Source organism: Monomorium pharaonis, chromosome 6 (genome assembly GCF_013373865.1).
Source record: "Monomorium pharaonis isolate MP-MQ-018 chromosome 6, ASM1337386v2, whole genome shotgun sequence".
Lineage (NCBI taxonomy): Eukaryota > Metazoa > Arthropoda > Insecta > Hymenoptera > Formicidae > Monomorium > Monomorium pharaonis.
In genome coordinates, this window is record NC_050472.1 from 19,173,760 (window position 1) to 19,276,435 (window position 102,676).

Below are 102,676 nucleotides of genomic sequence, written 5' to 3' on the forward strand. Positions count from 1 at the left end.
CTCTCTCTCTCCTCTCTCTCTCTCTGTCTCTCTCTCTCTCTCTCTCTCTCTCTCTCTTCTCTCTCTCTCTCTCTCTCTCTCCTCTCTCTCTCTCTCTCTCTCTCTCTTCTCTCTCTCTCTCTCTCTCTCTTCTCTCTCTCTCTCTCTCTCTCTCTCTCTCTCTCTCTCGCTCCTCTCTCTCTCTCTCTCTCTCTCTCTCTCTCTCTCTCTCTCTCTCTCTCGCTCTCTCTCTCTCTCTCTTCTCATCTCTCTCTCTCCTCTCCTCTCTCTCACGCAAGACAATTTTATAAGTTTTTATAAGGGTGATGTCCCATGGCAGCCGGTATCCGGAAAACAGAATCTCGGAAAAGTAATAGATAGGGGATCAGCCAATCAGAAATTTCGCGCGTTTCTCCTAGTAAACATTTAGGCACGTTCAAAAAACACAACAAATGTTTATTTATGAGATTAACGAGGGTAACTTTTTATTTTATTTGACAATATTTTCAAATATCTTTTTCACCATGAGTAAAAACATATTAGTGATAAATTATTGTAATTATTTTATTTACTATTTATTTGTAAGATACGTATTTTATTAAAAGAAATTATAATAAGATATTTTTGTAAATATAAAATGGATTATTAAATAACCGATATATTAATAATAATAAAAATAATGTTAACTTTTTAATTTTTAGAAGCATTTCATATGCAGCTACTGTAATTATTGATAATTGTGGGATTTGTTTCTATTTAATATTTTTTTTAGTTAAAATTATCCTTGTTTTTTTTTATTTTATAATGTCAAAAAATAAAATATAAATATACTATTTTTTATATAAATAATTTTATATAAATATTATCAATAATATATCATATTGTCATAGTTCAAAAATTGCGATCTTGTTAGTCCGGAATTTTTATGACTCGGTTTCTCATGTACTAATATTTTTCGAATTTTTAAAAGTTGGAAAATTTATTTTTATTATTTTAGAGCAAAAAAATATTTACCGTACCAAAAGAATTAGTAAAAAAGAGAATTTTATATGTACATACATATATGTATAATATTATTTATATATAATTATGCACGAACAGCATCAGGCAATATTATACAAAATTAATAAATGATTAAAGTCATGAAAAATTATATATAATTTACAATAAAATATTATATATAATTATGCGTAAACAATTTAGACAATATTATACAAAATTATGATCAAAATTATGTAAAATAATGCGTAATTTATATATAATTTTATATATTTCTATCTGATTTTATATAATTACATATTATTGTGACATATGTGTGAATTACATATGTGTGAAAAATTTTTGATTGTGTTTACATACTTTTTAAAAATATATACTTTTGTTCTCATTAACATTGTTAGTTTTACCTAATAAATTTCTGTATTGCTCTATTAATCCATAATAAAAACTAATATAAAATGTTAAAGCTTGAACCACTTATATTTAAGTAAAATTAAAAGTTAAAGAATATAGAAAGTCAAGTTTATCGAGTAAAATTAAAAATATTTATAAACAAAAAGTATGATATCTCATTCAAAACATATGAGTTATATGGTTATGGACTTATTAAAACTTATTATTCGTTACAATTACAAACGTTATAAAATTTTAATTTTCTGCTGGCTATTGCTATAAACATTCCCCGATAGAAAAGATTCATAAAATTGTATGACAAAATATTATAAAAGATTTATAATCCGTCATTATGAGGACATAGTTAAGAAAATAGTTGTAAAAACATTAACCTTTTATGAAACATTAAATATTTGCGCAATTAAATTTTGAAATGATATGTTGGCATAACAATAGCGATATGGCGAATTATCTTAACAAGACATTTGCAAAATTAAATTCAAAAATAAATTGTTCTATAATTGAGAAAAATATTTCAGTCGTAACACGTTTAAAACATTTAGAAATATAATTGTGCATAAAATACTCAAATTATTCCCCAATTATTCTTAAATTATGATGCACAAATATTGAAACATAGGATGTGTAATATTTCATGTTTCAATATTTGTGCATTATAATGTAAGAATAATTTAAGAGTTTCTGGCCGCTGTTACTATGATTGAGATTGTAGATCAATTCACTCTCATCGGAGAATTAATTAATCTCATTGATAGTAAAATTGATAGGACGCGACTAATCTGTCAGACAAAGTGCCCCTTTTTTAATGTTTATTAAATATCTGCTTAATAAGTAATATTTGTTAAATTTATTGTAATACATTTTGATATTAATTTTGAATTAAATATTGAAGATAAAATGCTGTAAATATTGCACATTATTATTACTGCATTATTGCTACATTACATTGTGAAAATATTGAAGCTGATGTGATAATTTTAAATGCTGAAATAAAATTTGCAAAATATTTATGTTTCAAATTATATTCGTCTAATTTTTGACAAATATTATTTAAGAATTATATTCTGACAAAACTGTTGCGTTATGGTGAATTATCTTAGTACAATTTTTGATGCCATTATTGTGCAAGGTTTGCGAAATCTTTCTATCAGAGTTAGTACATAAACTTATATATACAATACAATTACTCTCTAAATTTTTTAGAGTGAAAATCTTATTCGAAATATGGAGTGACACGCCGAATTACTCGAATTGGAATTACTTCTCACTCTTGTAGACTGAATTTACTCTTTATCAAAAAGTGCACATTTTTATTTTTTTTTTTGGAGAGAATGCTTTTTTGGAGTGAATATTTTACTCTTAATTAAAGAATTATTTTACTGCGTCGCCGCGCGTTTGCCCACCAGTTAGTGCGCGAATTTTATAAAAAAAAACAAAAAAATTTAATATAATTTACAAATTAAAAATTTTTTTCGTTTTTTATATAAATTTCTTACGTGCGTATTATGTTACTGTTTGTACTTTAATTGTGGAAAAGGATTTTTAATTCTGTAAATACAATTAAAAGATTAGTGAATTGAAAATAATCAAAATAATTGGTAAAACAGGACAGCTTTTGCATCCCCTTAACTTACTTATCGATAGTGCCGCGCAACTGGCAGCCGAGACCGAAGGTGCCTCATGTACCGACGGATCATCATATAATTATAATGCTTTTACAAGATTAGGATACGGCTAGATTATATATACAGGGTGAGTTTTAATGGCTATCCCAACTTTTTACCATGAGAGATAGAATTACCGACTGCAATCTTAGTACACACATGTACGACATATATATGTCGTACAATGTGTTTACTAAGATTGCAGTCGGTAATTCTATCTCTCATGGTAAAAAGTTCCGACAGCTGTTAAAACTCACCCTGTATATAATTACAGGTTCGCTCGTTTCAATTGAGTAAGAAATTTTACTCCAAAAAGTTTAGAGTACATATAATTGTATTATTATGATATTTATTATAAATCTTTATAATCTGTATTCTATCTGAGATCACAAAAATATTTATGAAGTATTTTGATAAATGTACATATGCATAAAATATTTATTAAACAATTTATTATAAACATTTTTTAAATAATTTTAAATACGTATTATGCGCTGTTTATAAAAGTAAAAGTTTGAAAGTCATTAATCAACTTTTTCATTTTTTTAAAGGCAATGAAAATTAAAATGTGTCGCGACCTAATATCGAAAGATAATAAAGCGTAACGCATGTATACAGAGGATTAACGCAACCAGCTGTACTCGTAGGCTGTGCTGCGGTGCGCATGAGCCGGAGTACGGCGAGAAGCAGCGCAGCAGCAGCGAGCGACTACAGTACAGGTACGGATCAGTGAAAGCATTCGCAGCCTACTTCGCGACTAGTCGACAGTAAGACATCATGGCGATTGGTTAGGTTGCGCGTCACTCGAAAAATTTACCGTGATCTCGCATAATACAATCTCGCGTATTCGCGAATTGCCGGCATTGAATTTTTCGTCGGATGGCCGCATATCGATCTCCCGTTGCGTAATAACGTCCAGACGCGAATGACACAATGGTGAAGCTGACCGAGGAGATGGTCGTGGCTCGCACGCGAGTCTCTGACTTTTCCGCCGTAAAGAAACTCAATTGCTGGTAAGTATTTATTACGATCGATGACAGGTCTGTCGTTCTTCGACCGTCCGTCGCGAATTAATTCAGTGGCGACTCGCCGATTGTCCGGGCGCGATATTCGAGCTCGGACAATTTGGCCACGCGGGCAAAACCGCGCGCGCGAGCTAGGTTGTCAAATTCTTCTACGGTACCATGGGAAAAAAAGGGAATTACAATCACCCGAGCGTAACTAACTGCTACTCGTGAGACACTGTGTGAAAGAATACGTGGAAAAAGTACTTGACGCGAATTCTGCGTGCAATACAATGTCCTATCCGTTTGAATGTGTGTCGGAGTAACGCACTGCTGATATGCGGCTAGGTTTTTTTTAAGTGTTTTTATAAATGCTTGTTGCAACGAAAAGCATTTAAAATTTGGGAAAAGAATATTTTCGACGTTTATTATTTTATCCTTGTAAGTGAGAAGCTCTCACAAAATTGCTTGTTTTTTATATAATAATAATACTGTAATAATTATTAGGATGTTTACCGAGAAAACTTGGAATTTTCAGAAAATTTATTTATTATCTTAAAATCACATAGTTCTTATTAGACTTTATCAAATTTTTGGAATTTTACTTTCAAAATTTTAATTTTATTTGGCGCATATTTTCAATTTACTTTAAATCAAATCTGTATATTTATTTCTAAGGTTCTATAGCATATGTGACATAACTGTATTTTTAAAGACACATTTATCGTTAAAAATGAGTCGAAAATAGGTTTTGCATCTTTTTCTAGCAAAATTATTTGTTTGATTATTTTTTCTTTATATTTTTTAATAATAATTTTTTAAATAAAATTCTAAATATAATAAAATTATAAATAATAAATAAGAAATAATTACAAATAATGATACAAAATGGATTAGCAATAAACACATTTGTGTACATTATCATGTATTTTGAGAATTTTTAGAAAAAAGTTAATGACATTGTTCTAATTTGACATCGTATTTAAACACTACAAATTCTCTAGTGAATTTGTGTATTGCAAACAATTTATATGTCATATTTCGTTTACATTATTTCTCAAATTTAATATTTATAACTTAAATAACCTTTTTTGTGATAGTTTGATTAAGAAAAATATTAAAAAGTATAGTAAATATATTTCAATATTTAAATAAAAAATAAGTCCCTAACTCTTACCTAAAATTTTCAATAATATTTGTGAAAAATCTGAGGATTCTCAAAGAATTTTTTTACAAAATTTGAATAAACATCTTAAATAAGTAAATTATTACAATACTTTTTTTTCTTTACATTGAATTAAAAAAATATATTTTTTATAGGGGAACAGAATTAACAGATGTTAGTATCTTAAGAAAGATGAAGAATGTGGAAGTATTGTCATTGAGGTGAGTTATCAAAATAGTTGAATTAAATGTTGAAACAAGAAAAATGTTGCAATTAAAAAAATTCCACTTTATACAGTGTTGTATATAATTTTGAATTAAGTTTGAGAGCAGGTAGTTCGATGCTCATTAGCGAACGACTTATTACGCAGGAATGTAAACTCGTTCTATTGATGATCGTGATCTAAGATATTTTTCATCTTACGAAAACATAGACTGCAATGTATTCCTATTTGGACGTGATTACATTAAACTCATGGTCACAACCCACAACTTCAGAAGTTGTTCTGCCCACACATGCTTTGAATTCATTGTGATTTGTCTTAGTATGTAATATTGAAAAATATAGAGAAACAGATATGAACAGATATGAAGATCGGTATCTGGAATATGTGAAATCTAGTAAAAAGATTAAATATTTTTTATTTTTTATTTTTTAAATATAAAGTATGAGAAAGCAATATTGGTCCAATCAAGATATCTTGTTTCCGACTTTTTCACGCAAATAGAACACAATTTATGAACAGTTTACAAAAAATAATTATTATTTAAATATTTTATAAATAATTATTAAAATTTTCATAACTATTTTTGTAATCTTAGATTGAACTGATCACAAAGATTTATCATAATGATAAAATATATATAAAATAGTACTGTATGTATTTACTTACTATAAATATTGTATTAATATAAAATATTACGTTTTATATATTATATATCTATTAATAAAAAATAAATAGTAATAAATATTTATGAATCTTAGATTAAACAAATTACAAAAATTTATCATAATGATAAAATAATACTATATGTGTTTACTTACTATAAATATTGTATTAATGTAAAATATTACGTTTTATATATTATATATGTATTAATAAAAAATTAATAATAAATATTCATGAATATTTATCATAATATTGTGTGCTGTGTATTTTGTTTAAAGTAATTAAAAAGAATCTAAAAATTTATGAACCTACTTTTAAATTTCTAGAACAAATATTTATACCTTTTTGAAAAAAAGATGTAATATAATTTAATTACTTTTGAAATTTTTAGAAACTTTCGAAAACAATTTGAAATCCTTAATAAAACCATTTATTGAGTATCAAAGATTAATTATAGATCACCAAAAATTAGACCTAGTTATAAAATAAAGAATAGAAATAAAAATGTATATAATCTTTTTTCTTGTACGGAGAATGTCATGTTTAAAAATATATAGTAAATATGTAAAAATGTCTTTATTCCTGAAACTTTCTATTTAAATCATCTTAACAGTGTTATAATCTCATTAATTTTATAAAAAATCTCTTACTTATATGCTTGCTATTCTAAATAAACAATAACAGATGTGCAATTTTTATAAGATTAATTATTTTTCTACAATATTAACAGAAAGCATGTAAATCTAGATTTTTTTATATCAGCCAAATTTAATTAACTTATTTTAATTACCTTATTCTATATTATGTATATAGATATAAAATAAATTAATGGGTTATTAAATGTTTTTCACTTTTTTATATTATATTATATAATGTATAAGCTATTATATGTGAATTATTACTAAGTAATTAATGATACCATTTTCCGTTATTTCAAATAAAGCATATTAATTTGAGATGGTTTACTTTAAATAACAATTTTTTCTCTTTCCTTTCTTTATTTGAAACAAAAATAATAATAGCATTTATATTTATTTTTAGCATAAATAATATTAATACACTTGCTGATTTTCAATACTGCCACAAGCTTCAAGATTTATTCATAAGACGAAATAATATCAAAGATTTAAATGAAGTTTGTTATCTCCAAGGATTGCCTAATTTACGAAATTTATGGCTCGGTGAAAATCCATGTGCAGAAAAGGACGGGTAAAGATTTAATAGCAGATGCTGTAAAATAAGAAACTATAGGAACTTCATGACCTATTATCTTGACAGATATCGATTAGCGGTACTTAGAGCTTTGCCAAATCTTGAGAAATTAGATGATAAAGTAGTAACACCTGAAGAAGTGCAAACTGCAATGACATTTGGGCGGTCTTTAATACATCCGCTTGAAGTAGATGCTTCTCCGCAATCAGATGTAGTAACCCCAGAGGTAATAATAATTATTATTTATATTTTAAATAATATCTACTAATAACAAAAAATATTGATGGAATACTAAAATACTTGTATACAATTAATATCCATATTATTTCATCAATAATTTTTTACATATATATTTTATGCTTTATGCTTTACATCTTAAAATATTAATACCTCTTCATTCTCCGCTTAAATTTTTGTATATATATATATATATATCGATAGCGGATTACATATTAATTTAATGTATTAATTTAAATTTAAATTTAATTTAAATAGTTATGTGTGTTTTTAAATGCATTTTTAACCATTATTGAAATGCTAACGACATTTATACTAAATTAGGATATTGCAATTGAATACATTGAAGAAACTGAATTGGTACGTTCTAGGAGGTACAGTTCTTCTAGTGATCAGGTAATTATATAAATTAACGCTTTTTTAATTAATTTTTTGTAAATTACTAAAATATACTTATTAACTCACAAGATATTTATGTAATTGAAGGGTTTCCTACAACAATCAAATTAGATTACAAAATTAAATTTTTAAGAAACAAAACCTTTAATCCATTTATTGTACATTTTTCTCTGGACATAATATAATAAATATAAAAACAAAATTGTAATCTTTGATTAATATTTTAAGGTTTCATTTAGAAAAACAAGGACAAATCTTTGAACTTATTAGGTTTTTGCGAAAAAAAAAATTTTTATTATTTATCCTGTAAAATCTAATATTTTTACATTTATAATATTAATAATAATAATAATAAAGATGAAATAAAAAATAAATGTTATTTAAAGTATAAAACAATTTTTTCACTTATTTTATACAAAAATGATACCAATCACTCTTAACAAAAACAAACTTTTATATTTCTTTTGTAATTTTACTCCGGATACACACACACACACACACACACACACACACACACACACAATATATAACAACAAAGCTTTTGATTTTTAGATATTGATTATGTTAAACATCTGAATTAAAAAATAAACAAGTAAAAAATGAATCAAAATTTCTAAACTTGTTTACTTCTTGCCAAAATTTTATATTTATTATCTGTTTATATATATATTTCTCTCATTTTCTATTTAATTCTTGAAACAAAATTGTTTACAATTGTGATTGTGACGCTACTGATGACTTGGTGGCACAATATACATTTTGTTAAAGACTTGTTTAATTTTTGTAAGAAATCCTTAAATTATAATAATGAAGCAATATGTAATTCAAATATAAGCAAAGTAGAACTGTTTTTTCAGAGAAGCTTTGATGAAACGCAACATATACATGAAGAATATGACCCTGATAGAAGAAACGCAAATTATAATGCGTCATCGTCACATCATTACTCACAAAATAATCAATATGCGTATGAGGTCAGTCATGCATGATATCATATAAATAAAAACATATAAATGCTTTTTAGTAATTATTTCTAAAAATAAATAACTATTTATTAATAACAAAATGTAATTTTTGTCCTGGAAAGTTTCCTTAATGTATAATATTAGTACAATACTTTTATAAAAAATGTGCAATTAATTTATTAATTCGATATTACTCATTGCATTAACTAATTAAATCGAAGGAATTAGATTTAAAGCATAATTATAAGTTAAAATTTGTTTTATTGCCTAATTATACTAACAGCTGCAAAATGGACAATCAAAGAATCAGAGCAAAGATGACACTGTGTGTGCAGAGTCACGCAGCAACAGTGAGACTGTGACCACTAACACTCTTGAAATATCCAAGGTACATTCAAGTGCAGTGCATTTTTAAGCATATTTATGATTCTTGTCATTTATATTATGAGTAAGATATTACTCATAATATAAATGACTACATTTATGCAATACATTTTATAGTATATTAATAATACTATCGTACTAATATTTGTTAGCAATGATAATTAGATAAATATTCGAATTTAATATATTTTCTGGCTACATATCACTTAGCTTAGACGTCTCTAGAATGTTTAATAATAGGTAATTTATTTTTCTTTGTCTTAATTGCTCTTATATTAATTTAATTTATCTAACATATTTTCATATTGGCTCTAAAATTAAAAATCAATAAGATCTAATACTAATTTATTTAATAAAATTTACAAAATAAACATTTGTTTTAATTATAATATTTACTTTTAAAGAATATAGCCGATAGATTGGAAATTATAAGACAACGTTGTAGTTTGTAAAATAGTTCTAATTATGTTAAAATATGAATAATTATAAATAGATATATACTAAGCAACAAAATTAACGCAACAAAAATTTTTACCAAAATTTCACTCAACTTCAAGTAATCATAACTTCGCGAAAACTTATCGTATTGGAAAGTATTTTTTTATTTTAAAGCTTGAAGTCTACTTTAAAGAGCATTTGTCAGATTTTAATTATCTCCTTTTCCCTTTTCGGCATTTCTTTAAAAATAAGAATGTTTTGTCTTCAAAAATTTTTATACTTTGACGCGCTCCACAAGGTGTAGTGAATTTTTCTCGTAAATTTTATAAAAATTATCGTAAAATATGAACTTTTCCCTACAAATTGAAAAAAAATTGAAGTCTGTACGATTTTTTGGCGGAGTTATTAAGATTTTAAGAAAAAAATGGTCATTTTGACTTTTATTGCTTGTTACTCGTTACAGATCAACATACAGCGCTCAGCAAAAAAGCATTAGAAAGTTGAAAGTTTGCACTTTCAAATGCACTTTCAAATTCAATTATTAATTTTTTCATAGATTTATTTTTTTCTAACAACAAATTACATTTAAAGATTACGTAAAAAATTGCATATTTTATGGTTTTCATTTAGTTCAATGTACTGTCGTGAAGAAAGATCTAATTACATCGCTAAAGCAAAGTTTTATAGTACGATTACTCCCCAGTAATAAACACTAACGTTCTTTAATCAATTACTGCTTGTAAACGTTCTCATATGTTTATGCACCTCTCAATAATTTCCTCTCAATAATTTTGTGCCAAATTTGCCTAAGCGCTTTTCCCAACTTATCAATAATATTTGAAAGTGCAAATTTTCAGTTTTTTATTGTTTTTTTGCAGAGCGCTGTACGTTGATCTATTCACGAGTAATAAGCGATGAAAATCAAAATAACCATTTTTTCTTAAAATGTTAATAACTCCGCCAAAAAAAAGACTTCAATTTTTTTTCAATTTGTAGGGAAAAGTTTATATTTTACGATAATTTTTATAAATTATTATTTGAGAAAAATTTACTGCACCCAAGTGGAGCGCATCAAGAGAGAATCAAAATCTAACAAATGCTCTTTAAAATAGAAACTTCAAGCTTTAAAATGAAAAAAAGAACTTTCCAATACGATAAATTTCGAAAGTTACGATTATTTGAAGTTGAATGAAATTTTGGCAAACATTTTTGTTGCGTTAATTTTACTGCTCAGTATATATATATATATATATATATATATATATATATATATATATATATACAATATACAATATGCACATTATAATATATCAAATAAGAATAAAGAATTAATAAAAATAATCAGAATGTTTACGGACTATCGGAAAAAACCAGATAAATTTTGGAATTTTTAGGGAATTTCTTTTTTATTTTTAAAAGTTCTGAATTTTTATGGGATTGACATTCAAGAAAATTTTTGAAATTTTACTTTTTTTAATTTAAATCTTTTTTTACAAAATTGATGTAATTATTTTTTTAATGAAAAATGTCGACAATTTATTAACAATACGATGTACAAGTATATACATTTATGATTTGTAAGTTTTATATAAAAATATTAGTAACAATAAATAGTAACAGAATAGATAGTAACATAAGATAATACGTTACTCTAAATTAGCGTTATGTATTAATTTTTCGAATTTTGTACTTTTAATAAGTCAGGTCCATATTGTGGACAGATCTTTATATGCCATTTAGTTTATGTTGTTTTCCTTTAATATTTTTTTAAATTTAATATTCAAAACTCAAATGATTTTATTTCATAGTTGTATTAGTAAGGAACATTAAAAAGCGCGTATATAATAAATTGATTTCAAAGCTTTATTTAAAAATTTTATAAACTTATCTAAAATTGTAAATAAAATTCCTGGAAAATTCGAAAATTCTTAGGAAATTTTTTTAATAAAATTGAACATTTTATAATATAAACATAAAGTAAACATCTGTCAATTTAATTTTTATTACCATTTTTATTATATTCAAGATGAAGATAGAAGATATATTAAGATATAATTAATATAACTTGTACACTGCTTACAATTATTTTATAGAATATGATGTTTTAGGATTACGATGAACGTCCAGTAGTACAACGACATAATGGAGATTACGATGAAAGACGAGCTTACTCTGAGTACGGTGGAAACGAAGTACCTCAGCGTGTATACGCATCAACACCGCAACGTACGCAGTATGCTGTCAGTGAATTTGATGACAAGCGTAACGACAGAAATAATTATGGTTATGATGAGAGAACAAGATTAGAATATGAGGATTCGTCACAACCTCCGCAGACGCCTCAAACAAGAAGAATGGCAACTCACAACGAAAGGGTTAGATTCAACTATACTACTTGAATAATAAACTCAATGCAACCCATAATATTTGATTTTTTGTCAGCATTATTGTAATACAAAATGCTACGTACAAAGATTTTACAAAAATTATTGTACTGTAATATTTACAGGAAGATATAAATCAAGGACCTGGGTGGGTAAGACATGCGGAAAAAGACAAATGTAGAAACCAATTTCACTATCACAGACGGCCAGTGACGAGAGTATGTTTTACGATAGTATTTTACAACGCATGATTAAATTCGAAATACTTACCATTTGTAACACATGTATTTTCCTTTTCAGAATTCAAACATATTATCTGCTGTATTGTGCTTAGTTAAGGAGTTGGATTATCCGAGTCTGGAAGTTGTAGAAATGGCTGTTAGAAATCGAATGGACGAATTAGAAGAATGATGTTTCTGACACCGTCCCCAAAATCCACAGGGGACGGTCGCCTTCTCCCATCTCAGCAATATGTCTTCTGTTCCCAGTCCAGAATTCTCCGACTCGCTTGATTCCTCTACGATAACTTTGAGTCAATACGCTGATGATGGGATTTGCAACAACGACGATCATACGCTTGGCCACCAATTACTCGAAGAAAATAACGATAAGTCGAAAATTCGACGAAATGATGTCGAAAAATATGTCGAAAAAGTTTGCTCAACATACAGCCCGAAAACAGTATCGATTGATCCAAACCCGAGATTGCTCGAAAATAATCAGTCCATGTATAAAATTAAAGATTCCGTATTAGATAATTCACCGTCGAGAAATTTTCAAGAGAGAAAAGGTGATGTAAGACGCGTAGCAAGCAGTGACAGTATTCCTCGTGGTAGTTATAACAATGTCGTTTTAAGTCAGGGATGTAGAGTTTTAAGTCAAGATTGCGTAAGAAGATCAAAAAGCCTTGACGTTAGGAATACAGTTACTCCACTTCGTTACATTCAAAAGGCAAAAGGAACATGGACATATAATTTGTAAGTTACAATACATGATAAAATTTGATAAGATCAATCTAAAATAATATTCTACATCTCCTGCAAATGCGATCAAAAATAATCTTTACAATAAAACGAAGAAAAAAAATTGAAAAATTTTAGTAACGGATACAAGACTTTAAGCTCGAAGATTGGTCTCATCATGTTATTTCTCGGAAGAAATATCTCCGAGTACAAAAAATTTACGATTGTGATATTTCTGCAAGGACTGAAGAAACAAATGTAGTTATCTTCATATGTATTATGTGTACATGTAATAATATATTATAATTGTCATTTCATATTAACAAACAAATCTGACGAATGTGATTTTATTTAATAACCGTTGAGTTTTTCTAAAATTTTATTTAAATAAATTTTGTTATAATATAAATATTCTCTATGTATAAAACACAAGATTAAAGATAAATTATATGCTCTATTAAATATTTTCTCAACAAAGAAAACATTTGAAGTTTTTATCTGGAAAGAAAAAAATATCTAGAACAATAACAAAGTTCGTTTAAAGATCAATATTAAAAAACAACAATGTCTACAATAAAATATGACACGAATAAAAAAATGTATATATTTAGAAGGTGAATTTGTACACAAATAGTATTCTATAAAAAATAGTTTAATATGTATATTATATACATATAATTTATAATCCAAATACAATCTCAGTATATCAATGAATGGTAAAAGTGTACATACACGAAAAACTAAATTCCTAAGTATTACTATTTTCTTGATGTATTTTCTTCAACTATTTTCTTTAATGTTATTATTTGATTGCAGAGGTGTATATTAATTGTTTTTAACCAATGTAACAAAAAAGAAAAGGTTAATTTATTATGTATACACATTATAAAATTGTACTTAAAAATAATAACATAAGCAAAAGAACTATGTAAGAATGTATATTATATATAGATTAACTTTAGGCTGACAACAAGCGTATAAGGACGTATTTTTTTAGACAAACCTTCCTTATACATATTATGCTGCTAATAGATAAGAAAAGCAGAAAGAAAACAAAGAATTACATTTTTTCTGCAAACAATACCGTTCTATCAACCAAGCCAACAACTGATGATAATTAGATTTAAGGCATTTTATAACAGTGTAAAACGCAATGACTTTCATTATTTCATTATCCACAACCGTCCACTTATATTATTTTATAACTTATAAACAATTACTTTAATGTATATATACAATTATACATAGATTTGATATATTTAAAAATTTACGTAAAAAGATTTGATCCTTAAATTATGATGAATAGTTGGAACGTTGTGAATTTGTATTATCGCACTTACAAATCAACTTCGAATCGATATCCATGTCAACATTCTCCGTACATTAATCGAACATTTTGTTAACTTATAAAAAATGAAAAATTATATTGATGCTATTGATACCTACCTAATCTTTTTGTATTATTAATTTTATTTCCCACCTTTTTTTAAGCAAATTTTTCTCTTAAATGTATTAACTGCGAAATTTAATTAACTTTAATTCATAATATAGAGTAAGAAATATAATTCTTATCATATTATATGTAATGTCACTTGTAAATAACGCCAATTTTTTATAAGATTATCTATATATGAATATGTGTGTACGATCTAAAAACGTATTCTTCATTTCTGATGGTGATTCATCTCGTGTAAATTTATCTTCTTACCCAGGTAGAACACAAGATCACAATAACATCATAATGATGTCATTGTGATTTTATTTGTCACTTATAAGTACATAAAAGGTATTCTAATGACATCATCATGATGTCATTAAGTGGCAAATAACATTATTGTGACTTCTGTGTTCTACCTGGGTAAATACATATTACCCAAAATAGAAAAATTTTGACATTTTGTTGAATTTTATGTTTATTTTGAAATATTGACTAATGGTTTTATCAAAAATTTGATCAAGAATTCTTACTTTCAATAAAATTATATTAATTTGTAATTTTTGAGTATAATTTTTTGTTGCAATTTTATCAAAAATGTATACAATTTCGATAATATTTATTTGATATTAATTCATCAATGTAAAGAATCTAATTTTTTTAATTGCAAATATATGTATAAAAATATATATGTTATAAATTCAATAAAATGTCATCATTACAATGTATAATCTGTGATTTTTCATAACAATTTTATCAATAATTCAGTACAATTAGAAAAAAAATTTTCAACACTTTTACATTTCATTGTTTCAATTTATGCTTCACAGAAGTTTCTCTCCCTTTACATTCGGCTTACGCTCCGATTTATATTTTCACGAGGATATGTATATATTTTAATTCTGGAAAAGGATTCCGAAATCCATAAAAGAAATATATATACGAAATTGTAGTCAAATTTATATAAGTTAAATTATCTTTATTTCAAGGTCAAAGTTTTCTCGATGCACTTTCATCAAAATGTTGGAATGTCTGCCTGTCGAGATAAAACCTACAAATATATATATTTACCTCCGAACAAGAATGAACAAACGTGATCACGCACAACAACAAATAAACACAACAATAGATATTTCGAATAGTCAACAAATTTTTTTTCTGTTGTACACGAATAACTCGGATCTACATTATCGACCCCGATCAAGTTTACGGATCGAGCACCCCGGAGTTCATTTTTACTCAATTAACGTAATAACAGAACAATTTATAAAGTATTCATATTTTTTATAATGTTTTGAGATGATCCTTAAATCACAAACACATATGAACCTTAGATCTTTTTTATTATGATGAGAGAGAGAGAGAGAGAGAGAGAGAGAGAGAGAGAGAGAGAGAGAGAGAGAGAGAGAGAGAGAGAGAAATAGCTGACGCTTGTTACGCGGGTTATGCTGGGTTAAGCCTCATGACAAGTGGTGCGAGTGGTGCGGTGGTGCAATTCATGCAATTATGTTCATTTTCACTTGGCATTATTTGTGAACGTAAAGATGTGAATAATGAAAATAACTGATGTATTGTCATTTTACAAAAAAAAACCGCTTCGCCTGAACTAATGTCCTGACTTATGCCTAATTTAATAATATGTAATTGTTTGTACTTTATCGATTTGTTCTAACCTCAACAAGTGTAATGCTCGTTTTACGCGGACTCCAGAATTCAAATTCTCTCGTCGTGTTGGGTGGCATCGCTTTGTGTCTCTTATTTATGATTCAAATTAAACAAATCTACAATAACAATCAGAAATATAACAGATATCTGAACTATAAGCAATATGTGAGATTTCCTCTTGTATTTACATCATCTTGTATTAACAATCTTTATTATTTAACTATCTTATAACATCTAATTAATGTATTTATTTAGTCCGTAGTGTAATTTTGAAGACCAAATACATTTAATTTTGTGTGTTTTCAGATGAGTGAAATAGCAACAGAATTAAGAACGGTAGTAAAATCCATTAACAAATCGTCAGCTTATGTCCATCAATTAAATGAGATGCTTACCAAATATCGTGAAAGAGAGTCAAAGAATATTTCAACGACAAAAGTTACTGTACCGTCGTAAATACCTTAGAAGTTCATAAACTAAGGTTAGTAAATTACATTTGAATTACAAAGATTTGCTCTTATATTATGCTTTTTTATTTTTCAATGTTTTTTTCTTAATACTTAAATGAGTTAATACTAAAAAATTGTTATTTGCTTATATTATTGAGTATTTTTAATTACGATATTTATTCTTAAATGTTACAAATTCTACATTATTGAGTATTATGTACTTATTATTATGGAAACACATTAGAGTATGAAAATATAAAATTATAAAAGAAAAACATATATATGAGAGCTTCGAACAATTAATGTTGACAAATAATTTCAATTGTCTAATTGCCTAAATTGTAAATATGGCTAAATTGCCTAAATTGTAAATAATATTAAGTATTATTATTAAATATTATAAAATCTGTTGTTTTTTAATTTTTCAATTTTTCTCTTAATATGTAAATAAGTATTGAACATTGTCATTTACTTATATTAAGTATTGTATTTTACAATATTTGTTCTTAAAAGTTAAAAATTTTTTCAATTATTAAGTACTTATTATTACTATAAAAACACATTAAAATATAAAATTGTAAAAAAGAAAACATAACGGCTACAAATATACAGCTGCAATAATTATTACAAATAAAAAATCTGAAAAATCTCAATCATCTAAATTGTTTAGTGGCATACATTGAGGATTACTGTTTTGTCCAATATTCTCTAGGACACCATCTGGCGCACACAACCAGGGATCCTTCGTTGTTTCTAACCAATTCAACAATCGTTTTTTAAGCTCAACAAATATACTCTGAAATGTAGAATACAAAAAATTAAAATGCATTTATTACATCTAATCAAATGTGATTATATACATATACATATAATTATAAGTTTATATTACTTTTACGGACGGTTTCGAAGCTATATTATTTAATTCCTCTGGATCAAATTTTAGATCATATAATTCCCATTCTGGCCTTTGATAATATTTCTTTAACGATTTATACCACGGTAGAAATTGGTGGTTCTTTGTTCTATTTAAAATGTCCTGCACATATAATACATGATAAATTATTTATGAATCCTGCCTCAACTAATCTATATCAACAAGTAATTTCTTCTAAAATAATTTCAAATTAAAGAAAAATATTTTTGGATATTTTTTTCAGATTACCTGGAAGGTCGGAGATACGTAAAAATCTTGATCGATAGGAAATGGCATTCTGTAGTTGATATTGTGTATAAGCTTGTGGCGTTTAGTTCTAATTGCACGCATAGGATAATACATGGTAACTTCATGATGTGTTTGGCTAGCAAAAATTGCCGTATTATTTTCTATGGGTTCTATAAATAAAATATTGATTATTTTATAGTGTATGAAGAAGACGCAGCGTATTACATTCACAATTGATATGTATATTTATATACACATATACCTTCGAGTAGTAATGGCAAAAGTGATTTGCCAGTAAGTTGCGAAGAGGATATTTCATTGGAATCTTCATCCACGTAAGTTACATTAAACCAATCTAATATCGTCGGCACTATGTCTAATAAAGATGTCATACTATATGTTACGCTATTTTTCCTATGGCCATATATCGGTGATGATATCATCATGGGTTCAGCCATGCCTTAAGAATTTGTTTTTAAAGATTGAGTTGTTTTTGCATTATTAATACTTATAATATCTGCAAGTTTTCTCAATATCTTAAATCTAAGGACATTCCTTGTATTTAATTGTAATCGATCAATTTTTATGGTTTAAAGCTATACTTATTATAAATTGACCCTAAATTTACAAACCTGGATCGTATAGATTTGTACGACCATTTGGGAAAGGTATACCATTATCGGACGTATAAATTACCAATGTGTTATCCTTAAATCCTGCATTTTCTAATTCTTCAAGAACAAGGCCAACGCCTACAAAATTATATTCTTTTGCAATATACGGTCACATGACATATAAAAACATGTCTCATTCATTATTAAAACTATTTACAATTCAGCAACGAGTCGGAGAAATTTTAAATTTTTTAGATAATAACATAAAAAAAAGAAAACCAAATATTGCAACTAAGACTTTGTTTTTAATTATAAACGTTTTAATATTTATATGCATTAGATACTTTTCATGGGAACGAGATATTGTTATTCTTGATTCTGAATATTTAAAATTTAAATATTCAAAATCAAAAATAACAAAATTTCAATAAGAGCTTCACACATTTTTTAAATATACATAAAATATTTAAAATCCAAAGTATTTATCAGGAAAAACCTAAAATTTTCCAAAAAATTTTTTTTTTCTTGAAAATCTTGGATTTTGTCAACACTCGAGAAAATTTTTGAAACTTTACTTTCAAATTAATTTATAATTTCCTTAACTTAATTTACATTTCCCTTTTTCTAATAAAATTATTTCCTTAATCATTCTTTCATAATAATACAAAATATTAACAATCGATTAGCACGAAATATAGCACATTCGTATGCATTCATGTATATTCTCATGAATTTTGAGTAAAAAATTAGTGACAATACATCGTGTATATTTAATCATCTTTTGAATTCTGTGAACTAGATTCTTTCTGTGAATTAGATTATTATATTACGAACAGATTGTTATATTCTATTTAATTCATATCATTATTTTATAATTATTTCTTTCCTCAAATTTAATATTCAAAACTCAAGTGACTTTTCTTTGTGATTAAGAAACATTAAAAATACGTATAATAAAATGAATTTATTTTAAAGTTATATTTAAAAAATTCTTTACTCTTATCTAGAATTTTAAAAGTTTCTAGAAAATTTGGGAATCCACTTTACATTATTTTTTTTGCAAAATTTTTTGGCAAATTTGGGAATTTTTTAAATAAAATTTGAATCAACACCCCATCAAACATTTATAATTAAAAAGAAGCCTTTTGTTCACAATTTTGTTATTCTTTGTATCTTATTTTATCAATTAGAATTATTCTTTAAATTTTCTGCTGAACATTCTGCTATATACCTGAATATTTCTTAAGTAATTTTTTAAAAATACCTTTATCTAAACGAGATATTGTTGTATATTGGGCAGCAATATCTCTTCGAGCAGCCTCGGTATCCTGAACATAGTATGGCACTTTAACTTGCTCCCATTGATAATATATTGGATTCCAATCAGGAATTGTACCCATTCCAACATCACCATTACCGAATTTCTCACAAAAATTGCCATATTCTGGATGAGTATGCCCACATCGATGTGGATCATGAAAAGCAACATATAGAAAGAAAGGTCTGCAAAATTTTAATATTTTCATTCAACAACCAAGAAAATGTTTCTAAAGTAATATACAGCCACTTGTAATATGATTTTTAATTCTACAGAACAACAAAATAATATATATTTTATTACATGACAAAAACACATTATTAACACGTTCGGTGCAGAGTCGATTTTGATATGCTTTCCATTCGGCCGGCAGATACTGGGACATAAAATGTATAAACAGAAGATAACGCGCTCAGCGCGCTACATTTTTGTTCCACTCTCCATTTAAAGGGAGGAGTACAGTGAATACATAAGCATCAAATAAAAGATAACAAGATTGGGAACAATAAAAAGACAATAGCCAAAGGACGATCAATTGTAGATAAAATGAGTAAAGAAAGAGTAAAGACATAATTTGAAAACATCTATGTTTAGAATGTTTCAATAAACTACATCAAAGAAGCGTAAACATATTTGTTTATTTATAAGTTTAGTTCCCAAAGATCCATGCCGACTAAACGAAAAGTACAATTTCAGTCTTTAGGGACTGACGTCGGCCAAACAGAAAGTTCAATTTCCAGGTACCGATGCCGCGCCAAATGTGTTAATATTATTGGGCTAACGCTATGTGTAAAATATAACTTACTGTGTCTTATTTTGTGAGAAAAACTCACGGACAAGTAGTTTTATATGAGTAATATTGCGACCTACTTGAAGAATAGAATTATTTTCTTCTGTATACGCGAAATCAAATGGATAAACATTACTTGGGCCTACATGTTTCTTGCCAATAATTCCTGCATAAAGAAAATATTTGAATATTGTATGATAACATAATTTATAATACAATATTATAAACCCATTACCTGTTCGTATATTACTTTTTTTCAATATTTTTGGTAAACTTTGAATATTATCAAAAGAATTAAAGTGATGAACTCCGTGATGAAGACCGTACATCCCATTTTGATGACTTGGTAATCCAGTTAATATTGCAGAGCGGCTACAAAATTAAGATTCAAAATTTATATTTATTAATTAGATTCAAGGCTTATATTATCTTTATTAATTAGATAATTAATTAGAATGTGAACAAGAATACCTTGGTGAACAGCTACTGACTGATGTGTATGCATTATTGAATAATAGACTTTTCTTTGCCAATTTATCCAAATTAGGAGTTTGGCATATTTTATTCAAATATGATCGCATTTCAAATCCTGCATCATCAGCTGTGGATTAACAAATAAATAATTATTTCATATATCATATGTTATAATAAAAATAATTTTGTAATATTCATTATAAGCTCTTATATTTAAATATTACAATTCAGAAGTATATATTTCTTAAAGTATAAAGTATCTTATTTTTGAAAACAAAATTTTGATTTATATAAAGCTACTATTATCTATTTCAATTATTTCAGGTAATAAATTTAATTTATAAATAAATTATTAAACTTGATCTCTATTAATACATTGTAATTCATTATTTTATTATTTACAGTAACTTAATTTTTTTAATAGAACATTTTTATTCAATGTAAATAATGCCTTTTAAATTTATTTTTTTAATTTATTTTAAATTCAATTTTAATGAAACTCAAAATATTTACGTACCTTATATTTGAGAAAACTAATAGAAAAAAATTAACAAGATTACATAAAATTTTAAACTTTTGATGTTTCATTAAATTTGATGAAAAATTTCAATAAATATCCATAACAAAATTTTATTTATATTTTGCTAAAGAAATTATTTTCTGCTTTTAATAAAAAATGACATTTTAATAAGAATTTAATAAAAATATAAAATTTCTCAACAAAAAGTTATTAATACTATTCAATGAAAAAAGTAAGGAAGTTTTATTTAAAATATGATAAATTTTTTATAAAATGTACAATTCTTATAAAAAACAAAAAATTGTAAGTATTTTGTAATGACAAATTAATGACATTTTATTCAAATTAATAATTTTTTCAATAAAATTTTAATGAAATTACAGGCCAAAATGATCCAAAATTAATATAACATTTCTAAAAAAACATCAAATTTCAAAATTAGATAAATTAATAATTTTCTTTAACTAAATTAAGTTAAATTAAATAGCTTATAAAATTGCATTAATAATTTAATATACATTATAGATATTACAGGAACAAAAAGTTAACTCCTTTAAAAGTAACTCCCTTAAAATTAAGGTTAAATTAAATTAAAAATTAATTTTGAAAAGTATTATTTAAGTGTATTCAAAAATTTCTTAAAATTATTCTAAATAACAATTACAAAATTACATTTAAAAAAATTTAATATCTTATTTGTAAATTAAATCTAATCTACAATATATTCTTCGCTTGTTATTTCTTGTTTTTTACCTATATTACCACACACTATTTTATCAACGATCTTCTTATTACAAATGTTTCTTGTTTCTTTCAAAGCTCGTTAATTTTTATTTCTTCAATTTCAATAAAACAGCTAATGCAAAAAGACAAAACAACAATAGATAAAAAGAAAATAGAAAACAAAGAACACATTATAGATTAACCTTTAAGTTTATGAAGTAACAAAGAAATATATTTTACATTGGAATATATTTTTTCTTTTACATAGATAAATTTTCACTTAGAAAAAAGTTAATAAATGAAATTGAAGTTTACGTTAATTAAAATTAACTTAAAGTTAAAAATTAATTTCTCTTATAAATTAAACGGAAAATTAACTCTTTAACATTATTTAACTTTTAACTTTTTAACTATAATAGTTGCTACCTAACCCTACCAACATTTCTTTAAAATTTTATTTAAAAATTTTCCATCTGTATACCCATTAAAAATAATACATATTATATAAATTACCCAATAATAGGAGGACATTTTTTTGAGCTGTGTCGGTTTTTCCATTTATGCACGAGACAATACACAAAAGCCATAATAATTTATTCAAACAGCTGTTCCACTGCATGTCACACGGCATCGTGTATTCGTGTCACCCGTGTGTGCGGGGAGCGGTACACACGTGTGTGGATACGAATACGAATGGCGCACGTGATCACACATGGGATACAGACGTGAGTGTTGCCAATACGACTGGTCGAAAATTTTTCTACTCTCGGCCACATGATAGGGAAAACCGATTATCTGTCACGCTCACCGGGCAGCGGCACATTTCTCCGCAACGTTTATAGACACGTGCGGAAACCGTGTCTGTCGAAGGATCATGAACCCGAGGATACGATCGTTTCCGTTTCAAGTGTCGCAAAGCGAGCCGAGGATATGCGCGCACGAACGTTCTCCGGTACCAAATCTGGTAAATTTCTACCACTCGATTGGTACCACGTTTCCAATACATCTCGTGGCACACCGGTGACACACGAGACACGTCACAAAACCGGCTACGTATATATACATGCATATGTGTCTCTTTTATACATACGTATTTTTTCAATTGTTGTTTTGTGCCAAAGGTAACCTCTTCCCGCCGTTAATCTCACGCGAAAATGCCGTTGATCGCATTGCGTATGTCAAAATTGCCGGTGCCTCCAAAATGTCCGAGACGCTCCGAATTGATTTCCTCGCCGTTGAGTGTCGGGATAGGTTACATGTACGCAATATTTTCTTCGAGATTACTCCTCCATGTCTTCTTAATCGAATTAATTGTGACTGCAAGCCAGTCATAATTACGCTTCGTATTATCTAAACGTAATTACAATAGATTTATGGCTGAGAATAATGTACGGTCTGCTACTAGTGTCAATTTTACTAGCAAGTGGAGGGGGGCGATGAGGCAATTGTTAACCTGTCTCTTTAACTCGTGGCACGTGATTTAAAATCTCACTCTCCGATTGCCTCCTTCGTCTCGAAACCGATTACTCGTAATAAAAAAAAAAACTGACTCAGAACTGTCTAATACAATTTTCAAGGCATCCCTGACTCAACTTTTTATTTTGTGTACAATGTGTTTGTGTGTTTTAATCACTTTTGTTAATATTTGTGTTGCAGACAACTTGGGTGGTTAAACGAGATAAGATTACATCATGTCGAAAAAGATTATTTGCCTGTTTGATGTCGATGGTACACTTACCGAACCACGCCAGGTATTACATTTTGCGTACGAAAAAATCTACCTTTGAAATGAATAATTAAAATTATATTTCTTTTTACAAAAAAGGACTAGAAGTGGAAACGCCTTTTTGAAATGTGATTTATTGTAGAAGATAATTTCTTTCGGTCATATTAAGAATTCTAAATTCTTCAAACACTTCTTAGCTTTTTTTCAAAAATTAACAATAAATATAACAATTTTTAAGTTATTGGATCTATAAATCTTGGTAAAGATCAGAAGTATACTAAGCATTTATGAAATTGAATCGAAACGAGTTTCTTTCATTCAAATATGTATTAAATTTATCTGGATTTACACATTACATACTAATTTAAACATAAATTTAACAAAAATTTTTTAACGATGTTACAAATTTCTTTTAATAGATAAGAAAATTAATTGCAGGAATTTTAGAAAATGTAAAAAGTGGACTAAGAAAAAATTTATAATAAATACTAAACAGAGTAAATATAAGGATAAATACTGATAAGTGAATATTGAATATTGTACAAATTACAATGTTATCGAAGTGATAGTACTATACTTTAGTGCACTTTATTAGACAAATATAATGGAGGAATATTAAATTTTGTTTTAAAGTAAAATATGATATAAACTTATGAAATTTCTAAACTAGTTTATGAAGACATTTATCTGCATACACAGATTTTTTAGTAGTTTTAGATTAATAATAAATAGTTAAGATTAATAAAAACAAAATAGTTTTGGAAATTGATAATTAATCAAACACGAGAATTGATACAGAATTGGTCATGTTTATTTAAAAAAAAAACAAAATCAAGGCAATCGATTCGAAATCGAATTGAATCGAATCCCTTGTGATTCAATTCCAATCCAAATTTGCACACCTCTAATAAATAAAGATCTCAATAAGATCTTAGAAAATGGAGGAAAATTAATTATAATATTCTAGAATGACTTTTCCAATTGATTTTTTATTACATATAAATATTCCGCTAGGGATTGTGCATATATTTCACAATAATGTCATCATAAATTGAACATTTCGCAATAATTATGCTAAAATAATACGCCATAACACAGCAGTTTTGTTAAAATAAAATTTTCAAATATTTGTCAATAATTAAATGTAAGTTTGGGGTACAAATATTTTACAATTATTAAAAAAATATCTTTATTGCCATGCTGAATATGTAATATTTTATCTTGCGATAATTCTACATTATAATTTGGAATAATTGTGCATTTTTTGTAAGCATGTTGGCTTGTCAAGATATAATTTGTATTAATGAATCCGGGCTGCATGAGTAGTAATTAACGCGGTCCACTATCGTTGTGAAAATGCATTAATCCAAACTATATTTATACCTATGGATCAGAAAAAGTTGATTCTGGTTTTAATAACGTAATACTTTTTATACTTTTAATACTTTTTAATAACGTAGTACTTTTTTCCTTCTTTGATCCTATCTATAGGTTAATCAAAATCCGATAGTTTTTAAATTTTCATATTTATTTGTCATTGTTGAAAAAATTAAGAGTGAAGCTATGAGTGAAGCTATTTGAGGTTCTTAATATGGACATAAAAAATTATTTGTGTAACAAATTGCATTTTAAAATCGCGTTTTCACATTCGGCCATCCTCTTGTTAGTTATAATTGCGTTATAACTATATTATCTTAGATCCTCACATATCTATCGATCAAAAAAATGTATTCTTTTCATAGCCAATCAGTCCTAACATTGAAAAGTTTCTCCTAGAGACTGTAAAAAAAGAATTTGACATCGCGGTAGTTGGAGGTTCTGATTTAAATAAGCTTCAAGAACAGCTAGGCGGTAAAAACTTCTTTGAAAAGTATCACTATGTCTTCGCGGAAAATGGCCTTATCGCTTTCAAAAATAGCAAAGCTTTGCCCTCACAAGTAAGTAACAAAATTACAAGTATGTCCTCTACTTACGATTACTTCGACAAACTACTTACGAATTTTTTGACATACAATCGGTATACTACTAAAAATACTAAAAATAAACTAATAAATAATATTCAATATATTAAGTAATATTATATCAAACTATAAGTTGATTAAACCTTCGTTAATCAATAATCCAAATTAAATATTAATTTTGTGATATTAAATATAAATTCTATAAATAGTTAAAAGGCGCTCATAAAATTACAAGTCAAAGAAAATATTTAAGCTAATGATCCCAGCTAAAGTTGTATGTGTTCATTACAATTTGATAAAAGCAAACATTATTAAAATAATGTCAATCATTTTATTTATCTTCAATCATCTATAATATTAGACTAAATATAGATGAAAGTATATTAACAAATGTTATATTAAAAGTTGTTTTAAAAATAAAATTATATTTTAATCACTTGTTGAAGTTATACTATGTGTAAGCATGTTTTGGCTTTACAATAGCTAAAATTTATCTTAAATAATTGCTGACTTCTTAGATTAATTTTTTCTTCTTCCTAATCAACAATACCAAATTGATTCTGAAACTAGCTGCAAAGAAAAAAACAAAATCTGGACTTATGCAACATAAATGACAATATATGTTGTAGTATTGTTGTAGTGTTGTTGTAGTATTAGATAAGTAACTTTGAAACGAAGTGTAGATCCAAATAAACTTTTGCACAAATATTTATAAATAAGTACTACATAACGCGATTTGATATAAGAATCAAGAGCAAACAAATATTAAATTTTTTCCAAAAACCTATAAGAGAATTATATTTAAATTTTACATAATTATTTAAGTGTAATAATAAAACAATTTGTATAGAATTTTTTAATTTTTGATAGTATTATGAGTATGATACATATATTCTTATGCTAAATATTTATTTTTTAATATAAATTTATTAATAAATATTATATTAAGAAAGTTTGAATTGTTTTCTAAATAATTGTCTATTATTGTTTTTCATAATAAAATAATTATTTTACATAAATAATGTTTTATTTATATGAAATATAAAACGTTAATCGACTTAGAATCAATTTATGACCAAAATCTTGAAACGTAATCTTGTCGTAAGTAGAGAGTACTTTGTAGTTATATTGAGAGGTAACAACAAATACAGTTTTTTTTTAAATCGTATCGAATTGCAGTCGATCCAGAATATGCTTGGAGAGGATAGTCTGCAAGATTTTATAAATTTCGCATTACGATACATATCTGAGCTGAAGCTACCATTTAAGCGTGGAACATTTGTAGAATTCCGCACGGGCATGTTGAATATTGCGCCAGTGGGACGAAATTGCACCAAGAAAGAACGGGAACAATTTAATGAATACGACAATGAACATCATATTCGTGAGAAATTCATACAAGCTCTTAAAAAAGAATTTCCTGATCTGGCTCTGACTTATAGTATCGGTAAGTGTGGTATGTTATATAGAAATAATTCTATATATAGTTAAGATTCGATTCTCTCGCGATGCGATATTGTTTATATATCAAAAGTGAAAAAGGACATTTAATAAATTAATTAATATATATAACTTTATTTTTTAGTTTTCTCTAATAAAATGTAATAATTTATTAATTCTGAAATTTGTAAAATACGCGGGAAACTGAGACATCTGTCGAATGTGTTAGAAGTATAAAATAATTCTTGAAGTAAGAATACATTTCTCAACTGTCAAAAGCTGAGAAAAACGAATAGCTGAATATTTTTTATGTAAACAATATCTAATGTTATGTAAACAATATCTATACTGCGAGAGAACCAAGCTTGATTTAATTGAATACAGTGTTGTATACTTATATTTAATATAATAAATTATAATAATTGTTGAATTATTTCGATATATTTTATTACTGCAAATATTTTATATTTCTGGGATGTATAATAAATTAATGTCAAAATCAATATATGTTGCATGTAAATTTTAGCGAACAATTTATTTTTTTCTAAGGAGGACAAATCTCTTTCGATGTTTTCCCTATCGGTTGGGATAAAACGTATTGCTTGCGCCATATTCAGGGATATGACGAGATACACTTCTTCGGCGACAAAACGATCGAGGGTGGTAATGATTACGAGATTTATGAGAGCGATCTGACTGTAGGACACCGCGTTACTTGTCCCAAGGACACTATCAACCAATTAAACATCCTAATGACACGCGTAAAAGAGAACAGGGAGAAGGAACAGCTCAATGTTTCAATGCAATGCATCTAAGAGCTAAGGGTCTTAAGAACAGAATATTTTTCTAGGTCGAAATAAATTGGCCTTTTTAGCTTTATATATACGTATAATTATTGTACAATATGAAATTTTCTTTTACTTTTTTTATCGATTGTTAGATTCCTGATAAAAAAAATATAGTACTTAACTCTCACAGTTTCAAATAGAATTTCTCAATATTAAAGTTCTAGGCACAATTGTTTTCACGCACATTTAGAAATATATTTTTATATATCTTTAATTCTTTTTTTATCACCTTTACTTGATACACAGAAGTCAGGCATTAAATAAAATAAGTTATTGACATAATCAATAGTAATTTATTTTTTGTTTAGAAACAAATTCTATTTTCGTAAGTCTTGTGCACAGACGATCACGCATATATCATTGCATTTATGTATCTATATGTACATATACATAAAATTACGTTAAACAATAACAATGTTAACATAAGAAAAAAATGTTGTGGTTTTTATTAGAAAAGTATTAGTAGTATTAGATATAGTATTACGTAGTATTTTTTTCTGTCGCTGACAAAGTATAAAAGGCACCTCATTAGCATATGCAAATGGCAAATGTACAAGGTTAATTCCACAACAACTATTATTACGGTTTGCATAAAACTTTTGATATTAATTTCTTATCATTCCAGGTAACTTCCGTATTACAACATAATTTTTCATAAAATATTAGGATGGATACACACACACACACACACACACACACACACACACACACACACACACACACACACACACACACACAGAGAGAGAGAGAGAGAGAGAGAGAGAGAGAGAGAGAGAGAGAGAGAGGGGGGGGGGAGAGACATATAATCATTTAATAAAATAAACATTAATATGTATATTTTTTATATAAAATGTATATAAAATGTAATTTGTTTGCGATATGTGAATGAAGTGTTTGTTATGGCTAGTGTTGGCATTTTTTTTTAAGTCCATGCCAGTGGTAAAAATTCAGTGATAAAAATATTTTTCGAAGAGAAAAAAACGACAAAAGCAACTAGTCTTTTCTATTAACAGTGATAAAATAAATAGAAAACAAGACTTCAAAGAGGCTTGTCTAGTTTAAGCTTTATCTAATAAAATCTATAACAGATTGTGTACTCGTATATATAGGAATCGATATAGTCGTTTAGCAAATAAATCAATTTTTTGTTATCAGATGTTGAATAGTAAAGGCAAAACAGATCTATACAATAAACATTTTTTTATTCTGCTACTGTTATGTTTTTTCATTAAAACAATTAACTAATGTTAAACTTAATAACATCTCTAAAGTTTGTTTTAACAAAATATTTCATAAATTAATAAAAATTATTTAAAAAATTTTGTTGCTATATGGTTTCATTATTATTAAATCGTTACTATTAGTTGGCTTTCTAGCTAATTTTCTTTAAACCATAGTGATTAGTATAATTTATTAATTAAAGCATAAATATTTTTTTGCATAAAGTTGTGCAAGTATATTTTAATGTAACATTATTTAATGTTACACACGTATTTGTCAGTTTATTTTTATTAGATAAAGTCTAAAACAGCAAAAATTAGAATTTAGGACTGATTTTTTCCACCCACTGGACTTTTTCCGGCCAACTCTGGTACTTATGGCACCGAGAATTTTTACGCTCCTTGATAGACAGGTACGCGCTTCGCCGCGAAAGCGGCAAGTCCTTCAATTCTGTCCTTCGTATCTACAAGTTTGCTGTAGCACTGCCCCTCGATCTCCATACCATCCTCGAGTGATACCTCCGTGCCTTTAGATATAGCCACTTTCGCCAATCTAAACGATACAATATAAGATTAAAAAAGTGTTTCTATAAATAAATATTGTATTTCGTCGATAAATGAAAGTTATAAGTGTCAAAGAAACACGTATTATACACGTATTATACACGCGCTTGATAAGCACAAGAAGATAAATGTGTGTGGTGTGATGTGTATTATATAATATGTGAGTGATCATATCAACGATTCTGAGTAAGCATCATCGTCACGTTTAAATACCTGTTTCTCGCAGCAATAATACGCGGTTTAGCATCTTATAAAAAGCCTGTACTCTTCATTTTCTGATTATACTTTTTTGTTTCTCATTAGCTCTAATTGCTTTTCTTTTTTATAGGACTAATACTTATTTCCTATTTTTATCTTTATTTCGCATTGTTTATTTCTCTTATATCTATTTATAATTCATACATCACACATTTTTTTTAACAAGTTTTGCAATAATGAGCAATTATGTTTATAACACTTTTTCACCTCGACAACTCACCTAACGCCAATGGGACCGTTTGGTAAGATTTCTCTCGCGATCGTGAGAGCCGTCTGGTAAGCTGCGTCGCCGACTTTGTTTTGTGGGACCGCTTCGTTGACCAGGCCGATCTGCTTTGCTTGCTCGCCGTCCAGAATCCGAGCAGTGTAAATCAACTCTTTAGCCTTGGCTATTCCGATTATCCTGGGAAGTCTCTGCGTGCCGCCAGCGCCTGGTAATATTGCCAGCTTCGTCTCCACGAGGCCCATCTTCGCCTCGGAAGAGGCGACCCTGATGTCGCTGGCCAGCGCAAGTTCTAGCCCTCCGCCCAGCGCTGCACCATCGATGGCCGAGATTACTGGAGTCGGCAAAGTCTCCACGTCGGTCATGAGACTCCGCAAGGAGGACACGAATCGCACCACCTCGGCATTGTCCATTTTGAATCTTTCCCGCAGGTCTGCCCCGGCACAAAACACTTTTGGGACCAAGCTGCGTACTATCAGCACCCTTAGCTTACTGTTCTGCTTGATTGAGGCCAGTGCTTCGTTCAACTGCGAAATTAAGGTTTTTCCGAGGGAGTTACGTGTGGCGGGCCTGTTCAGTCCCAGTACAGCGATACCGTTGTCCTTGCCGTCCAAGTAATTGACGATCACCTCTTTTGCCTCGTCCTTAGGACTCGGCATTGCGCTTGTGGTCAGTGTTTTCGTGGCGCAAACGCACCAATGATGAAGAGAGCTGGTAACTCTAATGTTCGCCACTAACGAGACCATTTTGCTGTTTATTTGAATTTTGTATTCTTTTTAAAAATATAGGGAATCTGAAAAAAAAATTCCTCGATAAGGTATTTGTATATTACCGAATTTGAATTACTTCGTTTTTATTATCTTCGTCATTCTGTATCGTCTATTGTAAAATGTCAACCAGTGTGCAGTTTCTCTAAGTGTGCGATAATTTTTAAAAAGAAAAAAAATTCAGAAATTAAAAAATCCACGAATGAGGCACAAAATAAAAAATTTTTTTTAATTGTACAAATTCCCTAAATTTTATTTACTCTCATTTTAATAAAAAATATTATTGAAATAAAATGATTCAACAATGAAATAAAAAATAAAATGTTAGGCGTGATTACAAAATTAATATTCAAACTTGTTTTTATGACTGAGGATAACTAGCATAATTTTAAACATTTAATATCAATCCTTTTAAATGTTTAATATCAATAGGTGAATGTCCCAGTGACCAAGCATGTAAATAGCTTAGTAAATGTCCTAAATTTGGACATAAAAACTTATTAATCTCAAATATTTTTTTATCATAATATTTAAATTTAAAAATTACAATTAGATTTTCAGATTTTTTCTGTTACAACTTTTGAGCTAATTTTTTTTACCCTTTCTTTATAATTGTTACTCTTTATAGTTTATAAACTCAAGCCTATTTAATGATATAAAAAATAAAGTTTTAGAACTTTTTATTTTTTATTTCCAAATATGTTGGCGGTTTGATAAAAGATAACTTAGATATATTACAATAAAAATTTTTGAGAAAAAAAGACTAATGACGTAGTACATATGCTTTGGCTCATTAATTTTTTTTCGTTATAACAAATGGCATTCTTTTTCAATGTACATAATCATTGTAACAATAAATTTTAGTAATAATTAATAACTCAAATTATATTAACTCCTTTTATAAAACCTAAATCGTTATAACAATTTCAATGAATTTTTTCATCAGCAGTGAACACACTTATTGCATTTGTTTTGGTTGAATGTATTAATGTAAATGCGCGAATTTTGAGAAAGATTGAAAAACTGTAGTCTCCGCTAAATCGCATGTAATGTCTTGCAATACTTAGCATAGTGTTTAAGTGGAATATGATAATCTTCCAAGAGGACTTACTCGAGTGCACCCGACCGGTTTCTCAACTCTCACGCACGGCGCCACGGTAGAAGTAGACGCGAAAAAATTTACGACGTCGTTATCCTTGATCCTATTTCGGGATTACGATGCGACGGCAACAACAACAACAGGAGAGCATTCGTGTCTAGAGCGCGCGGGCGAATGCAGGCGAACGAACGAGCAAGCGAGAGCGGGGGATGCGTAATCGCATGCACACGCGTGATGTGAACGTGCAAAAATCGTTTCCCCCCTTTTTTTTGCAAGTCGCAGTGTTTTGATTTCCGCGGACGGATCGGGAATGTCTCCTCGCTTGCCTGTGCCGCGGCTCCTTGGACTTTACGGACCCCGGTCACCACAGCGGCATTGCAACAGCGGCGGCGACGGCGACGGCGACAGCGACGACGTGGTAGGGATGGGGACCGAGGAGGAAAGTTGGAGTGGGACGAGCGCTCGCTCCGCGCTAATCTCCCCACGTCTAGGTACAACCGCGTCCAAGTCGCGGCCACGACTGTTGTCAGTGTGTCGTTATGTTCGCTGACCGCTGTGTGCGGCAAACGAAAGCAACATTCGCACGTGTCTCCGCAGAGTGAGGATCGAGCGCGCATGCGCATCCTCGACGAAATGCCTAATTCGAAGAAAGAGGGTGCCACTGGAGCTTCTCCGCGCGCGGCGGGTCTTTCTTTTCACTTTTATTCTTTCATCACAGAGATGACTGATCCTCTTTCATATATTTACACATCGTATCCCGTTTTTATGAGTATTGTGGGGATTAATGTTTGGCAACTAAAGTGATAGCAATTAAGATGCAACATAATTTAAAAATAAAACCAATATGACATTTCTCATCTTTTGGAATGAGGAAATTCCGGGTTCGAACTCTGATTGAGATAATATTTTTCGTAATAAGTTTTTTTACACAATTTCTTTGAGTTGCTCACAGCATTGTTGTTAAATTTTTAACGATCAAATTAATTCGAATATTTTTTTGTTTTAATTTACTGTTATTTATACTGAGTGCCCGGGAAAAAATATTTCATACAAAAAAAATATATATATATAATATATATGTCCATATATGTTTATACTATTATTTTTTTTGTAAAATTTTTGTTTAATTCAAAATAATAATAGTCTCAAAATAATAATAATAAAAAAATCACATTGAAAAGACAAAAATTATTTAAAAACACAATTTTTACTTTTTTTATAAAAAACTAGATATAAAATATTTAAAAAATTATCCATATATAATTATATATATTCTATGAATCAAAATTATACATGATTATATGTGAGCAATTTTTTCTTATTTCTTCAAACTTAATTTTTTGTAAAAGAAAACAATGCAAAAATGGTCTTTTTAATTAGTTTCTATCCTTTCAGCATGACTATTATTTATTTTATATCAAACAGAAATTTTACAAAAAAAATTGGTATAAACATACATGGATATATTTTATATATGTATATATATCTATATTTTTTTATATAAAAATTTTTTTCCCGGGTGGTCGTTAAATATTTTTAAGCATGTATGTGCTTCAGAAAATTTTAAAGAGTGTTAAACAACTAAAAAGATATTTTTCTTTACTAATTTAAGAACTTAAATTTATTATTTAATTTTTAACCTTTTAACTGCAGGTTACTATCCAACTCTTTGATAAACAGTTATAGTGAATATTATTGATAATATTAAATTATTTTATACCTTTGTAGCTGTTTTATTTATATTTTTCTCTTTTATATTTTCCTTGCAGTTTAAAATAAAATTACTATGCTCGGGAATTCTTCTCCGGGAGAATAAGTAGTAAAGATCAGGACACACAAAAAAAACTTAAGTAATTAGACTGTAGTAAGAAAATGAACAATATGGATTTGCTACTGGTTACATTACTGTCTTAAGTTCTTGATTATGATTGACTAATTCGTTTTTACTGCTTAAGTTTTACTCCTCAAGTTTTTTATGTGCCCCGGCCTTAACAACCTATGATAACCTTAACTTTAACTTGTAATGGGTGAGGGAATTCTTATTAGCATTATTATCATAATAGTAGCTTATTAGCATTATTATTAATTGTTCTTGTTTAACTTAGAACTGTGTTTTCAAGACCGAAAATTTATTTAGCGCGCAATTTAATGAAATATGTACAATACTTGCATATGAAAATATTTCAGCTGAATAAAGTTCATCTTAGTTTTTAAATATTGATTTATATAGTTATTTTCCCATTATTATTTAAAAATATAATATTTTGTAGAAATTTAAGATTATTAAATTATTTATAAAAAATTAAATTATACAAGCAAGATTATCATGTTTTATTTTTGCATATAAGCAAGAATATTAATTATAATTTAAAACAATTTTTAGATAGAATATATTAATTTTAATTCAACTATTTTTTGTTGAGCAAACGCTCTAAATCCTATACTTTAATTATATTTATCCTTTAATTAAAAAAATTTGTTTTCTTAAATTATATGAAAGTTCTTGGGAAATCAGCAAAGAATGTTGTAACGTATGCCCGATAGTTTTATAGTATTCTTGTATGCCTCTCTCAATATTTACTTAAGAGTTGTTTTAAGTAGTCCCCATACCGTCGATATTGCTGCACGAGAATTTTTCATTGCTATAATGCATTCGAAGTATGTATTATATAAATAGTTTGTTACCGAGAATATATCCGTCAATTCTATTCCCTTGTAAAAATGTAATAATAGACAGTAAATTGACCAAATTAAAACTTATTTTTAGTATTAAAAATACCGCTGTTAATACTTTTGATACTCAAAATAAGTAATAATTACTGGCCAATTTAAGTATCGTATTTTTACAAAGGAATAGAATTGACGAATATATTCTCAGTGACAAACTATAATTCTATAATAATACCGAACGAGCTTATATATATTAATTACAGCGAAAGGTATAACCACAGGTAAATTACAATCGGCTAAGAATCAAGCCGTGGGGCGTATCACCGTAATACATTCCAAGGAAAACATTTGTATGCAAATCTGTGTTTATTTCTGGCAGCGACGATGGTGCCGCGCTAACTTAACAGAATGGAATCTTATTGGTGCAGAGATTCCTTTTATACTTTTACATGGTATTTGCATATGTTATTAAGTAAAACAATTAAGAATTTTAATTGCTTAGTAGAAGATACAATGAAAGCTGTAAGAAATATTATGTACAGTCTCTATAACCAATAAAAACAAGCGTACTTTTTATATTGTAATATTTGCATTAATATAACGGTGCAACCTCATAATAACGAGGACTGACATGGTGAAATTTCCCTTATAATGAAAGTTGTGAAATTCTCTGTAATGCACATTGTTATGCTGCTGATTTAATGTATTGACACATCGATAAACGCGCTTAATTTAAAGATTATTTAACTTTTACGCGACTTGTATGCAAAGCGCATATCTTATCTGAAATACATATATACAAAGTCTTTTTCATTTTACGTAGGTGGCTACAGCTGTAATTTTTTTGATTAAAGTTATCTTTATATTTTTAAATTTATGCAGGTCATTTTAAATTTTTTATGTAAATTTACGCAATTAATATTAATGTAATACGTATATTAAGTCATGTAAAATTTAAATAATAATTAAATTAAGCACGTTATAAATATTAAATAAATGTAAATAAATCAGAATATTAAATCAGCAATGTAATTGTATATGTGTATGTGTGTGTGCGCGCGCGCGTGCGTGCATTAAATTAATAAAAAGTGCAATAAATTATAAGACACTTTTTTATTTGCAAAATAGAAAATGTAAAGCTCAAGGTATATAAAAATTAAAAAATACACATCATTTGTCGATGATAATATCTTCTGTATTTTAATATTCTGGCAACAGACTTTCGTTTACATTCATCTAAACAGGATGACCTAACTCATATAATGGCTTTTGCATCTACGTGTTTTAATATTTAACCACATTCCTAGAGTATTATATATCAGACTTTCTGAAAACGAATTTTAAACTATATGACAAATAAATAAATAAATAAATAAATAATAAAGTACGGCCAGAAATTGGTCCAACGTATGAAGCCTTACATAAGACGTGTCCCTCTGCTGCATCTCATTTCTGAATCCTCAGAGTCGAATTTTTCACAGCAAAAACATTTAAGAGAAATTATCGTTAATCGTAATTTTTTAATCTTTAGAATAGAACAAAACCATAGAATGAAATAAAATATATATTAACGTAATTGAATATAATTTTGTCATACTTTTTGCTACAACTGAGTTTGTCAGAACTCTCTTAGTTTTAATTATTAATTGAGAAGATTAATGTCTCAATGTTTCTCTCGAAAAAAAATCGATTCTGAATTGATCAAGTGATCTGTCATCTAAAAAAAAAAATAACGCAGGGCAAGTGGGACATCATGTATGTACGTGTGCGTTTTCAACTTTCTCTTACGTATACTTTGCGTATTTCGTGAGTGAAAAAAAAATCGATTTATTATCACGAATCCAATTATAATTAATCCGCCGAAGTCATCGTGCAACTTTCGCGACTCGATGACAGATCGTAAACGATTTGCATTCAATCCTCCATCTGAGGATTACTCGTGGATCGATTCGATCGGCGGTTACTGGCGGTTCAGTTGGACCAAGGAGCGGCCAGGAATATGTAGTTTTAAACTTTGTGTGTGGCAGGCGGCGGTCGAAGCATTGACCTGGTGGCCGAGGAAAGTTTCTGCGACACCAAATGCGCGATATGTGACGATCTCTTCCACACAAACTCCCGCGTTCTGTCGTGGTCGTCCTGGCTTTCCACTCGAACCTGATTAAGAAAAAAAGAAACATTCGGTTTAGTACGTGAATACAAACGAGTTAACCAAACAAAACAGTCGCTGTTTGTTATCATTCTCAAACGTTTTGTGATATATCACGTTAGCCTTCGTATCAAATCCAAAAACAAACCGGCATTTTTAAATCAAATAAAAACTAATTTTGATTTTGTTACTTTGTTCAACACACTGTATGGCATAATATCGTTATGCATTAAATTAACACATATTTAAAAAAATTTAAACTTCTAAGAAATATTATTCTACAATTTTTTTAAAAATTTAAAAAATTTTTTGTGATAAATTTCTCATTAATATATATTTAAAAATTTGACTTTCCATAAATAAGGTGTGGTAAATTTGACATTTATACATAAAATCTAAATTATATATACATGACAATGTAATCTATGTAAAATATTTTACGTGTCATCTGTATAAATAATAATTTACGTATCATAAAAGATTCAGATTTTATAAAAAATAAAAAATATATTCCATTTTTTATTTTTAATGCTATATACTTTTATTTATAAGACGCCTTTCAGTCATATTTTTAAAAGATATCTTATGTCCCAATTTTAGACATTTTGTTGTTTTATAATTATTGTTTTCTCTATTTATCTAATTTACAATCATTTATATTGTTTGTGTTATTTATATGAAAAAAATTCGTGTAAACATAACATAACCAATACAAAAAAGTCTATGTAAATGTAATTTTGAAATTTATGACACAACTTTAATAGGTAGGATTTATTATTTAATAATAACAAATAATACAAAAAAACATATATATAAGGTTAGACAAATTAATTTTTTAAAACTAAATCAAATGTTAATTGCTTATAAAATTAATTTAATTGTATAAATAATAATTTAATTGTGTTAAAAATTACGTGAACTCAGTCAAAAATTGCAATTAGATTAAATTAAGTTAAATAAAAAATTAATTTTGAAAAGGATAATATATATTAAATTACAAAGTCAAAAATTGTTTAAATTAAATTACTTTTAATAACAAATATAATATGGACAAACTATAATATGGATCAAATAATTTAAATTAAGTTCATTACGAAAGAACAAAGAAATATTGTTTTTATATGAAAATGTTTTCTTTTTTTACAATTTAATACTTTTACATAAATAAATGTTTAACCCAGAGAAAAACTCAATAAGTTAATTTTTATGTGTTTTAGAAATAACGAGTTGTGAAGTTAAAAATAAACTCAGTTTAAAGTTAAATTATAAGTTGTTAACTTTTTAATTTTATATTTAAACTTAATTTTTTAATAAGTTACTACCAATCCTGTGTATTAATAAAAATTAATAATTAATAAAATCAAGAACTATCGAAGGAGTTACTCAGGAATTTAACTCGCACTGTTGAACGTATGACCCAAAATTATCTGCTTATTGACTTGGCATTCCAGTTCCACGGTGTTCATGTGTTGCCATAACTGTTTTTTCTCTCTGTTGACACATACCTGTTTAGGTTGCAAAACCCGAATAGAATGCAGCGTCGCCGCGCCGCCGTGCAACACACGCAGGCTCAGCTTGCCAGACATCTCGGCCGTGGTGGCGGTCGCGCTCCTCAGCTCCTTCTTCGCGGCCCTGCCGAATTCCTTCTCGACCTTCAGCACCAATGGTCCCAGACTGAATTTGGTCTTGATTGTCGTGTGATCGCTCATCATGTTCACCGATACATCGCCCGTCCTCTGTAGAGACGCCAATCCGTAGAGGGTGGCTCTTGCTTTTGGTCTATTATTGGCCTTAGTCTGAAAATCAAAGGAAAATTCATTGAATATTGTGAAATGAATACATTTGGTTGTTTAAGTACACGCCAAGCAATTACGTCCCTTTCACATATTTACATGGAGTGAACGGTTTTGTTCAAATATTTAAAAATTTAGCTGGATACATATTTGAAAATAGATTTGTTAGACTTGTATTCAGAGGACTTCGCGATTTCCTTATTTCGCAAACATTCGAAAGATTATATAGTTTTCATAAAAAGTAGAATCCTGCATTATGACAACAATTATGATCGAGGAAAGCGATATTTACTCTTCCTGTTTTTTTTTTTCCATTGCGTAATAAAACCAAGAAACGTAAGAAACCGTCTCTACGACGATCTGTGAAGATAAATAAAACAAGATTCAGACAGTAGCGTCTGAGTTGGTACAATAAAATTTGGCGCCAACTAACGATAAAGTCTGTACCAGAATTGTGCCGTAAATTTCAAGATTATGTCTATATGAATTATTATTAGTTTACGTTATGCTTACATTTACTTATTACAAAATTGAAAAAGAAACATTCTCATGAATGTTAAATTTAACTTATTTTTTCTAATTACAACTATTAATTGAGTTTTATGTTTATACAATTTTTAACATATAATTAAACTAATCTTATAAGCCATTAACTTAATTTAATTTATAAAAATAATTTATCCATTCTAATCTTTTTCATGTAGGCAATACAAGCAAATTATAACTTGAATAATTCAATACAAAAAATAATTATAAAATTGCTAATATATCGGATTTTGTATTGATAAAATAAAAATATAAATTATATTAATTAATAAAATCTAAATCTTCTATGATCTATCGGTCATTGTTGACACATAAAACACATAATTTACATTATAATTCACATTGTATACACGTAATGTAATGTAAATTGTTTATATTTTATACGTAAACGCTCAACTCTAATCTCTACTCTCGCTTAGAGAAACATTGCTTTAACATTATACCGCAATCATAAAGATTAGAATAAGGCTAATACTGACATAGGCCTTTTAAATGTCATTTCCTTCTTAGAAACCAAACATTGCACTGTATTTATAATGTATTGAACATGATATACTTAATTATCTATTTGATAATCTACTTAATAGTTAAAAAGTAACCTATAATTTGTATGACTTCTTTCCTATATAAAATCTAGAAACAAATTCTTCAAAATTGAAAATAAAAGCATGACTTTTTTCTGCAAGTTACATTTAAATAATAATGATTATAATGTATTATTGATAAAATATTAGAAAGTTTATATATACAGTACTGGCCAGAATAATATCACCTTTTTTAAGTATAACCAGGTTTTTTAAGTATAACTTTTGTCAAGGTACATCAAATACGCTAAAAATTTTATAGTAGACATCTAGTAGCAGGTACACCTTGTGCATGAAGTGTAATTGAGATTTGACAAAGTACACCATGATTAAAAAATTTTTAATTAATTTTGTGAAAATCGCACATTATCTTTGTTTTTCGTGTCACGCTGCCAAGCTGTAATCGGTGCCAAAGGTTTTGCTACAAAGTACTAGAGTTGTACAATATAAATTATGGATTTATTGTTTATTTTTAAAGCGTTTATATGTATTTGTTATAATGCAACCAAATTTATTATTTCAGAAATTTCAAATAAATTAATAAAAAGTTGTTTCTTCAGTAAGGTATACTTGCAATCAAAATATATTATGATATGGTAAAGATTCGTGCACTTTAAAACAAGTTATGCTTAAAAAACCTAAAGGTGATATAATTTTGGCCGGTACTGTATACACACACACACACACACACACACACACACACACACACACACACACACACACACACACATATATATATATATATATATACATACTTGTAGCTTTTCAAAACGTTTTAATATTTTTCTTATAATGCGATATAAAATCATCGTGAAGCGCGGATTAATACATTTCTCTGTTTTTGATAAAAAATAAATGTGTAACGTGTTCTTTTCATAATTTTATTTCAAATAAATTGCATATTTCTTCAATAAATTGTTTATTTTCATCCTTTAAACTTTAATTTAATTTGTAATTTTTAAATTTAGTTCCTTATTAATAATTTAGGTCCTTATACTTCTAATGTTCAGTTTTAGTTTTCTTATTTTATAAACTTTGTTGTTTATAATATATTACATAGAAATACATTTGATTATAAAATTGTCTTAGAATGCATCAATTTATTTTACAGTCATAGTCCTCCACTACAAGGCCGTATCTGAATTCTTCATTACTGATTATTACCCCAGTTTTTGAGTTCAATTTCTCAGATATTCATTTTTTGTAAAAACATTAATTACTACAAAATATGAAACAGAATTTACACTCATTGGAAATTGTAAAAATTCACAGAGAAATTATTATTAGACACCGAAAACAGTCACTAGTGAAAAATGATACTTCTCTCATTTTTTAATATTTTATTTTTAGCTTTTATTTAAAAAATAATTATCTAAAAAATAAAATGGTATGCTAGTTTTGTTTAACTTCTTTTATCATAAAGATTAATATCTATCATAAAAATTTATTGATAATTGAATCCTACAGAAAACAAATGTTTCATCTACATATATACTCCGACACATTTTATTATCTTGTATCACCTATCTAATAAAAAAGAAACGAATCATAGATCGGATAAATCATAACTTTTAAAAATAACAGTGCGATAGATCTCGTATTTCAATTCAAGTTTCATCTTACGTAACGAATTTTAAGTAAAGTTACTACGACTTTAGTCTAAGCTCAACTATTGACGGAAGCGTCTCAAAGAAGTTCCATTAATTAGATTTCATCCAGAATTTTAATTTCATTAACACATAACACTGGCTCATTTACACATAACATCATCCGTCAAGAATGTTTAGATACTTCAGAAAGATCGTTATTTTTGTGTACAAATTCAGATCTGATTAACAGAAAAGATGTAATATTCGAATATTTATCAGCTTTTAATTACTTTGTTTTTGTTGCTGTTTTGATTCTTCGTCTTGTTCTTCGTTCGCTTGCGGTTCTTATTAGATTTCTTGTTGTTTTTGTTGGACGTACGTCTGTTGCTAGATCTCTCACTGGTTTCAGCGGGAGATTCCAGTGAAATTGGATCCTTTTCCGTCGCATTCGTTTGCATTACGACAGCTTCAGTAGTCTGCGTGACTTTCTGCAAACATGAAGTACATACATATTGAATATATTCAGTAGAAGATGTATAAATTTTTTTAACTTAAAAAGTTAAAAAAGTTAAAAGTTTATTTATTTATTATTTGCTATAGTTAGAATAAGTTTAATACTATTCCAACAAATTATAAAATAATGTATATTTAATAATAAACATTACAGCAAATTGTTATAAAAACGATCATTTACTTCATCGTTTTTGTTATACTAAGTTTTTGTTATACTAAACTGATCCGTTGCTGCCAGCTCTAAAAGCTATTGTGTACAAATTTCCATAACCGTAACCGTAAAACGTAAATTGAAGCCGCTTATTAAGATATTTCTTTAGGTAACGTAATGCTCTCTCTAACGTAACGTGATGTAAATAGAAATAGCAGTAAACTTATCCATAAGAGAAATTTTAACCTGTTGAAAGTCGTACACATTTTCCGTAACCGTAGCCATAAGAATTAACCAATCTCAGTCACGAATTGTTAAGAATGCAAAGTTATTATTTTTAAACTTTTAACTCTAAATTAATCAATTCTTATAATACGTCTTACATACTAGTTATAGAGATTTGTCTACAGCAGCTATATATTTCTTAAGCATGGGTGTAAAATGTGTTTTTAAGTGGTAAATTTAAAAGTGGATTTTATATTTAATGCTTTATCTTATTTAACTCGGATACCTTGTAAGAACCCAGGAAAAAGTCTTTATATCAGAATAGATCAAATATCAGTAGAATCAAATTGTAGATTAACTTATATCAAAGCAGATCTAATTTTATATAAAACAATTAATAAAATTAGATCTGTTCTGATATAATTTAATTTATAATTTGATAGGTTTTTTCTCAAGAAGCTATTATGAAAATTTTATCGATAATTTCTTTGTTTTTAGATATATTAATAAAATATTAATTAAAAAAAATTTTTTTAATTAAACAAAATATAAACTATTAGAGATAATACTTATCATGTTTTACATTATTATTATGTTTTACTAGTAAAAAAACGCAAGTTAATATGTTTGTAAAACTCAACAATAATAATTTACAATACTAAAATAGATAATAATCTCCCGACAAAATTTTAAAATTAAAATATTCTAAAGATCAAAGTTAGATTCAAAAACTAATAAAAGGTATACCGTTTATTTATCCTTCTTTTTTATTTAAATAAACTTGAAAAAATATATTATAATTAGTAAGTTTTCCATTTTTAAAAACTGTACAGCGTGTGTATGTGATTACTATTATTATTATTAAAATTTGATATCATAAAGTTAATATTCTACAATAGTATAAATTATTTCAAGCCTGGAAGAGAATGATTGCGAATCATACCTCGACGTCGTTTTCATTGTCACTTCTTTCAGTGACAGCTGACGTGTCGATCGGCCTTGAGGCGCTCTTCTTAGTGCCGTTCTTGGTGCCCTTCCTCCTAGTCTTATTCTTGTTTTTGTTTTTATTCTTACTCGTCTTGGAACTTGAACTTGGATTCGTCAGTTTCACGGTCACCGGCTCGTAATTAGCGCGTAAAATGTTGTTGATCTTGCCAAGAATATTGTCGACAAAACGATTATACTTCGCCACGTAAATCGCTGGTACGTGACCACTCGATTCAGAGTCCATGCCACCTAAATCGTTGATAGAAATAGTATAAGTCTTTACCTTTCCGGATATTCCTCGCGAAAGTCCATACGGAAATGTTAATATTAGAACAATATTCGCGTTCTGACAAAAAGAGATCTAGATATGTAGGCATCTCATGGATGTTTGATCAGATTGTAGAAAGTTCAATATTAAAATACAGAATTTAATATCAAAAAATTAAACATAACATTCCGGTGCCAATGGGCAAAAATATTAAAGTTATAAAGCTTTTTTCTTTTTTTCCTGCTTAAGATCGATTAATAATATCTTTTTTCAATATTTATATTTTACCGATTTGTTTAATAATCCTATAAAATACATATTTGATTTATTTATTTAAAAAATAAAAATAAAATATAGATTATTTAAAAAGATAAAAATACATTAATTAGTTTTTAAATAAAAACTGCAAGTTTAAATCGAACACTACGGCTGGATTGATTCTGCACCGCATTCTCTTTTACCATTCCAAATTTTGAACTCTTGCAATTTCAACGTTTTGATCCATTAGCACCTAAATATTACATGTTACTTTTACAATATCAAGTCCTATATCTTAATATCAAACTTTCAAAATTTGTAAGATACATATACCTACATGGATCTTCTCTTGTGAGATTATTCAGTTGTGACACTCTGTCATAAAGTACATATAATCTTTTAATCACGGCCGACTTGTGATATAAAATAATGAATTATTTTATATCCTACAAGTTGGTTAATTTCTATTGGTGGCGGTGATCAGATGGATTCATCATGAGTATTCAAACAAATTTTATACCATATAATATATAATTCCCTATATTATATGTAATTATAACAGATGCTGCTATGCATATAAATATATGTTAATTCTATAATTTTGTAAATGTTATACTACCACTACCGCTACCAACCCAAGCATTATTGCTTGGCAACCCCTCCGAAAGCCATCAGTTTATAAGTGGCGAATCTTCCAAGTCACCAAAACGCCCTAGTCCGTACAAATTTCAAGATCTACAAATTTCTAAATTCGAATTAAACGAGGAGCAGCTTTGGGAATTCGTTCCGATTACGTCCTTGAAGCCACTTTTCGTGAGGTCATTTCGTTTCGTCCGGGTCATCGACCAGAGTGGGACTGTGTCCGACGCCGCCTTCTGCAGCTTAGCGCACCATCTCTGGGTTTTAATGAAGGGAAACGCGCATATGTCCCCTCCCCGCTGGTTACCTTGGAAGGAAGTCGGTGGTTGCCGATCGAGGAGGAGCCTACTTAAAGCAACGACAATGTTAACGGTATATCGGAATCCTTCGGCGCGGCCAAACTGGTCCCCGATCTAGGCCACGACCTCCTTCCTCACTACATAACTCACCTACAGACCCATCTAGACGCCAGCAGGGTCCAGTCGACCGCTGCCTACCTAAAAACTCTCCCCCGGTCGTTGCACCTCCTGCAGCACGTAAGCACGACTTTCTTTCTTTCGGACGTCACGACGCCGTGCCACGCCGCGATGAAAATTTCATGCCACGGACAATATCAAGGCCGTCTACTTCTGGCACAGACGGAGGCGTTGAATGCCGAGGTCTCGGTCGAGGCCCGATCAAATTCTCTCGATAACGCGTGCACGATAGTAATAAAGCCTCTCTCTATATATTCTCGGAAATCGTCGGGCTCTAGAGGAATCCTTTGCGCGACGCGGCTGACCCGAAATAGTCTTCGTCGAGAGACACTTTATGATTTTAAAACGAAAATAACATGAAAACGGGTAAAACGGGTTTGGTACGTGCACACGGGTTTCGAAGTTCTTATCTTTATAAATTAAATGCTCGGTAAAACTTTAAGCAAAAATTTGACAGAACTAAGTAAGGAATACTTTGTGTGTGAAACAAGCTTTTCTTTTTTTTTATTCAAACCGATTCTTTGGAATAAACTTGTTAGTTGAATACGAGAATACTGCGAAAATGTAATTACTTAACGTATACATTGTTTATCGATTGTAAAAGTATTTCTCTTATATGTCCCATGATTATGATTTCAATCTTTTCCTGGTTCTTATTCTCAGAGCTTTAACTTTTTCGATTCTTTTTATACTGTGCATACTGTTCCTTTTTTTAAATAACTGATTTAACGTTAAACAGCGATAGATTTGAACACCAACCGTTTGCTGTAGGGTAAATGATCGAATTATCAACAACGTCTTAAATACTGGAAGTTTTATTAAAGTTTTACTTTTAATAAGATGTTATAACAGTAAATAGAAAATTCAAATAAAATTAAATACAATTATATATAAATATATATTAAGAAAAAATATTTTTTAATAAAATTTTCAATTTTTATGCGACACGCTGTCAGTAATTTAATCATTTACTCAATTTACTCTAGAGAATGTTCAAAACAAAAGCTATTAAGAGCATGTTTTACTTTTAATAAGATGTTATAACAGTAAATAGAAAATTCAAATAAAATTAAATACAATTATATATAAATATATAAATATATAGTAAGAAAAAATATGCTAAATAAAACTTTCAATATTTGTGCGACACACTGTCAGTAATTGGGTCATTTGCTCTAGAGATTGCCCAAAACAAAAGCTATCAAGAGCATGTTTTACTTTTACATATTTACCATAATTACAGCAACATAATATTTCATCCGTTGCAATCAAATGTCGCATTCAGGAAGAGACAGCTCGACACGTTATTAATTTTGTGTAGGACATAAACAAATCTTCGTCTTCGATCATCTCACCTTCGGGGGAAACGAAACAGGTTAGTCGGACCACGCACACACGCACGAACGGAAAAATGAAGAGCGATCGTACGTTAAATCACGGCTTAGGTGTGCCACGTGACAGATACCGAAGGACATCGGCTTCGTAACTTCGGCTCTGGGTCAGGGTCGCACTCGGTGGAGGCTCTTCCGGTACATCGCTTGCGCGTTCTCCGGGTCGGTGGCCTCGTTTCTTTTTCGACCGGCTGCTCCCGGTGAAAGCCGGGAAAAAATTTCAACGCGGTCACACCTTTGTTGGATTTAACCCGGCACTCATGTAGAAAGTTAATTGGATGTGGCGCGTGACGGTTAATTAAGAATCCCCGTTCATAAACTGATGGCGGAGCAATTTGTTCGATAGGCATCGAACCTTCGGCCAGTTCTGTTACGCGTTTCTGCTAGCTCTTCTTTGTCTCAAGTTTCACCCGCAAACTAAAGCTCGAATACATGAATGTGTCTGTGGTACGTAAGCGCACAGTGTCTTTTGTTAGGTATTAACATGAACCAGCAGAAAGATCAAAGTAGAACTAATAAAAGAGACTAACTTGTGTATAGAAAATAAATCACATGAAGACGAACTGTTTGAGATAGACTCTAAGAACAGATCTAACTACGAGCAACAAAAAGGAAATTTATGATAGCGCTCTAATAATAAAAAAAAAGAGAAAAGTTTGCAGAGTGCGCCGCTCGACCAAATTTTCCTTTTTCGATTGGTTATCAGCTACTTTTCTTATCAACTACGAATTAGTTACTAACTACTAATTTTACTGTCTACTTGGAGGGAGGGGGATGGTTCAAGGAAAAGTAAGGAACATGAATGAGGAACGAATGGGGAAAATGTCGTGCTACTGTCCAGGTACACGTTGTTACAGTCGATCGTCCAAAACCGTCCACCAAACACGCGATCATCTACTACTGGCAGGTAGAAAAGTACAGCTAAAGCGATAGCAGGCAGCTACGATCTCGTGAGGAACGAGTGACAAGACAAATAAAGCAAGTAGGGAATCGAATTGATACAAGATGGTTAGGGAAAAGAGAAATGTGCCGCTATCTATCGAAAGCATTTAAATAGCCAGGCGGGTTACTGCACGTCACGTCACGTGGAGACGGAGAACACGCCCTTTCCTCAGCCGGAGATCGAGATCGATAATTTCGCCGAGAAAACACAAATTCTGACGCCGCGGACGCGCGAAAGCAAGCAACTTCACGACCGTGTCCGGGTTTTCCCCGCGTCTGCGGCATCAAAAAAAAAAAAAGGAAGTCGACTCGGGCCAAATTATCCTGATCTCCAGCCGCGAGCGAAAGAGATTCGCGATTTGCCGAGGGAAGGAAAACAGAGAGAGAATTCATCCTCATCCTGGATCACGCGTATCGCGAGTGTATCTGGACAAAAAACACGTACGACTGATTCGACTGGACGAATGGTGAATGAAATAAATAAAGACGGTACACACACAACTTTGTAAAAATAATAAATTATTTGTATTTTGCAATCCAGAACGGACAATGTCTCTGTACAAGTCTTGGTCTAAAGTAGAGAAACATCGTTAAAAAAAAAAAAAAACGGAAGATACATCTCTCGATTCTTGCGGAGATATCGACACGGTCGTCACCGTTTAATTAATGTGTTTAATCTGGCAGATGATAGACAACTTTAACGGAGACGCGAAATGTGTAAACCTATATAATATAAAATAATTTTTAAGATTAAACGTGAGTATTTACACTCTCTCTCTCTAAAGAATGTTGACGAGATTTGAGTCATCTGCCAGATTAAGCATCTTATTACTAATTTTCAACAGAACAGAAACAGGACGAGATCAGTTTCTCATTCTGTTTTCCAATACAGGCAATTTCGATGTCTCTCAATCCTATAGACGAGACTAGATATCTCTCTAGATCTCGGTCTCTCATGCACGCCGCATTCTCCTTCCGTTCTCTTCCTCTCTATCTTTCTCTCTTTTTCCTTCTTTATCATACATTCGACTGGAATAGTGGAAAAGGGAGGAAAACCCTTATAAAAATGTACCACTGAACAGTATTAAATTGGCCAGTAATTATTGCTTGTTTTCAGTATCAAAAGTATTAATAGCGATAGTAGGCCATATAGCAAATACTTTCAACATTTTAAATAAGTATTAATTACGGGGCCAGTTTAATGCTGTCCAGCATTACATTGTTATAAGGGAATACGTGACGTGAGGTCACCAGGAGCCAAAGCATTTCAATGCTACTCCATGCAACACAAGGATCCAAAAGATACTAAAAAACACATCTAAAAAGTTTCTGGAAAAAAATCTAAAAAGCCTAAAACAAATTAGTGTCATAAACAAAATATCCAAATACTTCAAAGGTCAGAGAGAGAAACCAAAGGACTACAAAGAGACCGGACATGTCAGTCTGTGATGTGGTGCGATGTGCGACGCGACTTTACATAGAGATATTGCCGTTAATAAATATAATAAATAACTAACGCTCGAGATAATTTAGAGTGAAATGATTGTTTAGTGCACGAAACTGAAGTAGAAGCAGAAAGTTTCGTTCTGCTCACGCGAAAATTGTTTACGCGAAAAAAGGGCTTCTCAATTCAATCGCCCGATCGAAAAACTGTCGCGTGGATAAATAAATAATTCTCCTTCTTGTTCTTCTTCTTGTTTTCGCACAATTAAGAACATTTCGAATATTTACGTCGAAAGATAATAAATTATATAAATTATCGACATTAAAGGAAAATTATATACATAAATATCGTGGATTTTTAATTATTAAATTGCTAAACACATAAATAATTATTTTCTTCAATATTTAATTTAAATTAATTTAAATTTAAAAATTGAAAATAATATAAATAATATCTATATATATATATATATATATATATTACTCATTGCTATATGCAAAATATAAATATAATAAGAATATGTCTTATAATTTTAATAAACGATGTGAGAACAGCAAGATGGATCAGTACAGTATAATACTCTCTTGCGCTTTTGTAAATTATAAATTCCATTTCATTTACTTTTTTTCTGGTAAAATCCCACAAAGGTCGCGACCGTTACATTCAAGAGGTATAACAATGAAGAGGCGCCCTTTAAGGAGGTGTGAAAACGAAACGAAATGAATAAAATGAAGTTCCGCTCCACGAGCGAGCATCGCGATCGGGCGTATTCGCCTCTCTAATGACCGATCTCGTGAGACCGACGTGAAAAGAAACGCTCGATGGAATCGATCGTCAGAAAGATTGCCATCAAGGTGCAACGACTTCCACGAAACTTCCAAGAAACTTCCGTGCCAAGAGCCAAGCGACTCGGCGGCAAAGAGAGCGCGCGAGGTCAAAGGATCACGTTGCACTTGTCACCCGGCTTTCTCGGCGGCTCGGCCTAAACGCTCTTCGACGTGGAGGCGGAAGAAGAAGAAGTAGTAGAAGAAGAAGAAGAGGATGAAGAAGAGGAAGAGACCGACCGTGCGATCGACTTGCGCGACTTGCGAGTGTGCTTGACGTTATGTTTCTTGGCCTTCTTGCCCTTGAACTCACGTGCGTGCCTAGCGTCGGCGATGTCGGCGATGTCATCCACGTCGTCGTCGTCGTCGTCGTCGTCGTCGTCATCGTCATCGTCGTCGTCGTCGTCGTCGTCGTCGTCGTCGTCGCCCGTGATGTCCAGGTCTACATCGTCATCGTCGTCGTCATCGTCATCGTCATCGTCGTCGCTGATCGGAGCAGCCGCGACGACACCAGCAGGCGAAGCCGCCGCTCCGACGGCCTGGACTGATACCGGGTTCGAGACGGACTCGGCACCTTCGAATGTCGTCTCGTGCACATTGGATGCGGCCTGACCCTGATCGGCAGCGTCACTCGCCTCCTCGTCCTCGTAGCTACCTTCGTCCTCGCTCGTCTCAGCCGACGCGGCAGCGTCCGCGGCTTCCTCGGCGGCCGCCTGATTCAGATCAGCCGCCACGGCAAGCGGCACCTGCGGCGAGTTAACGGGGGTAGGTGGAGCTGTTACCGGTGCAACAGGTACGGCTCCCGCGCCTTCATCCTCATCGTCGTCGTCATCCTCTTCTGCAAGTTGATATACGATACATTGCATTTTATGGATAATATATTTTATTACACCAGGAAATAAAATTAAATCTTTCTGCGAAAGGTGTGTTTAGTTGAAAATTATAAAACAGCAATCAAATATTTTTCTATCGTATACAAATTTAGTTTCCTCTGCGAAATATATTTGTTCGTACACAGAACGAACAGTTTTGCTGAAGTATCTGAAAACTTAGCTGCACTGAGAACAAAAACTATTCAAGCGGGGTCTTAATGCTTGTGTAACTTATTTTTTTTTAGTTTATTTGCCACTGCGCACCATTATTTTCGGTCTTTCAACGCGGCTAATTAGAATAAAACTAGATTCGTAATATCACAAGATTATCATTTAACTAAGATATATAACATCTCATCCCGAAATATTAAAGAAAATTTCTATCTCTACTTAAATTATGTTATTCACACATACACTCTTATATATTATTGTTCAAAAATTATTAATTTGACTAAATTTTTCAACTTGATTAAATTTCCGCAATTCAAATGCATTTAATTTAAATACATAAAATACTCTTGAACTTTAGTTCAAACATTTATATATTTAATAGGAATAAATGTTTGAACTAAAGATATTTAATTAATTTAAAAAAAACTTAATCAAATTAATAACTTTTTCTCAGCGTAAATACATATCTGAAATTAATTTTGTTAGAGTGTTAAAATAATTATGTAACGTTCAAATACTATGAGTAATGTTACAAAAAGTTTTAACATTCTAACAACGAGTTTGAACATCCTACATATAATAATTGTTTTGATAGTCTAACAAAATTCTTTTTAGATCTGTATTCAATTGATTTTTTAGATTCTTTTTGCAAAACTTTTTTTAAATAAATTAATTCTTTACGTTTTTTTACTGAACAAAACTGTTCAATTAGTACAAACAAAAATTTTATTAATTTACATATATTTTGCAGAAACATTAAACTTTTTGCCATATAAAAATGTTTAGTTAAGCTTTAAAAACTTAACTAAACTAGCTTTTGTTAAGGCACTATTTATATATTAATAATTTTTTTCATAATATTAATCGACTGAAATAAGCAATAAATTACGTAACTAAAATAAAACTTCACTTAAAAATTAATTAAAAAGTTATGTTCAATGGAATTGATTAATATTTATTTATCTATTGGGGACAATTTTAGTTGTAACCTCGAATTATACTGAAAAAATGCGATGTAAGTGTAGAAAAAAAAATTTACAGTCATTAAAACATTACAAATACACATTACAAAAGAGCACAAGTAACAACTTTATCATCTCTCAACAAGTTCACGCATTCGTGATTTTAACGCACTCTGCGTAAGAGACGACCGAGGAATCGAGAGAACTCGGATTATCTTTTGGTATTCAGGTCAATGCGAAGAAGTAGCGCGTAGAAATTTTTTTTCCGAACCGAGATCGCTGTCGATTTATGTTAATTTGGACGAGTCAAAGTACCCTTATACCGTTATAACGCGCGAGCATATGTGAGTGAGAAAGAGAGAAATTCTCAGGCAATACGTAGCGTCGTTTACATAACGGTGTGTGTCAGTTGGCGAGATTTTCTATTGTCTGTAATTCGACGAAAAAAAAAAAAAGAAAACTGATATGCAACACCGCGCGATCGAAGAAACAGAAGAATCGATTCATTGTTCAGCTCTCAGGTAGAACCGAGTTACAGTTTACACGTTGAATCATCATTCAACAAAAGAGAATCGAATTAAACTGTTTATAAACACGTCACAATATTGTCAAGTGGATAACCTAAGAGAAATTTTACAAATGTTTATTTAGCATCAAAGTTTCTGTTATCCCCGTTTCTTTTTTTTTACGTATATACGATTATCTTAATAGTTTATTTAGCAAAGCTGCTTCTTTAAATATCAGGTTTGTAACGGTACGCTCGTTAATGCACATAATTAAGTAAGAAATATTGCCGAATTAAGAATATTTACGAATATAAAAATAATTTCATTTTTTGCTTTTTTTGAATTCACATCGTTCTGTGTCCTCTCCTCTTTCACCGTTAAGCCATCAATCTTACTGAATGCATTCTTTACTCTTTTCCTTTTTATAAAAATTATTCGATTGGTCATCGTGACATCAAAATGACGTCAAAACGGCTCCAAAATAATTATTAAATTTTCACTATTCAATCAATCTCAATTCATTTTAACAGCATTTTAACATCTTATCGTGACTCGTTCGGGTCAAGTACAATTCAACGTTGAAGAGCAATGGCAGTCGATTCCTCACCTCCAAGTATATCTTCAATAAAACGCTCCAGGTAATCACCATCGTCGTCGTCGTCATCATCGTCATCGTCATCATCATCATCATCATCATCGTCATCGGTGATGTCCAAATCAATGTCGTCGTCATCGTCGTCGTCGTCGTCGTCATCGTCGACGGGGGCGACTGGCGCCACGGGCTGCGCTTGCCTGCCGGTCGCAATGACATTCTGAGTCGACGACACCTTGCTGTCGGCGATCTTGGGCACCGGCGAGGCGAGTGCCCCTATCGCCAGACAGCACAGCAACGTCAGCACTGCCGCTAGTCTCATGGCTCTGCAAATGGAAGTACAATTACTCTTGTCGGTTTCGACGAACGGATATTACATATTACGTATAATCATCCCTTTCGACGTTCTAGAATTAAAAACGAGAACTTCGCCATTTATAATAATCTTCACCGCAACCCAAATTGGATGTTTGTTCACGATTCATTTGGGTTTGTAAGTCGCTTCTGATTAGCTCTTAATGCCTGATTAAACATATATATGTCCTGAGCCTTCAAAAATTCCTCGAAAATAGAAATAGCGACTTCTTTCTAGGCTTGTTTTAAAAATAAGACTCTTCACAAAAAAAATCAATATCCAAGTTTCATTCCTTAATCTTAGTACTTTGTCAAATACTCGTAAAATGAGATAAAAGTGAAAATTCCACAAAATAACGATAGCGATTTCTTTTTGAATTCATCTTAAAGATCAACGTGAAGACTGTAGGATAAAGGTGCTACTTAATTTCAAAATGGCGGATTTTTATGTTAAATATTTTATATATAAAATAAGAAAAAGTCAGGCGGAAAAAGTCACGAAAGGATTAAATATCACGTAACGATCTTCTCTTAGAAATAGAAGCCCTAGATGAAATTAATTAAGTCCTAGTAAATCCTACTTGCGATAACTCTTCCAACTATTTCTTAAGTAAATTCGAGAAGCGCAATCGATCTGGGACACTTTACTGTATTATCCAGAGCCATTGATGGAATGACAAGAGAGTGTGTTGACGATGACGATCGTGTTACCCGTTACGAACACGTGTGACTTGCTAGAACGTTATTCGAGGCACGATAAGTACGCGATACTTGTATATATCTCGCAACCCGGACTATATACAAGTTAACCGTAAGGAATTGCGCCTTTTTCCGCCCGCAGAAGACAGATTTCCGTGTAGCGACCAACAATTGACCGAGCGATCGACAGTCCCAATAGTGCAGTAGGTATTTTCTATTTAGTAACACAAGTCGACATAAGCATCGTTCTGTCTTTTTTTTTTTTATATTCATATATTTTTCCTACTTAGTGACAGATTCTGTAGAACGACACTTGTGTCAACTTGTGCGTCACTAAGTAGAAAAAATATATGAATAAAAAAAAAAGACACAACGATACGCTCCGGAATGTTGCGAGATGATGGATGTTTTCTACTTAATGATACAAGTTGACACAGGTGTCGTTTTACAAAATCAACACTTGTGTCAATTTGTGTATCACTAAGTAGAAAACATCTCGCAACATTCCGGAACGTATGCTTTCAACTTTCGGAGCACGTGCACGCGAAACGTCACGGGACGAGATTTACGAGTTGCATTGCAATAAACCGGATGTACCGAATGGTAAGGAATAGCGTTACGGATAGAATAACAACTGTATTCGCGATGATGTCTTCGTGCATCTTTCCAATCAATTCGATTAAATCTGTAGGGAGATATTGAAACGGGATAGTGTCTATAATACCATGCGAATCGACAAAGAAAATGCAAATTAATTCTTTTTCATTCTACAGTTAATCTGTTTCACAAAAAGTTAATGTAAAAAAACGATTATCTTCTCGAGATTTTCCTGTAAAAGAATTTTTACTAATTCTCTTTTCTTCCGATATTCTTTCTGTCGATGGAAATAACTGCAATCATTCCTTTTTTTTATAAAGGTTGAAAAATGTTGATATCGACGAAGATACAAGTAGAATTTTGAAGATATTACATAAGGGAATGACCAAATCAGAAATTAAATAAACTTTTCGCTCTTTTAATATAACTACTGATAATAAATTAATGAGAAATAAATGAATAAAAAATTAACAAGGAGATTGTGATCATAAACACGATTAATCTCTACTGAAAATTAAAAAAACTTTCTTCTGCTAACTTTTGTCAAAAAGAAAAATAAGCAACTTTGAGTTGTTTTCGACAACTATTAAAAAGTGTAATTGAACATTTTTTCCATTATCTATCACTAAAGATTCAAAAGAAGAGACAAAAAATTGGAAACAAAAAATTACTCAGGTTGTTTCACATTAGTTTCGTGCAAACGCGACCCGAGGGCAACGGCATCAGTAGCCGGAAGTAATCTCCGCGGAACGAGTTGGAATCAGGAAGAGATTCAATCGAATTGAGGAATCAAGTTCACCACGAATCCTCTGGATGCAACGTCACACGAAGAAATACTGGCTACCTCACTGTATCAGCGTCGCACACAGTATCACTCAGCCCTCCGGGAAATCTTCCCTTCGATTCGAGCGGCGAGAAAATGGGGGTAGGGGATGGACGTCAACGTAGAGTCGGTCAAGGTCGTTCGTAGGTCCCGGCTACCGGAAATCGGTATTTTCTCTGTTCCGATTCGGTACGACGACTCCTGTGTCGGAAGGAGTAGGCACTTTGTTCTCCACTTTGCTGCGTATCCGGGTATCCCTTGTGGACTCACCTCTCTCTCTCTCTCTCTCTCTCTCTCTCTCCCTGTTTTTCTTGCTCTCTCTTTCTCTCTACTCTCCTTTTCTACTTCTCGAGGCAGACGATCGACGATCGACGATGACACGCGTATACGTCCCCGGTTCTTCCACCGATCGATCCACCGAGCGGCCCGGTGAGAGTGTTAAAACAGACGAGGCGGTCGCGATGCGACCCTTTTATACCAACCCGCACCTCCACCTCCTTTCATACTCCTTCGTCGTCCTCCTTCTCGTCGTCGCCGTACTCTTCCTGCATTCATTCGCACTATACCTACCTACCTACCTACCTACCTTCTGTTCTCCACGTGGCCCGGTCGAGCGTTTTCTCCCTTTCTGAGATGTATGCGAACGTATTGTACACATGGACACTTTACATTCGCCAAGATAACTAAAAGTCTCACAGAATTTACGCGATCTATCTAAAGAGGAAAAAAGATCAAAAGAAAAAGAGAGAGAGAGAGAGAGAGAGAGAGAGAGAAGAAAAGGAAGGAAAGGGAAATACAGCAAGCGCTTAATTAAATTCTTTCCTGATATGATCCACCAACTCCCATTTTCATAATAACCATTCTTATATTTGATAATTTTTTTGCATGATTATATTTATTTTCGTTAAGTTAAGCGTTATTATTTGCATAGGTATAATTTGTATAGGTATATTCTATATATTTATATTTTTCTAACTTTATTTTTATATAAAAAAATCAGTTACGTCAGATATAGTAAAAATCTTCGCACTAAGTTGCGCACTCGTTATATTGCCATGGCGATGAAAAAGACAGATATATGCGTAAAAAGATTTTAATATCTTAACATATGTGTTTTAAGATGTAAGATTTTTCGCGATTTTTAGATAGTCAAATTGTTACAAGTGTTGAATCTTCTGGTCTTTAAGATTATATGATTATATGAGCATTATTCAAAGTGAAATTCTGCAATAACTAATTACATGAAAATATATTGCGAGAAAGAACATTAACAACAAATGCTCTATCGTAAAACAGAGATCTGAGATAAATCAAGCGCGCATTATAAGATCATTGTCACTCTCGCTCCTTCTGGTGAAACGTTTTAATACTTGGTTTGATGACGTTGCTCATTTGATGTGCTACTTTCGTGATAAATAATGCATTACCCGGACCGACACCGGCGGGATGTTTCGTTCGATCTTGAGGCGGCCAATTAGTAGCAGTTGCTTCACATATGGATGATTGGCGCTGCTTAATGCGAACGATCGCAGATAAAATGATTACACTGATTAATTGAACTGTTGTATTCTGTGTGTCGAATATATCTATTGAAAAGAACTTTCTTACGATGATTCGAACATCGGCGTTCAATGTTGAGTTGACAATCTCAATACAAGGCGAATATTACGGTGATTGGTCACGAAAATAAAATAAATGACTAACCTGAAGAGTGTCTGTTAAAAGCGTTAAAATGTAACTCTTTTGAAATAACAGTTATATCTATAAAAATATGACATGATTCTAATAATATTAACTTCATGCAGAGAAAGGATTAGCCAACAAAGCTAAAATATAATCATGATGACTGAGATATATCCTTAATAAAATAGAGAGTTAATGTCGTTGTTAAAGTTTAATTTATTAGTTATTAAAATGTAGCAGATGTAGCAAGAAATACTTGTTACTAAAACCAAATATATCTCATTCCATGCGCTCCATAAACAATAGATTTATTTGTATTGCTTACATTTAGACTTTACTTTCTCTCTCTCTTTCTCTCTCTCTCTCTCTCCCCCCTCTCCTCTCTCTAACAGCCGAATGTATATTTATCACATTTTTAGTTTAAACATTTTTAGAGAGTTCGATCAACACAAACAGACCTAATTGATTCGAATACACGATTTTATGTGTATAAGATATTGAAAAATACTTACTACTTTCTTAGTTATTCGTTTAATAAAGCATGTTTTTAATTTTTAACTATACTTTTAATTTATTACCTTGTGATCTAAAGAACCTTAGGGACCGAACTGACGTCACCCTTTAACGTCATACTAACTAACTACTAATTAATTACTTCTAGAATTAATAACATTTTGTGATAAAAATGACATTTTGTGATTTATAAGACAAACTTCGCTAAACTAATAAACCCGTCCAGATATAGAACAGAGAGCGAGAGTGTGGACTCGCGAACTCTTCTTTTCTCTGATCCGTTTCATCTGCAGCTTAAGTCTTAAAATATAGCACATATTCATATGACCTAAATAACTCCAATACCAATGCAAATTTGAGAAAATTAAAAAGAAATATATATGTATAAAGAGAATTATTTTCTATCTAAAATATAAATTACATTTAGGTGATCAACAAATTGTTGCTGAGGTAATGCAGAGAGCATTAATTATAATTAGATGAAGTCATAATCTAAATCTTGTGTAAATGCTAAAATCTAAGAGGGTATAAAATATTCAGTTATCTATGTCTCTTATTACACTATACTTGTAAAAAATTTTCGCTTATTATTTCATAAATATTCTTTATTATACTAGTCTGACGAGTGTAAATACGGAATACGGAAATAGCATTCAATCGATCTCCAGAATTGTCCTTTTCCTTTTTTTTGTTAACCGGACAATAATCAACGTCTTCAGCTATGTTATCACGACTTGGTCCTAACTGTAGCATTAAGGGGACTAAAACGAGAATTACAGAAATGAAACGTTCGCCTCGAGAATGAGGAGCGAAAGCAACGCGCTCGATCGTCATCGGGCCGGTCGAACGTCTAACTGTAAATACCGAGCAACTTCTTCCTGCAGACGGCATAGTAGTAGCTACTGATGGATCGATCATATACCGTCAGCATCCGCTCTGTCTAACGCCCGAAGCGACGACGCTGGATTTTTATGCGACACATTCCTGTTTGTGGAACGCTGGACGATTTCACGCTTCAAGACTACTCCCGATGGCCTTTCGTAGATACAGCCGATTTTTCTCGCCCCCGGAGTGCGATATATTTTGTCCTCCGAAAAATTTTGATAACACAGAGTTTCCATATGGAGTATCCACAGAAAAAGAAACTTAATTTCATTAGAACATACAGGAAAATGTATTCTTCTTCGTGCGATTCTTCTTTAGATAGCCCTGTTACACTTGGCGTACTATTCACATTTAATTTGGGGGATTTTTTACTCATTAATTACTAAACATTTATCCACAAAATTAAATTTTTGTTTACTCTTTCAGGAATCTTTTTTTTAGATTTTGAAATTTTTTATTTTATAGATTGCAAAGCGTTAAAATAACTAAACCAACACTATTTTAATGCAAACAAAATCTTATTAAATGTTACTTTAAGCTATAAAAATTTTAATAACTTACATTAGCAATTGGATTGGAAAATTCATTCGCAGTAGATATCCAGGGTTAATAATGAATGCTATGTAGTTTCTAATGTCGCTATGATAAATGATGAGATCTATAAAAGTCAGACAATAATAAAGTGCGATTGCATTCAGCTGACATGATCTACGAGATGAACAATAATGATGTCCGATTAACTCACAATCGGATTAATCGTGATGATATCACACGTTTGATTAGTTGCAATTGTATCACAGATCAATTTCAGGATTCTACCATTGTAACTAATGTTGCAATTGTTCTAATTTTTTATAAATTTCCAATCTACTCTAACATTTAGACGATCTCAAGAAACCATCGCAATGGATATATCGTATTATAATACATATCTATTATTACGTTTATTAGTTATTACAAAATTGCGATTAAAATTGCAATTAAGCATTTTTTATAAATATTCAAATATTTATAATTGCAATTATAAATATTTAAATATTACAAAATTAAGAATAAAAATTTCGATAAAAGGTTTATTTTTTATATTGTAATGTTTAAAAATTCACATGCTTCATGTATTTTTCACATTTAAAAACATTGATAAGTAAAAAACAAAAATCGCAATTTTATTCTTGACTTTTATCTTATTTTATTATTTAAAATCGCTTTTAAAATTTTCTATTGTCGAACACCTTGTAGGTAAAAAAAATATTGCGATAAAATATTTTTATCTTTTAAATATCTTTGACAATTATACAATCAAAATTCAAAATAAATTCAAGGCCAAACATTCTTTTGTTATTTAGAAATATTTATCTCTAAATAAACTTCTGATAATAAAAAACGACTTGAAAACAAATTTAATTAAAGATTTTTATCTTCGCAGATCGAAAAATCTTCTGTCCAATAATTGGCCTAAAAATATATCATATAAAATTTAAGATGAGAGAGAGCCGAAACTATTAAAATAGATTTAGTCCATTCTCTAGATTAAATGTATAAAAATGATATACAAAGATGACAGATGACTTTGTATTTTGATTCGATAAACCAATGTTTCGTAAATATTGCAGATTTTTATTTGATTCTTTTTTCTTCTTCTTCTTCTACATGATAGACAGCCTGTTTTCCAAAATTAAAGCGCCTCTTAGCATTCAATCGAGTTCCGAGGCTCAATTTTGTTGCTCTGTATTTGGTTTTCTTCATCTTTGATAAGTTGCTAAACTGCTGCTAAGCTACGAAAATTGATATTCATGCTTCATAGTGACTCTTAACAGAAATACTCTACTCTACTGGTTTGCCATTGCCTTTCGAGAGATGATAATCAATTAAAAATCTGATATTGTGCTGGATAGATTTAAACCCGGATCTTTGGTACAGAAAACAGATGTACTCTTATGCCATGATATTATTTTTATTTGTTATTATTTCTTATTGTTATTATAATAAAAGTTTTTAAATTATTTTAACAAAAATAATTTTCCAATAAAATAAAAATTTTTTAACATTTTAAGTATTATATTTTTAAAAAATCTCAAGTTTTATATAAATACTTTAAACGTTCAGAATAATTTACGTAAAATTTTATTGCTACGCTTAATTGTAAATAAATAAATTTTGTTTACTTATAACAATCTTTGCATTGCAATAAAATTTTTCATAAATACTTGAAGTACTTATATTTAAAAAATTCAGATTTTTATTGTTATTTCTTAATGCATTTCTATTAGAGAAAATTTCTTACTAAAATAATTTTTGATCCGGGTAGAAAATCACCGTCAAACTTTTTGCATTACTTTTAAATGCAATATAGAACAACCTGTAATTTTTTCTTAATTTTTTCATTATTTTGAAAATAGGTGTAGACCTTGTGAGATCCGGTGCGAATCGCTCGCGTGGATCATCGAGCTCTTTGGTTCACGCTGACTCTCCATTCTGGCTTGAATATGGGATTTGGTGTCACAACGAGACAGGGAAGTAGTCCGCGGCTACGTGAATTAGTAATCAGGATGTGTGTCTCGCGCGCGAATGGCGAACGCATTTTCGTATACGCATGCTCGCGAGAAAGAGGCGGAAAACGAGATGGGACGGGGGAGTGAAACAAGTGAAAGAGTGTGAGAATAGAAAGAGATAATACTAGAATAAAAAACGCGAAGTGCCAGTACGATTCGCACACACGCATTCTTCACGATGTCGTCGTGCCGCGGGAATGCCATTCATTATTCATTGATTCGCATACGAGGATCGCGTTTGGGAAGAACCGCTGCCCCCGAATTCCTCTATCAAAAAATCGAATTGACATAGCAAGCGTCTAGTTTAGTTATGTAATATAATGCCGTTTATACTCCATAAGGAAACTACTTAGACAGCGTACTACAATATTTAACGATAAATATTCATAAATATTATTTATTTTTGACATTATTATATAAATACTTTATACATACTTTATATACTTAAATGAAAAAATTCTAAAATCTTTATTCAATATGTTATTAAGGTATAGACTAAATTTTTGTACATTTATTTATGATATTTATGATAAATGTTTATAATCTGTTCAATTTAGGATCACAAAATATTTATAAAATATTCAAATAATAATTGTAATTTTTGTAAATCTTTTATAACTATTGTATGTTATCCATTCATTAACTTATTTTTCAGTTTTTAAATTTTTACAAACAAAACTGGAAGATTTATTGAAAAAGTAATCACTATATTCATTACTAAATGCATTAGGCTATCTGTAATAATATTTTTATAAGTAAAAATTAATAACTAATATATAAATGTTTTTTTCGAAATTCCTTATGTGTCTTAAGGTCGAGATAAGTTTAAGGGAGTCAGATTTTGTGAAAATATAATCTTTTTTTGATAATTAATTACAAGAAAATGTATACAAAATGTAACTAATACTTTTGTAATGTTTACTAATCTATACCTGTAAATTGTAAATTTTTTTTAGTAATATACATTTATGTATGACGCATTACAATCGTTTGATGTAATCGTTGTGGTTTTACAGAGTGATCCTGGCCATAAAAAATTGAATTATAAAATATTTCTTTAAAAATTTAATATTCTTAGAACTATAGAGCACAAAATCTATTTTTTAAATAAAAATTATAAAAATAAATTCGATCTTTTTAACTATTAAATCCTTAATTTTGCAAATTTAATCAAACTGCATTTTGCTCGAAAAGAATAATAGTACTTTCAAAAAATGTAATAAAAAAAGATAACTATTTTTTTACTGTCTAGGCCTAATTTCTTTAAGATACTTTTACTATTACATTGTTGACTTGAAAAATTATATATATATATATCTTATTATATTATTTTTAATGTATTATATATTATTTTATATTTATACTTTTCAATATTTTTATTTTAATATAGTTTACCAAATAATAAAATAAAATTTATTAATATTTAACTAATTTTTCATAGCATAATTTTTTAAGAACGTTTAATTTTATAATTCTCGATAATCAAAGTTACTTATACATTATATCTAGAAAACACTTTAAAATCAAGAAGACTGTTTAACACGTGTATTTGGAACGCCAGAATAAAATTGACCTACTTATGCCTTTCTAGTTTATTTTTAAAAAAATTCGAGATGTAAATAAGAAAAACAAACAAAAATAATTTGCAGAAATATATTAATTGTAAGTAAAATCTACACTTACTGTCTAAACAAACATCAAATACTCAGACAACCGCATACTAATTTCATAATTAGAACAAAAAAATGTTAGACTAAAATATTGACTTGCGTATGATTTTTCGATAAAGCTTCCTGAACGATATGCATCTATGTCGAAATATTGTGAATAACTGAGCAGCAGTATCTGCTATGTGTATAAATAAATAGCTATTTTCAATATTTTCTTTTAAATATAAATCCAATATTTAACTGATTCCAGTATTCCCTATCACACACAAGCTATTCACAAGTTACGTATACAACATAAAGTATGTAAAATTACATAAATAATATGCATAAAAATGTAAAGAGAGATAATCCAAATCATTCTTGAAGAAAATACTTGTGAAAGTCTTAAAAGCATATTTAAAAATTACACAACTTATAGTGAAAATAAAATTGTATGTTTTAGTAAAAACTAATACTTTTACCACTATAAATAAATAAATCTTTATATTAAAAATTGTAAACAACAATAATGTATTTTATTATAAATTTCTGTAATATTATGTAACATAATACCACACATATTATATTAGCATTTTTACATTCGTATATATATCTCAAAAAAAATTAAGTCATTTATCATGTAAATATATCCATAAACTTAACTTTAATTGTAAATTTACTTTTGCATCTTGTTTAATTACTGTAAGAAAAGAATAAGTTTATTTGCAAATTGTAACTTTGCTTTCAGGAATGTAAATGTACACTTTTAATAATTGGAAAAATTATATATTATAATAATTGCATTTAAATAGATATGTATTAGATATATCTTCAAAAATTTGACCTTTATAAAATTAAATAAACAAGTTTTTTTCCTTCTCTTTCAACCTAAGAAAAACTTTTTGAGAAAAATCTCTCAGACAGATGAGATATAAAATGTATTTTTTGTCTTTTATTTATATACGTATATATATGTGTGTGTGTGTGTGTGTGTGTGTGTGTGTGTGTGTGTGTGTGTGTGTGTGTGTGTGTGTGTGTGTGTGTGTGTGTGTGTGTGTGTGTGTGTGTGTGTGGTGTGTGTGTGTGTGTCTTTTATTTATGTATATTAAGAATTGTCCCTGTGTTAATAAATAATAAATTCATTTTTTTCTTGTACTTGAATGAGTAATTAATGTAAGAGTTACACATTTATTCTTACAAATTTTATTGGAACAAGATCTGCAAACCACAAGCTTCTTAAAATAGGTAATTCAAATACATTCGTCCTAAACTGTAGAATTTCACAGTTTTGTTGATGTAGTAGTTTGCTCACTTATTTTTGTTGTACATAAAAGGCTAAGTAAGGCCTATATTGCTATTCACATTTCCTTACGATTTTGTAAATTTTTGTCAAAATTTATTTTTTCATTATTTGTACAACGTCTTCATCGTGCATCACATGCTGTAGTCCTACTCGCTGAGGCGAATACTTGGTACTTGTGCCCTAAAAAATAATACATAATTTATGTGTGTATTTAGAAACTAGACAATTTTAATTTTATATCAATATAGAATTATTGTACTAATCAATGAACAAATAAAAACTCCGTATAACATTTATAAAAATATTTAAAAAATCATAAAACTGGGTCTAAAAATACAATTTGTTATTATCAAAATATTATCAATTATTATCTAATGTTATCTAATGTTATCTATTTTATTATAAAGGACCCCGCACAGAACATATGGAAAATGGGTCTCGGTGAATTTGGCTGAAACTTCGTAGATTTGTAGTTTATGTGATCCTGATGAAAAGTTCTCATGGCCCCAATTCGATCAATAGAGCCGTTTAAGCTTCAGAGATCGTCAAAGGTGTAAAATAGGTGATTGCCGCCGCCACTGTGTAGGCAACCATATGTGAATTATTCCTTCCCTTATATCTTCTGTACTCTTTTTTTTACTTTCTATTCTCTCTCCCCTCCCCTCTTCTTTCCCCCTGCCCCTTTACCCTTATTTTTTCTTTTCTTATTAGTTTTCGTTATTTTACATTTTGCTTAATTTAGGTAACGCTAATGCCAACAGTAAAAATGACATATTCCGATTCTTGTAATTCGGAAGATTCAATTGGCTTTGACATAACAGTGAATTTTCGTTTGTTGCTTGTAGAAAAAGATATAAATCACGTAAAATAAAGCAAAATGTAAAATAAAGAAAACTAATAAGAAAAGAGAAAATAAGGGTAAAGGGGCAGGTGGAAAGAAGAGGGGAGGGGAGAGAAAATAGAAAGTAAAAAAAAGAGTACAGAAGATATAAGGCAAAGAATAATTCACATATGGTTGCCTACACAGTGGCGGCAGCAATCACCTATTTTACACCTTTGAGGATCTCCGAAGCTTAAATGGCTCTATTGATCGAGTTGGGACCATGAAAACTTTTCATCAGGATCACATAAACTACAAATCTACAAAGTTTCAGCCAAATTCACCGAGACCCATTTTCCATATGTTCTGTGCAGGGTCCTTTATATTATTAATTTATTATCTTTATTATCCAAAAATATCAACTTGCAATTTATTATTTTAAAGTTATAAAAGTCCGTATTCATGCTTATAAATACGCTTATAAAAATAATTATAAAGTGTGCTTTTTTGTTACTCCATTTTTATCATGTACATTAAATATAAAACTAGAAAGATGGAAGACAAAAATAGAATGACAAAAAAGCATGTTAACATCCTCATAAGCACATTTTGTATAGAAACCTTATTATTTTAATACTTTTTTAAGAAAGTATAATATATAGATAGAAAAACAGATTTCAGCAAAAAGTGACTTATATTATTGAAAACAAAAAAATGTTATCAAAATTTGAACATGTATTTAGATTCCAGGAGATGACTATCTGTTTTAAATTAAATTAATGAAACATTTTTTTGCTAATTAGTAATACGATTTTATACTATTTATCTTAATTTTTGTCGTTAAAAATGTGATGATTGCACAATTAAACAATTAACTTTTTTAATGCTCACCGCATATCACCGCATAGTTCAATGATTATCTATGTCAATCTATGGAATTTTACAACTGCTAGTTTTTAATTTTCGTAATAATTTTTTAAATTATTTTTTCAACAATGTTGCCAAATTTTCCATTACATTTTTTGGTTCATCAAAAGTCAGCTTCAGTTTATATAGATATGTATATATAAAATCTTTAAAAGTAACATAATAATCAGTCGTTCGATGTATGTGTTATAAAATATATGTATAAAACTCGAAGTTAAACTTTTATCTTTTTTAGAAACTATACGGTCAATCGGTTAAAAAATTTAATATTAATTCCGCTTTAAATAATATTTTCTATATTTTTTAACAAATTAAAGCATTTTAATTTTTTTTGTTATACATCCTTAAACAATTGTTTTACTGATTGTTCAACAACAGGTACAGTAAAATATATCAATATATTGTATATGATTATAGACATGTAATAACTTACCCATACAAGAGCGTATTTAAATTGTTGGGCAAGACTACGGTGAATTGCATGACATACATGTTCTACCGTCACTCCTTTCCTCAATATTAAACCATCATCAAAGTCGGGTGGTTGCCCAGGTTTTTTTGTGTACACTCTTATCAAGGACAAGTATTCCCAAAGTATTTCCAACAGGAAATCAAGATTCAACTTCATATTACAACTGTAAAAAACAAAAAAAAATCCAAATAGTAGCAGACGCAAAATTTTGTGCTTGTAAAACTATTTCTAAGTGTGCTTCTTACCTAACTACGACACTATTAGGTTGCCTAGCGATCCGATCGACTTCCTCTATCGATATTTGATCTATTTTATTATATACATAAAGGCAGGGCAAATACACTCGGTTTGCGTTAATAACATCGATTAGCTCGTCCGCGCTGTAATCCTCGCGAAACAGTACCTCGGCATTGAAGATTTTATATTCATGCAGAATCATTTGAACTAGTTTTTCATCCACTTTCGTCAAGGGACACGTTGAATTGAAGGCTAAGCCACCACCCTTCTTCACTTTAAAATATATATTCGGTTTCTTCTTGTTGAGTCTTATTCCAACAGATTCTAGCTCCTTCTCCAAAAGTTGCCGCTGAACGTCCTGCTTAGTTGCGTCCAACATCATAAGTACTAAATCCGCTGTTCTAGCAACAGATATGACTTGCCTACCTCGTCCCTTTCCCTACAATGATTCAAAAGTCATTTATCATGTGCTTTTGCAAAAAATAATTCCAAGGCTGTATAATCTATTTACAGAGTATTTACTCAAATTTTATAAAAAGAATTGTGAGAATATGAGAATCTCCAGATTTTCGAAAATTTTACTTAAGTTTCAGATTAGGTAAGATTAAAGAATTTTTAAATGCAGTTTTAAAATTATTTTATTTTATTATATCTTTTCATGTTTTTAATTATACAATATAAAAAAAATTATTTCAGTTTTAAATATAAAAAATTTTGAAAAAGTATTAACATGCCACACTATGTGCGTATTCGCAATTCGCAATTCGTGTTACATTCGTAAATCTCAAAGAACACGAATCGATCCATTTGTGTTGCAACACACTATTCATATTTCTTATTCTGGGTTCTATAATGGAAACTAAGTAAACAATTAAACATAATTGTGCCCTTACACAAGACAATTTCTAGAGGACATTTGTTGCACAAACAATAACAACTAAGTAAATGTCTATACTACTGAAACTAATATGGTGAAAACTAAATGAAAGTAACATGAACTAAGGAACTACAAATTATGAATAATGTAAATCATGAATAATATGAGAGATTTTCAATAGTGAATGACAAATCTTCTTAAGTATCGAATAAATCTTTACAAATCATAAATCATGAATCACGAATTATGAATCATACATAGTCTGGTCCTAGGATTAAAAATAATTGCTTCTACTAAAATATTAATAAAATTCATAAGTCTCTGATTAGTCTTCCATTTTTGATTAAAAATTCTCTGAAAATTCCAGGTTCTTCCCAGTATTTTCCAATAGTAAATAATTTAATTTACCTGCGCCGCTCCTTCGATTATACCAGGCAGGTCCAGCAATTGTATATTGGCACCTTTGTACTCGATAACACCAGGAATACATGTCAAGGTGGTGAATTCGTAAGACGCAGCCTCTGACTGGGTGGCTGTCAATGTACTGAGCAGAGTAGACTTGCCGACTGATGGGAAACCGATCAACGCGACTCTGGCATCGCCGGATTTCAGGACGTCAAAACCCTCGCCTTTCTCCGACTTCTTCGTCGGTTCAAGAAGCTGGGACCTGTATTTGGCGAGCTTCGCTTTCAGCAACCCCAGATGGTACTCGGTAGCTGCAATTATAAGTTTCACAGAGTACAATTGCCACGATCACATTGATGTCTCCTCGTCTTTTCGTGCCATTTCGCTCAATCCTTGCATCTAACCACAATATTGGGAAACGGTGCGGGCAAGTTAAGGACAAATCAACGGAATGATGTGCGATTCAACCGATGCTTACCTTTATTCTTCTGTGTGCGCGCGATCTCTTTTTCAATTTCCGAAATCTTCTCTAGAATCCCCATTGCGAAGCCGACACTTGTAAAGCAATAATGTATTTATTACATCCACCCTAATAGGGTTCGGAATCGCATCACAGGGCGTCACTGTCACTTATCAAATTGTCGCCGAAATTGTCACTTTCGCCGCACGCGCTAGGCTAGGCGAGAAACGTCTGTTTTCCTTCCGTGTTGGTTACACAACATTTTCCCCAAAAACTAGATGAGAAAAATGTTGGTACCAACAAAATCCTCTAGGCAACATGGCTACGTTCAGAAAACAACCTTATAATTTTCAAAACTACTTCTAACCTGCTCCAGCCTAATGGTATATCCACACAAACTTGCATAAACGCATAAGCATATGCATAAGAAATTCGATTGGTCTATTTTCTTATGTAAGTGCTTGTAGATCAATCAATTTTCTTATGTATATGCTTATGCGCTTATGCAAATTTGTGTGGATATATCATAACCGGTGTTAATCGGTTAAAAGATAAGATCTTGTTAAATTTTAATAACTTGGAGATTTTTTGTCTAATTTTGGGATAAAATACGAAAATTTTTATTTTTTTATGTGGCAACACTGCTGACGGGCTATAGGATACTAGCTCTGGCTCCTGGACACTACCTAGCTCAACCTAGCTTACGCCTCTGCTCTGCCTGTTGCATGTACGCAAATAGCAGTGATTGTCGGTTTTTATTGCTTTTCGAAGTTTTTTTGATACTATATAAGTTGTTTAAATAGTTATTGTAATTTTGTGTCATATTTCTTACCTTGTTTTCACAGTACTTTAATTGCAGTATTATTAGACAACGGTTTTCGGTGCCTTTTCTTTTTGATTCTAGTACATTCTTTTTTCTGTAAGTATTTGCAGTTGCACATTAGCTTTTTTATTCAATTACTATTTTTTATCATTCCTTTGTAATAAATCTTTTTTCTCTATTCTTAATTTTTGGAGCATGGATCATAGTAGAGCTTTAAAAAGATCAAAATTTTGTCGTGATTGGTTGGAAAATGTTAATTACAAATCTTGGATTCAAGAAGTTCCAAATAACAATTGTTCATATTTTTGTGTTGTTTGCCAAAAGACGTTTTCTTGCAATTCACGAGTTTCTAAGCATGCCGAATCAGAGATGCATCGAAAAAATATGTTGGATAATTCTACTAAAGTAGCAACAACTAAGGACTCTCACAAGAGGGAATTTTGCTATTCATGGCTTGAAAATAAAAAATTTAAGCCATAGCTAGTGAAAATCTCAAATGATCCATTTCATTGTTTTTGCTCCTTTTGCAATTCAACATTTCGATGTGGTCTCGATGCGCTTAAGCGGCATTGTGACACAAAGAAACATATTTCTGAGTGTGAAAAAAGAAACTTAAATATATCTGATGAAGAATCGACTACGTCTTTTGAAGATCGAAAAAAAATCGCGGAAGTGAAATTTGCAGCGTTAATTGCCGAAAAAAACATTCCCTTTCAAACGGCAGAGTCGATTTTGAGCTTCTTTCAAGACCTTGGGAAAGATCCCGAAGTCTTGCAAAGTATGACGATGAATCGGAAAAAGGCACCACAAATTATAAATAAAGTTTTATGTACTCGCGAACAGGAACGATTAGTTGATACTTTGAGACATAATAAATTTTCGATTTTTATAGACGAAACTTCAGATATAACTAATGATAAATGGATAACGTTTCTTGTTCAATATGTCGATCCTCAGACTTTGGATGTTCGAGTAAAATTATTAGATTTAATTCATTTGGACGCGAGTGATTGTAGTGCCGCAAAATTATTTAAAACTTTTAGAAACAAAATGTGGAAGAACCAAATTCCGTTTGAAAACATTCTTGCTCTTTCCTATGATAACGCCTCCGTTATGGTAGGAAAATATCAATCTTTTAAAGTACATTTAGAACAATATTGTAAAAATTTAATAACGATGCCATGTCCATGTCATTTATCTGCATTAGTAGTAAATGCAGCTTGCACAGCAATTCCTGAAGCATGCGAGGAATTTTTACGAAAAGTGGCATCGTTTATATCTAGCAATTCCAAGCGCTCTAATATATTTAAACAATTAGCATTTAATAATGATAGTGCCAGAAAAGTTTTAAAATTATCTGAAACGCGATGGCTCTCTCGTCATTCATGTATAGTAAGAATCAATGAAAATTGGGATGTGCTACTGAAATTTTTACAAGAAGAACAATCGAACGAGAAATCAAAGTTTGGATCTGCTTTACTGTCGACAATGATGAATCCAGAAATTCGAGCATATCTTTTGTTTCTTGAATATATTCTTGATGCTTTTAATAAGTATAACACATTTTTCCAAGCTCATGAAACAAAAATTCATTTACTTCAGTTGGCCGCGGAAAATGTTTTGAAAACCGTTCTTTGTAACGTTGTAAAAGACCCGTTATTAAATTTTGCTGAGAGCGGTTTTATTAATCCATTACTCGAGTGTAATCGGCAATCTTCTGATCAAGTTCTGGTTGGTCAAGCTTGCCAAGACTTTCTTGATCAATTAGAACATGAAGGTCACAGCGAAATTGTCAAATCAGTTTATGCCAATTGTTTGCAATTCTACAACATCGCTGCAAAAGAAATTCGCGAAAGGATTTTTGTTAAAGATGAATTTCTTAACAAATTGCAAATTTTTGAACCGAAATATGCTCTGCAGCAAGAAAACAAAGAAAACAAATCAAACAATTCCATTATTCAGGATGTTCTCTTTGTTGCCAAACGATTCGGTGGATTTAATGAGAAAATGCTGCGAACAGAATGGCAATCTCTAACTCTAGATTTTACATTCGAACAGAAAGCAAAAATTATTGATTACTATAATTTCGACGAGGCATGGAAAACAATAGGGACATGTAAGGACGCGAATGAAAAATTTAAATATCCAACAATTACCAGATTAATTAGTGCAATTCGATCTCTTCCAAATTCTAATGCTGAAGCCGAAAAAATGTTTTCCATGCTGATAGACGTAAAAACAAAGAAACGCAATAAATTTTCTCCGATTCACGTTCAAGTTCAGTGTGTATTTAAATCAAATCTGAAGACAAGAGGAGAAACGGCTCGAACCATGAAAGTTGATGCTCGACATTTAGCTCTCATGTCATCTAAGAATTTGTATAAAACAAATGTCAAACAAGATATTAGCTTTTTACGTTCGTTTGATACAAATGATTCTGATGATGCCGATTATCCTTGTACGTCCTCCGATTTATAGTTGAGTATCTCAAAAGTCAAACTGATTATTTTTTTTTTTTTAGTTTTACATTTAATTTATATATTTTATATTTTATTTATTTTATATAATTTTGTTTTTAATGTTTTATTTTGTATTATTTATTTATTTATTTAATAATTTGTTATTTAATTTTAATAATTTAATATTACAACATAATTAGTTTAACTGCTAAGAGGCTCAATTATAGCTTAAATGGGTTGGTGGCAATTGCTTTGTTTTTAACGCATGAGGTATGTCCTAAACAGCATAATGTCCAAAATCGGAACATAAACATGCTTTAAAGATATCTGTATGTCTTTTAGTCACATTTTTTAAAAGTGTCTAAAAGACGTTTTAATGACATGTTTAAGACGTCTTACGTCGCGATTTTGTACTGTCTAGAATATATTTTTGGTATTTTTTACTTATTATTTCTTGGCTTAGGATTGCCAATTTTTATTAAATAATAATTTTACACATAAATGTACTGGCAAGAAATATCACGTTCAATTTTCTCCCAAAGTTTATAATATATTTGGTGTGTATAATATTAATAAATATTAATAAAATTATAAACAATATAGATTTCGTAGTGTGATTCTTATCAAACAAATATGGAGAATATATTTTTTAGAATTTATTCAGACAACGTTGCGTTGGAAGTCATCTATTTTCAATTTAGTTTTCTAACGTAACCTCACGCAAAACAATTCTCTCATGTTTCCGTAAAGAACGTTTTCTGCGTTTAGCAGTTTCTCCGGAATAGCTATATGCGATTTCTCAGTACGACAGTCTCTCAGTCTTAAAATCAATATTTTTTATTGATACAAATTCCTTTAAACCTAAAATCGTGCATTGCAATGTAGCTAAAATGTCACCAGTTGTTTAAATTTTAGATTAGTCGTGTTTAGTTTCAGCCAGAACGACGGCTTTGACACGTATTATATTATCACTGTAATTTAGTATAATTCACAATTATAGTAGATGATTTATTACATGGTCTCTTGTCAAAACAATGGGATGAATGTGTCTACTTCCAAAGAACCGCCTTGGCTTTACGAAATGTAAGTGTTACAACAATAATTATTAACATATAAAATTAACATATATAAATAATATTGAAATACATGTTAATAATATGTACTTATGATCTCACTAATTTTTGTTACAGGTCATTATAAGACACGGTAGTGTTTTGCGCCAGCAAGTTAATAATATATGAGAGTGAATCTGCATAAACCCACCTTTCTCTATAAAATAAACAGCAATATAAAATATATGCTGTATAAAAGCTGAAGAAAGAGAGCCGATTACTCTCCAAGAAAAGCCTTGGCTCTGCAAATTGTAAGTTATTACTTATATTTAATCATATATTTATTTATTTATAATTTAACATATATTAATTTTCAGAGTTATTTTGGAAGTGACGTATTAATTCATTGAATTGAGCTATTAACTCATTAAAGATTATCTAAACAATGAGTGAAAAAAGTTGAGGTGTTTGACATGAGTCATAATTTTTATTATGTTAATCTGGTTAATTTAATCTTATTCCACGTAGTTTATATAGAGATAACGTTTACATATTATAAATAATCATGGCAAGATTATTACGATTCGCAATGTAATATATTTGTGGAAATAACTTGAAAATCTTGGTTTTGAATATTTGAATTTACGAATAATCAAGATCCACTTGAAAATATTTTTTATATGATACGACAACATGGTATTTCGAATTCCAATGCGACCTGTCATCAATTTATTACTGCTTTGAAAACAAGAGTACTAAATAATTTGGTTGCGCCAGTATCGAAATTTGCTAATTGCTAAGAAGACAATTTTAAAAAACTTGAAAAATTTTCAATGTTTTTTAAATATTAGTTCCAGAAATGTACGTGAAGAAACTGAATTGTTTAATAGCGTTGAGACACGAACTTTAAACTGGATCAATTTCAACGAAATAAATATTCAAAACTGTTTTGCTCTTTTATATGTATCGGGTTATCTTACTTAAAAAATGCATATTTACAGATAAATATTGTCCTAATTATCAAGGTGATTTGTTTTCGACACAATATCAACGTCATTGTTTACAACTTTTAAAGAACACGAAGAAAATGTCTCTTTGACGTATGCAAGCGATCGGGTACTTGGATTAGTCGAAAATACCTTTTTTTTAATGAAAATAGACACATATCTTGTTTAGAATCAATTTTTAAGATTTTTTTTTAATTCTACTACTGACTCCTGTGATATTCATCGCTGTGATACCTTAATTATTAATTGATAAGGCTATAAACGTTTTTAATATTTAAATATATGTTAAAGATTGTAAACAATAACAAGCGCTAAGTTCCGGCCGGTCATTACAAGAAAATGATAAATTTTAAATCGGCGCAATAATATTTTCTGATACTTTTGTATGTACATTTGGTATGTGTGGAGGGAGCAGGATGTGAATGTATGTATGTGGGTAAATTGTGGTGCGTTTTTTAGGGCGCATATATTAACATAGGTGTACATATTCTTATACACTCGTAAAGGATTTTATATTAAAAATTTTGTTTGTAAGTATGCTCAGTAGAGAATATATATAAAAAATATATACAAAAAGTAATATATTAAATCATACATTCCATTTTATGGACTGCAATGTGTATCATTTTACTTTTATTCTTTTTTTTAAAATGTAATTAAAATAAAATCTATAAAAAAGCAATTGTTACATATCTTAACGTACATGTACGTTTCTATAAAAGATATTTTTCCAAAACTTTTAATTCACCAAGAAAAGTTATAAATAATTATTAGAAGTAAATATCCTTTCTAATAAGGCACATATTTTATGCAACTTATGGGTAAATAATGCACATCAAAGTTTTTTATACCATTGTCGATTCTTAAGAATAGATGTTACATTTTAGATTTTACATTCAGTAATGTTTTCATTTCCTTACCGAGCATATCTCTTATATGTTTTTATAAGTAAAATGTACTAATACTTTTAGTTAACCATAAATATTTAAAGCTTGCACCATCTCATAATATTCAAAAAAGGACATATACATTTCAAAAAAAAATATATATACGTATAGATATAGGTATAAATATAAATAAATATAGTATTAAAGATATAACATTTGTTTGATTTTTGTATTCATACTTTTAGAAGCGTTGTGGTATTTTATTTTGTACAGCGTTTATAACTTTTGAATCTGCTGCTCTGAATTATTGTAAGCAACATTAGTCTTATCCTTTGACATTTTTCTAATATGTTTTTGATATTTAAAAATATATGCTAATCACTTTCAGGTGAAGTTGTACTCTTTGTGACTACCTCTTCAAGTAAAATGAATACTACCCTGCATAAAACGTCGGATTGAAAAGAATTTAAAAATATAGCAAAAAGCAAAATTCAAAAGATACTCAATTGAATATCTTTTGAATATCTTCTGAATTCTTCGCATTTAATTGAAAAATTAAGCAAATTTTCAACTGTCAAATAAATGCAAACCTTCACATTAAAAAAGATTCACTTCTGTTAATTATTATCGGATTCAGAGGCATACATGATTCTATTCTCAATATTGCATTGAAAAGTATTGACCACGATCCAATCCGAGATTTTTGCAAAGCAGAATTCACCATAAAATCTCGTGAATGCGAAACACTATTTTTAACTAAGACATTTTATGCAGGGTACGATTCTTTTTCATTTGTTTAATATTAATATATATTAATATATTATAAATATAAATTAATGTTATTAAAGATATAACATTTGTTAGATTTTCGTATTTTCTCATATTTTATATTTAAAAAGTGTTTTTAACTTGAATTTTTTTAACTAGAATGTAAGAAACTTGTTATTTATAAAAAAGAAATAACCTAGGCAGCACATGTTCGTTTCATAAACGTTTTCTAAACGTATCCAATATTTTTTTACCGTCAAACACCAGTAACAAACATCTCAAAAGAAACGTTTTTAAAACCATCGTTTAAAAAACGTATTTTTCACGTTTCTATAAGTGTAATAAAAATTATTTTTTAATTCAAAATTGTGTGTGTGTGTGTGTGTGTGTGTGTGTGTGTGTGTGTGTGTGTGTGTGTGTGTGTGTGTGTGTGTGTGTGTACAGGGTGTCCCAAAACATGTGGGTCAACGCTCGTAAAAAGATAGAAGGAGAATCGAGATAAACATAAAAGTCCAATATTGTCTTTGGTTAGGTCTTGAGTTAGGTCTTGGGTTAGATCCATCAATAATCAAGATATTAATTTTTCAAATTATACGAATGAGAGCGCGCCAAGATAAAAACTCGATTTGCTTGAGCCATAACAGGGAAGAAAAAATTTATCGTGAATGTATGATAAGCTTTCATTAATTTAGTGTTCACAATTACGATAAAAATTAATTAAATTATTTGCAGATTCCATACGTTAATATCTCAATTATTGGTGGATCTAACCCAAGACAATAGCTTTTGTTCGTTTTGTCTGTTCTGGGTCTACTCGGAGCAAACCCAAGCAGACCAACTCTAATAGGTAGATTTCGATGACGCCAACCTATTAGAGTGCGTTGGTCTGCTTGGGTTTGCTCCGAGTAGATCCAGAACAGACAAAACGAACAATACTAATATTAAACTTTTATGAATACCAGCCCAAGCCACTTGGAGTGCGGCGATTGATCTTTGTTTCCTTCATTTAACATAGAGCTTGCACTTCTCTAGTTCTCTTTGTTCTATGGTTGGATATAAAACCGTTGAAAAATATTGTGGAAATCGTAAATTGGCAAGATAATCTAAAAACCCTAAAAACTTATTATATTTTATGAAAAATGAGTAGAATAAAGAAGGAAAATATATTGCATTGATTGCGTATACATTAATGGAAAATATAGATGATTCAAGTGATTCTAGCTGATGTCGTCCAATGTTATTTTGTCATCGCCATCTTTCTTGTTTTTCAAAACTGTCGTGGGGGAGACAATCAGAGCGCGGGAGGAGCAAGGTATCGTCCGACCGGATATGATCCATTTACTGATATAAGCTCGGGATCGCGCAGTACCATGCAAGGTATGTTAAATTCCAATATATTTAGCCTTCGGATAATAATCGTATAAAAACTGCCAATAATCGACAATACTGATGCCACCCAGAGACGCTTTCCAACCCGTTACAAAAGACGACAGCAAATTTGGCAGATAAGGCCCTTATTTTTCCAGAAAAAAAGTATAGTGCAACCATAGACCTTATAGATATGGACTGGCAATACCAAGCGAAACCGTGTCCATACTTCTCTCTCTAAAAAGTCCGGAAATATGTTTCGCGCATGCTTGTGCATATTATACATTGAAATCCAATGATTGGATACGTTTTGGTCACGTGTTTTAACTTATGTGTGTGTGTATATATATGTATATACATATGTATGCATGTGTGCTGACATGCGCGATAGTTATTTCCGGTAACTTTAGAGAAAGAAGTACTAAAAAGTCTGTTTCTCTCTCGCACCTCTTCTGGACACCGTTTTCTATACACAAACTGTAGGCAATTGCCGGTCCATATCTATAAGATCTATGAGTGCAGCACAGCGACAGTCTTCAGGCTGCCGATGACGATCAGAGTAATGCAGCAGCGCAAAGAGCAGCGACAAGAACCATGACGAATCCATCTTGATATGTAATAGGATGGTAAACAGACAAACAATTAAGATGCTTCGTCGAACGTGGCGTAATACCTAATAAATAATTAAATATATGTATGTATATACAAGTTACGCGGATTATATCGTGAATGAAGATAGAGAGGGACTTAAGATATGCGCATATTATATGTAATTACATATATGCAGGGTTGGGTAATAACTAGTTAAAAAGTTAAAAGTTAATAATAAAGTTAAAAAGTTAATAACTTTTAATTTAATTTAGTTAATTTTAAATGATTTAATTTTTAACTTTAACTAGTTATTTTTGAAACGTAAAACTTTAATTAACTTTTTCCCAAATTAAAAATTTTATCTGGGCAAAAAAAATTATAAGATAAAAATATATTTTTGCATGAAAACAACATTTTTTTATTATTTCATATAATTAATATATTATAACTTTCGTTAGAAATAAAATATTAAATATATTTGATGATCAATACTGTAATTATGTTGGTAATCTGACTCAAATAAATTATATGGGTTTTTAATTTAATATAAATAAAGCTTCTCAAAATTAACTTTTACTTTAACTTAATTTAAATTAATCTTAACTTTAACTGAATTAAGTTTTTATTTATGTAACTTTTAACTAAATTGAATTAATTTTATAATCCATTAACTTTAATTTAATTAACTTGCTAATAATTATATAAGCGTCACTATAATAGATACATCATGTATACCGCTCAATTTGACGTATTTGTGCGTAGAAGAGTTAATTAATGGATTCTAATTCAGTACAGAGCCGGCGGATAATGTGGGTATGGTGAGTAGCTATACCACAAAAAATATAATAAAATACAATAAAAAATATAAAATACCCATCGGAATTTGATGGCAGATATATACTTATTGTTTGTGCGTGCGTAGGGTAAACACGATCGCACGAAGAGAATGCTGGGATCCGTCCCGAGAGAGACGCGAAGCGAGTGGTAAGGAATGCGGCAGGTTCACGGGGGGGTGATAGGAAGAAAAAGGAGGCGATGGTGTCAATCACACGTTAATTATTTATTAACAAACGGACGTTTGGAGCGAGGGGCGAACCGTATCTTTTACAATCTTACGGAAATCTTGACACATCCCGATATTACGCTGCCTGTAATCGACGCGAAAATCTTGAAGAGCCTCTAGATTCTAGATCGAAGCTCTCGCGAATCCGGATATCTTGCGCGCGATCCGACGAAGATCTTGTGCACGAGGCAGAGGACGTTCGCGGGAAAGATACGGTCACCCGCGTATAAACGTAACGCACTCACACATTCATACAAATATTCGACTTAAAAATTTATTGACATGGTCGCCGAATTATGGATGGAATAGAAGTGAATCCCCGCAGCTAGGGTCGGCGGATGACGCGAGAGATCTGCGGAACGATCTTATGTCGGTGCCGGGCTGCGAGAGACTGGCGAATTTTGCATCGTAAAACAATTACGATCGGAGGCGAAAAAAGGGGCGGTAAGGGAACGGATCTCGAGACTTATTTGGGCATTGATTTTGACGTGCCCTTTTTTGGGCATATTTATTTGCATAGTTACCACGATGCGAGCAAACGAAAGACGCGCGCGTGAGGAGCTAGTGACAGCGCCGCGCGACTAGGTGCATCGAAGAAATGAACTACAAGGAGCTCGATGGCTGACAGTAGCTCCCACTACTCGCGGATAAAACAGAGCAAAAAAAAACAGAAATGTTAAAATTCTAAAGGAACTGTTATAGTTTCGAACACTTATATGTATATCAATAAATATTCTCGAATTCCTATTTTTGAATTTACCGCGGAAAAAACGCGCAATTTAAAGAAATTATTAAGTTTATTTCGCAAAATAAAAAGCGCGAGGACAGTTTTTGCATTGCGCAAGTAAATTTTTGTACTGAATGAAAGAATTTTACTGAATAAATAATAATATGATAAGGAGAATTTAAACACTTCTATTTTGTAGTTTTTATCCCTGTAAAATTCTTTTAATTGTTTACGAATTTTTCCTCCATATACATTTTCTGGGGGGAACCCTCCCCCCGGTTAACTATCCACTCGAGCCTAACACAATCTGCCGGCCCTGATTCAATAGTGAGATTGTGTAATTTTTATATAATGACATATGATGTCGATATCGTTACATTTTGTCATTATTACGCAACTGTTTTATTATACAGAAAAAAACAATCGTGGTTGAATGAACGGGATGTTTACAATTTTATAGCATAATATATATATTTTTTTATTGTGCATTACGTTCAATATATATTTATTCCAAATTTTATTGTTGTTCCTAATATTTTATGTTTAATGTCTGTGTGCAGAGCGCAACAATTAAAAAATCTATAATGCTTCGTAACTTTTAAAAAAATAGTTGGCCTGTTCTTTTTCGCTGCACTGCTGCACTGGTGCAATAAGTTAGAGTGAGAAAATATATTTTTGTCTTACTCTAACCTGTTGCACCAGTGCAGCAGTGCAGCGAAAAAGAACAAGCCAAATTACACAGGTTACATTAGGCCTGTTTTTTTTAGCTGCACTGCTGCACTGGTGCAATAAGTTAAAATGAGAAAAAATATAATTGTCTCACTTTAACTTGTTGCACCAGTGCACCAGTGCAGCTAAAAAGAACAGGCCAATTTATACACTGCACTATCTGTTCGTTCTGTGTTCTGTTCTCGTTCGAAATGTTTACATTGATATTATTGTCGCTTTTTCTGCTGCTTCTCTTCATCATACGTAAATTTTGCCTAAGAAAATTTAAATCTGGCAAAAATGTTTGCGTTCTGGTGCTCGGTGATGTCGGCAGAAGCCCGCGAATGCAATATCACGCTATCTCGTTCGCCCGGGAAGGCTTTAATGTGGACATTATAGGTTATCCTGGCTCGCCGCCGTTAAAGGAAATCAGCGAGAATGCGCGCGTGCGAATCCATTACTTGCGACCGCCTCCCGAGTTGCGAGATAGTACGAATTGGACATATTATTGGTTCTTTTCTTTCCATAAATGTCTATATCTTTTATAATCATTGCCGACTAATTAATTTTTTTACATTTAATTTCCATATAGATTTGATTACAATATTTTTTTACTGGAAAATGTAATTATATTAAGTTGTTCTTATTTGTTTACTGTCTGGTGTCAATGATCCTACTCTGATCTTTTTTTTATATTTTTATATTTGTTTACAGATTTTGAGTAGTAATATAATCATACTTGTAACTTTCAGAATTGCCACGTTTTTTCTGTTATGTGATAAAAGTGGTATGGCAAACAGCTGATCTCTCGTGGTTGTTACTTCATAAACACATATCCGATTCGCTGATAACACAGAATCCACCTGCAATACCAACTATTCCAATTTGTTGGTTCTATTGTACTCTAACAGAAGCACGATTTATAATTGACTGGCACAATTATGCTCATTCAATCATGGCATTGAGTCTGGGAAAAAATCATTTTTTAGTTAGATTATCAAGAATTATTGAGACAACATTTGGCTACAGAGCAAAAAATAATATCTGTGTTACCAAAGCAATGCAGCAAGATTTGGAAAAGAAATGGAGTATTCGGTTATTATTTATTTATTAGGAGTATTATTTATTAAATTTTTTAAACAGCTCATTTTACAATCTATTTTTGTTGCAGAGCAAAGGTTCTATATGATAGGCCAACAGATAAATTCCATCCAATAACTCTGACAGATAGGAATGAATTTTTACATAAATTAGCTGAAAAGTATAATATATCAATACCTTTTTCATCTGGTTTTATAGTGTCTAGTACTAGTTGGACCGAGGACGAAGATTTCTCAATTCTGTTAAATGCATTACAAGGTTTATCTATGTAGATTTATTTGTGTAATTTTGTTCAAGTATGCAATAATTAAAAAGGATTACACATATATGTTTTTTTCCAGAATATGAAGACGCGTGTGAAGATGGCGAGTTAAACTTACCAGATTTAATCTGCATAATAACGGGCAAAGGACCGTTGAAAGATTTCTATATGGCTATCATTGATTTAAAAAAGTGGAAACATGTTGAGATAAAGACGCCATGGCTTGAAAATGAGGATTATCCTAAAATACTCGGTATTGAATAAAAAGTTATATAATCTTTCCAGGAATTTTGAATAAATTTCCTGGAAAATTAAAAAATTTTCAAGAAATTTTTTTATAAAATATGAGTAAATGTCCTGTGCTAATTAAGGATTAAGTTTTTTTTTTAGTAAAACAAATTCTATGTATAAAATACTTTAACACATTTTTTAAATATTTGTTTTTAAAACAGCTAGTGCAGACTTAGGTGTATGCCTTCATACTTCATCTAGTGGACTGGATTTACCAATGAAAGTTGTCGATATGTTTGGTTGTCGTTTACCAGTTTGTGCATACAATTTTAATTGGTACATTATTATAATTAATAATTAATATTTAATATAACTATTAAGTACTCTTACTTAGAGCTTATTGAAAGAAAATTGTTTTACTTTTTAGTTTATCAGAACTAGTAAAGCATAATGACAACAGTTTGGTATTCTCGGACGAGAAAGAGTTGGCTGAACAATTAAAAATGTGGTTTCAAGATTTCCCTGATAATGAGACACAACGACAGTTGCGTGAAAAATTTCAAAAAAATATGTTCATATCACAACAGAATGATAATGATTGGCACAGTAATTGGAAACTCAACATGTTACCTTGTTTTCAAGAGTAATTTCTAGTTTTATCTTATATTATTTTTAATGTAATTTTTGTACATATATACTTTATAATTTCCTATGTTATCATTCGCAGTAGCATAAATTATGATAATTATGATAAATATATTAAGATGCATTTATTAATATATAAGAATATTTTATTTTATTCTAATATTTTATGCTTTTCAGTTAATTTTTTTTCAAGAAATAGAATTATATTAGTATAAAATAAGATAAAATATATTAATCAAATTAATATATGTATAAGATTAGATATGTCTCATACAAACTATAATATTATATAATGATCTCACTCGTGAATTCGAAATTCTGATTTTAATGAAACTTGGCAAAAATATAGAAGGGGTAAATACATAAATTTAGAAATTTTTCGTTTGGGCTTATAAACGGTTAATTTAAAAGGGTGAAATCACACTTCAAAGATAAATACATTTTTGTTTTTTCTCGATATATCGTAAAAACAAAACATCGAAAAATGTTTTATACAAAAGTTTTACAGCTTAAATATCTCTAAGTTACGAAAAATTTCTAAATTTATATTTATCCCCTACATTTATGTCAAGTTTTATTAAGGCTGCGTTCCGATATTTACTTTTAATACTGAAAATACTGAATACTGAAAATCTACAATATATGTGACGTAAACTATGGATTTTCAGTACTGGCAGCAACTGGCAGTGAATATCGGAACGCAGCCTAAATCAGAATGTGTCCACGATCCGAGAACGGTCCAAGTTGGATGCCAAATATAAAAACTACTAGAAAATTATTTCAAATGTTAGTAATTTTGGTTACACATTTTCAAACAAACTGCGCCTTTTCGATCTTTTTTTTCGATTCCTAATGGTATATCCACACAAACTTGCATAAGCATATGCATAAGGAATTCGATTGGTCTACTTTCTTATGTAAGTGCTTGTAGACCAATCAATTTTCTTATGTATATGCTTATGCGCTTATGCAAGTTGTGTGGATATTACCATAAGTAAAGAATCGATTTTCAAGAAAATTGAATAGTAAAGAATCGATTTAAAAAATCGATTTTTTTCATAAAAAAATCGATCTTTTGATGAGTCGAATCGGAATCGAACATCTCTAACCCTATCAGTCTGGCACTCCGGCTGTACCTCAGTTTGTTTACCTGTGCATTTATATTTAAAAATGTCGTGTTGGATACGTGGATGTACTACAAAAAGTGGAAAAAAAGATGCTTCTAAAAAGAAAAGCCTTTTTACAGCTTGCACGGAAAAAATGTTTAATAATTGGCGTGATAGTGAAATTGCTGCAAGAGGTATTAATACTTTTAGCAAAACGAGCCGCATCTGTGAGTTGCATTTTCAGAAAGATGATATTATCAAAGAAGATATCTTTTATATGGCAGACGGTACAACTATTACGGTGCAACGTAAGATACCGAAGTTGAAAGAGGATGCTGTTCCATCTATTTTTCCATCAGTGATTATGTACTATAATGTATTAAACCCCATTAACAAGGAGAAATTAAAAGAACAAAATGAAGGAACAAGAATTACAGACCAATTAAAGAATACTGTTAATTGTTTCGTTTCCGTGCCACCATGTGAATCAAAGAATCATATTTCACACCACGAACAAAATTATACAAATGAAGATAACGAGTTGCAAACATGGATTGAAATTAAGAAGAATTTTAAAAGTCTTACTCTTACATCAGAATACTGCATCCCCGTAATTACGGATGAGATGGCAATGTGGACTTATTGGAAAGAAGACTTGTCATCCTGCATGTGGCGTGTTATACTTAAAAAAAACATGATACTTTGGGTAAATAGCTATTTCATTATTTTTTATTATTTTATTATATTACAAGACTATAAACACAATATCTTTTATGTTACTTCCTGTTATATTTGTAATGACAGGTTTATGTTGGAGAAAGACAAATTGACTCTCTATGTGGGAAAATAAAAAATATAGGTGGTATTCAGAATATTTTTCAAAAATTATCCAATGTCAAACCATGTAAAGAAGTTGGCAATAAAACCTGGTACTTGCAAATGTTTATTTACTATCATTTATTCAAATTTTAAAAAATAATATTGTAATAGAAACCTTTTATTTGTTTATCTTTTTTAATTAAAAATATGAAGTTTAAATTTTTTACATTTTTGTTTCTTATATTATCGTTTATCTTTTTAGTTCAAAATTGTGTGTTGGATACTTGATAGGAGATAGTACGGTATATAATGTGCAGTGCCAAAGATGTTTACCATGTGCAAAACATTATAAAGATATACTTAAAACATCAAAGATGCCCACGCTGCAGCAAAAATTGTCAAAAAATGGTCAATCTCTCCATGTGAAAGGTAAAAATATTTCTCTTTAAGACTTTGGAAGAAGATAAACTTTCAAAACATCAATTATTTCTGATCATTAACTATTTGCAAGTAAAAATGTTGTTTCAGTCGTTTTTATTGGATTATTTCGTAATGTTTTTTTTTATAATACAGGTACATATAAAAAAGTCAGTAAAATGTATAAGAAAGAAATGCGCTCAGGGAAATGCACAGGCAGTGGAAGATGCTATATGAAAATTACCCATTAATTAGCAGTTGTCTGTGCAAACATGTCTAACAACTTCTAAAGTAAAAAATAATAAAATAAAGTGTATAAGATACACCACAGTGGGTATATAAATGTTTGTCATTGCGGATTAAAAGCAGTAATTAAAGGTTGCTACAGATTTCAAGAAAATACGTTTTTAAAGTATTAAAAGAAAAAGTTCAAAAATGAAACTATCTAATGTGCGTGGTACGTTAATTTTGCTAAAGTGTTAATATAATGTTTATTATATGGCTTAAAGACTTTTTCTTACTAATTATATTTGATTATTATGTATTTTTATTGTTTAATCGTTGCGTATTTATTGCAGCCATTTTGCTGTTAGATGAGATAAAAGTTTCCAAAACAATCGCATTTAATCGTAACAACTTTCAATTTGAGGGTTCTACGAATTTGGGAAAATACACTCCAAAACTCGATTGTACAAAAAATGACAAGGTTACGCACAAAATTATACGATTTTTCCTAATCACAAGAATGTTTTTTCTCGACAAACAAAAATAATAACATTGAAAAAGAGCAAACAAAAGAAAGGAGAAAATGTTCTAAGCTGAACCAGGCGAGTGATGGATATTGCTACAATATGCAATTTTCAATGTCAATCTGCATCTGCTACCGCCAGGAAATGCATCTGTTATCATCGTAAAAGTAAAATTTGCTAGGAAAAGAAAATGCCAAAAACAACAAGCAATAATAAATAAAAAGAATATACGAAGAGAATAAAAACCTAAAACAACATAAACCATAAACTTCTAACTTTATTTTTTTTTCTATTTATATAATTTATTGTAAAAAAATAAATTAAATATTTGGAATTAATTGTAAATATATATAAGTACATTTAATAGAATGTGAATGAAATTGAATCCAGAGTTTTTAAAATTTCGCTAATTTCATCAATACTTGTTACCTTAATATGTTTTGAAAAGGGCATAATTCTATCATCAATATAAATATTAATACGTAAGTTTGGAAACACAGCGATTCTTTTTCTGACACTGAAATTACTCTCTACTTTCATAAAACCGAAAAATGTATCGTTTCCCTTTGAAAATCCCCAATTCGACGAAGGCAATTTAACTAAATTCAAATTTCTTTGCAAATATTTAAATTTCAATTTATCTGTCTCTGTGTGTTCTACTTTCTTTGAGCTTTCTTCCATCATATAACTGAAAAAGTATTATGCATTATTCACTTTTATTTTATCAACTTATTCACTTTCATTACTTACTTTTCTGTTTTATTGCTTTCAACTTGGATATTTTCTGTTTCCTACTGACAAAATACGTAATAATACGATGCACGCAATAAAAGAGACTTCAATTCTTTTCAATGCTTTTTCAGTTTGACTTAATAATCACAAATCGGAGCAACAAACACGTGCAATGACAACTGATGCTCTATAATTTGTACTGTGACTCTGGTTGCATTCGGTAGAAAACGTAACTTAGCATTGCGCTTCTAGTAGCGTAAACTGTTGTAAGTCTTGTAACCAGACAGCAGGTTGTATTAGGCCATCACATACTTTCCGTAAAACAACAATAAGATTTCAACCAATCACGTACTGTATTCAGTCGATTACGATTATGATACCCAATCCAATGCGTTGAAACCTTATTGTTTTTTTACGTCTTGTGGAAAGTGTGTATGATCAGTGTTGTGATGCTCGGTCTACAATGTCAGCAAGAGTAATGGAGTAGGAATAAGAAGTAAGAAATATGAAATGAGATTTGCCCATTTCGTTTACTCCCGGTTTTTTAATTGGTTAATTGTTACTCTTACTCCTTACTCCATTACTCCTACTGACATTGTAGACCGAGCATTAGACGGGTCGCTTTTTCTCGCACATGCGTGTCAAATATATCTTTTTTCAAACAATTATTAAAGTATAAAAATCTGATTTATATAAGTTTTTTATGAGCCCTATTTTGATTATATATTTAAACGTTATATAAAATTTCTTTAAAAAGTCAAGATTGTATAAAATCAAATAAAATAATAGACAATTATACTGCGAATAATTCTACTAAGCGCAGCTATTGCTTTACAAATGGCGGTCATGAATAAGAATCCACTCCAATAATTATTTAGTGTTGAATGAGTATAATTACATCTCTCTCGATATTTGAGGTGATGTTAAATAATTACCACATTATCTACAGACCTTCGTGGACATTGGCTACGTAGTTCAAAATGCACATGGAGGCGCTGATGGACGGAAACACCTAAAATGCGCGGACATGACCGCTCTCCAGATTTCTAAGATTAGCGCGCGTGCGCGACCATTCTCGTTCGTTGGGGGGACTGGCATCACTGGCGTATCCCGGACGCTGCTCCGTCCGTTAGCCATGTTTTACGGTCGACGAGTACGGTCAGTGAGCCTGTCATGCGAAAATGCGTCCCGCGGGCGTGAGAGCCGATCTGTCGTGTAAACGGTCGCGACGACGGTCTTGAAGACGCGAGACTGGCCTTGGTGCTCGAGGGCGACGTGAGAGTGGCATGCGCCCGCCGCATCATCGGCGGGACATCGCGCGCGTGTGTAACGGCGGTGGTGCTCGTCCTCGGAGACGGTGGTGATCTCGGACGGAGGGCTACCTCGGTAGGCTCCCCTACTACCGGCGGCGTCTCCCGCGCGTCGGAGTCTGTGCGTCTGTCAGATCTCTGCTTCCGACCCAATGGAGCCGCGTCCTCTCGCCCGCGTCCTGTTGGCTTTGTTGTTGACAGCGCTCGCACGAGGTGAGTTTCTCTCCCTTCCCCTCCTCCTCCTCCTCCTCCTCCTCCTCCTCCTCCTCCTCCTTCACTCGCTCCTTCATCTCGCGTTTGTCCCGGCGGCGTGTCGCGATTCCTCAACTCTCTCTCCTTTCCACCTATCACGTAGGCTGAAAAAAATTCTAGCTCTATATAATGCACATATATTTAATTATATCAAGAAACGCGGCAGCGTCTCGCGTCAAGTGTATTTTTCACAAGATGTATTTTTTCACGTTAATCTTCTACTATCATCCATGGTAAATCCTAGTAAAAGCCTCGATAAACAAATTGGCACGAGGTTACAATCTCGAGAATCGGAACTTTGTGTGTGTGTATGTTTTGTATGATTATATTTTAATTATATTTAGCTACATTTTTTAAAAGTAAACTTTCGGATCGTAATTATAAATTGAAAAGATCGGTCCCTTTTGCACCTCTGATAGAATCGTATTTTTTCGTTTACTACACACTGAAATCACGAGGAAAGGAGAAAAGAAAGGAAAAGAGAAAGAATCATTCTCTCTCCTTACCGTCTATCGTCCCCGAGGGACTTCCGGCGACCGATTGAATCTAAAGAATCACTTAAAGGATTGAATTTATAACCGTGAGAGGAACGCTGGTCGCCTGGCGTCGGAGAAAACACCGCGCCGCGCCGTCCGTCCGGCCGTCCGTTCGTTCCCCTTATCGTCTGAAATTTCAATCCGTGCTATTCGGGGAAATCCACGCGCGAAAGAAAATCCGCTCTCCGCGGCCGTTGCTCGTGGGACAGCGAACGATCGACCTGTCGGCCGGCGAGCGTGCGATGCGTCACGCTGATTCCGCGGGTACGTTTTCTCTCGTTGGCTGCCGCCAACAATAAATAGAATGCAGAGGGATCGATAGCGGTTGCGGTTCGAAATAAATGCGGCGATCTTGGCGTTTCGGCGTACCCGTATGTACGTACGCATATATATATGTATATATATATATATACGTGCGATCTCGCGCGGTCGGGGTGGAGTAGGCGTACGCGCGCGCGAACGGGGAAAGAGGAAGGCGAAACAAAGTGTGCGAGGAGCGTGTAACTGAGCGAACGGATATACAGAAAGTTCAAAGGTTCGCCAATTTTCATTCCTTTCGTTCCCGGCCGCGGATGAGCGAGCCCCGTCCCGTGTCCGTCGCGTCTCACAATTGTATTAGCCTTTCGTCGTGTAGATTTCGATTTATTCTGTGCGCCCCTCCCTCCCCTTCATCCCTTGCGCGCTAATTTTAATTGTTTTAAGTGGACCCGAAAGGAAAGTTCATTAAGACGAAACACAATTATCGATTCCCATTTGAGATTTCGTGCGTCTTTCTCGTCATTAGTTCGATGCACTGAAGATCGCTTTTTTTACGCGATTTTTATTTTGCACTTTTGATGATTTTCTGTTGTTTTAATAATCTTCTTTTGGATCGTAGTTACGATCAGGAAGAGCCAATCTCTTTTGTAGCTTTGATTGAAAATGTCTGAAATTAAGAAAGATGATAAGAGTCGATTTAATATATTTTTCAAGCTATTTGCCACAACTTCACATAACTTGCAATTATTTATTTTCTTTTTTATGTCTCAGTGTATTTCAAATCGATTAAAAATTTAAAAACATGTTAATATTATATCAATTAAAAACTCAATTAGTATTTTATTAATCGTACAGTCTGCTCGACCTATTTTTTTATGTGTAAAATGTTTAGAAATTAATCTACTTTTTTTTAAATAAAAAGGTAAATCCTCCTTAATTGGAAGCAGATAAAATGAGAGTTCAGAAATTAATACATTTACGACAATCAAAGGAACATCAAGAAAAATATCATATAAATGTCGAATCTTTCGTTCACATTTACAATTTTACAGTACAGCTTTCTAAGAATTCGTCTCTCGTCGAGTTTCGAATCGATTTGTGTCTCCGTCTTGCGCCTCTAATGTCTTTAATATTCGTAGAGACGCGTACCATCTTATTCAGATCGCATATAAAGCGACAACGCAGACTCATCTTACAGAAGTTGCTCTCCTTTGTTTTTCTAATCCTGACTTTTATACATATAGTTCCGTTCTTACTTTTCGTGTTTGACGGAGATTGCGTGTCGTCATCGCTGCGAAGCATTTTCTCACTACTCGTTGTTCGTATTGATATCTGGCTTATGAAAATTACGTGATGTTTTCCACAAAACAATCAAGAAAGCTACGTGTAATTAATGCGTCAACACGTGAGCACTATATGCCAGTTCACTTCCCGCAAAGTGTTTCCGAGAATCGTTGGAAAAATAACTTGCGTTACTTCTATTGAACGTATTGTAAATACGTATAATTCGGTCATGCGAATTTTACGTCTGTCGACGCACTTTGTAGGAGAAAATCGAGTTGAGAGACCCTGCGCATGGGGTGACTATTATTGATGCAGAAAGGAGAGAGAGAGAGAGAGAAAAAAAAGAAAGAGATGAAAGGAAGAAAGGGAGAAAAAAAGAGAACGGGGCGAAAGAGAGGATTACGCCGACGGAGAGAGTTGGGGTGACTTCTTTCGGAGATGTACTCTCCATTGCCAGTCGCTGGAGAATCAATTCGTGGAATTAAATTGACACTCTGTTTACAGTTTAATGATTACGAAATTAAATAAAGTTTAACTTAATCAACACATCTGTCTATCTTTATCTGGAATGTATCCTTATTGATCGTAATATATATAGGTAGACAGATAATTTATCTAATTCAACCTGTGCAGCATAACTAATAGCGTAGAACAATTTTAATTTCATTGTTTTTGATCGTTAATTGTTGGAAGTCGATAATCTTGAGGTTTTTATAACTTACGGTTTTTATTAAGATTATTATTATAACTTATATAATATATAATTATGCACATAATTAATATTTTGTATATAAATAATAATAATAAATAATAAATAATAAATAATAAATATTTATATATATAATAAAATATAACAATTTCAATTAGAAATCAATGATCTGATGTATATTGTTTTTATCTAATTTTAATGATATGATAACTAATTTTACTTAAATTTATTGTAAAAAAATTTGTCATTTTATAGTCATTGCACTTTACAGAACTTGTTCCAGAGAACGCTAAATAAATGATGCTTCTCTCTCTCTCTCCTGCTTTTTTATTTTATTAATTATATATATATATTTCTAATATTCTAATATAATTCATATACAAAAAAACATCAATAATTATAAAATGGGGCAGGCGCATGCATGCATAACATTTAAAGTAAGTTGAATTATCCTAATTTTACAGGGCTTCACAGCTAATTAAAATTTCGATTTACCCAAAACACTATATTCGATATACATATACTATGCTCTACATCAAAATATATAATGTAACATTTAGAGACGAACCGACGAACTTGAAATATGTACAATATGTACAAACACGGCGGCAGTGCGGTACCCTTCAGTAAACGTGTCAGTGATGTAAATTGACCTCGTCGGGATTCGGGGTGGAGATGGGTTCCCTTAGTGCCGCGAGTTCGCGCCTATTTAAGGATTCATTGAGATTTCACGGCGGCGACCGACGGCGCGGCCGGAGAACGGAGCGAGACATTCCTGTTTATACCAGCGCGCGCTCGTACGGTTTATCGCGCTCGCGAATCGCGCGCAGTAAACATCCGAACTCTCGGCCTCGGTTCGTGATGCCTATCTCGGCGATACCAGTCTCTCGCGCGGTCGAGCGTCGTGCTCTACGAAGCCCACGGAATCGAACTCGATTCTCTTTCTGTAACGTCGCCGCTGCAGAAGCAGTCTGTCCGACGCTTTATGTAGCGTCGCGCGTACGTGTATGTATGATAGTTTGTTTCAGGGACATATTTGCAACACCGAATTTTTTATGTTAACAAATAAACTAAACGATTTTTTTTTTTACGTTAGAAGTATCTTTAGATTTAAGCGGCAAAAGTATGACAGTAATTAGAATACCTTCTATATTATGCTATTTTATAGACAGGTATTCTAATATAGAGAAAAAGCACCGAATTTGGAATAAAATTTCCTAAATTGGAATAATCTGATTAGTTAAGTAAAGAAATAAAAACCCATATTTCATACATTCGTATCCTTTTCTATATAAAATCTGCTAAAAACGAATTCGTCAAAAGCGAGAATTATGTTTGCACAATTCTGGTTCCTAGGCAACCCTAACGGAATAACATTGAGAGTCTAGGACTATATAATACATAATAAGATGTATAAATCAATAAAATGTAACATTAATACTTCGAACGTATACAAATTCTAAATTAAGCGCCCATTTCGACAGATGCCTTTTTTGACATGTGATGAAAATATTAATTATTAAAAAAATACAAAACAGTATTATAAAAATTACTGTATTTGATAGAAGATACTTTCTAATTTGTATTCATGTTTGCAACATTGTTTTTCTAACTATTATTTAAAAAATATTGTTTAAAAACAAAGTAATGTAATTTGGTATACCTTTTCCCTATTGTTTTTTTATATTAGAACACCTTAGGATAAAAATTTAATAATAAGAATGGTATAGATTGCGATGAAATAAATTATTCCAGAGTATATTACAAACGTATAGATATAATTAAATTATCATTAATTTCTATTTTAGAAAAAGATGTTCTACGCCATAATTTCTATGTCGTCGTTTAGCGATGTTTGTACGACCCATGATTTGTATGATGCTTTTCTATCACGGAATATTCAACTTAAGTTTGTAATTTCATATTAATTTTTTATTTTAATTAACTAGCGAAAAAGTTTTTACTTAAAAAACGCTAGTAAATTAGTAATTCCTTTATGTTTTATTTTTTAAGTTTCTTTTTTGTAACGCGATTAAAGCGGCTTATTTTAAAAGCGATTATTTGCTGCAACAAAGCGTCGGAGATGTTGCCCATCTTGAAATTCGACACGGAAACTCATCTCGCTCGAACGAGACTCTCTTTTAGAGGATTTCCTTCGCCAACTACCTTTGTGTATTGCTTTTTCGCGCGTGTTCGAGATCGTTTCGCCGACCGGCTCGTGCGCTCGTGGTAGTATCGGTGAAAGCTGCGGCGTGTTTCGCGAATTATTTCACTAGGAACTGCTAGGAACTGCATATGCTTGTATTAAACGTTGAATTACGCGATATTCGTAATATATTTACCGTTCTTCGTCACACTTCAGGAGCCTCGTATAATGTCGCTAACAAATCTTTACCACCACTTTTTGACGGTAATGACTTAAATGGAGTAACATTACGTTGGACCTGAGAAATAAACTAAAATTTTAAATGATTTGCTTGGAACAAAATTCGTTTTTTTTTTCTTTACAATATTTACGCAAAATTGTGTAAATTTTTTTTACTGCATAAGGTTGCACTCGAATTCTGAATTTTCCAAGGAAAAACATCTGATCAAGATCTCGTTATAAATTTTGTGATGATTATGAATAAAATTGCACAATCGAGTAATTAATCTGTCAAATTTAGTCTTGAGAATAATATCTTTTATTTAATCAATCATCACTAGTATCAAGAATAATTTAGGACAATTAAATATTTACAAAACTAGTATTTTTTTCATATTCAAATTTATATCTTTTATTACTTTTATATTTATACTTTTATTGTTTTGTTACGGGACACATTATTTTGACGTATTTCGAATTTCACTTATGCTGACTTTTATCCATTTGACGAGACAAATATATATCGAAATTCGGTTATTTTCTTCAAAGCCTTCTAAAATAAGTTGTGTTTTAAAGAAAAATGTGCGTTTACGCGTCAATTTGACGCATATTCATAGATATATATATATTATATAGGTATATAAGAAATGTCCATAAACCTGCCTTATAGTGTTAATATTAATTAAGAACATTTTAAAAATCCTTTACCTATATTATTACTTTTTCTAATAATTTTATGAAATATCGGAATATTCTTGGATAGAAAACAGCATACTGTTTACATTAGTGGTGACTAAATATTCAATTAACTCATACTCGTTTTTGGTTAATCGGGATGGTGAAATTTTCAACAACGAGGGGGGAAGTTCTCAGCAAACTGCTTGTTGTTTAAATAAACCTGTTATCCCTGCCATGAGAAAACTTGCTCTGTCTACGTACAGCATATTGTCGAATAATTATCAGAGCTGTACAAATAGAATATAAACTAAACGGTACACAATAGCGTCGATGTCTGATCCCCATCCGTCCGTCCGCGTCCCTTTCTACACAAAGATCTCATGCTATGGGTTTACGGTTCTACCTGCATGACAATAGCGCGCGAGGTGTCTTACCTACCTGCTTTATACTCATAATAAACGTTTAGATTCTCTATTGCCGCAATAAATAAGTATTATCGAACATTTTTGCGGCTACCTGTTTTGTACAAAAATAATTATAAGTTATAATCGAAACTATAATCATATGTCTGTATATCCTGATACCAAGGTTTTTTTTTAGACCATTTAGGACCTTTCCGAGAAATCTGTTCTATCTCAGAGGAATGGTTACTCCGATCTAAAAAAAGGTGTTGGCACTTTAAGGCTGCAAGGCTTCTATAAAATATTAATTTATTGCTAATGTTAGAGTATTCAAATTGATATACGTGAAGCTTCTTTAACATTGATTTAATTAATATTACAATTATTCTAAATATTTTTTATATTGTGTGTGTGTGTGTGTGTGTGTGTGTGTGTGTGTGTGTGTGTGTGTGTGTGTGTGTGTGTGTGTGTGTGTGAAACTCCATTTATGTCATTACCATTAAAAAGTGATGGTAAAGATTTGTTACACACACACACACACACACACACACACACACACACACACACACACACACACACACACAATGATCGCTATATAGTCAGAAACGATTAAATATATTTTTAATTGTGTAAAAATAAAAAATACATAAAAAATAAAATTGTTTTAATACACAGTAAACAATTTGTGTTAAATTTAACAGATATCGCATGTCCAAAACGGTCCATAGAAATTTTTCTGTTAATTTAACATATTAAGCATATGTTAAATAGCAACATAAATGTTATATTTTAACATAAAACTAAATGTAAATTTTATAATTTTTATGTAACAATTTAATGAGGAAATTATGTCAAAGTAACACATGTAATATGTTACTTTAACATTATAATAATGTTAATGTAACGTATATAACGTGTAACAATAACATATTATATATGTTATTTTAACACAATTATAATATTATTCTAACACGTTATATATATTAATTTAACATATTATATATGTTAAATAATAATTATTCTAGAAATGCTGAAAAAAATTTTTACAATTGCATATGTAGATCGTCCCAGGATCATCGATAAAAACTTTGTATGTATATTATTGAAATCAGTCCAATATTATAATACATGTGAATGCAATCATACTTGGTTCTCTGTTCTTGGCGACCCCCTTTTATTCACCTAACAGGTGAATCTTTTTCGCGAGAAATGCGCCATCTCAGGGTAGATAGTAAAGTTCTCAAAAATGAAATAGTCCTTGTTAAAACTCAATTATAGAGTAAATACAACATTTTTTTCTGTCAATTTTAACAGCTAAATTCTATCACTAATGATAAAGAACATATTTATGGTGTAAAATTAAAAGTACGTGCAATGTACTTTTAATTTTACACCATAAATATGTTCTTTATTATTAGTGATAGAATACAATGGTATTACTTTTACACTTTTTTTTAGTTATTCTAATAATTTAACATTTTACTTGAATTAACACAACAGCAATATGTTAAAGTAACAAGCAAATATGTTAAATTTTAACATAAAAGTTTTAACCAGGATATTTTTTAACAAGAAAACACAAAATTTTTTACTGTGTATAAATTATAACAATTTTTTAAAATAAAATATCTTTTTTAACCTAATACTTTTCTCATGTTTAATTCTTCCAAATGCATTTTTAAAAACATTATCTTATCTGTTTTCCATAATCTTTAAAGTTTGAAAGAAAAAATTATATATGTATAAAAGCGATTTTTTTAGTATGTTAAAAAATTAATATGTTGTATATTATTTTTCTCCGTTTATTTTAAAAAATTGTAAAAATATCTACGAAACTTATTTTCTCTGTTTAATACATAGGGTAAGTTGGTTAATATGTTTAAGAGAAAGAAAAAAAACCTTTTTTTTTCAGAGTTTTTAAATTGAAAATAAATCTAAAACAAACCTAACGTCAAGATTATATGAAAAGAACGTTGCAGTTTAAGTGTTAAAACAAGTTAAAGATTTTAAAATAATAAAGTTGCACAACAGAAAGCAAATTATTAAAATAAAGTTATATATATACAAATATCTGCACTTTGTCGTCAGAGTAATTGTTTGCCACATCTTTGCGCGTAATTATCTCAGCGTAAACGTTGAGAAAGGAATTACTGTAATGCACATAATGGTATACACATTGATGTATAAACCTGCACTAGCGTCAGAACGTGTGTACCAAACGCACGATGTCGTAACGACAACGACCCACCACCGATCGACGCCCACGCGGCTTGCACGGCGGAATCCCGCACACCGAATCGCGATCGCTTTAACCCCTAACGCATTGCACGCGGGTCACGCGAGATATCTGTCGTGTTTCGCAAATCGGAACGCAAATCGCTAGCGGATTGCGAGATATTCCGCTTCCGCATTCTTCTACAGAATTGTTGTTTTTATGCTAATCGTGTATTATTATTATTATTATTATTATTATTATTATTATTATTATTATTGTTGTTATTATATTATATTAATCATTGTAAGCGTAAACATTGCAAGCATGTTACACGGTAAAAAATATTTTGTATTTATGTCAAAATCGATCTTCATTGTCAAAATTTAACACATTTGCTTGATACTTTAACATATGCTGTTGTGTTAATTCAACAAGTGGTGTTAAATTATTAGGATAACTGAAATAAGTGTAAAAGTAACACAACGTGCACGTATTATTGGTTTTACACAATAAATGTTCATTATTATCAATGACAGAATTTATCTGTTAAAATTGACAAAAAAAATGTTGAGGTTATTCTATAAAATAAGAATGACTGTTATTTCTCGACGTGATCTCATGTTGTCTTAACATCATAATAGTGTTAAAGTAACATGTTGTACATATGTGTTACTTTGACATAATTTTCTCATTAAATTGGTACATAAAAATTATGTCAAATTATAAAATTTACATTTATTTTTATGTTGAAATATAACATAATATTTATGTTGCTATTTGACATATGCTTAATACGTTAAATTAACAGAAAAATTTCTGTAGACTGTTTGGAACATGCGATATGTGTTAAATTTAACACAACATTTTTAACTATGTACTACCTGGAAAAACTTGAAAACCCTTGAATACTCAAAATGTTTTTTCCGCCTGAAGAAATATAAGCATTGTCATGTACATATATCAGGGCATTTATTATGTGGAACTATTTACAATTTCAATTGGAATTGCGAGTTTTCGATCGTAAATTTTTATTTGCCTGACTTAGTAATTTTTTATGAAAAATTACTAAGTCAGGCATATTTATAAAAAAAATTTTTGCGTATATGAAAGTATTATATTTTCACCTCAATAAGCTTGTATATTTTATTTAGGTTTATTTATTTTTTATTAAAAAAATTTTTTACATGTTTTATTCAGATTAAGATTAATCGAATTTATTTTCAGTAAATCTAAAAAGAGGATCTTTATTTTAGAAAATTTGAACAAAAACTGAAAAATATATAAAACTTTCGGGCAAAGTTTTTTCAAGTTTTGCGCATGGAGATGTAATGTGTATGTGTGATTTGTTAACAAAGGATTTCGGGATGTAAAAGTTTAAAATAAAGGTCCGGAAAATAGTGACCTGCAAATCTGATTTCATGCTACACAGAATGTTGCTCAGAGAACTCGGAACTTTAAACTTTATCGGAGATTTCCTCCGAAAGAGAAGCGGAAGGAAACTTTCGCGAAGTATATCTTCGTATTATCATCGTCCGTGGAAATTCATGTGAAAGCTTTTGGTTGGTAGACAGAACATATTTAGGCAACCGCGAAAGCTGCGCCTAAGGAAGAAAAGTGATACACTTGAATTCTTATATATCGATTGCGAACAGTGTGATTGGGGAACGTTGTCCGTCTTCTTTGGGTGTGCGGCAAGGATGGGGGAAGGGATCCAATATCGGTATTGTTCAATCGACGATTAATTGATGCTTGCAAAGGGGACGACATCGTAGTGACGTCCCCTTCCCTCTCCGCTCGCCGAAATTTACGAGACACCCTGTAGACGTCTGGCTCGCGCCGCGTACCTTGCCTTCCTTCACGGTCTGTTCGTCACATGTCGAGTACTTTTACCGCACTTTTTCAACATTCTCTCCCCTTACTAAGCCATGGGAAGGGGTAGAGGAGAGCACGCGGCGCCCGGAGCCTGTCGTCAGAGTTTTGCGTGCATATTAATCCGCGTCGCGAGAAAAGTCTGAGAGATTTATCGTCCCCTAAAAATTCATGTGTACGAACACAAACGCACCCGCGAACGCGTGCGCGAATGCGTTAAAAAATGTGTAGCACCTACCTACTCTTCCTCCAAACGCAAGAGGAATTCGGCATCATTCTTATTCATGTCTCATGATCTCTTTTTTTTCGCGTTTGTCAATGTTTTCTTTCAGTTCTAGTTTACGTTCTGTCACTGCTATTTTTGTCTTTAATCTGTCTGTTTTCTTTTTAACAAACAGTATACTATATATTAAGTAAATCTTATAAGTAAGTAAATTCAGAATGCATAGTCACCCGTATAGTCTCTGCAAAAAGTTTAATTGGAAATACAAGAACGTGTTTTATATTTCCCAGATAAAAAAATGAGCAATAAAACTATGTACATGGGAATCAATTGTGTAAATGACATCCACATGTTTATATACTTAATACATTTTTATAGTTTACCTACTGTTTGATATCATTTTTTATTGTTATAATACTTTAGGGTAAAATAATCAACGTAATAAAAATCTCAATTTTTTAAACAAAAGTACTTAAAATATTTAAGAGATGATTTACGCAAAGATTTATTGTGTTTCAGAGATCAGTTGTTCTGTAAATGAACAAATAAATTTTATACGAAACGATTAATATCGACATTCGACACATCTCTTGTTTATTATATTGTTTTTTTTTTTACAACATTTAACAGACAATTCTTTGATAGAAAGAGATCACATTATGAAGTGTACTGTTTCTCTAATGCGTTTTCTCACATTTTTCTATCATTCACATTTGTTCGTTGCGTAACAAGTAGATAATGCTATCTACTTGCTCGCAAAAAAGCCGCTCATTTACGGAAAATCTACAGGGGCGTGAAAAGTCATGGCTGCTTTATCTCGTCGATATCTTGCTACTAACGGCCGTGTCAACTGTGCAGCATGACGAGACAAGATTTTTTGCGACTGTCGAACGGAAACATTTAGAACAAACATTTAGAATTGATAACGAATCTTGTCTCTGTTTGAAACCATACGTATCTACGGTACACGTATAAATTCGGCGGCTTCTCCACCTACATTATTCCAGTCGCGTGTTGATAAAATTCAATCTGAAGTATTACACACATCGACTATAGTCAAATGTTTATTTATATACTTAAGGCCGGTTGTTCCAACTTCTTGATAAACTTACCTATCAGGTAAATATGTGTCTATTTTTGTTTATTTAGAAAAAATGAAGATAGATACCTGTTTATCTGATAGGTAAGTTTACGAAGAAGTTGGAACAACCAGCCCTTATTACAGTATTTTTCTCAGCGTCAATTGAGAATCCAAGAAATTAAAATTGCGAGCAAGTACCGCACACTCTCTAAATTGCCATCAGTGTATTGTCACTGATTTACAGTAGTATATTTATATAACTGTGATAATTAATGAGTATCCACTTTAGTGATTTTTACTTCAGAATTAGTGTATAATTACTGATTAGTGTTTTTTTTTTCACTTGACAAGTTATAAGTATACCACTGAAATCAGTGTATTTCACTGATTTCAGTAATTTTTTTATCATAATTTAGAGAGTTAATTCACACGGTCATATTTTAAATTTATATTTCAGTATTTCATGACAATCTTGAATCTGCCAGTTTAAATTTTAATTTTAATAGTTGATTTGGAATCTGCGCCTCTAAAAATTCATAGAATTGTCTGTATATAAAAGGCATCTCTTTTGGGAAAACCGGAGGTATGAAAGGATTAATCGGTTTTAAGCCGTTTTTGTAAGTGTATTTTGGCACTTGGCCCATGTTATTTCGAATCATAAATTCATGGCTTATAGTCGCGTGGCTTACGCGAATACACATACACCCAAAGGCGAGCGTATTTGTACAGAACACCCGGTGCATCGGTTGCAAGGTGCAGTGATCGCGCGCGCCGCGATGCATTTACCCCCGTATATACAGTACACATACGCCGTAATAGTTCACTCGGTCTATTTCAGTATCCCGTGCGGTAGGTTGTCGCTTGTACTCGTAAATCAAACGGTACAGCACGCCGAATAGTTTATTTTCCTTTCGAGCGCGCATTGCATGCATCGCAGCGCCGAATCATGCCGTCCTTCCTTTCTTCGTTCCTTTCTTTTTTCTTTCTTTCTTCCTTTCTTCTTTTTTCCTTCTTTCTTTTTCTTGCTTTCTTTCGCTTTCCTCTTTTTCTTCTTTTTCCTTCAACTTTTTCTTTGGAAATGTTCTCGGCATCTTGACTGCTGAAGCGCAAGAATGAAGCAGAATCCCTGAACTTGGAAAATACGAGGTCATAAGAAAGAGTAAAATGGAATAAAGTAGAATATATTTCAATATATTATGTTTTATTATATTAAAAATTTTTTCTTAAAATATTATGTAAGTTTGATAAAAAATTTAAAGAAAAAGAAATAGAGTAAGAATGAAAAGAGATAATACCCAATATGTATTTTGAATTAAGAAGTATATTAAATTAAATAAATTTTGAAATACTTTTGGAGCTAATATAATAACATAAATCGATATTTACAAGACGGACGAGTAGAAAGAAAAAGAATCTTTATAAGGAAACTTTCAGAATTTTGTCATCAAAACGTTATATTTTATATCGATTTATGTATACAATTGAAAAATTTATGTTAAATTTAACACATCGTATGTCCCAAATGTACAGAAATTTATCTATTAATTTAATATATTAAGCATATGTTAAATAGCAACATAAGTATTGTGTTATATTTTAACATAAAAATAAATGTAAATTTTATAATTTTTATGTAACGAATTAATGAGAAAATTATATTAAAGTAACACATATAACATGTTACTTTAACATAATTTTCTCATTATGATGTTAATGTGATATATATTATGAGATCACGTCAAGTAATAACAGTCACTCTTATTTTATAGAATAAACTCAACTTTTTTTTTCTGTCAATTTTAACAGATATATTCACTGATAATAAGGAACATATTTATTGTGAGAAATGCGTGCACATTGTGTTACTTTTGCATTTTTTTTAGTGTTATTCCAATAATTTACACTTTACTTGAATTAACACAACAGCAATATGCTAAAGTAACAAGCAAATGTGTCAAATTTTGACATAAAAATTTTAACAAGGACCAATTTTATCATAAATACAAAATATTTTTTACCGTGTAAACGTGCTCGTAATGTTTACGCTTACATTGATTAATATAATATAATAATAGTAATAATAATAATAATAATAATAATAATAATAATAATAATAATAATAATAATAATACATGATTTGCATAAAAACAACAATTCTGTGGAAAAATGCGGAAGCAGAATATCTCGCAATCCGTTAGCGATTTAATATGTTAAAACTTTTTTTATTTTTTGCAACTTAAGTAGAATATTTACGTGGCTTTTTGAAAATTAATCTTCACGCTTATTGATTGACTCACGACTAATAACTTCATTATAATGACGAAATTCGAGCGATACATGATTCGGTTTGCGCGTTGATGAAACGCAGCGGTGATTAAGGAATCTTTGATTTTCTCGTTAATTTTTCCATCGACACGATGGAAAATGCGTTCGATGGAGCAGATCGGGTCATCGTCGATCTACGGGAATCATCGGGGCGGGAGAAGGGGAGGGAAGGGACACCTCCTCTCACGCTCGCTCCCGCGCGCTCTCGAAGGTGACAGACCACCGTGAGCGTGAAACTGTAACCCAATAACCACCGCCAGTGACGCTCAATTGGTGATACGGTGAAAGCACCAGGACCTCGGCAGTTACGGGGAAATGTTCACCAATTGGAGCTGTAATCCAATAATCCGTTATCGGCGGCTCTCAATCGACGATCGTGGGCGGCAGCCTTTCCATCTTCGGTGGAACTCGATTATTCTTTAGCGGCAAAAATGTTTCTGTTTTTTTTTAAGGACACAAATAAATATAAAAATTATTTTCTCTCACATAGGGGAAAGGAAGGTGAGATAACGAAGTGGATAAGATAACGAATTGTTAACTTCTCTAAACTGATAATAGATGACGAGCCGATGCTAAACTTATTAAAAGCTTTAGATAATAGTAAATCATCTGTTATAGCTAGACTTCCATCTGTCCTTAAAAAAGGATGACAAAGTAAGGAATGTGTATTGGATGCATCTATATGTATTTTTTTATCTTTGTCTACAAGGAATGACAGTTGTAATAAATATTATTTTCCTTTATAAAATCAACTCTACTACAACAATACATTATAATTAAAAACGTATACAATAACATATTCATATTTTTTATTTCTTGCATCGCAACATTTTTATTAAATATATAAACGGCAGGTAAAATGACAATTCCATGTGATATAATTTCATTTCTAATTGGGATATTTAATTTTAGTTCTAATGTTTTTTAATAATTAATAATTATATTTTTGTTTTATTTTATTTTATTTTACGATATATTTTGTTATGTTTATATATTTGTACATATCTGTAATTACTTTCTATCCTTGTAATATCAAAATAATATGTTTAATTTAATAAAATTTTTGTTCATAAAAAACACGTTTTCAACCTAATTTCACTCTTTTTCATTATTTTACCTGAATAGGGGAGGGGAGGGTGGCAAGATGACGAAATTAACACGTTCTTAAAAAATCAAAATTTTAATTCATCTAACAGTGTTTAATTTTTACAATAGATACAAAAGGTTTCAGTGAATCTAAAAAGAAAATAGATCGTTATTTATATCATCATAGAAATTAGGAAAAATCGATAAACCTTATGGTCGTTACTCTTTTCTTTACAGTCGAAAACATGAAAAATTGGAACGACTTCATTCAAGTTATATCGATTTCATGTTCCCAATTCTCCGTTTTCTGGAGAGTGTGCCCCGCTTAATTGACGCTACACTAATCGAAGATTATTACCGATTACTCGACATTGCAATTACCTTACCGTTATAATCGGTAATTCGACCTGTTA

The 102,676-nt window shown here is 30.7% G+C and overlaps 7 protein-coding genes and 2 long non-coding RNA genes across 24 annotated transcripts; 5 read left to right on the forward strand and 4 right to left on the reverse strand.

The window, feature by feature from the left end:
* Positions 1-3,714: 3,714 nt before the first annotated feature.
* On the forward strand, positions 3,715-14,538 carry LOC105835778. 3 transcript variants are annotated; one of them, XM_012679320.3, is made up of 10 exons: positions 3,722-4,069; positions 5,381-5,446; positions 7,156-7,323; positions 7,393-7,552; positions 7,888-7,959; positions 8,820-8,936; positions 9,211-9,315; positions 11,858-12,124; positions 12,259-12,351; positions 12,434-14,538. In XM_012679320.3, exons 1-10 carry the CDS (start codon positions 3,990-3,992, stop codon positions 12,542-12,544), a joined length of 1,239 nt encoding a protein of 412 aa, XP_012534774.1. In that variant the 5' UTR covers positions 3,722-3,989; the 3' UTR covers positions 12,545-14,538. The 3 variants fall into 3 exon arrangements, with proteins under 3 accessions (XP_012534776.1, XP_012534775.1, XP_012534774.1); XM_012679322.3 differs by lacking the exon at positions 9,211-9,315 and having other exon boundaries at positions 3,715-4,069; XM_012679321.3 differs by lacking the exon at positions 7,888-7,959 and having other exon boundaries at positions 3,718-4,069.
* A 1,425-nt stretch (positions 14,539-15,963) lies between these two features.
* LOC105835777 (phosphomannomutase) lies at positions 15,964-28,654 on the forward strand. 7 transcript variants are annotated; one of them, XR_003625346.2, is made up of 6 exons: positions 15,964-16,360; positions 16,502-16,676; positions 17,802-17,921; positions 18,006-18,141; positions 19,721-19,921; positions 20,014-20,366. XR_003625346.2 is itself a non-coding variant. In XM_012679314.3 (5 exons), the coding sequence occupies exons 2-5, from the start codon at positions 23,937-23,939 to the stop codon at positions 28,185-28,187; spliced, it is 789 nt and encodes a 262-aa protein (XP_012534768.1). In that variant the 5' UTR covers positions 18,006-18,141; positions 23,902-23,936; the 3' UTR covers positions 28,188-28,654. The 7 variants fall into 7 exon arrangements, 5 of the variants coding, with proteins under 5 accessions (XP_012534768.1, XP_012534771.1, XP_012534770.1 ...); XR_003625347.2 differs by having other exon boundaries at positions 20,112-20,366; XM_012679314.3 differs by lacking the exons at positions 15,964-16,360; positions 16,502-16,676; positions 17,802-17,921; positions 19,721-19,921; positions 20,014-20,366 and adding exons at positions 23,902-23,996; positions 25,714-25,908; positions 27,112-27,379; positions 27,922-28,654.
* On the reverse strand, positions 17,244-23,474 carry LOC105835776 (N-sulphoglucosamine sulphohydrolase). Of its 2 annotated transcripts, none has more exons than XM_012679313.3 (10): positions 23,336-23,474; positions 21,000-21,129; positions 20,764-20,900; positions 20,544-20,694; positions 19,685-19,923; positions 18,439-18,558; positions 18,069-18,266; positions 17,807-17,976; positions 17,534-17,680; positions 17,244-17,440 (listed from the first exon to the last, which is right to left on the reverse strand). In XM_012679313.3, exons 2-10 carry the CDS (start codon positions 21,107-21,109, stop codon positions 17,294-17,296), a joined length of 1,419 nt encoding a protein of 472 aa, XP_012534767.1. In that variant the 5' UTR covers positions 21,110-21,129; positions 23,336-23,474; the 3' UTR covers positions 17,244-17,293. The 2 variants fall into 2 exon arrangements, with proteins under 2 accessions (XP_012534767.1, XP_012534766.1); XM_012679312.3 differs by lacking the exon at positions 23,336-23,474 and adding an exon at positions 22,759-23,120.
* Positions 28,655-29,833: 1,179 nt separating the features above from the next.
* LOC105835769 lies at positions 29,834-55,185 on the reverse strand. The gene is made up of 9 exons (XM_036289077.1): positions 54,551-55,185; positions 52,916-53,226; positions 50,111-50,635; positions 43,512-43,804; positions 41,970-42,167; positions 38,673-38,963; positions 37,032-37,175; positions 30,483-31,258; positions 29,834-29,993 (listed from the first exon to the last, which is right to left on the reverse strand). Exons 1-9 carry the CDS (start codon positions 54,613-54,615, stop codon positions 29,834-29,836), a joined length of 2,763 nt encoding a protein of 920 aa, XP_036144970.1. The 5' UTR covers positions 54,616-55,185.
* An 8,644-nt stretch (positions 55,186-63,829) lies between these two features.
* On the reverse strand, positions 63,830-68,414 carry LOC105830434 (developmentally-regulated GTP-binding protein 2). Its single transcript, XM_036288717.1, has 5 exons — positions 68,175-68,414; positions 67,700-68,007; positions 66,423-66,853; positions 66,139-66,340; positions 63,830-64,138 (listed from the first exon to the last, which is right to left on the reverse strand). The coding sequence occupies exons 1-5, from the start codon at positions 68,236-68,238 to the stop codon at positions 64,052-64,054; spliced, it is 1,092 nt and encodes a 363-aa protein (XP_036144610.1). The 5' UTR covers positions 68,239-68,414; the 3' UTR covers positions 63,830-64,051.
* A 383-nt stretch (positions 68,415-68,797) lies between these two features.
* Positions 68,798-74,771, forward strand: LOC105829240. Of its 3 annotated transcripts, none has more exons than XR_003625938.2 (4): positions 68,798-71,708; positions 72,369-72,521; positions 72,629-72,801; positions 72,868-74,771. It is a non-coding gene; the product is annotated as an uncharacterized LOC105829240 (long non-coding RNA). The 3 variants fall into 3 exon arrangements; XR_004963780.1 differs by having other exon boundaries at positions 72,500-72,521; XR_001138474.3 differs by having other exon boundaries at positions 68,798-72,521.
* A 1,423-nt stretch (positions 74,772-76,194) lies between these two features.
* On the forward strand, positions 76,195-81,984 carry LOC105839128 (chitobiosyldiphosphodolichol beta-mannosyltransferase). 3 transcript variants are annotated; one of them, XM_036288716.1, is made up of 6 exons: positions 76,195-76,529; positions 80,362-80,704; positions 80,781-80,968; positions 81,052-81,225; positions 81,425-81,539; positions 81,631-81,984. In XM_036288716.1, the coding sequence occupies exons 1-6, from the start codon at positions 76,355-76,357 to the stop codon at positions 81,848-81,850; spliced, it is 1,215 nt and encodes a 404-aa protein (XP_036144609.1). In that variant the 5' UTR covers positions 76,195-76,354; the 3' UTR covers positions 81,851-81,984. The 3 variants fall into 3 exon arrangements, with proteins under 3 accessions (XP_036144609.1, XP_028046790.1, XP_028046791.1); XM_028190989.2 differs by lacking the exon at positions 76,195-76,529 and adding an exon at positions 79,686-80,098; XM_028190990.2 differs by lacking the exon at positions 76,195-76,529 and adding an exon at positions 79,915-80,120.
* Positions 81,985-82,452: 468 nt separating this feature from the next.
* On the forward strand, positions 82,453-85,162 carry LOC105839129. Of its 2 annotated transcripts, XR_004963781.1 has the most exons (5): positions 82,453-83,660; positions 83,759-83,883; positions 84,036-84,202; positions 84,347-84,647; positions 84,769-85,162. XR_004963781.1 is itself a non-coding variant. In XM_036288718.1 (4 exons), the coding sequence occupies exons 1-4, from the start codon at positions 83,019-83,021 to the stop codon at positions 84,439-84,441; spliced, it is 1,029 nt and encodes a 342-aa protein (XP_036144611.1). In that variant the 5' UTR covers positions 82,453-83,018; the 3' UTR covers positions 84,442-85,162. The 2 variants fall into 2 exon arrangements, 1 of the variants encoding a protein (XP_036144611.1); XM_036288718.1 differs by having other exon boundaries at positions 84,347-85,162.
* Positions 85,163-85,196: 34 nt separating this feature from the next.
* On the reverse strand, positions 85,197-89,691 carry LOC114254476. Of its 2 annotated transcripts, XR_004963782.1 has the most exons (3): positions 87,740-89,691; positions 85,690-87,337; positions 85,197-85,627 (listed from the first exon to the last, which is right to left on the reverse strand). It is a non-coding gene; the product is annotated as an uncharacterized LOC114254476 (long non-coding RNA). The 2 variants fall into 2 exon arrangements; XR_003625861.2 differs by having other exon boundaries at positions 85,690-89,680.
* Positions 89,692-102,676: the final 12,985 nt, after the last annotated feature.

Coding starts and splice junctions, on each gene's coding strand:
- LOC105835778 (XM_012679320.3), top strand. CDS start 3,990: ATGGTGAAGCTGACCGAGGAGATGGTCGTGGCTCGCACGCGAGTCTCT. Junction 7,324..7,392: donor CCATGTGCAGAAAAGGACGG/GTAAAGATTTAA, acceptor TTATCTTGACAG/ATATCGATTAGCGGTACTTA. Junction 7,553..7,887: donor CAGATGTAGTAACCCCAGAG/GTAATAATAATT, acceptor ATACTAAATTAG/GATATTGCAATTGAATACAT.
- LOC105835776 (XM_012679312.3), bottom strand. CDS start 22,876: ATGCCGTGTGACATGCAGTGGAACAGCTGTTTGAATAAATTATTATGG. Junction 21,130..22,758: donor AAATGTCCTCCTATTATTGG/GTAATTTATATA, acceptor GTTAATCCACAG/CTGATGATGCAGGATTTGAA. Junction 19,924..20,543: donor TTCTCACAAAATAAGACACA/GTAAGTTATATT, acceptor AAAATTTTGCAG/ACCTTTCTTTCTATATGTTG.
- LOC105835777 (XM_012679314.3), top strand. CDS start 23,937: ATGTCGAAAAAGATTATTTGCCTGTTTGATGTCGATGGTACACTTACC. Junction 23,997..25,713: donor CACTTACCGAACCACGCCAG/GTATTACATTTT, acceptor TTCTTTTCATAG/CCAATCAGTCCTAACATTGA. Junction 25,909..27,111: donor GCAAAGCTTTGCCCTCACAA/GTAAGTAACAAA, acceptor ATCGAATTGCAG/TCGATCCAGAATATGCTTGG.
- LOC105835769 (XM_036289077.1), bottom strand. CDS start 54,615: ATGCACGAAGACATCATCGCGAATACAGTTGTTATTCTATCCGTAACG. Junction 53,227..54,550: donor ACGCTATTCCTTACCATTCG/GTACATCCGGTT, acceptor TTCCATTTGCAG/AGCCATGAGACTAGCGGCAG. Junction 50,636..52,915: donor TATTGAAGATATACTTGGAG/GTGAGGAATCGA, acceptor ATCAACTTGCAG/AAGAGGATGACGACGACGAT.
- LOC105830434 (XM_036288717.1), bottom strand. CDS start 68,238: ATGGGGATTCTAGAGAAGATTTCGGAAATTGAAAAAGAGATCGCGCGC. Junction 68,008..68,174: donor GCGCACACAGAAGAATAAAG/GTAAGCATCGGT, acceptor TTATAATTGCAG/CTACCGAGTACCATCTGGGG. Junction 64,139..66,138: donor TTAAATACGCTCTTGTATGG/GTAAGTTATTAC, acceptor ATTATTTTTTAG/GGCACAAGTACCAAGTATTC.
- LOC105839128 (XM_028190989.2), top strand. CDS start 79,822: ATGTTTACATTGATATTATTGTCGCTTTTTCTGCTGCTTCTCTTCATC. Junction 80,969..81,051: donor TCTGTTAAATGCATTACAAG/GTTTATCTATGT, acceptor GTTTTTTTCCAG/AATATGAAGACGCGTGTGAA. Junction 81,226..81,424: donor GGATTATCCTAAAATACTCG/GTATTGAATAAA, acceptor TTTTTAAAACAG/CTAGTGCAGACTTAGGTGTA.
- LOC105839129 (XM_036288718.1), top strand. CDS start 83,019: ATGTCGTGTTGGATACGTGGATGTACTACAAAAAGTGGAAAAAAAGAT. Junction 83,661..83,758: donor AAAAAAACATGATACTTTGG/GTAAATAGCTAT, acceptor TTGTAATGACAG/GTTTATGTTGGAGAAAGACA. Junction 83,884..84,035: donor GAAGTTGGCAATAAAACCTG/GTACTTGCAAAT, acceptor TTATCTTTTTAG/TTCAAAATTGTGTGTTGGAT.